The sequence below is a fragment of the Rhamphochromis longiceps genome, linkage group LG20 (assembly GCF_057381845.1).
Source record: "Rhamphochromis longiceps isolate RC_006_pf linkage group LG20, R_longiceps_female_GT1.1, whole genome shotgun sequence".
NCBI classification, from domain to species: Eukaryota; Metazoa; Chordata; class Actinopteri; order Cichliformes; family Cichlidae; genus Rhamphochromis; species Rhamphochromis longiceps.
Genome location: NC_140576.1, coordinates 38,859,565 through 39,003,743, shown reverse-complemented (window position 1 = coordinate 39,003,743; position 144,179 = coordinate 38,859,565). Strand labels below are relative to the sequence as shown.

The 144,179-nt window shown below is 46.0% G+C and overlaps 1 protein-coding gene across 1 annotated transcript; it reads left to right on the top strand.

The window, feature by feature from the left end:
* The first annotated feature begins 34,510 nt into the window (after positions 1–34,510).
* On the top strand, positions 34,511–114,891 carry oprl1 (opiate receptor-like 1). Its single transcript, XM_085393264.1, has 6 exons — positions 34,511–34,824; positions 44,072–44,292; positions 94,230–94,317; positions 94,450–94,632; positions 95,097–95,181; positions 112,422–114,891. Exons 2-6 carry the CDS (start codon positions 44,105–44,107, stop codon positions 112,967–112,969), a joined length of 1,092 nt encoding a protein of 363 aa, XP_085249390.1. The 5' UTR covers positions 34,511–34,824; positions 44,072–44,104; the 3' UTR covers positions 112,970–114,891.
* The last annotated feature ends 29,288 nt before the right edge of the window (positions 114,892–144,179 follow it).

The window sequence follows — 144,179 nt, the reverse complement described above, 5'->3', positions numbered from 1 at the left end:
AGGAGTCCCGTTGCTGTGTGGTTATCACTTCCTGAGTGTGACTTTATGGACACAGATATTTTTACACTCTTTCAGCGACTGGCTGAACTCATCTCAGGAAATTGGATAGCTCTCCGACTCACAGTGTAAATGACAGCAGCTGCCAGTAGCGCCAACCTGTTTCTTCTTTCTGAGCAGCACAGACCCATCTGGCTTTAGCAGCAGGAAATCATTTTCTAATATCTTTCTTCTGCTTTCATTTCTGTGACACTTTGACTCGTGGGGACAGGCAAACACACATCTCCCTTCCACTTCAAAATAATCCCATCTAAGACGCAGTAAAAATCAAAAGCTCTCCTGTTGTCCTCTCGTCCATCTTCCTCTCTCAAAAACACTCCTCCTGTTTGAGCTCTTCCTCATCATCCTCCTGCTTTGATTGCAGCTATAACAAATCAGCTGTGTGGTTTTTCTCTCAGCAGAAGCCAGAGTTCAGTCAGTTTTCTATGTGGAAAATCATATCTCTTATGTCTTTAATAGTTTTCCAGCACGAACACACGAAGGTACAAGTGGCTTCAACAGACTGAGTCCTTGTTGTTCTCGTTGATGTTTGACAGAAACAAACTCCCTCGTCTGAAGTTGGAATCCTGGAATATCTTCTTCCAAAGCCATTTCTGTCATGGTCCTGCGGCCATGACTCAGTGACTTTGTGTTTGTGTTCCTTATTGTTATTATTCTCTTTATTATTCTTGGGCTGTTTTGGGATGGTTTGTGTTTTGGGATTTTAGACACTGGGTTCTGGGTTTGTGCTCCCTCTATTGGTCCCTGGTGTTAGTGTTCCCCTGTCTCGTCAGGTTAATCAGGTCCAGCTGTGTCTCCCACCTGTGTGTGATTTCCCAGTGTCTCTCTGTGTACTTATAGTGTGTGTTTGCCTCTGTTCCTCGTCGCGTCGTCTGTGTTCATACCCGGTGAATTTCCCTGCGTGCTCTCCCTGCTGTTCTCCCTTCATGTTCAGGTTTGCCACTCCTTTGTGTAGTTTCTCCCAGTTTAGTTCGTCCTTAGTTCTGTTTGCCATCTCCACTTTATGTTCAGTATTGTCAATAAATCACCCTTCACGTCTGAAATAGTGCTGCGTTTGAGTCCTCCTTCCACTCTTCACACGGCCGCTGCCCCGAGCCATGACAGTACGACGCAACCACAAGATGGACCCAGCAGTGCTTAATCCGTCCAGGGAGCTACGGGAGACGCTCATTGATGCCACACAGGAGCTGATCGACCTGTGGCTGGAAAGCCCGGGTGGCACGTCCCAGCGCGCTATAGAGAGGCGGCTACAGCGTCTGGTGACCGGTCTCCCATGGCTTCTGGACTCGCTCTGTTCGTGGGAGCGGGAGTTTCTCCTTTTGGACCTTGGACTTCACCCCCCGTCTGCATTTACTTTCGAGCAGCCCGAGGCGGTGAGTGAGCGGGATGCATTGGCTTCCCCAGATTCCGGGACTTTGTTTTCTGGGGCTATTCAGAGCGGGATGGGAGACTGTACGGGTCGCTTACCTACCTTCGTGGTAACAGATCCTTCGCAAGTGGGCGTGTACAAACCCTCTGTAAAACCGAGAGACTGTTTCTCTGCCGCCCCTTCTGAGCCAGGACTTTATCGCCATTCTCCGGCTCAGTTCTGTGTCCAGCCACAAGCCTCCCAGTCTGTAGCTCAACCGCTAGCCTCCCCAAGGACACAATTACCTGTTCTGCCGCCGCTCCAGTTAGCCACTCAGCCACCACCACCGCTTGCATCACCGCAACCCGTAGTTCAGTTAATGGCTGAGTCACAATATTCACACTGTTTTTCCACCGCTGTTTCTAAGCAGGGAGATGAACTGTTTTACAACGGACCTGTTCCTCAAAAGCTGGCAACATTAGAGACTGTTGCTCACTCCGGGGCTTCCCCAGAGGCTGGGTTACTGCCCTCAGCTTACTCTGGACCCCTGGAGGCCAAGATGCCAGCTGTGAACTGCACCGGGCTGTCACTGCCTGAGCAGGGTCAGTGCTCTGCGCAGCTGCAGCCCTCTGTATGTGTGCCAGAGGCCCACGTGCCTACTGGTTTTGTTTCACGTGTGCCAGAGGCCCACGTGCCTCCTAGTTTTGTTTCATGTGTGCCAGAGGCCCACGTGCCTCCTAGTTTTCTTTTGTGTGTGCCGGGGGCCCCGGTGCCCGCTGGTTCTGCGGCTGTTTTTGCTGGGGGGCCCGAGGAGCCCGTCCAGCCTCCTGCTTCGCCTGCTGGGGGGCCCGAGGAGCCCGTCCGGCCTCATGCCACACCGGCTGCCACGTCGGCTGGGGGGCCCGAGGAGCCCGTCCGGCCTCCTGTGGCTGCTTCTCCACCTGTGGCTGCTTCTCCACCTGTGGCTGCAGCGCCGCCTCCTGCAGTACCACCACCGGCAGTGCTACCGCCTGCTACGGCCACACCTCAGCCTGAGGACGCATCCTCACCTGGCCCGGCTTCATCCTCGCCTGGTCCAGCTTCAGTTTCATCCTCACCTGGCCCGGCTTCATCCTCGCCTGGTCCAGCTTCAGTTTCATCCTCGCCTGGCCCGGCTTCATCCACGCCTGGCCCGGCTTCATCCACGCCTGGCCCGGTTTCATCCTCGCCTGGTCCAGCTTCGGTTTCATCCTCGCCTGGTCCAGCTTCAGTTTCATCCTCGCCTGGTCCAGCTTCATCCTCGCCTGGCCCGGCTTCATCCTCGCCTGGTCCAGCTTCAGTTTCATCCTCGCCTGGCCCGGCTTCATCCTCGCCTGGCCCGGTTTCATCCACGCCTGGCCCGGTTTCATCCACGCCTGGCCCAGCTTCATCCACGCCTGCTTCAGCTTCTGCTTCAGCCTCGCCCGGCCCGGCTTCGGCTACAGCTTCGTCCTCGCCCCGGCCCAGCTTCACCCTCGTCTGGTCCAGCCTTCGTGTCTGCATCCTCGCCTGCAGCAGCGTCTTCAGCATCCGCATCTTCGCCTGCTGCGGCCCCGGCTTCCGTGCCTTCAGCCTCGCCTGGCCCAGCCTCGTTTGGGTCTGGAGCTAAACGGCCGTTTTCTAGACCGCTGGCTAGGCTACTGGCCGGGCGCCGTTGCCTGACTGGCCGCCGTTGCCTTCCGCACGGCCGGCCCCCGGACCGCCATTGCCTGAGCGGCCGCCGTTGCCTTCCGCACGGCCGGCCCCCGGACCGCCATCGCCTGAGCGGCCGCCGTTGCCTTCCGCACGGCCGGCCTCCTGAACCTTTTGTGCACCTCCACGGCCTTCTTCGTGGCCGGCCGCCTGAACTGGGCTTCGGACTCGGCTCCCCTGTGAGTTTTGTGAACGTTTGTTTGGGACTCTGGGGCCTTCGTTTTGGTCATGGCCCGGTCCCTCCGTCCTGGGCCCCCTGCCGCCCGCCCGGGTCTGGTGGTGTGTTTCTGTGGCTGTCAGGGGCCAGCCCTTGAGGGGGGGGGGGGGGGTACTGTCATGGTCCTGCGGCCATGACTCAGTGACTTTGTGTTTGTGTTCCTTATTGTTATTATTCTCTTTATTATTCTTGGGCTGTTTTGGGATGGTTTGTGTTTTGGGATTTTAGATACTGGGTTTTGGGTTTGTGCTCCCTCTATTGGTCCCTGGTGTTAGTGTTCCCCTGTCTCATCAGGTTAATCAGGTCCAGCTGTGTCTCCCACCTGTGTGTGATTTCCCAGTGTCTCTCTGTGTACTTATAGTGTGTGTTTGCCTCTGTTCCTCGTCGCGTCGTCTGTGTTCATACCCGGTGAATTTCCCTGCGTGCTCTCCCTGCTGTTCTCCCTTCATGTTCAGGTTTGCCACTCCTTTGTGTGTAGTTTCTCCCAGTTTAGTTCGTCCTTAGTTCTGTTTGCCATCTCCACTTTATGTTCAGTATTGTCAATAAATCACCCTTCACGTCTGAAATAGTGCTGCGTTTGAGTCCTCCTTCCACTCTTCACACGGCCGCTGCCCCGAGCCGTGACAATTTCTGCTTCTTCAGAATCAGAATCGCGTTTATTGGCCATGTATATGCACAGACACATACAAGGAATTTGGTTCCGGTAGATGGTGACTCTCAAGCACAGCAATGTATATCTCAACAATCTAAGCAACACAATACACACACACACACACACACACACACACACACACGTGTGGATATATACAGCTACACATGCATACACAATCATACACAAGCTGTGTAAACCAACCACAAATATCCGATCTAGATCTTATATACATAAACTACAGGACGACAGAAATGAATGAGGTGGAGTGAATACTACAGAATGTACATAAGGTGCAGCTGCAGTCTGGCAGTGGGAGCAGTGTGACAGGTCAACTGTTTAGGAGGGAGATGGCGAGGGGAAAGAAACTGTTCCTCTGTCGGGTGGTCCTGGTCTGCAGGCTTCTGTACCGTCTGCCAGAGGGCAGCAGGTCAAAGAGTCTGTGTCCAGGGTGTGAGGGGTCTGTGATGATTTTCCCTGCCTGGTTCCTGGTTCTTCAGATGCGCAGGTCCTGGATGGAGGGCAGGGGGGTGCCGATGATCCTTTCTGCTGCCCGTACAGTCCGCTGCAGTCTGCTCCTGTCCTGTTTAGTGGCTGCTCCATACCAGACTGTGATGGAGGAGCACAGGACAGACTCAATGACCAGTGTAGAACTGGATCAGCAGCTCCTGTGGAAGACTGTACTTCCCCATTTGTCTCAGGAAGTACATCCTCTGCTGGGTCTTTTTGAGGATGGAGTTGATGTTGGTCTCCCACTTCAGGTCCTGGGAGATGGTTGTACCCAGGAACTTGAAGATCTTCACAGTCGACACAGGGCTGTCTGATATGGTGAGGGGGAGCAGAGTTGAGGGATGTCTCCTGAAGTCCACTGTCATCTCTACAGTCTTAAGAGTGTTCAGCTCCAGATTGTGCTGACTGCACCAGAGTACCAGCCGCTCAACTTCCTGCCGGTATGCAGACTCATCACCATCCTGAATGAGGCCAATGACAGTGGTGTCATCTGCAAACTTTAGGAGTGTAACAGCCGAGTTCTTGGAGGTGCAGTCGTTAGTGTAGAGGGAGAACAGTAGTGGTGAGAGGACACATCCTTGAGGGGCACCAATACTGAGGGACCGGGTTTCCGAGGTGATCTCCCCCAGCCTCACTTGTTGCTTTCTTTCTGTCAGGAAGCTGGTGATCCCTGACAGGTAGCTGGTGACACGCTGAGCTGGGAGAGTGTTACGTCCCTCTGCAGCCTCTAATCTGCTCAGTGTGTTCAGCTGGTGCTAATTGGCCACACCTAGTCAGGTGTGGATAAAAGCATACCTGAGGCAAGCGTCCAGAGAGCTCACTTGTCTTTGCCTTGGTGGCATCAGCCATTTTAGCCAACCTGGTTTTCCGTTTTAAGATAAAGCCTCTTCACACTAACACTCTGTTATTCATCTCCGTTTTTATGTTGCGGCTTTTGAGCCGGGTCGTAACATAAGTGGCGGCTCGTCCGGGATATTTGGACATTTTAGTGGAGACTGAATGTCAGTTTGTTTTGCTTTTAAGTGGGTGAGTGATGGTGTTCACTGTAATTGAGCAAACTCCCTTTAGTAAGTGTGTTTCAGCTGGGTGGCTGTGCTGCCCTTCCATCCAAGCACTTGTTTGTTGTTTTGCTTTGTTGTTTTAGTTTATTGTGTTTGGTGGCTATCCTGGGTGGGGGTACGCTTCAGAGTTTGGTAGGAGACTATATCTCTGGTCTGCTGCCTGCTCTCGAGTTCGCGTTTAAAGTTGCCTCGAGCCTGGTACACCACTGAAGACTAGGGTAGGTAAAGTTAGGGTTTTGTTGGTTTTAGTGTTTTAGGCTGGGAGTTGCACATAGTAAATCAGTGGCACCAAACTTGGTAGGAGGTTTGAGACCATTCATGATTATGGTCTGTAGCTGAGGCAGGTAGGCTGTTTTAAAGTTGGCATTGTGTGTACACCATGTGTGTGCATATGTCAGTGTTGATGGATGCTAATGAGATCCTTGTGAGGTGAGTGTTTTGTGCTGTGACCTTTAGTGTTGTGGGAAATATGGCTATTTTGTTGGATCACTTGTGAGTGTTGTTGGCCAGGTGATGGCAATAACACTGTGGGGTGCTGAGCCACCCTTGATGTGCAGGGAAACATCACGGTTAGCAAGCTCACAGCGCAAGTCTTCTTTCTCTGGTCCACATGTGTAATATTTATGTTTTTGTCCATCGAGTCACTCCATAGAGCTTCACCGCAAGTAATATTCAATTGCAGCAGAGAATGCAGCAAAGCCTCTACATCCCAGAACACCAGCCTTCAGACCAGCGCGAAAGCCAATAGCTCCTCCAGTCACACAACCACTGTACACAGCATTCTTCCAGTCAGATTTGCCTCTGTGTGATTCTATGATGCACTCTGTAAGGATTTCATGACCACAGACGTCAGGGTGACAGGTCTGTAGTCATTCAGTCCTGTGATGGTGGGTTTCGTGGGGACCGGGGTGATGGTGGAGCGTTTGAAGCATAAAGGAACTTCGCACAGCTCCAGGGATCTGTTGAAGATACAGGTAAAGATGGGAGCCAGCTGTTCAGCACAGGATTTGAGGCAGGAGGGTGAAACACCGTCTGTTCTGGGGGCTTTCCTGGGCTTCTGTTTCTGAAATAGTTGGCTCACATCCTGAGTGTGTATTCTGAGTTTCAGGGATGAGGAAAGGGGGGTGAGAGGTGTGATGGAGGTCGTTGAGTCTGGACTGGGGAGGGTGGTGGTGGTCGTTCTTCCTCTCTTTTCTCTTAACATGTCCAGTACAAATCAGGAATCTGAGCTCTGCGAGTTTGTGAGTCACCAGAGAGACTGTGATGCTGATTTCATGGCAGGAAAGATGCTCTCTGACTGAAGTGTACCTGCACTCACTGGGGAATATTTAATGCTATCAAATGTAAAACCATCATAATGTAGTCAAACATGGACTTCTACCATTTTACACTGTACACACAGTCTTAAGTCTAATTGTTGAATGTTGTCATTGTGTTTCTTAAATTTGTATAGTCTTGGTTCAAGCAGTAGGATCAAAGCCATTCCTTTGTCTCTGACCACCTCTCCAGCCACTCTGTGCTGGGGGAGGTTTTATTGCAGATACATCCTATGTGGAAGATCTGTTTCTTGTGATGTTGCTTCCTTCTTTTATGCTTCTTTTGGTAAGCAGGAGGTCATGCATACAGAGAGACACACACACTCTCACACGCACGCACACACACACACACACACACACACACACACACACACACACACACACACACACACACACACACACACTCACAACGGGCTGGAGAGCACTGGCTTGACCTGAGACACATGAAAGACGTTGTGAATGCGCATGTTGCGCGGCAGTTTGAGACGGACGAACACAGAGTTCACAATGCCGTAGATGGGAAAATGGCCAATAAATGGTCGGGCGCAGGTCGAACAGGCTGACACATACTCCTTGGCATCCTTAGCCATAGCGGGCCACCAGAAGTAGCGTCGGAGGAAGGATAAGGTGCGGAGGACCCCAGGATGGCATGAAAAACGGGCAGTGTGAGCCCATTGGAGAACGGGCGGGCGGGTTCCAGGATCCGGTTCGGTCTCCTGCGCCTCCTGGATGAGGCTCTCGATCTCCCATGAGATGGCTCCAATCACACAGGCGGCCGGGAGGACAGGCTCGGGTTCCGAGTCCTCCCCAGTGATGGAGAATTGCCTGGACCGGGCGTCTGGCTTTACGTTCCGTGATCCTGGCCTGTAGGTGATAGTGAAGTCCAGTGTTGGTCAAGTTACTTGAAAAAAGTAATCAGTAACTAATTAATGATTACTTCCCCAAAAAAGTAATCCCGTTACTTTACTGATTACTTATTTTCAAAAGTAATTAATTACTTAGTTACTTAGTTACTTAGTTACTTTTTAAAAACACGATTTACAACCTGAAGAGGTGATAAAGCGATAGATCTTTCAGCCCAATTCTACTTTTTCTACATAATCCATCATACAAAATGTAATTAAAAAGTCTCTTTTTTTAACTTGTTTTATCAGTTTTAATCTTTTAACTTTATGCATCAAGCAAAAATTTAATTATCTGCAACATTCTCTGACTGGAAGAAATTAGTTTAACATTTAAACCTATTTTCTGCACATTCCAGCACATAAAATAATTTTTTTGTGTGTGTTTACACTCAGTCTTTCAAATAGATGCAAGTAAAACACAGCAGAACATAAATAAAGTCAAAGACTCAGCGGTCCTGTTGCTCTATTTTCACCTGTAAAGCAGGAGTGGGGTAGGCGGAGGTTTACCCTGGAGCAGGTGTGCTGCGGTCAGTGGAAGAATCCGCGAGTTTCTCTGTGAGTTTCCCATTACGTCGTAGCTACTCGGTGCTTGTTGGAAGTTTAGGGGTTTTTTTCGCTGTAAAAAGAAGTTTTCTTCCCACGCACAGCGGACGCTAATGTTTTTGTCACTTTTTATGGAATCAAACTCAAAGTAAGGTCAGTACTTCCACGCTTTAAACGCTGCACGCTCATACTCTCTCCCACAATCGATATGTGATCCATTGTTGATCTGCACACAGCTGTTGTCACGAACGTCGCACTGTCGTGAGACATTCTCGCAAAAAATCACGGTTTTAGTAATGCAGTAACGCAGCGTTCCTACGGGAAAGTAACGGTAATCTAATTACCGTTTTGGCAATAGTAATCCCTTACTTTACTCGTTACTCGAAAAAAGTAATCAGATTACAGTAACGCATTACAAGTAACGCGTTACTGCCCCTCTCTGGTGAAGTCAAAACGAGAGAAAAACAGCGCCCACCTGGCTTGCCGGGAATTGGGACGTCTAGCCGAGCACAAGTACTCCAGATTCTTGTGATCCGTCCAGACGATGAATAATTGTGCTGCTCCCTCCAACCAATGTCTCCACTCCTCCAGGGCCAGCTTGACGGCCAGAAGCTCCCGGTCCTCGATGTCATAGTTACATTCTGCTGGAGAGAGACGGCGAGAATAAAAGGCACACGGGTGCAGCTTACCGTCCTTCTGTTGAGACAGGACCGCCCCCACCCCAGAGTCCGACACGTCCACCTCCACAACAAACTGCTGTGTAAGGTCCGGTTGCCGGAATATGGGTGCAGTGGTGAATCTCTCCTTGAGCAGGCCGAAGGCTCGCTGAGCGGCAGGATCCCACTGGAAGGGAACTTTGGGAGAGGTGAGTTCAGTAAGAGGAAGAGCTATCCTGCTGAAATCGCGAATGAACCGTCTGTAAAAGTTAGCGAATCCCAAAAAAACATTGCAATTGGCGGCGATCAGGAGGTGCAGGCCATTCCACCACTGCCCGCACCTTCTCCGGATCAGTCCGCAAGTCCCCCTTCTCGATGATGTGGCCCAAAAAACTCACTGAAGTCACGTGAAAGTCGCACTTCTCCCCCTTCACAAAGAGCTGGTTTTCCAGGAGGTCTTCTTCGAGAGTCTTAGAAAAGATCAGGATGTCATCTAAGTACACAAACAGACAACGGTTAACAAAATCACGAAGGACATCATTAACCATCGCCTGAAACACTGCGGGGTTGTTGGTCAGCCCAAACGGCATCACGAGATACTCAAAGTGTCCCCGATGCGTATTGAACGCGTAGTTTAGCCAGTAAGAGAAGTCTGGCGAGAGGGCTTTCACTCGACAGATCGCCCACCAGCACCCTCTCGATTACTGGTGAGCGCGCCCTTTTGCCAGTGTCGGGCAGCAAGAGAAGGAGTGGCCCTTATGGCTGCAATAAACGCACTCACCGGCGGCAAGGCGGCGCTGGCGCTCCGCGGGCAGCAGCCGTGAGCGCCCAAGCTGCATGGGTTCTTCCTCAACCCAGGTGTCAGCGTCACGCGGCCCACGGGCTGCAGTAGAGGTCCCACAGAAATCCAGTGGAAATCCATGCCCCGAACGTGTGCGTGCGCTCCGGTGTGCGCACACTTGGTCGTCCACCCGAATACACAGAGCCAAAAGCGCATCTCGGGAGGTAGGTAGTTCACAAAGCATCAGTTCATTCTTTATTTCCTCATTAACATTAGTAAGCAATGCACTCTTAAGGGCCTCTTCCCCCCATTTCGTCTGTTCGGCCAAAGTAGAAAAATCAATAGAAAAATCAGCCATGCTTCGTTTACCTTGTTTGAGCGCGAGTGGCAATTGTGCCCTTTCTGTCAAACACACCTTTAAACTTAACAAGAAAGTCAGTGAAAGTGATGTCCGGATCTGCTTGAAGCACAGCTTGTGCCCAGGTCAGAGCACGATCTTGGAGTAACTGGACAATATAAGCAATTTTTGCACCATCAGTAGAAAAGGCTTGCGGTTGCTGGCAAAACTGTAGGGCACATTTATTAAGGAAACCAGCACATTTATCAATTTCTCCAGTGAAAGCTTTTGGTGTAGGAAGAGACAGAGACAGAGAGAGAGAGAGACAGAGAGAGAGACAGAGAGAGAGAGACAGAGAGAGAGAGACAGAGACAGAGACAGAGAGAGAGAGACAGAGAGAGAGACAGAGAGAGAGAGACAGAGAGAGAGAGAGAACCAAACAACACATGTATCCTTGTGGAGCCCGACGGGCAGGCACGGAGACCATGACATTGTAACAGTTTGTCAATAAATAGCTGCGAGGAAGCTGCTCTTTGAAGGATTTGGGCTGGAGTCAGGTGAGGAGTGTGAACTCCAAGAGCTGGTTCTGACCCAACACTTCCTCGTTAGCGAGTGAAAAAACGGTTGAAGGTGTTCTGTTATGTCTTGTGTTCTTCATAGAGATGGCACGATACCACTTTTTTATGTCCGATACCGATATCATAAATTTGGATATCTGCCGATACCGATATGAATCCGATATTGTCGTGATCCTGGGTCGTTGACCCAGCGTTTTGTGTTTCTTTTTGGGTTCATCTTGTGTTTGGTGTTTATTCTGATTCTGTATTAATTCTTTGGGTTGGTTGTCGTGTTTATTATCCCTACCTGTGTCTCCCCTCTGTGCTCCGTTCAGGTCCCTGTGTTTTTGTTGTAAAACAGTCTGGGTGTTTCCGGTTTTACTTTGTAGGTCTGCCTCTCATCATGTCCATTAGTGTCAGCTGTGTCCACCCCTGCATGTCATCTCCTCATTACCTAGTGTGTATTTATAGTGTGTGTTGGCTTCTGTTCATCGTCGGATCGTCTGTGTTTCTCGGTGTAACTACGTCTCTCTGCAGTCTCCGCTCCCCGTTTCATGCTTAGGTTTGTTATTTAGTTTTCCCAGTCTAGGTTTTTTCAGTCATTCGTCTTGTCTCACTACCTGTTCAGTCGCTCCACTTCTGCAAATAAAACTTCATTCTCATCACCAGTCAACTGCCTGCATTTTGGGTCCTTTTCCTCCTACACCACACGGCTCACGCCGGCAGCCGTGACAGATATAGTGTGTTTTAATCAACAAAACTGTTTTTTTAAATATCTTGCTGCATTTTGTATAAGTTCATACTCAAGTTTAAAACAACAACTACACTAAAGCTATTCTGTTATACCTGTATGCAAAAAAAATTTTCATAGTTCAGCAATACTGATCAATCTAATAAACTTAAACCTACACCATCCTCCCTATTCTGGTATTTCAAAGAGTACTTAGCGTAAATATTAAGCAACCTAACTAATAGGGTTCCAACTCCCAGCAACAACAAAAATAAATAAATAAAAAATAGGGAACCACCCCTCACGCTCCACCTCATGATGCTTAATCGACGTAATCAACCTTAATTTGATGCAGTGTGGAAAAAAAATAAGATAAGATAAGATAAGATAACCTTTATTAGTCCCACACGTGGGAAATTTGTTTTGTCACAGCAGGAAGTGGACAGTGCAAAAGTTATGAGGCAAAAATTAGAATACAATAAGAATAAATACAGTACACAACTGTACAGAATAGAATAAAATAAAATAAATATACAATAAGATAAAAATAGAATACAAATACAAATACTATATACAACTGAGTAAAAATACAACGATGACAGAAAGGATTATTGCACTTAGTATTATTGCATATGTATGGATGTGTGTGCTTGATCAGTTAAAGTCTTTATTATGGAGTCTGACAGCAGTGGGGAGGAAAGACCTGCGAAATCTCTCCGTCCCACACCGTGGGTGCCGCAGTCTCCCACTGAAGGAGCTGCTCAGTGCTGTCACAGTCTGCTGCATGGGGTGGGAGATGTTGTCCATCAGGGATGACAGCTTAGCCGCCGTTCTCCTGTCACTCACCACCTCCACTGGGTCCAGAGGACCCAGATGCAAATGCACAGAAATCAATTATTTGTCAAGAAATATTAAATAGATTCAACATCTTTCTTCAACAAAATTGCAGACTGCACAGATGGTACCGTCCCAAAGGAAAAAGTACTATAGCTTACTAGGGTATATTAGACTTAATAGTTACTATATACAGTAATGGACTTCTATTCATTTTACATCAAATTAAAACTTTGGGTGTCAGATAATTATTTATTAAAAGCTAGACATTTTAAATGAGAATAAGAAAGAAAAGTATGTCTTTGTGCCCCCTTTTTCCTGTTAATGCCCTATCGGCCCCCCCTGGCTAAACTTTGCTAGATCCGCCCCTGCACAGTTACGTCAGCTACGTAGAAAAAGATCCTGGAGTAGAAAGTAATATTAAATAAATTCTAACAACAGCTTATCAAGCTTAAACGTGCTGCTGTTGTTCAGCCGCTGGTTTCCTCTTTCTGGTGCAAAGTGGGCCAAAAACAAACAAGAGAGACGGACTCGCCACAGAAAAGCCGATCAGCTGATCATTGATCAGTTTCATGATTGAAGTAGCAGCAAGAAGAGGCAGTCGCTCCATATATCGTTTGGTAAGCTTAACGCAGGAATGCTTTACATTCAGAGATGGACTTACACACTTGCTTTACTTCTCTCGGGGATAACTTTGTCGGAGATGAAATGCCGGGTTGCTAGCGAAGCTCCACATGCTATCCAGACCACCGACAGGTCCTGCATGTCACAGCTGCTCTATCACATGATGCATACTGCTCCGACGTGCTAACGTTCTGAGGCAAGTTACGGCGTGTTGGAAGTTTTGTGAGGTGCTTTCGTGATATTTAATGGATCGATTACATTTTTTATTTTTCTCCGATATCCGATCCAGTAATTTAGGTCAGTATCGGACCGATACCGATACGTAATATCGGATCGGTCCATCTCTAGTTCTTCATGAGGAATAAGTCTCTAAACTAGCGGGGCTTGTGGAAACACAGACCCAACACACAGTCTGCCTTGTGTAATTTAATGAAATTCCATAACGCATGTTCACAAATTCTTCCATCCTTTAATGGAAAAGATGACCATTTAACATCAGAGCTTCATCCTGACCTGCTGCACTTAGAGACTGATTTCACATGAGAACACAGGTTAAAACATCTCCTCCAGTGAATTAAACATGATACAGCAGCTGGTACTGAGACAGATGCTACAGGGGGGTCATACCTCCATCATCTCCAATGTCATTGACAGATCGCAGACACATCACAGACAGATCACAGCAACACGTTCTCACTCCCAAAGCGTAACATTTTACGCTAGGTGACAAATCGTCAACATACGTTTTCGGGCACCAACACGTTCCTACATCACGACATCGGAAAACTGAGGACATATGAGAACCGTTTGGACGCAATCTACACGTTTGCTCTTTTCCTTAAAATCGCTTTGGGAAAACACTATTTCACATCATTAAAGTGGTGGTTAAGGTTAGGGATAAGGTTATGTTTAGGGCTGCAATACAGGGCTTGAACGTCTATTACCGCGGGAGCGTAATTCCACTGGATTTAATCCATTACCTGGTGCGTACCATAAGAACGTGGAAGGTCACCTTTCGCGTTCCTCAGGAACGCCGCGGGACGTGACAAAACGTCGGGATGTTACGCCTCGGGAGTGAGAACGGGCTCATCACAGACAGGTGCAGACAGGTGCAGGATGTAGACATGTGCAGACTGCAAGAAGTTGGAAGAGTTTTATCTGATTAAATGATGCAGCACAGTGGGTTCAATATTATGTCTCACAGCAAACACACAAGCAGATGAAACAACCACCTCTGCAGGTCTGTAAGACCTCTGTTACATATCTGCACACGGGAATCAACAGTCTGCAGGCAGCAGTCACTTTCTGTGGTTTCAGGTTATAGTTGAAATGCTTTCAGAGGACAGAAGCAAAACTTTCTTCTCAGAAACAAGCTGATGACTGTCAGCTATTACCTGATGGTGATGTTAGCTTTGTGATGTATTAGCAATCACTAACAATGACCTGTGAATGAGACAGGAATTCATGAAACCCATCAGCTGCCTGCAGAGTCGGAAGTCAGCAGACGAGCGGATTGGGCACGGGGAACCGTTGCTGGGTTAAACTGGAAGCACCGCACACGATCTAAGTTTAAAAGCTTGTGTGATTATCGGACAAGAGGGATACCAGTGAGGTCACTTTGGATGTTGCCTCGTGGTGATCAGTGAACGAGGCACCAGCCCTCTGATGTATGTCCTCACTCGTCCTCACAAAGCTTCTGCCTCGTCTTTCACTGCTGATCTATTTCGGTGATTTTCCTGCAGCGTGTTTCAGTCTTTATGGTGACAGTTTTAATGTCAAACACCAGTTAAGCAGAGAGACCGTTTAGCAGCGTCTTCACATTTCTCAGTGTGAGCCGCCAGCTGTTTCCAGAAAAATAGCACATTTCTTTAACATGCAGTGGAAGAAGAAAGAAATCCACTCTAACACGTTTGACCTCAGCACAAAAGCAATGAGGAAACTAAGATGTGACTTCAGATGGAGACAGGGAACAGAGTGAACGTACCAGAAAGTCTCTGCCACCCACCCACCATCTTTATTTTAAGCTGACCAGTTTTCAGAGCTCCCCTCATCGGTTTCCTGCTGTCGTTCAGTTTCTGTCTTCCATTAATTATTCAGAAGCAAACGTACGTCACTGCAGTGAATCCAGACTGCAGCGCTGCACACTGACCTGAGGGAGCTAACAGCCTCTTACTGTGCGCTTAAATAGACAGTACCAGTAAAACCAGTTACGTTTACTGGACAGTATACATGTGTGCAGTGAATACATTATTTTATCTGCCAGTTTGACGAAAAGGCACTCAAATACCCATAATGCCTCAGTGATATCCGCAGCAAATGAACCCAGTGTTGATTTTAACTGTTGTTCTGAAGGCTTGACTTCACCTTCTTCTTTCCTTTGTCATTTCTGTGTTTGTGAACTTCCTGCTTCACCTCACTGGTAGCTCTCCAATCACTTCATCTCAGCTGGTTGTCTGTGAACTTCTCATATGTCATGTATGTCTGAAAAATCAACTTTGACCTTTTTGTGATGCAAAGCTTTTTAGACCCGTTCGAGCCAAAGGAGGAATCAGCAGAGGTGAAAGTCTTTAATCTCAACCATATTTCTGGTGTACAGGTAGAAATGATTTTTTAACGATCTCAAACATCCAAAGACACCTTCAGGTCTGCTCCGACGTTCTGCAGAGTCGAGCTGGAAAGGTTAGAGAGGTAACTCTGTGCACACTGAGCAAAAGTTAAGCTCAAACAAACACTGAGGTGATTTTAAACGGTTAGTTAGATGAGAGGAATGAACTCAAAGACCGGCATTAAAGGCATTGTACACTCAGCAGGTAGTTTATTGGAGTAATCAGCCGCAGAGATGCTGATCTGTTCCTCTTTTTGTCTTTATTTCCTGAATCAGATGAAAGGACTCTGTGCCGGCCCAAAGCAATTATCTTCTATAATCATTTCTGAGCATTGCAAAAGAAAAAAGTGTAACCTCACCACCGAGCAGCAGATGTTCGTGGTCAGGGTCCCCATGGTGTGGATGAAACTAGTAAGACTAAGAAGAATCAGCATTACACCAAGCATGGCAAGTTCTTCTACTTTTCTGAGTACTCAGTACTTATACTTGCCTGTTTCACCATTCACACCAGCACCAGCCTAAGTGCTTCAGTTTTACTTTTATGGCACCAAATCACAACAACAGTTGCCTAAAGGTGCTTTATAATGTAAAGTAAAGCTCCTACAATAATACTGAGAAAACTCCAAGAATCGTATGACCTGCTGTGCACAAGTGCTTTGGCAAGAGTGGGAAGGGAAGACGACCTTTTAACAGGAAGAAACCTCCTGGAGAACCAGGCTCAGGGAGAAGCAGCCAGCTACAGTGACCGGTAGGGGTGAGGGGAGGACGACAGGACAAGGACACACCGTGGATAAGAGCCAGAGATTACTAATAAGTACTGATTAAATGCAGAGAGGTGTATAAACACCACTTAAACTGGTTAAACTGGTCATCTGACACAAAATCTCATGTGATTGTTGGTATTGATGGTCCACGGCCTCTAGCAGGGATCAGCAGGATTCAGTCGTGTTATTGCTGCAGCGCTTGTCGCCTGTTGAGCTGAGAGACTGACACCGACAGACGAGATCGCTCTCAGGCGCCCTGTGGCTGAAACACTTCCTCAGCCAGACTAATGGAGTGGAAACACATCAGACGCAGCAGCTGTCGTCCATTTAACACCCAGCATTCAGCCTGAGGATGGGATCTCGTACCTTGACCAAAAACACGTCACTTCGCCTGAAGATTGAACTTACACCTGTTAGAGAAGAAACAGCAGCTCATCATTCAGTAAGCTGTTCTGATATTCAAGCTGTAAACAGTGAGCAGGATTGGAGATAGCTCAGCCCTCGGTGGAGCTCCTTGCTGCTCCACATCATCTTATCAGATAAAGCTCCGATGTCTCACCTGTTGGCAGTCTGTACCTGTCGGCATCCGTGTCTCCAAGACACAGCTGATCAGCTGTGACACTGATGTTTCAGACTCGCCTCTGTGTGATGTTTCTGCTGGTCAGAGCAGAAAGGAGGCAGCGATCCAGGGAAGGCAAGTCTCATTAACCATGTAGTCAGTCTTAGCTCATCACTCCTCTCCTTTATAAAGAGTGTGCAGGTGTGAGTGAATCTATGGCTACAGGTGTGTGTAATTTGATTTGTTTGCATGGGAATGGTCAGGAATGAATGTGCACGTATACTGAAATTATTCCTTAGACAGCAATGAGGGGTAGCAACATACATGGACTGGAGCTTATATAGTACTTTACTCAATGTGAGAACTCAAAGTACTTATACAACTTGCCTGTTTCACCATTCACACCAGCACTTTTTTGCAGTGCTTTCTATCTAACATTCATACTCTGACAGATACCTTGGAGAGCAACTTGGGGTCAGTGTCTTGCCCAAGGATATTTGGCTTGCAGACCGGAGCAGTCGGGGATAGAACCACCAACCTACCGAGTAGCAAATAATCTGCTCTGCCACGCTCCCCACTGCCTTTCGAGCGTAGAATTTGAGTTATTTATAAATTGACATTTTTTACATTTGGTTTTACTTTTGGATGTTACATTCTAGTTATTCATCTGCCTATAGATCCATCTATATATGCAGTAGTGTCCTAGATGGCACTTGTGAAGGTGTGCAATGTCTACTCAACCTTTCTTCATTTGAGTTTCAGCTGGATTGGAAGAACCACGTGTAATTCACTGTTCAGATAAACATGGCTCCTCTCACGTCTCCTGTGCATAAATTGCTCTGTCTTGAGGAGAAGCCGTGGTTGGTCGTGTTTAGACAGAAGTCTGCAAAATGAAGGAGCCTGCATAGACAACAGCTTGTTCCCAGCAGGACGTAGGGATGCTTACCAAATGTGTTTAAATGTGAAGCCAAGGGGTCGTTTACAAGCGATCATGTGACGAGCGTAGAGTGACAGACATGTCGTATGCTGCTGCTGAACGACACCGTGTCACGGCGAGGTGCGCCGCTGTGTTAGTTAGAGCAGGGCCCAAGAGCAGACATAGGCAAGGAGACGCGATATGACTTAACAAAAGGCGAGCCTTTATTATGGCTGATGACAGAAGGCAAAACAAAAGCTAAAACGAGTGCAGACAAGACAACTAAACTGGAAAACAGACTATGAAATCCTATGACACTGAACGCTATACGAGACTATGAAACTGTGATGTAAACTAATACTATGACTGTGACTATGAGAACCGTGATGACTATGACGAGACATAACTGGGAAGGTTACACAGACGACGCGACAGACTGAATGAAACACAGAGACTAAATACACATAAGGGATGATCAAGGGATGTGGCCACACATGGGAGCACGGCTGACACACACGAACCTAATGACAGGACAGGGGAAGTGAAACTAAATACAATGAACACAGAACACTGGACTCTTTCAAAATAAAACAGGAAACATTGAGACGTAGACATGGCACAAGGGGAACCTGATAAACCATGAACTAAACTGCAAACTAGGCCTGACCGAATATCTAGATAACTGAAAAGAAACTGGAATACAGATGAAATAACAAAATAACATGAAACTCAGACACACTGGGTCACATGACCCAGGACCATGACACACCGGGCTGACACCAATCAATACAAAACTTTAACGGGTCATTAAAGTTCGGAGGATTAAATTTAAAAGAAAAATATTTATAGATAAAATCCGTAATGTTACAGCATTTCACTTTTACTGTTATTGTATGTGACCGTGGCAGCATGCAGAGAGCTGCAATAATCATGCTCACTACAGCAATCAGTCAGAATTCATGTACCTGTTGCTCCAATCACGGAGGCTGTTGCATGCTGAGCAGTGACAGCTGAAGTAATGAGGCAGCCTTCCTCCGAGCTGCCCTGCGGCCGACTCAGACAAACAGCTCTTATGACAGCGTAATGAGGCAGCAACGGGATGCTCCGAGGGTCAGCTGCATTTCACCACCATGCACCGATTCGGCTTCATCTGACCAAAACAGGACATCCTGTTGCTCAGGGTAACCGAGAGGAGGAACAAAGATTTCCTATCCTGCCCGAGTCCCCTGAAAGTTTACGTGGAGCAGTTCCACGGTATTGCAGTATTAGTATTAAAATACCACCAGTAATACAAGCAGGTTGAACAACACAATAGAAACACATGCTGGGCTTAGGAGACAGGTCTGCTGTTTGTTACAATTAGTCCTGGACAGCTGTACCTAATAAACTGTCAACAGAGGGCAGTTTTACAGACATTTACAACCAGTGATCGGATGTTAGCCCATTTTGTCTGTCAGTCTAACACTCGATCCAGCAACGCTCTGGTTCCCAAACCACGGCCTCAAACGTGGAAGTGTCACGGCTGCTTCAAGTTCATGTGTAAACCACCCCAGTGTGAGCTGCAAGGCAGCAGAGACACATCCTGGGGCATGCCCTCCACTCCCCACCGTGTCTGTCCTTTAAAAATGATCCATGTCATACTACACAAAATGACTTTACATTGTTTGTAACTGGTTGCTAAAGTAGTTTTCATTGTAAATCTAATGAAACCCACATATGGTTTAATATAAATCTTTGCGTCACAACATCACAGAAAATTAAAAAACAAAATAATTTATCTTTTTTCTGCCAATAAAAGTAAAAAACTGTGGGTATTAATAAATAACCAAAAATAGTCACACACATGCAACAGAAATGAGCCAAAGATGTCACACTACTACTACTACTACTACTAATAATAATAATGTTGCAGCTTTCCCCATGTTTACGTTTTATTTCTCTTCTTTCTTTGTTCCATATTTGTCCGTCTCCCGTGGTGTCATGCTGCCTTAACACAAGACTACCTACTGGCATTACTAGCCCAGGAAATGATGAAACATTCACCTCCCAGCATCTAAAGAGTGACTCGTAAATGAGCTGTACGTGACTCAGAGCCTAAGACAGTGGGGACTTATCTCCGTCTCACTGGATACATTCAAAACACTTCAATATGCAGATGAAAATAAATTCTTGTTAGACAGAACGTGCTGTGCTGGTGTGGATTCTGTCTGATAGAGTCCACATACAAATGAAAAGTCTTCTTTACTCACCAAAGTCATTTATGGAGTTCCACAGGGCTCTGTGCTGAGACCAATGTCATTCATCCCCAAAAGGTCCCACTTTGAACAGTGGTTGTTGATCAATGTCATGACAATTTGCACATGAATGATCAACAAACTGACCTGACAGCACGATGTTCATCAGTTAAACCATGAGACCATGACCAAGTGTGAAACACTGAGCCACCCCCAAATCCAGACATAGCGCCGGACGAAACCTTTGAGCCTCAGACACGGAGCGCCAGCACGTTAACAGCACACTGCATAGTGTATATAGAAAAATAATAAAAACAATAATTCCAACTCTAACAGCGCCCAGCCTCTCTGTCTCAGTGTATCTAGTTTTGTCTCATTATGTCAGATTAATCCCAGCTGTGTTTCCCTCCTGTTTCCGATTCCCTCCTTACACCCTTGTGTATTTAAGTCCTGTGTTTTCCTTTGCCCTTTGTTGTGTCGTACCCTCACCATGCTGTGTTTTTCCCTCCGTGTTCTTAGCTGTTTCCTAGTTCACAGTTCCTGGTTTGTTTTGTATTCAAAGTTGTTTACCACCAACATAAAGCTGCCTCTTTTAGTTCATGCATTTGGGTCCTATCCTGCCTGCCACACAGCAGACCTTGACAATAGCCCTTTACTGTCACTCTACATGTACAACGATATTGTGGGTGAGCCACACCAACTGTGCAGAAAAGAATATAAAAAGTAGACAGCAGGAATACATAGAAACACATTAGAGGACACGTTGACTTGGTGTGAGGATTGAGTCCATGGTTGAGTGACCTGAGTGATGGAGGTTACTCAGACCATGGCTCGGATTGGTGGGGGGGGGAAGAAGCTGTTAGTGAGTCTGCAGTCAGCAGGTCAAACAGGTGGTGGGCAGGTGCAGTCCTTTATAGAGAGAAAATCATTTCAGCTTGAAACACTTTAAACCAGCTGTACTTGCGCAGTATTGTTTAATTGCCACACAGGTGGCCCCTGGACCAGCTCGGGGGACCCGGACCCACCTTGTCACCGCCGCCGCTGGATGTGCGGGCAGCCACCGAAACCAACACCTCCCTGTCGCTGGGCCAGGGACTGGGGGTACTGATGGTCAGAGCTGATTCCCTCCCCCTCCTGTGTGGGGCGTAATGCTGCAAGGGAGGTGAACGCACCTGGACGGCATCCGCAATCATGCCTCGCCAGCCTAAAGTCTGCACGGGGTCCTGAATAATGTTGTTGTTGTTGGTGTGTTCGGCTGGCAACTGAAAAGCTGCAGCCGTGACAGTGTAAACAGCAAAAGCATGAAGCCACGGTTGGTCTGTCGTGGATCTTTCACAGTGTACCTGACATGGCTGCTGTGAACTATATTACGGAGTAACTGACAGACCCTTTAGAGCATAGGTGTCGAGCACATGGATGAATGACTCGCTCTCAACGCTGTCACTGATTGAACCAGAGGGTTTTAGCAGTGGAGCTTCTCCCTGGTGATGTGCTGCTGACTCACTGTGCTATTTTCTCATTCAAAGTGTATTTAAAGACCCCCGTATCACAGGAACAATGTGAATCCGATAACACAAAATGAGGCTGAGGCAGACTGCGAACTGTGACGCGTTCCCCTCCTGCTGAAGCCCTAATGTGTGGATATGGTGATGAACATATTAAAATGCATTCAGCTGTGAGAACAAACAAGGAAACTGCTCAAACTATTCTACACAATCAGAATCAAGGCTAAACATCCACAGACTAACGTGACAAACGAAGGTAGCCTCACATTGCCCCGCTTCCTGTTCCTCTGTGGCTCTAACGGGACCAGTCAGACCAGATCAGTTGACCAGCAGGCTCATTTTCTCATGGACTCTAGAGAGAAAGCAGATATGTCTGTATTGGCTTCACTTTTAAGATGTGAATGTTTATTTATTTTTAGAGACTGGATTTAGAGCAGGTTACCTTCTGCTCGACAGGTAAGCATGCAGCACCTGTTGGAGTCTCAGTCAGGCATCAAATCAGCTCGAGGCTTCCAAACCTGCAATGATGACGCCTTTCTCTGTATTTACAGTCCATGCAGAAAGGTCAGGGCTACAGTGGGGTTCAGAAAAACAAAACTCTCGAATGTCTTTTCTGTCTCCGGTTATTATGTAAAGTGCTTTTAGCCGCAGAGACTTAGTGCTGGAGATTAGAAGAGAATAAAAAATGAAAACAGATCTACTTCCTGTGTGTATCATCCAGATGAACCAGCTCCATTGCTCCAGGTAACACCTGGACTGAGATTACTTCAGGAATGAGAGGTGCTGAGAGAAACTACAGTGCTGTCATATGTGACCTCATTAGACGGTTAAAAACTTTTTTTTTCTTTTTTTTTTGTGTTCCGTTTGGATCTTTAGCCATCAGAATTGTTGTCTTAAGGCCAAGAAAGATGCCAAGCGGATTTATTTTACCAAGTGGATCATCATGGCCTTGCCATATTGGTCCATTTGATTGACCTTTATTATAATTATGAATTTATTTTATTTTCAGTTGCTACAAACGGGACAGACATGACTGTGGGATAGGACAGGGAGAAAGAATGAAAGAAAGAGAGGGAGAGAGAGAAAACCAAAGGGGAGAAGAGACGGTGAGAAGGGGGGGAAGAAAGAAAAAAAACAAAAAAAAAAAACACCTGGGTCACCTGTATGGAGAAAAAAAACAGAAGAGAAAGCAAACAACAAAGAGCAACATAATAAAAAAAACGGCACCATCACAATAAACTAGCTAGCAGTAGATATCAGTAGATACTAAATAATAAACGATATTGTGCAGCACGCAAGATAGACAGCGCACAATGTGCTTTGAGGCAGCAGCCAAGAAAGCTGTAGTCCGCGTCTGTGAATACCCGTGTGTACACCTGTGTGCATACCTGTGTGGATCAGCATGCTTGCATTCCAAAGGTTTCTCCATGTAACGATCTGCTAGAGGGTGTGGGGGGGCCACAGCCCCGTCCACCAGGGTATGAAGCAGGTATGGAGGAGATCCAGGCCCCAGGTATCCAGAGGCCCCAGAGTACGAGGACCCGAGGAGGACCACCAAAGGCAGGGGAACCGTGCCACCCTCCTGGGAAGAGCTGAGTAGAGCCCCAAAGGAGAGGTCACCCCGCAGCTATGGAGCAGAGGCCAGAGGGGGTTGCAGTGGCGTGCCCGCGGGCTCTGCCGGCAGCCAGCTGTGCCAGAGAGGACCAAGCTTCAGGCCCAGAGGCCAGAGGCCCGAGGGCATCCCACCGCCCGGAAGGAGCCCAGCCGGGCCACAGGCGCCCGGCCCCGCCAATCGGCCACCAGGAGTGAGCCGGTACATACATGAGCGCCCAGCCCCAGACGACAAGGACCACCAACACACCAACGTCTGAGGGCATCAACCACCGGCAGGTGTGGTGAGGGGAGATAGGCCTCCGTACTTTACAGGGCCTGAGATGTACCCAGAGAGGTCGAGTCTAAGACCCAACCTGACATATAGGCACAGACGAACAGGCACACGCGGACACAGACGTGCATTCCCACCCCATATGCACCACCAAATGCTCGGCACTCACCCAACGTGTAGACAGACACAAATAGACACTGCACAGACAGTCGCACTCCCCAAACATACTCTATATCCCAGGTCCAGGTACCCCCGCCCTCAGAGGGGCAAGCCGCACCTAGACCCAGGAGATGTAACCCTTCTCTCTGGGGTGGAGGCAAGCGGACCACCTCCTTATCTACAGTAGCAGGGAGGCCCCACATCCCAGACCCCAGTCTGACGGCCAGCACCTCCTCCCAGCCCCCCAGCCCTGACGGCTAACAGAACCGGGGTGAGTGAAGACCTCAAACCTCCCTACGCCCGCTCATATGTAGTGTTGCTGTGTGCTGTTCTAAAGCGCATTTAAAACTCAGGAGAGCATGGTACTAGCTTCCTCTCAGAGAGCAGCTTAGAGAGCTTAGAGACGGTTAAAAACTTTACTGCATACTAAACTGCAGCTCGGTCTTTTAAAGCGACGGAGACATCCATCCTCGCTGTCAGGTCACTCAAAAACAACAGAAAATCATTCATACAGCATACAGAGCCATAACCAAACAGCCTCTGTGCTGTCATCACGCTTTGCAGCACAATGTAAACACGAACATTACCAGAGTATTTCAGCCATCACAGTCTTCTAAACTATATAGACACAGTGTCAGTGATCCCTGCGTCCATGGCAGGAGCACAGCACCTCCTCCTGCGCCTCCTCCTCTTCTTTGTATTCAAAGACAGAAAGAGTTTTTCCATGTTTCCTGTTTACGCATCCTTACTGCCATTAGAAATCAGTCCACAGGAGCACTTGGTCCTCTGATGTTCTCACCTAATAAATCATCCTGTCTTAAGACTGTCACAGCACACCACATGTACACCACATGTACACTTCTTCGGAGTTTAGCTGCAAACTGGACACATAGTGCTGAACTACAGAGCAGACACTGAGTGACTCACTGCTGCTGAATTATCTCCAGTAATGCTGCTGTGATATGTGATACACGACACCCCTCAGATATCAGCCTTATTTTGCACCGCGATTAATTTCACTCAGTGGTAAAGACTTTAAGAGGGGCACCGAGAGCCTGAGGGCAGGTCAAAGGACCTCAAGGGAGGAGATGGGAACAAAGGACAAAATGTGACGCAAGGCGAAAAAGCAGAAAACCAAAATGAGCCGTTGGGTCCAGAAACAGCTCAGAGTTAGTAATCCTGCAGGTACAAAACTGCTGTAGTTGAGTGTACATGCCAGGCTACACAAAACGGCTTGCAACCCTATGCAGAGATTTCTGAAAACCAAGATGGCCTGCCCAAGGTACAGAATGACCAAGTTCCATGATTTTGTGTCTTAGTGCCTGTGGTAATGCTATGGCTTCAGTCTTGCCTTTACACTCATAAAGGACACCATTTCTCAGCACATAGGTTGCAGCTGCCAACACATCTACTTTCCCCTGCACCTGTCCATCAACCTCAGACACCTTATCAAACCAGGATTTTAATGTTGGATCTGCCCGCTGAAGTGAAGAGATATCTGGTGGGATAAAAAGTTCCAGAGTGAGGTTGGGACTATGGCTGGGACGACGCGTAAAATACGTCGACGTAAAAAAATGTGCGTCGATGCATCACTTTCAAAACAGACATGGCGGCAGTGAGTAGCGGCAACATGAGTGAGGCAGCCGCAGTCAACTTAAATCACTCCACCCGAACACACAGTTCTACAGTATGGAAGGAAGTGATTCAGTCGTTTCCGGGCTTTGTAAGGTGGAAATGTCCTATCATAAAAGCACGACGGCTATGCACCAGCGCATGATTGATGATTGAACTCACACACACAGAAACGTGAGAAACGGCAACAAAATGGATTTTATTTTGTGAATGAAGAGCATTTTTTTGCAGAAAACAAAATTACATTTTGTTTGTTTAAAGACACCATTGCTGCTATTTATTTTAAATGCATTGTTAACTTTTCCTTAATTTTATATATGTTTGCACATTTCATTTCTTATTAAATGCTATCTCTAATATAAGATTGTACTACTACTACAACTTTATTTTGCAATTTTTTTATTAAAAGGTGTTCAAATGAAGAAATTTGTGTTTTTCATTGAGATACATAAATTAGTAAATATGAAATTGCTATACAAGTCAAATAATGGGAAAATAATCGATAATCAAATCAAATCAAAATAGAATCGGATTGAAAAATGAATCGTTGGATTCATCGATTAGGAAAATAATTGTTTTGCCCAGCCCTAGTTGGGACTCTGGTCTACAACCTCTAACCTGGATGAACCCCTAAATTTGTCTCTTCATCTTTGCGCTCGAGATTTAGCTGGGTTTGCTGGGCTTACTTCCAATTCTTCATCATAGAAAGGTAGCTCTTTCAACAGGTCATTTGCACTCTGAGCTCTTGTGGTGATCAAACTGGGGATTGCACTTTCTGGCTGTGCCTGCAGAATAATTTCTTGCTTCTGTAAGTTGTGGTCCTGATCTACAGGGTGGGCCATTTATATGGATACACCGTAATAAAATGGGAATGGTCTGCTTGCTAAGTTTTGTGAAACTGGTTCAGTGTTGGATTTGCCAAAATGTGGACGCAAGAAAACTGTGACTAATGAAGAAACATCAGTGGCTGTCCTAGCTTCATTCAGCAAGAGCCCACAGTGTAGCACTCGCCGCATGTCACTGGAGAGTGGCATTAGTCGAACTTCCCTTCGGTGGATATTAGCTACTCACAAATGGCACCCTTACAAACTCCAGCTACTGCAGCATCTCAACGAGGATGACCCAGATCGGTGCACAGCATTTGCAGAATGGGCAAAACAAAAATTGGAACAGGACCCTCAGTTCATGCAGAAGATTTTGTTCAGTGATGAGACAAACTTCTATGTGAATGGTGAACAAACAAAACCACCGCTATTGGACTGACACTAACCCACATTGGATGGATCCGTCCAAGACTGTTGGAACAACAAAAGTGATGGTTTGGTGTGGTATATGGGGCACAACGATAGTGGGTCTATTCTTCATCAATGGAAACCTCAAGGCTGCTGGATATTTGAAATTTCTACATGATGTTGTGTTTCCCTCTTTATGCACTGAAGCTGGCACGTTCCCTGAGTTTTTCCAGCAAGATGGTGCACCACCACATTATGGGTGCCAGGTCCGAGCATTCCTAGATGAACAGTTTCCTGGAAAGTGGATTGGTGATTGTGGGCCAGTTAAATGGCCCACAAGGTCTCCCGATCTGACCCCCTTAGACTTTTATCTTTGGGGTCATCTGAAGGCAATTGTCTATGGTGTGAAGATACGAGATGTGCAGCACCTGAAATTACGGATACTGGATGCCTGTGCTGGCATTTCTCCTGCGGTGTTGCTATCAGTGTGTGAAGAGTGGGAGAAGAGGGTTGCATTGACAATCCAACACAATGGGCAGCACATTGAACACATTTTATAAGTGGTCAGAAACTTGTAAATAACTCATGAAAGAATAAAGTTACGTTGAAACCAAGCACACCATTGTTGTTCTTGTGACATTACCAATAAGTTTGATGTGTCACATGGCCCTCTTCTTACTGAAAAAACAAAAGTTGTATCCAAGATGGCCGACTTCTAAATAGCCACCATGGTCACCACCCATCTGGAGGAGTTTGCCCCCTCACATATACTAATGTGCCACAAACAGGACTTTAATATCACCAACCATTCCCATGTTGTTACGGTGTATCCATATAAAATCAAATTCAAATTTTATTTGTCACGTACACAGTCATACACAGTACGATATGTAGTGAAATGCTTGGACAACTGCTCGTGACCTAAAGAGAACAAAAAAGGAAAAGGCTATGAATAAGATAGGAAATAAATATGAAAAATTAAAAAGGGTAAATTTAACTAGGAAGGAATAAGATAAAATATATAAATTAAAGTTGAAAATAAAATAACTGTACAACAAAATACACAATATAGAACTATATAAGAATGTATGAAGAAATATAAATAAATATATACACAATAACAGCAGCTGTACAAGTATTAACTGGAAATGAAGAATATAATGTCCAGGGTTGTGTAATCCACATGTGTAAGTGTCTTGTGCAGTGCAAATATGCTTAAAGTGATTTATTTCAGTGACTTGTGATAAAGTGATTAGATTACATGACCATGCAATGTAGTTGTGCAGCAGCCACTAGTGTAAACAAATGTCCAGAATGTCCAGTGTGTGTGTAAGAACTGTATGTGTGGGTCAGGACTGTGTGGTGGTGTGATTGAGAGACCGTATCGCCTGCGGGAAGAAGCTCCTCCTCAGTCTCTCTGTGTTGGTCTTCAGGGAGCGGAATCGCTTTCCTGACCTCAACAGAGAGAACAGTCTGTTGTTGGGATGGCTGAGGTCCTTCACCATCTTCCTGGCCTTGGTCCAGCACCGCCTGCTGTAGATTGAGTGCAGGTCAGGGAGCTCGGAGCGGATGGTGCGCTCAGCTGACCGCACAACCCTCTGTAGAGCTCGTCTGTCCTGCATGGTGCTGTTCCCGAACCAGGTTAAGATGTTTCCCGCCAGGATGCTCTCTATGGTGCACGAGTAAAAGTTCCTGAGCACCTTGGAGGGCAGTTGGAAGTCTCTCAAGCGTCTGAGGTGGTAGAGACGCTGTCGGGCCTTTTTCACCACGGTGTTGATGTGACAGGACCATGACAGGTCCTGCGTGATGTGAACTCCGAGGTATTTGAAGCTGTCCACTCTCTCCACTGGGCACTCGTTGATGACGGGGGTCTGGTAGTTCCTCTCCTGCTTAGTGCTGAAGTCCACTATCAGCTCCTTTGTCTTACTGACGTTTAGAAGGAGGTTGTTCCTCTGGCACCAGTTCTCCAGGGTGGGCCATATGTGTTGTTGCTGTGAAGGTTACAGTGATAACATCTAACATCTGATTTTGAACCTGAATGTGACTTTTTAGTGTTCTTACTTTTACCAGAAACAAAATGTCTGCTTGCAGGATAACTTCTACTCTGGTCTATACCACCACTCCTTACACCCCCATCAGACTTACTTTGTCCAGTCACGAAGCTGTCCCGGCCAAAGGTGGTTCCTCTCGATCCTGTTCTGGCAGAGATGAAGATTTCCGCTAGCTGTGAAGCCTCCTCTGCAGATTTGGGGGCACGTTCCCTGATCCACACCTCCAGATCTGGGTGGACAATCCTCAGAAACTGCTCCAAGATCATCAGTTCAGAAATGTCTTTCACTGTAGATTTTTCATTTGTAAAACATATCGTTTAATCGCACACAAAGTTCTCTTGGAGTTTCACCTGGGTGAATATCCAGGGCTCGAAACCGTCTTCTGTATGTGTCAGCAGTTATTTCATATTGAGCAAGAATGGCATCCTTTACTTTATCATAGACTTCCGAATCAGCAATGTCCATATGCACATAAGCACTGCGTGCTTTACCTGTGAGCAGAGGTACGAGTCGAACAGCCCATTCTTCTCTCGGCCAATGGCAGACTTGAGCCATTCTCTCAAAGGTTGTGAGAAAATGCTCAATGTCATCATCTGGAGTGAGTGGCAACAACTTCGGATCTCTCTAGTGAAATGGTTCCTGTCTTGGCAGAGACCACATCTGCTGACCAGTCAGACCAGGCCCCCATCAGGTTCACCTCCCTCCTCATTTTCACCTGAGGTTGAATTTGCTGAAACTGGTGTTGCATACTTTTCCATCTTTGCTCCTGTCGGGCTGATTCTTTGTCCGTTCTCTGGTCTCTTGTTGCTTGAGACTGCATCAACCAGATCTGTCAGTTCATCCAGTCTATCGCCTGGTTTAGCTCCTGGTTTAACCACTGCATCAGCTGTAGCACCTTCACCATCCTCTGCCAGCTCATTAAAGTCATTTTGCCTTCCACTTCTCATCATCATGTTTACCTCATTTATTAGAGGCAGCAGTCCTGACACCACTTGTCAGTTTTGGCTGGCGGTCATAGGTTCCTTCCAATAATATGACGTGAGACTGGAATAAAATATATCCATGGACTGGCACTTTATTAAAGAAGGCACATGTTAATAGCACAAACACCAACAACCCACTAAAAACAAAATGGCTTCCTTTATACTCTACCATTCAGGTGAGCATCCGGACTAGCCCAGGTATGGGGGTTAACTACTCAAAATGAAAACATAACCTTCCACACAAACAAACATACAATAACATTGGAGCACATAACAAACATATACATATTTCCAACACATACTATAAACACATCAATAACATCAGCTTCAACCATTACTATCTAAATTAAAGCCCTTCTTAACCACACTCCCATAACCTGGCACACTGGTCTGCTCCAGGAGCTCATCAGCAGGTGATTGAGCTGCTTCCACTCTTTTGCTTCACACCCTGCAAGAAGCAACCAGGACATAGTACCGGAAAATGTGATTACTGTGGGGTAGAGGAAACTGTGGAACATGTTATGTTTCAGTGTCCGAGGTATCAGGTTGAGAGGAGACATTTGATTCAAAATCTTAGTAACCTAAAAATCAAACTGGATCTGGTTGATTTGTTGTGAAAGGAATCGGTAAGTAAAAGTTATCAGGCCTTATTTCAGTTTTTAAAAGAGGGGAACCTGTTTGGAAGGATTTGAGGATTTATTTTTTTTTTGAGCGTCGTTCCAGACCATACTCCATACCAGTTGGTGGCGGTAATGCACCTTTCAATTGTTTGCCAACCGCCAATACAACTGTAAGAAAGAAAAGAAAGAAAGAAAAGAAGCAACCAGGACAGGTGAGTACTTTCACAAATTGTCGTTTCACATATGGTAAGTAAGTAAAATTTATTTATATAGCATATTTCACAGATAAAAATCACAAAGTGCTTTACAATAATATCAGACATACAAGTTAAAATTAATTAAAAGCCCGTTTGTATAAAAATGTCTTCAGCTGCTTTTTAAAGGAGTCAGTAGAGTCTAGACAGCGTAAAGACAACGGCAGAGAGTCCCACAGCCTCGGTGCCTGAAAAGCCCGATCCCCACGTGTTTTAAACCTGGTACGTGGGACCACCAGTAGCCTCTGACTGGAAGACCTGAGTGCTCGGGATGAAGCATGAGGTTTCAACAGGTCAGAGATATACTGGGGAGCTTCACCGTGCAGAGCTCTAAAAGTTACAACTAAAATTTTAAAATGAACCCTAAAATTTCCAGGCAACCAATGGAGAGAAGCCAAAACTGGAGCAATGTGTGACCTCTTGTTTGTACCAGTTAAAAGTCTTGCCGCTGCATTCTGTACAGACTGAAGGCGATCCAGAGCTGGTTTGTTGAGACACGTAAAAAGACCGTTACAATAATCCAAACGAGAAGAGAGAAAAGCATGAATCATCACCTCAAGTTCTGCCTTTGACACCAGTAGCCTGAGTTTAGAAATGTTTCTTAGATGATAAAAACCGTTCCGGACAAGTTGTTTAGAGTGTTTCTCAAGAGACATCGAACTGTCAAATATAACACCTAAGTTTCTGAGACTCGACTGAAATGAAGGGTCTAAAAAACTGATATGCTGCCTAATTTCTGAGAGCATGTGATCAGGTGCAATAATCAAAGTTTCTGTTTTATCTGCATTTATCTGAAGGAAACTGTCATTTAACCATTGTTTGATTTCTGACAGACAATTATTTAAATAAGACAATTTATACAACTCAGAAGCTTTGAAAGAACAGTACAACTGAATGTCATCAGCATAGAGATGATAAGAAATATTATTGTAACGTCTGATAATGTGGCCTAGAGGGAGGATATACAGCAAAAAGAGAATAGGACCTAAAACAGATCCTTGAGGTACCCCAGAAGGCAGAACTGATGTTTCCGACAGCACATGATTTATACAGACAGTAAAGGATCTCTCAGATAGATACGACATAAACCATTTTAAAACACCAGTAATCCCAAACAAGTCCTTCAGCCTATTTATCATGATGCTGTGATCAACAGTATCAAAAGCAGAGCTGAGATCCAACATAACCAGAACAGTGTACTCTCCAGAGTCTGCTGCCATCAGAATGTCACTAGACACTTTAAGCAAAGCGGTTTCAGTGGAATGCAATTTGCGGAAACCAGACTGGAAAATGTCCAGAACATAACATATGTTTAGGTTACCGACAATGATTAAATGTAAGCAGCTCTAACTTCGGCTCTTATCTGACACAGGTAGGATGGCCAGTCCCCTTATCTCTTCACCTTTACATAGTGATGGGCAGATGAAGCTTCATGAAGCACTGAAGCTTTTCATCCAATTGGTTCACCCCAGCGCAAAGCGTCTTGAAGCTTCATTTGCTCTAGTAGGACACCTACTGGACGTAAAAATATTAGTTGGCATGAATTTGAAAAGTGTGGCCTTTTGCACACAGCCAGTAAATGTCAACAACAAAAGGAGTGTGTAAAACATCTATATTGTAGTGATGCTGTATACTGTGTATATTTATACTGGCAGTATGGAAAATGATCATTTGGAAATGCTTAAAATGGAAATGATCATTTACTGTGAGGTGTGGACAGTGGTTGTGCTTTTGTAACGTTGAGGTATGGACAGCTACACACTGAGGCCTCAGTCCTGCCTGTTCACATTTTATTCTGATTTTGGCATAATAATTAGTTACCGTGCTCGTTACCACAATAATAACGTAGTTACTGTAATGCATTACTTAATAACGCGTTAGTCCCTATACTGGTGAACAGATGAGAGAAAGGACCCAAGTGCAGGCACAGACTTTGCTGAGACTGAGCTTTTATTTACAGTTGTGACATACGAGCAAAACAGGAAATGACTGGCGTGGAGCGAACAGAACCTAAAACTGAACACGAACCTGGAACTAGAGACCTGAAAACCTGGAAGCGTGAGGAGACCGAGAGGAGGGGTGACACGGGGCATGACGAAGGGCAAAGGACATCACAGTAAATATACACAGAGGGAAATGAGGAAATGGCACGTGGGGGGAGACACAACTGAACCTAACTGAACATGATGAGACAGGGAGGAAGCAAAACAGAATACACTGACATAAGACATGAACCTTCAAAGTAAAACAGGAAACACGACACACATGCAAAGACACAGACTCAGACTTCACCCTGAGACATGACTGCCTTTGAAACGGCGAGAACATGGGAACCAAAAACTAAGAACTAGAAATCTCAGCAGAAAACAGAAACACGTTAACTAACACAAAAACACTGAGTCATCACACTCAGGACCGTGACACACCTACACTGCCTCATATACACTTTGAATTGTGTTTTTGTGTTTAATGTTTGCTGTCAGTCTCTTAAACAGCAGCGAGTTTGCAGCTGAGAGAAGTTTCACTGGTCTGGAGTTCACTGATTCCTTTATTGCAACCTGTTTTCAGGAGATTCTCTGCTGGGGGGAATGTTTCAGACGTGCAGCTGAATGAGGCGGGGGCTGTGTGTCGCACGCTCACGGTAATATCCATGTATTAATGAGCCTCTCCTGTCTTAACGTTGTTCTCCTCAGCTCTGTTGCGGAGTCTGTCACACTGCTTCAAACACAGGATACACCTGGATACCTGTTCAGCCAATAACATTCATTCCCTCTGCTCTGATTCCCACGCCTCCTTCATCAGGCTTCATGGATCCAGTTTAAAGCCTCTGATGTGGGAAGGAGGATTTATATGAAGGAAATGAAACACTGTTGAACCATGTGTGGAATAAATAAATAAATGAAATGTGCGTCGCCTTAGAAACAAACAGCAGCACTGAGCGCGCTCAGACACAAACTGTCTGTTTTACGGCTCTGTGCTAAAATCACCATGTAGTTTCTCATGCTTTTTACAACAATGATGCATTTTGTCTTTTATCTTCTACCTCTATAGATTTTAATCACCCTGTGCCTTTGGAGTGGGTGACACTCAGGGCTCATTTCCTGTGGAAGAAAAATCACATAATCTGTGAAAGGCCCCGTGTTCAGAGGCTGCCAGCCCCGCCCCTTCATGCAGATTAAACGCTGGGTTAATTTAGCAATTCGATAACTGGCTTCCTGTGAACGTTTAGATTTTAAAACTGCAGCCATGTGAGGGCTTCAGAGAAGAATCCCTCCCAGTGTGGAGCTGAAGATCAGGAGTAATCGCACCAGCAAGAGCAGATTAATCACCGCCCTCGGGCTGCGGGCTGAAGTTTGCTCCATTTTCAGCATCTTCTTCCTGTCACATTAACCCAGGGGTGGCTGTAGCTCAGGTGGCAGAGCAGGTCAGCGTTTAGGGGCAGCGTTTGCAGGGCGGTAACCAGGTAGCTGTCATACGCCACTGTGGCAACTTATCTGGGCCTTGGAACAGAAACATCAGGCCCCCACCCCAGCCTTGCACCCCCCCACAGGTCACAGGAAAGTGCAAGCTTCCTGTGACACCTCCGTGGAAAAGCTGCCTCTCAGAATCTGCAGCATGATTTCGTATGATTAACATTGCCATTCTGAGCTTTAATAAAGATTCGTTAATTTCTGAAAATAACGTGCTTTTAATGCGCCGCAGCACGGCTGTCACAGGGATGCTGTGTGTTTGTGCTTTAACACGACATCTGAACCGTTCTACAATCAAACGATCAGCCTGACGTGTCCGGGTCACCGCTGAGCAACAACAAAACCGTTACAAGCAGCAGCAGCACTGAGGAGCTGCTCTGATCATGTGATCTCATCATCATGTGGACGACTGTGGACCTTCAGACTTCCACAGTTGAATTTTCCCAAACATTGTGACATAGAAGCAGGAATACAGTCAGACAGGAGTTTAGGAACAGCAGGAAAACCACGAGCTCAGGACACACACACTCTCACACACATACAGACAGACACACACACTCACTCACAGACACACTCACACAGACACACTCTCACACACACAGACAGACACACGTGCACAGACAGACAGACACACGCACACACACACACATACAGACAGACACACACACACACTCACAGACACACTCACACAGACACACTCTCACACACACAGACAGACACACGCACACACACACACATACAGACAGACACACACATACACTCACACACAGATTTTACTGGTGTTTCAAATGTGCAAAAGAAGTCCGTGTGTATGTGCCTGTTTGTGTGTCTGTGTTGGGGGGGGGGTAATCACACCCTGATCGATCACAGAGAGAGAGGCAGTATCTTCATCTCTCAGACCCCTCCTCCTCTCCTCCTCCTCCTTTTGTTGGTGCCGCGGATGCTGGAGGTGAAGCTTCTGTCTCGGCTCTTTGTCCCGCTGCAGTTCGCGTGGATCCGCGTGGATCCTGGAGGTTCTGGAGGTTCGGTTCGGAGTGTTCGCGCTGCCGGAGCTCGGACTCAGCTCGGAGGACCGGAGCCGTGAGCGCGCATCGACGCGGAGACGAACAACAACTTGGAGGTGAGTGCGCGCAGCCTGCTGCAGTCATCCGTGTACTCGCCGACATGTGCGTGATGCGCGTGTCCGTCTTTGTTTCGTGTGCATGTCAGCGAACACCGCGCGTGCGCGACGCAGTGGTTCTAAGGTGTATGCGTGAGTGCGTGCACGCGCGCCCGGTGTGTCGCGCGTTAAGGTACACTCGGACCCGTGACGGGCCTGTCCCGGTGCTGCATTTGGGTGCTCGGCTCGTCCACGTGCGTGCGCTGAAGCAGGGCGGGTTCCTGCACAGCTGCAGTCCCGAACTTTGGACCGGTTCTTCCTAACTTCCGCCCTTCTGCTCTTCATGTGCTCATGTTCAGTCCAGCCTATCACAGAGAACACACATGGTCACGTGGTCATCACAGTGCCCTCCTGCAGTACCTCCAGGGCCCATTAGGGGGTCACCGCCTGACTTTAAGACCCCATTTCTAGAAAATTTAAAAACAAAACCAGTCAAAAAACTGAAAGTACCTGCAGTAATAAGTCAAGGTTAAAAACAGGAAGTGACTTCAGTTTAATCGTGTCAGTCGATCCTGCGCAGAGAGCGGCTGCGTTTGATGAAATAAGAGAAATAAAACGATGACGGCAGTAATGTTAGCTAGCATCGTGTTCAGACCTGAGGAAGGCATGCACGAACTGTTGCAGCTGTTTAAGAGAGAAATCCTGAAGGAAACGAGCTCTGTAAACATTGATTTTCAAAGTAAAAGTCCTATTTTCATCTTAAAGCAGTCAGTCTGCTCTCACATCAGTTTCATAAAGCTGAACTTTGACGTCTGTTTGGACTAAAGTTTGGCGTTCAGTGAAAGGTAGTTCAATAAATAAATGCTTTGAATCAACGACGTTTAGGTTCCCGATCATTCAGGTCATGGTACTCCAGTGACTGGACAGAGGGCGGGGCTTACGACACCAGCCATATGTAATCCTTCCCAGGTGCCTCAAACCCCCTCACATCTTGTGTCAGCTGACCTCATTAGGTCACATGATAGGGTGAGGCAAGCCATCACAATGGGTTCACCTGAAACCTCTGCTGATAGTGATCAACACCTGTTTTCACACCATGGCTCATGTGATGAGGCGCAGCTTGATCCACGTCCCAAAGAGAGGAGTCCCAACAGGGCTTAAATCTGAGACTCTCTGGGATGAAACGTATCCGGTCTTTAAGTCTGACGTCATTAACCACGTCTGGGTCCAAATTCCGCTTCAGGTCCCAAAGTCAAACGAACACTGCGGCATCATTCTTTAATAAAATGGTCAGCGTTGCTGCTTTACCAGGTGTAACAATGAAGTTTAACATCCAGGCATCCATGAAAACAGGATTTATTATATTTAACAGAGTTAGAAGTTAGCAGGGAGTTAGCTCGCTAGCTTTCACCTAAACATGATATAGCATGTTCTGACTGAGAGATTTCTGAAAAATTCAAACGTACAGCTCTGCTATCACTTCCAACATAAATGAAGACACAAAACTAAACAGCAGTGAAGTTTGTAGGGTTACTGAAGTTGGGCTAGCTGCTATATAATGATGTGTAGTTACAGTGGAGGGTCTTAAAAACTGAGCTTTAAAATAAACAGTGGTAATAAAAACTGAGAGAGGCCGACAGTAATCATTGACTGTTTTTAGGGGCTTGTGGAGATTAAATAGAACAACTTACAAAACATTAAAACATGTTAAAAAACACAACAGCCTTAATAAACGCAGAGCAGGTTGGACCCACTCCTGGCCGCCGCCCGACTCACATTGCGCCCGACCCCTACGGTGCCTCCTGCGGGTGGTGGGCCTGCAGGAAGATGGGTCCATGTCCCTTTTTCGGGCTGTGCCCGGCCGGGCCCCATGGACTAAGGCCCAGCCACCAGACCTCGCCCTCGGGCACCCTCCCCGGGCTTGGCTCCAGGGCGGGGCCCCGGTAACCCTGGAACGGTAGACCAAGGAACGCCTTGGCATTCCCTCGGATAAGCTGGAGGAGGTGGCTGGGGAGAGGGAGGTCTGGGCTTCTCTGCTTGGGCTGCTGCCCCTGTGACCCGGCCCCGGATAAGCGAAAGGAAATGGATGGATGGATGGATAGTTTGGACCCGGAAGCAGGATTCATACGTCATAACTTAAAGCCTGGATTAAGAAACTCAAAGCAGTCCTGCTGGTTTTCTTTTAAAGCTTTTTAGAATGAAAATCCTCACATGGACATAAACTCAGGTCAGGGGTCCTGGTCCTGTGCAGTTAAAGCAGCCACGTCTGAGATTAACCACAAACTTAGAATTAATGCAGCGTTCAGTGACTGAACACAGACCAAGCTCAGTCACCATGGTTACATGAGATGGCAGAGCTCTCCATGTCAGTCTGAACGCTGAGATTTTACATCTTAAACTAAATGTTAGGTGAAGGATCCCCTCTGGAACCTGAAGGCAGCGCGCCACAAATCCCATCGGGTGTTTTCCTGTAACAGCACGAAGTGTGTGCAGGAAACCTTTTCGTCCACTTTCTGAACATGAAAACTGATCCCAGCACACCACAGAAAGGACGAGCACACGGACTACAGTAAATCCTCTGAGAGGTCTGAAAAAATCGGAAACTGTCCAGAGGTGCACAACGAGATATTCCTGAACTGGAGACAGGCCAAACTTTTAAGCTCCTCGGAGCGTTTGGATCACTCCTCTGAATTCAGAGAAGCTGTTGTTCAGTGTCATCTGTGCCTCTTTGCTGGATGGGATGAGCTGAGGCTTTAATGCTGATAAAGATGAAGCATGTTTAGCACACGGCGGTGCAGAGATGTGTGGAGTAATGAATCATCGCTCGGATCCAAACAGTAACCGAACGGCGTGTTTGCAGTCGGACCTGCTCAGCAGCCGTAGACCTGCCGTCTCTGCGTGCAGCTGTACGTCTGCGCGAGCACGCTCCCCGCCTGCAGACCTTTAAAGGAAAGCAGCAGATCTGCAGCTGGATATCAGCCTGTGTGGCGCACACGTGCGGGCTCATTGCTGAAGGACCGCAGCTCTTTGTGTGTTCTGCAGGGGTGCGTCTCCTCTTCCTCCACAGTTCGCCTCACCTGTTTGGACGTATTAACAGCTGTTTGTGTTACCTGTTTCCTCTGAGATTTAGAGGAAGCTGCCTTCTTCTGTCTGTTTACATTTTCACAATCCACCCGTCCTTCTTCGAGCTTTCCCGTCATATTTAGTCTCGGGCCTCACTTTCTCCAAATAAACACACAGAGGCATGAAAAAAACACTGGGCTCTTATGCACTAAAAGTAGACTGAAAGGAATCAAGATTTAAAGGTGCAGTGACCTTCTCATTATTCGCTCTAAACTGAAGCTTTCTAAAACTGGACCAAGCCGTGTGCCAATGTTAGCTAATGGTACATGGACGTATATTTCTGCTTTACCTAAGCAGTCAAAGCACTTTGTACAAGTGCTTTTTTATCTAACATTTGATCTAGCATCTGAAATCAACTCAGGCTTAGTGTCCTGCCCAAAGATATCTGGCATGCAGTCTGGAGCAGCCTAAGACTGAACCGCCACTCCTTCTCGATTCTCATTCCTGTGGAGCTCGGTTTGCTGATGGAACCGGACCACCATCCACATCTCCACCAGTTAGCTCCTGTTTTAAATAAGTACCACATACATAGATGTGTTCAGTGCCTCGTTCCTTTCATTACAGCTCCTCGATGTGCTCACTTGTGCTGTTTGTGGCACAGAGTGGCCCACCCAGTGTGGCATCGCAGCCTTACATGGACACACTGCGGACTTCAACTTTAACTGCTTATTAATCACAGCTATGGCACACACGCTCTGCAGACGGAGGCCCGTATATGAAGGCTGGCAGGACCCTCGGGGAGCCGCGGCGAGTTGCTGCTGCGGGGATTCGATGAATATTCATGAGTATGCAGAGACAGGCGCCGCTTTATGGCGGCAGTGTGATGTATTGCTGCTGCAACTGCATGCCGGCGTGTTGCGGTGAAGCAGCCTGTACAGTAACGCCACGGTGGACGTGTAACACACGTGTTGCTTTATTATGGTGGACACTGTGTTTACGCCCCACACACACATCCCAGCTCTCTCTATATGTATGTGTTGGATTGCAGCCTGTGTCAGAGCAGACGATGAGGCCTTCTGAGTCCAGGATGTGTCTGGTGGCGTCCTCTGGTCCTTCCTGTTACCTCCACAGGACACATCTCTGTTGGATTTTCAGGACCTGTGTGCTTTTGGTTTGTTGGTTTCTGTCATTTCTGTTTTTGTTTTTCTTTTCTTGTGATTATCTGCTTCAGCTCCTCCTTCCTGCATCTTACATGTATACAGAATCTTGTGTCCTCTGTGTGCGTTTTCATTTCATTTCAGCTTTAGGCTACGCTCACATGTACACGGTATTTTTGAAAACACAGATTTTTCTATGTGTTTGCACCTTTTTCCATCACTGAAAACTGAGATTTTTGAAAACTCCGTTTTTGCGTTTACGTGTGGACGAGGAAAACAGATTTATTCACGCAACCTCAAAGGTGTGCGCCGTTTTTGACGTCACGCTGTGCGCCACGTTATTGTTTACATGAGATTTCTACAATGGTGGATAGAGACAAAATACTGTTGCTGTTAATCTGACTGTCTGCAGCTCTTACACACTTACTGTCCCTCCATTTACACAGACAGAGGCGTCAGAGTGAGCTTTCATTCAACAGACACAACCCAAATATTTGAATAGATTAACTTTTTAATTTAAAGTTTAGATTTATGCATGCTGTATGCACTTTGTTCTTTCCTAAGTTGTGAGTCCAAAATACTGTCTTAAGTTATTAACGTTGGAAATGATGAAGGCACCTGAGAAGTAACACAAAATTATCTGCCTTTCCAGAAAAACACAAACTTTCAGAAGTACTTCATGTTTTGTGAGGGTACAAAACCCTGTTTAGTCTTTCCCTGCCAGGCTTCTAGACTTCTGATTGGCCAACATTTCATTTTTAGCGTTTACATGTGGACGGGATTTAAAAAAATGAAAACGGAAAATCTCCGTTTTCAAAAATACCCGTGTACGTGTGGACGTAGCCTTATTTATACAGCATCAAATCACAACAACAGTGACCTCAAGGCGCTTTATATTGTACAGTAGATCGTACAATAATAGATACAGAGACAAACCCAACAATCATATGACCCCCTATGAGCAAGCACTTTGGCGACAGTGGGAAGGAAAAACTCCCTTTTAACAGGAAGAAACCTCCAGCAGAACCAGGCTCAGGGAGGGGCGGGGCCATCTGCTGTGATTGGTTGGGATGAGAGAAGGAAGACAGGATAAAGACATGCTGTGGAAGAGAGACAAAGATTAATAACAGATATGATTCAATGCAGAGAGGTCTGTTAACACATAGGCTACGTTCACACTGCAGGCGAAAGTGCATCAAATCCGACTTTTTTGACCCTCTGCGACCCATATCCGATCACGGTCTGACAGTGTGAACGGCACAAATCCGATATTTTCAAATCCGACCTGGGTCACTTTCGTATGTGGTCCTGAATCCGATACATATCTGATGTTTTAGAAAGCGACTGCTGTTTGATGGTCACGTCGCATTAAATCTGTCTTTTACGTCACTGACACAAGACAGACGCCAATTATCAGCGCCGGAGAAGCGCCCAAGAAGACATCGTGAACGCTTCCTGGCCATCCAGTGTAGATGTCAGTGAAACTGTTGGGAAGACAACATGAACATTTTCTTTGTGCTGTATAATCTGCAGATTCTGACAGAAATCTGCAACTATCCTTTGAAGCACCGCTCCTCTAAAACAGCAGTAAGGATCATTTTTAGGTTATTTACATTATTATGTAAATAACAAAATAACTTAAAGCAAAAATTGGGAAATGTAAAGTCCTAAGTCTTTATATTAAGGGCCATCAGTCAAACAATACTGTTGGTCTGGGTCTAAACAGAGCGCGTTGTGTGTGACGTCTTCTTTTGCGCATGCGGCCGCTTTGAGCGTTCACACTAGAGCGCGTTTGCTGTCGCATTTTATTTGTAGTGTGAACGAGCAGACAAAAAAATCAGATTTGATTAAAAAATTGGAATTGAGCATTAAGACCTGCAGCGTGAACGTAACCTTAGAGAGTGAGAAAGGTGACTGGAAAGGAAAAACACAATGCATCATGGGAAACCCCCGGCAGCCTCTGTCTATTGCAGCATAACTAAGGGAGCATATAGTTAGGGCTGGACCTGGTGACCCACCTGGTCCAGCCCTAACTATATGCTTTAGCAAAAAGGAAAGTTTGAAGCCTAATCTTGAAAGTAGAGATAGTGTCTGTCTCCTGAATCCAAACTGGAAGCTGGTTCCACAGAAGAGGGGCCTGAAAACTGAAGGCTCTGCCTCCCATTCTACTTTTAAATACTCTAGGAACAACAAGTAGGCCTGCAGTGTGAGAGCAAAGTGCTCTAATAGGGTGATATGGTACTACAAGGTCATTAAGATAAGATGGTTCCTATTTCTAAGGTTTTTAGGTTTTTAGTGTTTCATACACATTCAAATCAAATCAAATCAAATCACTTTTATTGTCACATCACATGTGCAGGTACATTGGTACAGCACATGTGAGTGAAATTCTTGTGTGCGAGCTTCACAAGCAACAGGGTTGTGCAAAATACAATAATGTAAACAAGCAAAATACAAGAATGGCTACATCTGAAACTAATAAATATATGTCCAATATATAATGGTATATGCATTCCTGGATGTGTATACTAAATATTTTTCTACGTGTGTGTGTGTGTGTGTGTACACATATTTTACAAATTAAATAGAGTAAGCAATAAATAAAAATATATAAAAATATACAGAGTTGAGACATGTTCTTGTGTATACTTGGTCTTTTTTCCCTCCAACCTTGTTACATGATTGTGTCGTATTTCCTGTTTTCATTGTTGCACACATGCAGATTTGTGCCCTCCTCTGCACCCATCCTAACAGTCATAATGTGATGGTGGACTAAAACAGTATCATCCTGTGTTACTTGACCTCATCACAAATGTTAAAGCAAACTCACATGTGGACAAAGAGCTGGCTCATACTTTATAAAACACTCACTTTCACTGATCTTTGGTCTCGTTGCTGCAGAGATGAGTCCTCTGTCATTCAGGCTTCCTGTGGACTGGCTCATAGATGTCATTCATGATCACCATAAAGGCTGCAACACAACACAGCAGGACAAATGCAAACTGAATTATGGAGAGCCTTAAACTCACTTCGATCATTTGATAGTTTTTTCTTATAGAGATTGATTTGCATATAAACCTACATTCTTGATAAGTAACAGATTGTATTGCAGCAGTGTGATGTTCAGCTGTGGGTTGAACAGCCTGTCGCTGAAGATTCAAACATACATTTGGAGGTAATTGTTGTCATATTCGGATCATATTAGAAAGTTAGTATGAAGGCAGTTAACAGAGGTCCCCTATCGCTGCGCTCCACAGCGCCGCGAGGTTTGAAGCCCAAGTGGGTGTTTCAGCTGTCCGTGTGCATGCAGGTATATTTCCGTTACATGTAGCGACTCACTGCTCAGCACCAAAGGCCGCCATCAGCGATTTTTCTCCCAGACCAGGCGGAGCGGCTCTCCGGGTTGCAGCCTCAGACCTTTAGGCCTGCAGCTGCGTCGCTGCAGTCTCAGTTTGATGAAGCAGCGAATGCCCTGTGCTCAGCTCAACAGCTCAAAGTAAATGGTAAATGGCCTGCATTTGTATAGCGCTTTTCTAGTCCATAGGACCCCAAAGCGCTTTACACTACATTCAGTCATTCACCCATTCACACACATTCACACACTGGTGATAGCAAGCTACATTGTAGCCACAGCTGCCCTGGGGTGCACTGACAGAGGCGAGGCAAAGTCAGTCTGGTGGCACTCTAAGTAATCGCTGCTTACCACATACCTGCTGTTAGATCAGTTAGAAGTGGGATCAAGGACCATACGTCATCATCATCATCATCTGATGAGGATAAAAGTTGAGACGAATCGTGCTAATTAGCCCAGAAACTCTCTGCTGAGGATCATCTTTGTTTGTGCCTTAAGTGGCAGACTTCAAAAGGAGCCGGCTGAGTAAGACCGCTTCCCTGCTGGACCCTCCGAGGTGAGCTGTTTCAACAGGGGGGGCGTTGTGGAGAAGACAGGATGTCTGCGTGGGTGCATGGGTTTTTAAACACTACAGAACAACATCGACTTTTCCCGTAAATGCAGAAACCCGTTCTCCTGTAGAACTGCAGTAGAAACCTCTGCTTTCTCTTGCCACTGCACTGATCCAGAAAGATCGATGTCTTTGCCCTCTGGTTCATCCATCTTTGCCTTACTGCCACGCCCTTTCTCACATTTCAGTGCCTTCATGTTCTCTCACCCGGCTCGCAGCAGATGGTCCCGCCCCTCCCTGAGCCTGTTTCTGCTGGAGGTTTCTTCTTGTTAAAAGGGAGTTTTTCCTTCCCACTGTCGCCAACGTGCTTGCTCATAGGGGGTCATGATTGTAATAAACGTTTATTTTCACGTCTATCAACGGATAGAGCAAAACATTAAAGTGAAATAAAATAATGAAGCTCAGTTTGAAATCTCAGCCAATTTGCTCCATAACAAACAAAACACTGACTTAAAGTAAACATTGGAAAGTATTTCTTATCTTTAATCTTCACTGAGACCAGAATCTAGGCCAGCAATGGTGCTCTTTTGCAGGAAGGCAGTATGTTGATAGATCCACTAGATTCCTGCGTAAAAACCTGCATTTATTTTGTGACGCAAACACCTGTTCTCGCCTCTGTCAGTGCGCCCCAGGGTGGCTGTGCCTGCAATGTGGCTGCCATCATCAGTGTGTGAATGTGTGGATGACTGGTTGTGTAAAGTGCTTTGGGGTCTGTAAGGACTAGTAAAGCGCTATACAAATACAGGCCATTTTCTCTGGGATCCTTGGCACCACCTGCTGCATCCTCGATAGAGTGGGCAGAGGAGCAATACACTTTTTAGTGTACACGACTGGTTGAAATGGCCAATCAATGTCTTTTTCCAACCACACGTGTCACCCCACTTCGAAATCAAATTAAAATGGGGCGATTGATCTATTGATTTTATAAATCAGTAACTACAAACCTTTGTACAGGACCGGCAAACACATTTTTTAATGATTGTTTTGGCGTTTTTGAGTAAACTTAAAAAGTGAGAGCTCGTAAAAATGCTCCATCACATTTTTGTATGTTACAGTGTTTAACCACATTTCTTTTTTCCTTTACAGTGAGCGTAAAAATTTCTTCGATCTCAGCTAAACATGGACTACCCTGAAGACTTCGCGCTGCCGCCGTACAATTTATCATTCTTTCCGAACAACTTCAGTTACCCTCAAAATGACACCGACTACCTGCCAATGGGGGTGAAGGTCACCATCGTGGTCGTCTACATGATCGTGTGCATCATTGGTCTGGTGGGAAACTTCCTCGTCATGTATGTCATCATAAGGTAAGATACACACCTCCTCACACTGAAGCTGTGGTGGATATGACTCTATAGCAGTGCAGTCAGATACTTCTTCTATGATCTGATGCTTTGACAGAAATAATTCAGCTTCAACAAAGAAAAGGTTGTCCTCGAGGGTTATTCATCAGTGTGCTGGCTGGGAGATGTTTTATTCATTTTCAGTTTTAACACTCATTTAATAAAATCTCTTTCATCCTTTCTGAGCTGGAGTCCTTCGTACTTTTGAGAAACTTTTGGACCCGAGTACTACAAAGCTGCGCAGATAAGCTAAAACAGTTTTTATTAGAGAATACTTTTACATGATGAGAGATTTAAAAGGCAGGTTTATAAAGTAAGAGCTGTCTTTTCCTTTGGCTTCACTGCCGTGGAGATGATTGGCTCGCTTTGTTGGTGATCTGGACAGGTTTACATGACACATCCAGCTGTGATTGCTGATAAGGGCGTCTCAACCACTCATTAGGTGTAGGACTATGTACGTTTTCACACAGGGCTGTGTAGGTTTGGATGTGTTTTCCTTCAATAATAAATATCTTTATTTAGAAACTGCATTTTGTGTTCCCTTGTGTTATCTTTGTCGAATATTTGAATTTGTTGGATGAGCTGAAACATTTCAGTGTGACAAATAAAAACACCACCGTATCATGAAATTATAAAAGGCTCATCTCGACGTCTCCAATAAAGAGTCACTAACTGATCTGGATCCAGTCTCAGTATCAGTCTCTGAGTTAGCCCAAGGAGCAAACACGACATAGATAAAAGCTCTGAGCACTCCGTAACACCATGCTGTGTTTAATGACGTCCTACACCAGCATCAGACTCTACTTCATTTTGCACTTTTTCTCCAGTTTTGTATTAAAGCAGTAAAGCCAAGGTTCAGACCGGCCTCTGTGACGTGAGTAGTTCCTGTCAGAGGCACAACCGTAGATCCTCTGAGGCTGCTGTACCTCTAAAGCTCCAATCAGGCCTTGTTTTCTGTGAGTGACTGAGCATAACTGGGTAACCAGAGATTACAGTCATTTAGAAGCATCACACTGAACTGCTGCAGGAGATCTGCACTAGGGGTGGGCGATATAAACGATATACGATAGAAACTATATAAATTTGGCCAACGATAGAGATTTTGACTCTACCGCTCTACCGCATGTTGATGATGTCATCAAGCTGCGCCTGTTTTGATCGAAAGCATCTCAGCGGCTACAACCATTATCATCTGCAAATTATGGCAGGCGACAGTCACAGCAAAGACTTGAAGCACTTTTGAAATATGGGGAAAGCCAAAAACTGCGCTTCCTCCACTTAGGTAACATTGATTCATTAATGTTGAATTCTCTCGCAGCTGCTCTATTCCCATGTTGTTGCAGTATATTAATAACTAACCTCGTATTGTGGATGAATAATCTCAGTTGTTCTCCTGACTGAAGTTTGGCCCGTGTATAGCATCCTGCTATGCGATTGCATTTGTCCTTAACCACCAGAATCCCTCACGTTAACTTTTATCAAGTGGAAAAAAAAGTTAGCGTTCATCCTCCAGCTTCACTGTGCTAATGTTATGCTAACATAGCTGTGTCGCTAGCAATCACGTAGCACAACATTATGTACCAGCTAGCCCAACTTCAGTAACCCTGCATACGCCACTGCTGTTTAGTTTTCTGTCTTCATTTATGTTGGAAGTGATAACAGAGCTGTACGTTTGAATTAGTTTCAGAAATGGTAAATGGCCTGCATTTGTATAGCGCTTTTCTAGTCCATAGGACCCCAAAGCGCTTTACACTACATTCAGTCATTCACCCATTCACACACACATTCACACACTGGCGATGGCAAGCTACATTGTAGCCACAGCCACCCTGGGGCGCACTGACAGAGGCGAGGCTGCCGGACACTGGCGCCACCGGGCCCTCTGACCACCACCAGTAGGCAAACATGGGGTTAGTATCTTGCCCAAGGATATTTGGCATGCAGCCAGGAGGCAGCCTGGGATCGAACCACCGACCTTCTGATTAGTGGCTGACCTGCTCTGCCACCTGAGCTACAGCCAGTCAGAACATGGTATGAAATGTTTAGGTGGAAGCTAGCGCGCTAACTTCCTGTTAACTTCTAACTCCGTTAAATTTAATAAATTCTGTTTTCATGGATGTTAAACTTAATTGTTACACCCGATAAAGCAGCAACGCTGATGATTTTATTAAAGATGAAAGAATTTAGACCGTTTTTAACTCTCAGTGTTCGTTTGACTTTGGGACCTGAAGTGGACGGAGTTTCGGACCCAGATTACTCCGCGAAGCTCCTCCCTACGGCAGCCGTAATGCTCTGACAATCCATCAAGCAGTGTGGCTTACCAAAGTTGTACCAAAACATTTTTAACAGATTTCTGCCCAAATCGGTTCGAGGTCAGTAAGCACAACCAGAATTCATACATAAGGCACACTCTCGATTTTTGAGAAAATTAAAGGATTTTAAGTGTGCCTTACAGTAGACAGAAGAAAGGAATATATCGTGATGTATATTGTTACCGCACGTGCTTGAAATTATACCGCGATATGGATTTTAGGCCATATCGCTCCTAGCCCTAATCTGCACTATCAGCATGCACTGTGTGTGTGTGTGTGTGATTTGACTGAATGTGGCGTAGGTGGACTCACAGACGTTCTGACGGTTGGCGTATCTGCCCACCGGGCAGCTGCTGTTTGTTTGTGTGTCTGATGTGTGTGTGCAAGTTTACCCTGCAGCAAAGCAGCACTCATGTATGAAGTTGTGTAATTGATGAGAGAAAATAATCCGGGTTATTTACCACAGAGTTTCCTGTCATGCGTTTCACGTTTCAAACATGAGGAAAAACAAAACATTTGAAAAATAATTTCATGTAATTGAAAATAAGATGAATTACAAAACATTAATGATGAGCAGGCTGTAAATGCTGTAAAGCACCACTGCAGGTAGTTTCTTCCACTCCTGCCTGGAGATGATCCACGTGCAGTCCCGTTCTGGTCCAGGTTTGGACCTGCTGTCCCTGCTTCCCCTGAAGGTGGTGCTCTGATACTGAGGACGGGTTAGCATTGGAGGAGTTCTTTGTGGATCAGTAATCTTTTAGGTTGCTGGTGTAAACAGACGTGGATCCCAGTCCTCTGGTGTTGTGCTCCCACATGCTTTTCCTTACACTGGTTTCACTGGAGGACGCAAAGCAGCACCTGATCCAGGAAATGGACAACATTTCAGGGGGCTCATTGGATCTGCAGTGAAGATAAAAACAGCAAAACTTGGGCTACTTCCACACGTACCCGGGTATTTTTGAAAACGCAGATTTTTCTATGCGTTTGCACCTCCTGTCCACACGTAAATGGCGTTTTCGGTCACTGAAAACGGAGATTTTTAAAAACTCCGGCCAGGGTGGATATTTTTGAAAACTCAGTTTTTGCATTTACGTGTGGACGAGAAAACGGAGAAAACGCAGTGTCAAATATGTGCGCCTTTTTTGAGGTCACACTGTGCGCCACGTTGTTTCGGTGAAATGAATTTCTACAATACTGTTACTGTTAATTGTTCTCTCTGCAGTGTTTAAATGCTTACATATACACACAGTTACTGTCCCTCCACACATACGACTCGGTTCTGCTTCTATGCCCCATCCTTGTTTACTATTTCCCACCAAGGCTTCTAGACTTCTGATTGGCCAACATTTCTACACGGTTAGGAATATATCGCCACCTGCTGCTTTGGCATGTTCCTAGCAGCGTTTTCCTTCTTTTCTGCGTTTACGTGTGGACGGGATTATTTTTTAAAACGAAAACGGAAAACCCATGTACGTGTGGACGTAGCCTTAGTTTCTGTTGTCTCCCTTGAGGTGGTGGCAGTTCATACCTTTGACATTGTTTAAGGCATGTGCAGAGACGTTCCGATCCTCTGGCTCGTTTTCTGCCTGGGGCATCAGTCGCATTGCTCGTTTATGCTCGAGATGTCGTTTGGCGTCCGTGCCCGGTTTATGGCATCGGTGAGTAGAGTTCATCACTCCCAAACAAGACTGATGAGGGTTACTGTTCTGTATTAAGCTAAAAGACCATTACTCTCAAACCTACTCTATAACCTAACTGAGCAGTTTGACCAGCCAATGGTCCACAGTCTCCCCGCTGATGAACGGTAGGTTTTTGAAACAGGGCGGCTGTGGGGGTGTGGGTGGGGGGTCAGGGGGATTTGTACTGTGTGTTGCTCCCTTTGTTATTTATTCCCAAACAGAGAGAGACAGATGGATTCCATCAGCTGGAGCAACCCCACCGCTACAGATAAAGGAAATCGAAGCTCCAAAGGCAGAACCGACATCAGTACTGAAAACACAAAGAGGTGGTTTACTAGAGACACCTCCAAACTGTGGATTTGTACCCTCTCTGCCTGCAACAGATTTAAACACAACAAATACAAAATGCAGCAGTGAAAAACCAACAATGGACAACAATGACAAACAATCACATCCACTTCAGTTTTATTTATATATCAAGAGCTTATCACAGCTTATTTTTGTTTACAGACCCTACAGTAGTACAGAAAAAATAACAATTATATGAGCCCCTGTGAGTAAACACTCGGTGACAGTGAGGAGGGAAAAACTCCCTCTTAGCAGGAAGAAATGTCCAGCACAACCAGCCTGCAGCTGGTCGGAGGTGATGCCTTTGATTTATGGGTGTACCAAGTGTCACCACCAGGTGGTGATCAGCTCTGCTCCTATCTTCACCTGAGTGTCCTGGTGCCATTGCCTTATGGGGCTTTTTCCAGGACCCACTCAGGGACTCCAAGAAGTCTGGGCACTCTGAACAAAGGCCATCCTCTCGTCCACTGTGGGAAAACCCCGACATACTGACACAGAGCCATAGGGATACTCTCCGAGGGTAACTCCAGAGTGGAACCAGTCTTCTGGATAGTCCATGTCCTCTCCAGAAGACTGGTTCCAATTATATCTACTGGGGACCTCATGCACATCCCTAAAGCCAGTTCTACTAAGCGAGGGTTGACTGCTGCCTGACCTGCAGAGCACTGATCTTCTACAGCAGGAGTGTCCTCGAGGGCCGGTGTCCTGAAACTTTTCTATGTGTCCCTGCTGCTTCAGCAAGACCTGACTGCATGCCGAGGTGGCTGCCATTTGATTCATGTTACAGCAGCTCACAATCAGCATGGTCCAATAAAAGTACTCTTTTTTTCAGAACACTTACATTTAGTTACATTTTTCCAAGTTTACTCGTGTATGGGTAGGGTTTGGCACCTCAGTATGCAGTCAGGTCTTGCTAATGACCTACTAATTGTAACCAGGTGTGTTGCAGCAGGGACACATGTAAAAGGTCCAGAACAACGGCCCTCGAGGGCTGGGGTTTGACACCCCTGGTCTACAGCAACAACCCTGTGTTCTTTAACCAGGCACTCTTCTCCAAAGAGCTGTGTGTGAAAGCCGGGTGTGAAAGATTGCTTTTCCAGTTGACCTGCATTCCCACCCTTTCCTGTGGGTAGTGTCTGAAGAATTAGCTGATGGTAGAAACTGCAGGCGTGAGGTTCCTCTGCTGGTAGTCTAGGTCAGAGATGGGGTGAGGAGCTCAAGCTCAAAGTGGAGCCACTACTCCTCCACATTGACAGGAGCCAGCAGAGGTGGTTCAGGCATCTGACCAGGAAGTGTTTCAGGGATATTTACTGTGAGGAGCCCCAGGGCATACCCTGAGCACACTATTATATCAGATGACTTGGGAAGAGGTGGAGTAGGTACCCGGAGAGAGGGAGGTCTGTGCTTTGACTGCTGCCCTGACCCAGAGAGCTTTAGAAAATGGATGCTATGTTGGCATATTCATAAAATATGCACGCCTCTATAAATCCAATATCTGCATGATTAGTTTTGGACCTTCCACAATATGCATTAAAAGTGAAGATTTATTTTGAAATTAAAAGCCAGTCTTCACTTTGACCTTGAGGTAACAAAGTTAGTCATGTGTGCATGAACTCCAGGAGGTTACCAGCCTCACCCTGTGGGTCAGAGACGAGCAGAAAGGACTTTGTTAGAGAAATATAAATACTTTGTGAACATGAAACGTCAGTGAGCAGCGAGATCAATGAGGAGTGTTTTTGCTGGAACACCTCGAGAAGAAAGGAGGACCAACATGGAATCTTTTTATAAAACTCACATGGCAGCCATTGATATTGCCTCCTGTCCGAGCGTTAATGGCCTCAGATGTCCGTTTGTTTGTATAAAGGACACAGTGTGTCTCAGGAAACCAGGCTCAAGCTGATTGGATATCAGTGAAAACAGAGTCTGCTGATAAGGCTCGATGCTCGAATGACATCATTCCTGTAAATAAGATAAGATAAGATAACCTTTATTAGTCCCACACGTGGGAAATTTGTTTTGTCACAGCAGGAAGTGGACAGTGCAAAAGTTATGAGGCAAAAATTAGAATACAATAAGAATAAATACAGTACACAACTGTACAGAATAGAATAAAATAAAATACTATATACAGTAGAATAAAATAAAATAAATATACAATAAGATAAAAATAGAATACAAATGCAAATACTATATACAACTGAGTAAAAATACAACGATGACAGAAAGGATTATTGCACTTAGTATTATTGCATATGTATGGATGTGTGTGCTTGATCAGTTAAAGTCTTTATAACCTCTCGTTATTGGCTCCCTGTTCATTTTAGAAATATTTAAAAAATCAGAACAGTTAAGGCTTCCTGTCTGAATGCTGAATATACTGAATTTGAGGTCTTCTGGGTTTTGTGCACATGAACACTACAGAAATAAGAGCAGCAGCCCTGTGCTGCCTTTTACCAAGTCAAGGACATCCAAACTCATCTGCTGAATATTTATTTGTCTGTCATCAGGTCTGGTGCTGATCCTTGTCCTTTGGCAGTAGCAAATAAACCAAGGTTGCTCTACTTAAGGATCTGTCTCTGATCAGAGTCAGAGAAAACCTAAAACTGTGTGAGGAATATGTGATATGCAGATGTAACAGAGAGGTGGAGGTTTGCTCCAACAGCAACCTTTTTAATGGCAAGGAGGTGGAAGAAAAAGCTAACATTTGATCATTTAAATGGTGGGGTTAATGACAGATGGAAGCAGCCAGCGGCATCTAATTTAGCTCTTCCTTGTAAACAAAAACATAAAAGGATAAAAGGCACAGAGGAAGAGCCGTCGAGCAGCATTAAATGAGCTTTTGTGTCTGTCGGGAAACGGTGCTTTTTGTTTTGAGCCCTCTGTGCTGTCAGACAAAGGTGGAAACAGAGCTTTAACTCCAGCGTCAGACGTGTTTTTGGCCACGAGCAGAGATTCCTGCGAGCATCTGCTGGCTGCACAGCCTGAAAAGGCAGAGGACCGCAGGGAAGGCGTCCTGCCTGCAGACAGAGAGCAGAGGGAGCCTGGCGATGACAGGCTGGAGCTGTGTTCACACCAAACACTTTTATTCTTTACTTGTGTGTTACCCGAAGGGATTTTAGTAGGAAAAAAGAAGCCTGTTTCCATAACAACAGGCCGATCTGTGTTGTACAGCGAGGACATTGTCGGCCCGCTGCATCACTTCAGAGACGTAAGCGTGGCGATGCTCCTCGGAGGAAACCTCAAACGATGAGAGGACTGTCAGTCTGAAGGAAGGTACGGGCTTCGCAGGTGTCAGGTGACCCAGAAGCACCAAACCTCCTATCAGAGCTCCAGATTGCGGCGTGCTTTCAGACGAAAGCTGACCATCAGACACAAAACTAACAAAGACGATGAAGGACGCCACACTGAAATTTGTCACTTAAAACGATGCCTATTCTTATAATCAGGTAAAAGAAGCACTATGTCACTGTTTATTCATGAAAAGTGAAACCATCATTTAGAAGCAGTGCTTCTGCAGTCCTGTAGCTCCAGCTGGACGGTCCTTTTGTTGGCTCAGCTCTGCGCTCTGACCGTTGCAGCAGAGTCTTTTCTTTCACTTTGGTACACAGAGGAGTCGGTGGTCCCCTCACGTCATCCGCGTGCTGACAGGTGGTATGAGCCATCTGGTTTCCTTCAAACGTGCTGCTGTGCGTTACGGCTGAACATGAGACGAGACGTAAGAAAAAGTGTAGAAAATCGCTAAATGCCATGACAGCAGTGACTGAGCGCCACAGGCAGAGAATCGCTCAGGCTGGTCTGATAACCATGAACAGAACCTCGCTCCTCGTTCTCAAACATTTATTCCAATAACTTCATGTAGAGTCATTTCCAGCGCATGTGTGTGTGCTGCTTTCATGGTGACGGAGCTGCTCCGGGGGAGTACTGTGACATGTTTTCACTCTGACAGCACCCTGAACGCAGGACGATGTGTTCAAAGGAACATAATGAGATGTTTTCAGTGTCTGTGGGAGCTTTACTGTAGTGGGTGTGATGACAGAACACATTTCATGTAATCAAAGTATTTCAGTATTGTTTCAGGTTTAAAGACAGTTCAGTTCAATTTTATTTATACATCAAATTACAGCAACGTTAACAGTGATCCTGCAGTAATGGAGGATTGAGGCTCACCAGCCTAACTATGTGCAAAGAGTCAGCCTGCTGCTGCTTTTCCTTTGAGCCCACACACAACGCTGGCATTACTCAGTCTGCAGTCAGACTTTACAAGACTGCAGTTTTATTTCCAGAAAACTTACAGGAGAGAATCCTCACAGGGTGGAGGAGAGCATGCTATGGTGCTTGGTACTGCACAGAGGTCATTAACACCACCCAGGATACCCCTGGAGGCCATCGCCACATCCTCCTGTCTCACAGGGGTTAGGGCTTCTTCCCCCAAACACTACCCCCCACACCCACGTCCACCAACCTGAGGCACGGTCTGAGTAGGGTCCATATGTGAGTGAGGGCTACTCAGACCAGGTCCTTTGTTCTTTGTTGTTTCGTATGTATTTCTGCTGTTAGTTATTTATTCCTGCACAGTTGGTGTGGAGCACCCATAATTATGCTGTAATATGTACAATGACAATAAAGGGCTATTCTATTTTATTCTATCCTATTCTATTCTAATGGATCGTGGATCTCCTTCGTTTGTGTAAGTGGAAAGAATTTACCAGCCAGCTTTACAAAGCATGCGGTCAGTCTGTCAGCTCGTCTGCTGTGGTGGACTGAGCCTTTGGTACCACAGACTCTGATTAGTCCCAGTCTGTAGTTTGAGCTGCGCTGATGGATCCAGACCGCCCAGATGAACACGCAGTCAGGCTTCGAAGTGATTCCCAGATCATAACTGGAACCTTGTATCCTTTTGCGCTTGTTGAACACATCTGTATGTGAGACGGTCGTGTCAGGTCATTCATCCCCTCGGTTCCTCGAGCCTCTGCAAGGCGTTCCATCCTGGAGTGTAACCAGAGGTTTGCACTTGGTTGTAAACGCTCTGTATCTCCATCTATGAAGGCGACTCTGGATCGTAGATGTTTACAGTGATCTGGCTGTCTCTGACCTAGTTAGCTGCTGTGAAGTTTGTTTTCATGGCCGTCTTCTGTGGTCTGCAGTAGCTTTGGCTCCTTTCCCAACAGAGAAGTGATGTTCCATGTCCCTACAGCCAGTCTTAGTGAGCAAGGATGTCTCTGTTAGCTCAGCAAACTCCAGCAAACACACAGTCTGAGTGTGTGCACAGTGTGTTGCTAGCTACAGGTCCAGCTGCTGTATGAGTGAGAGCTGACTTCACTTAGAAGCACATCATATCTTCTGTGGTCGGCTCAGTGCGGCCCGTCTTTTTAACAATGATCTGGACACTTTTAAACTTTCTCCGCTCTGATTGGCTTATTTTTGTTTTCAGCCTAATGATGGCCGCCATTACTTACATCTCTTTGGACCTCTTGCTATGTGTGTGTGTGTGTGTGTGTGTGTGTGTGTGTGTGTGTGTGTGTGTGTGTGTGTGTGTGTGTGTGTGTGTGTGTGTGTGTTGTTCGGACGGTCTTCTGGTTTCCATGCTGAGTGTGGTCATGGGCAGCCAAATACAAGCTGAACAGTTCAACACCGTTTCTGTTATCTGCTTCTTGTCCAGTTAATCCTGAAGCTCTGAAAATGTCTGTGTATCAACAGTCCATACAAACTTCCCGCGAAACCATCCATCAGTAAATCCTCCACTGGCACAGAGCAAAGATGAGGAGCTCACTTTCTGCAGTACCAGCCAACACAGAGTAAGTTAGCGGGCTAGTTGTAACCACCTACACAGCATGTGTCGCCTCAGGTATGGAGAATAATTGTTGCTCTCTCAGCTGACCTGACGCCCAGCAGAGGTTCGTACATCTGCAATGATCAGACGATGCAATCTGTAACAGTGTTAACAACTGTTTAAGCATCTTCACGGAAACCCATTAAACAATGTGAGCTAAGAAAAGGTGATTCGAATGAAGAAAGACTCATCGTGAGCCACGATTGGAAAGGTTTCAGGCTGCAGGTGTCTGTCGGTTGGTGGTTTGTGGATAACATCCAAAAGTGTCCGTGCAGGGAGAGAGACATCAAACGTTCGTGCTTTGGCTCGGAGGCTTGGAGCCGACTGAATAGATAATTACACACAGATGGTCCAAGTGTGATTTTCTGCGTTGAGAGTCGTAGAAAAACGAAAACGCATTCACACGCATTGTGTCGAGTCTGACCTCCATTAGTCGGCGCTTCATTCTGTCAGATTACATTCACCGTTATCATCACAAAGGCCAAAACCAACACTTTGTCTGTGTTTTCAATCATCTGAGGGAAAGTCTGTGCAGCAGTGGGATGGTGGTGTGTGGAGGTGGAGGTCAAGCTCACGGCTGTTTTTTTGAAGTTTTTACAGAAAATAGACTGAAACAGGAAAAAGCACAAAGAGGAAAGTTTAGGAAATCTGTAATGCTGCATTACAGGATGGCTTGCTCTCCTCCACACAATGAAGGACACGTAGGCTCTGTAATCTACCTTTGTTCATGAAATCTGTTTATTCATTCCACTTTTTTATTTGGATTCACTGAAAAACACTGAAGCACCATAAGCTGCAGTTCCTCTAATGTCCACATGAGGCTCCAGCAGTGAGTGTAGAAAACACGGATGACCGGACATTGCGCCCTGGTGTATCGGATTCTGGTGTATTACCCCCAGGTGTCTGGCTGCACTCGGCTCATAAACCAGCCCCCTTCCTGTTGGTGGGGGGGCGGGGGGAGGGGGGATTCAGGCTAGAAAAGACAGGCCAGTGGTTTGCTTTCTCAGAAGTTTGATTTGAATTACTAACTTGCTGCTGTGTGAAGTGACATCACAGTGACGCCTTTGATGGCTGCTGCAGAGAAACTTGCGTGTCTCTGTTCAGGTGTGACAGATAAAGCAGAGACGCTGGGAGGAGTTCCGGCACTTACAAAACCTCGACCGACCAGTTTCAAAGTGCCAGTGTGATGCGCTCTAACCTGGACTCACCGCACTGCTTCTATTAGAAATGTAAAGATTTGCAATTTCTATGCTGATTAATTGCTAAAAGTAATGAACTTTCTAAGCTAAGATAAGCAGTGTGGTTTTTGGTGGCTGTGATGTTTTCCTCTTAGAGAATAATCAGTGCACATGAATTAATTCACCTTGAATAAGAAATCCCTCTGTTGTGTTTGAATGTTCGATAAAGTCGGTGCTACGGTTCAGACGTCAGGTGTGCAGCAGGTACTGCTGCCTGCTTGCTCACTGACATGACTGTCCATGACTGTGTCAGTGACTGTCGGTGACTGTGCCGGTGACTGTCCATGACTGTGCCAGTGACTGTCGGTGACTGTGTCAGTGACTGTCCATGACTGTGTCGGTGACTGTGTCCATGACCGTGTCAGTGACCGTGTCAGTGACCGTGTCCATAACCGTGTCAGTGACTGTGTCCGTGTCAGTGACTGTGTCCATGACCGTGTCCGTGACCGTGTCAGTGACCGTGACCGTGTCCATAACCGTGTCAGTGACCGTGTCAGTGACCGTGACCGTGTCCGTGACCGTGTCCATAACCGTGTCAGTGACTGTGTCCGTGACTGTGTCCGTGTCAGTGACTGTGTCCGTGACCGTGTCAGTGACCGTGTCAGTGACTGTGTCCGTGTCAGTGACTGTGTCCGTGACCGTGTCAGTGACCGTGTCCGTGACTGTGTCCGTGACTGTGTCCGTGTCAGTGACTGTGTCAGTGACCGTGTCAGTGACTGTGTCCATGTCAGTGACCGTGTCAGTGACTGTGTCCGTGACTTTGTCCGTGATCGTGTCAGTGACCGTGACCGTGTCCATAACCGTGTCAGTGACCGTGTCAGTGACTGTGTCCGTGTCCGTGACTGTGTCCGTGACTGTGTCCGTGTCAGTGACTGTGTCCGTGATCGTGTCAGTGACCGTGACCGTGTCCATAACCGTGTCAGTGACCGTGTCAGTGACCGTGTCCGTGACTGTGTCCGTGACTGTGTCCGTGTCAGTGACTGTGTCAGTGACCGTGTCCGTGATCGTGTCAGTGACCGTGACCGTGTCCATAACCGTGTCAGTGACCGTGTCAGTGACTGTGTCCGTGTCCGTGACTGTGTCCGTGACTGTGTCCGTGTCAGTGACTGTGTCCGTGACCGTGTCAGTGACCGTGTCAGTGACTGTGTCCGTGTCAGTGACCGTGTCAGTGACTGTGTCCGTGACTGTGTCCGTGTCAGTGACCGTGACCGTGTCCATAACCGTGTCAGTGACCGTGTCAGTGGCTGTGTCCGTGTCAGTGACCGTGTCAATGACCATGTCAGTGACTGTGTCCGTGATCGTGTCAGTGACCGTGTCAGTGGCTGTGTCCGTGTCAATGACCGTGTCAGTGACCGTGTCAGTGACTGTGTCCGTGATCGTGTCAGTGACCGTGACCGTGTCCATAACCGTGTCAGTGACCGTGTCAGTGGCTGTGTCCGTGTCAATGACCGTGTCAGTGACCGTGTCAGTGACTGTGTCCGTGATCGTGTCAGTGACCGTGACCGTGTCCATAACCGTGTCAGTGACCGTGTCAGTGACTGTGTCCGTGTCAGTGACTGTGTCCATGACCGTGTCAGTGACCGTGTCAGTGACCGTGACCATGTCCATAACCGTGTCAGTGACTGTGTCCGTGACTGTGTCCATGACCGTGTCAGTGACCGTGTCAGTGACTGTGTCCATGACCGTGTCAGTGACCGTGTCCGTGACAGTGTCCTTGACTGTGTCCGTACGGTCATGATCGGTATCATACTGTGCGAGGAGCAGGCCAGACTCTTCTTCAGCTGCTGTGCACAGCTGATTATTAAACAGAAGCAGGTCCCTGCCCCTGTTCTCACTTGCATGAACAGAAACACTGTAAACTGAGTGTTCGTGGTTCTCAGCAGCAGTAACACAGTACTGACTGCAGACGAAACACACAGCACTGAAAACGCTGTCAGTGTTCCTGTCTGCCCGTCTAACACCGGCTCACAGGTTTCCAGAGTGAATGACAGAAAGACAGCTGAAGAGGAAGGAGACGTCTGTGTCTGTGTGTGTCAGTTTATAATAAACATTACATGTTTTTAAACTCAGACGGCCGTCCTTTCTTCACCCTCAGTTTTACTGGGCTCCCAGCAAAGCCTGATGTGTATAACCTGTCTGTGTTATTAACTGGAGCTTTGCATGAACCTGTTATTGATGGTCTCTGTGTCAAATGTCCAGGTGACAGGACAGTGTGAATTATTATTCTTGTACTGTGGGAGGAAGAGGTGGGTCGTTCATCTTTACACCTGCAGAAATAAACTGTCTGGTCTCCGTTAGTATTCTGGCCCTTCATAGCACATGTGTGGAGGGATGATGGTTTTAGATCTCACCTGTTTGCAATAATAGGGGTGCTGCCTCTTTGACTGACAAGTGGATGGTGACACAGGCAGATGAAGCTGCTAGCTGTCTGCTAGGCTGAGCTGGATCATGTGACCAATAACATGGCTGCTGTGAGGTCACTGTATTAACAGAGCATCCAAGAAAGTGGAGCTCCAGGTTTAATGAGTAAAATTCTATTGTTTTGATTGGATGATACTGATTTCCAGGTGTCTGAGTCTGTGCGATGCTCCCATACAGTCTGATAACATAGGTAGTTAGCATCAGCTGATAACATATAGTTACTAGTGGTGCCAGGAAAACAAGATGGTGACGGCTAAACGCCACCCATGAGGCGTCCAGACCATCAGTGCTGTCTGTTTTTGTGGAGGAGGCTTGGTTCTGACCGACTGACTCTCAGAGGGACAGAAGCTGTTTGGCTTCACGCTCGCTGTTTTCCCCTCAGAGTCTGACGTCTGCAGGCCGGCCTGGGCGCTCTGGAGGTATTTCTTTTATAGGAGAGCAGTGATGAGGTTAAACTGAGCCATAGGACCAATGACTGATGCTCCACGTCTGCACTTCAACCAAAGCTCATCAGTCATCCACGCTGCACTCACTCTGGCTCAGCTTTTTTATTGCCAGCGTTCTTTTGGCCAGAAGTCTCCTAAATCAAACAAAATGTTTTACCGTCCTGGATCTGTTCCCATCAACCAGGCTTTGCACGCTTGTTCCAACACGCTGAAGTCTAAACCTAACCAGCTACAGGAGCCCGCAGTGCGCTTGGGAACACGAAACTATACAATAATGCAAATGTGAGGCTGCAGTGAGAGGAAACACTGAAGAGAAATCACCTGAAGGTATCACCTGTGCATGTCTAACAGAGGAGGAGAGCCAGGCGAGCGGCTGAAGCTCCCCTGCTGAGAGGGAAAAGACTGAACCAGGGCCGCAACCGTTCATCAAGTAACTCGAACTATTAGATTAGATTAGATTTGTCTACTCAGATTCTTTGTGCATCGATGCTTCGTTTAATACACGCCGATGTTTCAAACGATGTAAACACGAGCGTTTCGACTGAACACATACCTGCAGTACATGCGAATCAAAAGTCTGACCACATCAAGCCCACGCCTCCAAGCAGTGGAGGCGGAGTCTGTTTACACACAGGGACAGCAAAGAGGTGGAGACTGAGCTCAGGTTGAGTGAAAGAAGTGCAGTGGCTGTACTGGGCTATATTTATGTCAGGGCTTTTGTTACATTGTGCACATTGAAAGTTGTGAGGTTGGACTCGAGTGCTGTGAAGCAACAGTGTTAGCAAAACTTTTAACCTATAAATGACACTCATGTAATGAGCACTGTGTCAGCATGTTTGACAGAAACACAGTAATGACTTAGCACAGTGTGTATTGATACTGTGTTTTTAGAGAGACCTAGCATGTGCCCATCTTTAAACTTTGACACTTCAGTGTTTTTTCATTTATGAGAAATTCACTTTGCCTCCACTTTTCCAAACTCTGTCCTCTACGATGCCGACCTCAGCGTGGAACTGCCTGTTAAAGGTCCGGCTGACCTTTTTAACTCTACATGCTCTGGTACTCTGTTGCTGATGTCAGGACTAAACGCTAAATCTTCACGTCACCCTTGGCTGCATGAAACCACTCGTGCTCTCAGATGCAAATGTCGACGTGCAGAGACAAAGTGGAAAAAGGACAAACTCCAGGTGTCTTTGGGCGTCCTACTATAGACCACTGTTAGAGCTGCAAAATTTGCTTTTCTGTCCAGCGTCATCAGTCACATATGGAACGCCAGGACTGCCATAATGAATTAATTAAATACCCCATTAAATAATTAATTAAATGTGGCAATAATTAATTAAAATTGGAATTAATTAATTAAATAAATAGTTATGACACATGTAATTAATTAATTATTGACACATTTAATTAATTATTTATGTATTTCACATTTTAATTAATTATTGACACATTTAATTAATTATTGACACATTTAATTAATTATTTAATGATATATTTATTTATTTCATTTTGGCAGTCCTGACGCCTGGCTCTCGTCATGAAATAATTTTATCTGTCAGCCTCACCCATCAAACTCAGGGGGCGGGGTTAACGCTGCCCATGCAGCTTCTCTAACATTTGATTGGTTGCCGTGCAAAGTAAGTCAAAACAGGTCGATCCTAGAAAATCGATTGCTTGTGTAGACTTGGGGCAGCCAGTTATCCCAGAATGCAGATCAAATCACAAGCAGCAATGGTGGTGGTGTAGTTTTAAAATACCCCGTTTTTCTGTCACCAACTACACTTTTAACAGTGTTTTAGCCGCGAATGTCGCGACGTATGTCTGGTCAGGTTGTCAACATAGAACATGTTTGCAAAAGTGCTCAGATGTTTTCAGAGATTTCACTAGCTCTGCTAACAGTTAGCATGCAGAGCGCACCGAGGGGGTACATTAACCGGTTTGTTTACATATTCCACTCTCCGTGTTCCACATGTTGCATTCGCAGATTCTCATTTTCACCGAACGATCGTCTCTTTCCGCCTGGTCTTGTGTCTCTGTGCTTCTGTAACATAAAGAACGAGCTGACATTTTTCTCACGAAACCAGCGATCAGCTCAGCAGACCCTCAGTTTACCTGCATGCATCCTCCTCCTCATCTGTCAGCTGTTTAACACCTGCTGCTAATTCAAGAAACACGCCTAGTTACCTGGTGATAGTCACAGTTTAACTGGGCAGCCGGTGCTCGATATAACGCAATGTCAGCGCATTTTTCTGCACAAGATAAGTAAATATAGTGTTTTCCCCGAGCGCAGAGCTGCTGGAGCTCGTTTCCTTACAGAGCACTTTATAGGCGAACAGCTTTATCAGCGGCTGATGTCCAATCACCAGCACACAGCTTTCAAACCTCAGCTGAGTTTTAGCTCTCAGTGGTTAAACGCTGGACTTCATTCACTCAGGTTCTGTCTGTCGGGTCACGTTTACTTCGCTGTTTTATTTACAACTGAGCAAATCGGTTTGGCTGAGGTTAAAGTTACGTTTCATAACTGCATAGTTTCACAGACGTTTAATGGTTCACTGGCACATGTGTTAGACTGAACTATCATCTAAATATCATCTGTTTTTTAATAGTTATTCAACTGTATTCTAAGCACCAGCTGTCTGTTAGAATGTGATTTTTTTTCTCTCTCTGTTGGCAGAGGTATAAAAATGCGCAGGAAAATCTGACATGCATGGCGAACTTCACCGACGATATTTAGGGAGGAATAAACACACATCAAACATAAATGAACCATTTGTCTGTCTCCATAATTGAGAGAATTTTCTCTTCTTATGTCAACACTCTCTCTCTTTTTTTTTTCTTTTTTTTTTGCTTTTTCGGTCATGTTATGTTTACCTGTCAAAGGCTTGTTCCAAACTATGAAACACATTGTGCAGACTTCTGGATGTTAGAAGAAAACTAATACTGCTCATGAATGAGACTAAAGGCAGGAAGGTGTCCTTTAAAACTAAACATGTTAATAGGACCTCCCTGTTTATATCATAGTTTAAGATATAGCACGTGTATTTCAGTAATAGCCTGCTGAGGCCACTATACGTGCTGGCCTCATATCAAATGTGAAGGCAGACTGAGTCTATGTTTGACGTTTTTTATATCTAATCTTCCTTTTCAAACATTTAAACAGCAGCGAGTCTGCAGCTGAGGGAATACAAATTCAAATTGTCGGAACAGGTTTGCTCGTTTCTTGGATTCATTTGGTGATTTATTAAATGTATAACTGTTATTCTAATCTGCTGCTGAGTCTCTTACACTTTTCTTTATGCTGTATATTTTCACGTCTCTGGAATAGTTGGCAGTTAGATAGTCAGCTGGGAAACTTTGTGTTAACTCATGGAGCTGAGGATATCGTGGATATGCTGACCTCGCTGCGTGGTGTACAGAGCGAGGTCAGCATGATTAATATTCACAATAAAAATATTAGCCGAACATCATGAAGTCTGTATGTGTTTCATAGTGTCGAACAACCTTTGTACAGTTAAAGCCAGCAGTTACTACATGACGGAAACACCAACGTTATCTCTTTTATGCGTTTATACACAGGTCACGCTGATTACTGAACAAAAACCCAAAGATCAGATGTTAAACAGATTTATTTGCTCTCTCTCCTCCTTAAACATGTTTTTAATGTTAGTTATAATTCAGAATTGGCGACTGAAACACGTAGGACACATAAGAACATCAGGAAATAAAACATCGATAAATATAACCTCAGTAAAAGAAGTCAGCGGGGGTTACTACAGCTGTGTACCGGGGCCTGCGCTTTGTCGGTGGGATTGCTTGCGAGGCGAGCGGGTCTATCCCACGCTTTGCCGTGAGACTGGGCAGACATCTCCGAAATCATCGAAACACTTTTGCAAAGAGGCTGTATCTTGACAAACCGACCAGACACATGAAGATTAAACCACTACATTCTCGGCTAAAAAATATTAAAACGGTATTTGGTAACACACAAACAGGGTTTTTCAAAGCTCAGTTCTGTTAGCTTCCACATGCCGGTTGTTGTGTGCTAGAAACAATGGCCACCAGGCCAAAGCAATGGTTTTGACTCGATCAGCGTTAACCCCGCCCCCTGAGTTTGATGGGTGAGGCTGACAGATAAAATTATTTCATGATGAGAGCCAGGCGTCAGGACTGCCAAAATGAAATAAATAAATATATCATTAAATAATTAATTAAATGTGTCAATAATTAATTAAATATGTCAATAATTAATTAATTAAATGTGTCAATAATTAATTAATTAAATGTGTCAATAATTAATTAAAATGTGAAATACATAAATAATTAATTAAATGTGTCAATAATTAATTAATTAAATGTGTCAATAATTAATTAAAATGTGAAATACATAAATAATTAATTAAATGTGTCAATAATTAATTAATTACATGTGTCATAACTATTTATTTAATTAATTAATTCCAATTTTAATTTTTTATTGCCACATTTAATTAATTATTTAATGGTGTATTTAATTAATTCATTATGGCAGTCCTGGCGTTCCATAGTCACAAACCCCGAGTTTTTTTGAATATTTCTCATTGTGTGATTAACCCCTTTGCCACCGTTTCTATGGAGGCTTCCTCTGCACTTTGTGAAAAGCTTTTAAAGCTTTTGTTTTTTGTATCATATGATTTATTTAATACATTTTATGTGGAGTGAGTAAATAAAAGTATATTTACGGTGGCCCCTAGAGAAAAAACACGTACAAACTCCAAAACACGTACAAAACACAACAGAAGTGCTCCAGGATGCTAGGGGGCAGTGTTGAGCTTTTGTTACCGAGTGGCTACACAAGCCAGGAAGTACCAACGACCAGATTTGTTGTGTGGTAGTAACAGGTAAATGAACATTTTTTTAAATTATTTAAATATATATGAGTGCTTGTGTATAAATACACAAACAATACACACATGCTTTCAATTGTGTAATTTAAGTGATCTAGTAGCTCTGTTTTGAAGTTCAGTTAATGCTAGAAATGTGTTTTGGAGTTTGTACGTGCTTTGTCTCTAGGGGCCACCGCATATTTTTATATATAAACATATATAATTAAAACCCCGGTTTTTTTTACATTAGTAATTTCTTTTGTGCATAATTTTATATTGTTGTTGATAATAAATAAATTAAAGCAACAAAACAACCTGAAGAGCCGGTTGGGAGCCGAAAGAACGCTCTTCATGTTATTGGGCCTAGTGTTTCATTTTTATTAAATGCTTCCTTGTCATCAGGTTGTGTACCAGCTGCTTTCAAACATGCAGTTGTGCAGCCCATTATTAAAAACAAAGATCCAAATTCTAACTACAGGCCGGCCTCTAAACTCTGTTATATGTCCAAATAGTTGTGTTTAAGCACCTTCAGAGATTTTTAGACCCTCAAAGCGTTCGTGAAGTGTTCCGGTCTGGTTTTGAATCTCGTCACAGTGCTGAGACGACGCTTTTTAATCTTCTTCTATTAACTGTCGACTCGGGTTGTTCTGCTGTTTTAGTCCTTTTAGATTTGACTGCCACCTTTGATCAGAACATTTTTCATCCAGACTTGAACACGTTGTTTGTCTCAGAGGCTCAGTTTTATCATGGTTTAACTCATAGCCGTCACAGAGGTATGTTTCTGGGAAACACTCCTCTTCCTCTGCCGCTGTTAGTTGTGGTGTGACACAGGGGTCTGTTTTCAGTCCAAGTCTCTTCTCCTTATACATGCTGTCTTTGGGATCTATTTTCAGAAAACACTGTTATGCTGATGACATCCAAATGTACTTCCCCTTGAAACTGGATGTCTCTGTCCCACTGCAGCCTCTGCTTAACCGTCTACATGATGTTAAAGCTGTTAACACAGAGTTTTCTCACCCTAAACAAAAACCAGACTGAACTGATTGTTTTTGGAGGCCACGCCCCTTTGGATGAGCTAACTCAGAGCCTCGGTCCTCTCGCTTGTCATCATTCTCAGACTGTTAGAAACCTCAGAGTGTCTTTAGTCGGATCTTTAAATGAGAGAACCAAGCTGTGAAAAACAGTTTTCATCAGTTCGGTGAAATTGCCAAAGCGATGTCTCATCTTCCTCCTAAAGACCTGGACAAACGTATCGATCACCACTAGACTGGACTACTGCAGTTCTCTCTGTTTGGGTCTCCAACACTCTATACGGTGTCACTTTTTTACACTGGCTTTTAATTGAAGTACCATCAGGTTAGTTTTATGTTTGTGTTTATGTTAAATATTAATTTCCTCTGGTTCTTCTTCCCTTTGCTTCATGTCTGGTATCTGTGCACTTTGTGCTCATCTCTCACTGTCAAAGAAGAAGAAGAGTGGCTTTGAACAGCCAATCAGCCGAACATTTCAATCACGGAGCAGCTGAAGAAGTGAGAAGAAAAGGACGAGGAGAGGCAGGAGAAGCCCTCGGTCCTTTCTTCTGCTTGTGTCCCTCATTATCTGTTTTTATGCTTTCATCTCTGATTATCTTCATCATCTGTCTGCTCCCGTTTTTTCTTCATATTCATTTAATGAGCTGGATCCGAACAGAGAGCTCTGAAGAACAAACGACGGTCGTTATCTGAGATTCGGGGACGAATCCGTCTGTCTTTGGGTGCCTCCTGTGACCGTTCGATACTTTGTGGTTTATTTTGAAAGATGCAAAGTGCAGTCCTTCTCAGGTTTGTTTTCTGTTGGATTTATCATGACTCTCCCCGTTTGTTGGTTTAAATTTGTTGGTTTCCTGGCATGGACCCGACTTTTAATTCAATTTCAGTTTTATTTATACAGTGCCAAATGACAACTGTCGTGGTCCTGAGTCTGACGACTCAGGGTTTTGTGTTGTTTTATCGTATTTTATGTTCTTGTTTATTCTGATTGTGTTTTCCATTATGATTTGCCATTTGTTAGGCTTCTGTGCTGCCCTGGTCCCACTTCTTTCTGTTCCCTCTGTCTGTCCATGATGTTGTTATGTCTGCTCATGAGTCGGCGTCTGTTAAGTTCTGTGTCTCGTCTGGATTGCTGTGTCTGTCGTGTACTTCCTGTTTTACTTTGTAGGTCTGTGCCTTATGTCAGTGCCTTCAGTTTTGTACTCTCCCTGTCTCGTCCGTGTCTCCCAGCTGTTTCTTCTCAGTCCTGTCACCTCTTGTATTTAGTGTCTGCCCCAGCTCGTTGTCGCATTGTCCCTCATACTTCACTGTGTGTTCTGTTTGCCAGCCTGCCTGTTATTTTTTTCTTTCCCAGTTTAGCTAGTTTTCTGTTCTGTCTGCTACCCCACAATAACACCGCATGTTTTGAGTTCACTTTGCCTCTGCAAGTCCAGCTCTTGGGTCCACCATTCCTGCCTACCTTCACACAGCCATGACAACAACAGTCGCCTCAAGGCGCTTTATATTGTACAGTAGATCGTACAATAATAGATACAGAGAAAAGCCCAACAATCATATGACCCCCTATGAGCAGCACTTTGGCGACAGTGGGAAGGAAAAACTCCCTTTTAACAGGAAGAAACCTCCAGCAGAACCAGGCTCAGGGAGGGGCGGGGCCATCTGCTGTGATTGGTTGGGATGAGAGAAGGAAGACAGGATAAAGACATGCTGTGGAAGAGAGACAGAGGTTAATAACAGATATGATTCAATGCAGAGAGGTCTGTTAATACATAGTGAGTGAAGAAGGTGACTGGAAAGGAAAACAGCCTACGTCTATTGCAGCATAACTAAGGGAGGATTCAGGGTCACCTGATGATACAGGTGTGTGAAAAAGTGTTTGTACCCTTCTTGATTTTCTATTTTTTTCTATGTTTGTCACATTTAAATGTTTCAGATCATCAAACAAACTTAAACATTAGACAAAGATAACACAATTAAAAACAAAATATAGTTTTTAGATGAAGGTGTTTATTATTAAGGAGGAAAAACTGAGATAAACAAATGACAAACAAAATAATCAAATCTAATCACTTTTATCGTCACATGACATTACTGGTACACTGGTGCAGCACATGTGAGTGAAATAGGGTTAAGAATGCCCGGCTGACCAAAATAATCCCAAGAGGTCACAAAAGACCCCAGAACAACATCCAAAGGACCGCAGGCCTCACTTGCCTCAGTCAAGGTTGGTGTTCATGACTCCACCACAAGAAAGAGACTGGGCAACAATGGGGTCCGTGGTTCAAGGAGAAAACCACTGCTGAGCAGAAGGAACAAAGAGTCTGCCTGGAATGGTCTCGATGAGCTCCAAGACTTTAGGGAAAGTACTCTGTGGACTGACGAGACAAACGTTGAACTTGTAATGGTGTGTGTCCCAGCCACATGTAATAGGACACAGACTTTCTGAAAAGCAACATCATACCAGCAGTAAAGTGTGTTGGTAGTAGAGTGATGGTCTGGAGCTGTTTTGCTGCCTCATGATTTGGAAGACTTGCTGTGGTAAATGGAACCATGAATTTTGCCGTCTACCAAAACATCCGGCCATCTGTTCGAGTTGAAGCACGGTTGGGTTCTGCAGCAGGACAATGATCCAAAACACACACAACAATTCTGCAAAGAAGAGTGGGCCGAACTTCCTCCATGGTGCTGAAACAGGCTCATTGCCAGTTATCACAAATGCTTGATTGCACTTGTTGCTGCTAAGATTGGCTCAACCAGCCATTAACATGACTGGGGGATAGGACAGGGAGAAAGAATGAAAGAGAGTGAGAGAAAGAAAAATAGAGGGGAGAAGAGATGGTGAGAAAGGGGGGGAAGAAAGAAAGAAAAACAAACAAAACACCTGGATCACCTGTATGGAGAAAAAAACAGAAGAGAAAGCAAACAACAAAGAGCAACATAATAAAAAAAACAGCACCATCACAATAAACTAGCTAGCAGTAGACATCAGTAGATACTAAATAATAAACGATATTGTGCAGCACGCAAGATAGACAGCGCACAATGTGCTTTGAGGTAGCAGCCAAGAAAGCTGTAGTTTGTGTCTGTGTACACCTGTGGGCACACCTGTGTGGATCAGCATGCTTGTATTTAAAAGGTTCCTTCATGTAATGATCTGCTAGAGGGTGTGGGGAGCCATAGCCCCGCCCCCCAGGGCATGAAGCAGGTATGGAGGAGATCCAGGCTCCAGACATCCAGAGGCCCCAGAATACAAGGACTCAAGGAGGACCACCAAAGGGGGGGAACTGTGCCACCCTCCTGGGAAGAGCTGAGGAGAGCCCCAAACGAGAGGTCACCCAGCAGCCACGGAGCAGAGGGCAGAGGGGGCTGCAGTGACGTGCCCGCGGCTCTGCCAGCTGTGCCAGAGAGGACCGGGCCGGCACCCCACCCCCAGGAAGGGTCCCAGCCGGCCCACAGGCGCCAGGCCCCGCCAATCGGCCACCAGGAGTGAGTCGGTACATACATGAGCGCCCAGCCCCAGACACCAAGAATCACCAACACACCAACGTCTGAGGGCATCGGCCACTGGCAGGGAGTGTGGTGAGGGGAGATAGGCCTTTGGAGAGCTTGAGATGTTCCCAGAGAGGTGGAGTCTAAGACCCAACCTGACATATAGACACCGATGAACAGGCGCACGCAGACACAAACGTGCATTCCCACCCCCATATACACAAACAAACACTTGGCACTCACCCGACTTGGAGACAGACACAAATAGACACTGTTACACAATCACACTCCCCAAACATACTCTATACCCCAGGTCCAGGTAACCCCGCCCCCAGAGGGGGAAACCGTACCCGGACCCAGGAGATGTAACCCTTCTCTCTGGGGTGGAGGAAACCAGACCACCTCCTTATCTGCAGTAGCAGGGAGCCCCGCATCCCAGACCCCAATCCGACGGCCAGCACCTCCTCCCAGCCCCCCCGCCCTGACGGCTAACAGAACGGGGGTGAGTGAAGACCCCAAACCTCCCTACGCCCGCTCATATGTAGTGTTGCTGCGTGCTGTTCTAAAGGGCGCTGTTTTCTTTCATCTGTGGAGAAACGAGTTCATAGTTTCAGCAGACATGGAGGCTGAAGTGAGAAGGTGGCAGCGTCTAGCCAAACGCAGGTGGCTCGTCTGGTGTTGAACATGCAGCTTGGCTCAGTCATATCATTTCCTCTCTACGCCACGAGATTGTCTCTGCACGCACACAGACTCAAAAACACACACTCACAGGCGCGCACACACACACAGACTGCATGGTGTTGGCTGGTTAATGACGTGTGCAATCATCCCCACTCTGGACCTCTGCGAGGCATTTCCCTTAATGAGGACCTCAGATGGTGAAGCAGAGCCAGGCCATTTACCATCAGCACGGCCAATTTGTGCTCGGCTCTGCCCAAACATGGCCCCACATCTGCAGGACCTGCTCCTGATTCCTAACAATGCAGGGCCGGCATGATTTCTGACCGGGGAGTGCTTCATTTGCATTACAGTAGGAAGCAATGTGCGGACAGATGGAGTGTGAATGGACAGCTGTGATTTTTTTTTTTCAACTTCTGTGAACGCATCATGCTGAGTGGCGCCATCGCAGGCTCTAAGCGTCACAGCCGAACTGATATGGCACGACCTTATAAAACCCAAAGAGCCTCGATTTGGTCCGAATATTGTTCAAATAAAGCCTTCGTCACACGTTTGAGTCTGAAACACCCTCACAGGTCCACCTCATTTCAAGTTTCTCTGCAGAACTGCGGTACTGAGAGCAATTTTAAAACACCACAATCCATTAAAGTCCCATCACTGTGTTTGTGTGTCTGTCACTGCCATGCAGTGTAATCCTGAAGGAAGCAAAGACGACAGAGCAAGGCGGAGGAGGAGGAGGCAGAGGAGGATAAGCTGAGTTAATTGTGCGGCTTTTGGGTCAGACCTGCAGTAGCGTGTTTGACGAGAACGGTGAGAAAGAGAAATTAATCCTGAAGAGAGAGAGGCTGTGAAAGTGTGGTGGTGTCATTACTCAAAATAAGTAATCTATTACACATTACTTTTGTTAAAAATATGTTACTTAATTACTTGCCAAAGGGAGTAATTTGTGGCATCACTGTGTAAAATGACCTGAAACACTGTTACATAATTACAATTAACATATAAACCTGAGGCTACTTTCACACACACACCAACACAAATCGCTGTCCCTAATGATGACACACATGAATGTTCTCGCAGTATTTACGGTCGTCAAGGTGATGCTGCTATAGAAACATGAACAGGTAGAAACAGCCCGATTGCTCTTCAGTTTGTTACCTGTTGGAGTTCAGGCTCTGGCTGCTGGGCTGGAGTCTGCACACTCAGCTTTAACATTCTTGACTAGCTTAGCGTTAGCATGCTGTCTTGCAGATGTTAGCAGTGTAATGCAGATGTTTTTGCCCTGGATGCAGTTTGCATTTGTTTTCCCTTTGTTCAGTATAAATAAAGGTAGTGTGCACTTCTGAAACGTTTAGTCTGTTCTATCTTTCTCCTCCTCACCTACGTGTGCGCGCCGGCTCTGTTGCTGAATGAAAACGAGCTGATTAATTAATAATTAATGGTGTGTGTGTGAGTGTGTGCTTAAAAGCAGTTGGTGTGAGAGGCAGAGAAGACTGCAGAAAGCAAACCCATTATGTGTGAGCGTACAGTGAACGCATCGCAGCAGCTTCTAAACGAGCGCAGTAATCTGACTGTTATTGAGCTCTGTGTCTGTTCCATCACAAGCTGCAGGTCATAAATATTCCTCTTTTTTAATAAGCTGTATTTAACTTGGTGTCATCACACATGGCTTTTCTGGGACTTATTGTTGTATTGATTGCAGCCATCAAAGAATCACATAGATCCCTAAAATAAATCATGTGCAGTGTTAACAAAGAGCAGCACAGGTCATGTTCACAGCTGAGCTGTTGTTAATAAAGCGCAGACGAGGTTTTTGGCCAGCAGGTTATCCTCTCGTATGTGTGTGTGAGCCCCATGAACAGCAGAGCAAATGTGGATTCATATGTAGATAACAGTCAGAGAGGAAAATGAAAAGATGGGCTGAGAAAGCAGGAATGTGCCCATGAAGCATGCTGGGAATTGAATTGTTAATTAAGGAGGAGAGTGGGTGGAGGCGGGAGGGAGGGGGGAAGAAGAGGAGCATGAAGAGCTCTAGGCCATTTAGAGGTAAAAATGAGTGATGTGCCTCTAAAACCTGCATTTACAGCACTTACTGAAGAAAAAAACAGAAACAGAAAAGTTAAGGGACAGGTGGAGGGTGATGTGAAGAGGAAGACGAGAGGAAGAAGAAGAGCACTGTGATGTTTATCAAGAAAGCTATTATGAAATCAATTTGTATTTAAAAAGAGGAAGAGTGTCGGGCAGATCCTCCGGCATCGTGGACAAACCTGAAAATGGGATCTATTTGTCGAGTACGTGATTTCTGTCACGGCACAGCTCGCAGCACATGCAGAAGAAAACACTGCCCTGTTTCAGCCCCAACAACGAAAGCTACAGCTCGGCGCCGAGGCCGCTCACCTGGTAACTGAGGACGGTGCTGCTGCTTACCTAAAACTAAGGCAGCAGAGTGGTGGGTTTACTGTAGGACTCCGGCCTCCACAGTTGGAGTGCTGGCCCTTTAAATCGAGGAGACCTCGATCGATTCTTGCCTGTGTGCACCGATCAATAAATTTGATTGGTTTGATGAAGAAACGCGTTGATGATGAAGAAGGACTAAAGCAGGAACCAGAAAGCAGGGCTGAGACTGGAGGATGGTGAAGGAATGATGAAGAGGAGCAAAGAACTACAATAAGAGGAGGGAGGTGTGAGATGTTTCATCACAGGATCTGATGGAGGGAATGAAGAGTCTCCGACTGTGCTCTCCAGATTAAAGTAGCCTCGATTTTACATCCGTAAATCCACTCGGAAGTCTGGGCCTGAGCTACGCCAGAACGTGTTACTACACCCACCGCTGCAGTCCCCCAGAGAGACGGCTGAGGGTAACAGGGTGGTGAACAGGCGTTTTTGGGATTCACTGAAATAACAGAAGCTCCCACATTCGCAGTCAGACGTGCCCTCGCCTGTGACTGGCTTTCGTAAATCCCAACAGCACAGATCAGTCCCCGAGTCTGCAGGACGTGCAGTAAATGTGCATCCGACGGTTTCCTACTCAGCCTCGGTTATCTCCTCTGCTGCTCCACATGCTAATTAGAGCAGCTTTGAATGTGCCCACAGAGCCCCATCGAATCCCATCCAAACTAATTTCACACATGATGACGGCCGCGCCCTCTTGACAATGATCTTGGAGAGGAGATGGCAACGTTTGGTTTAGACGCACGGCCAGCTCGCACAAAGGCAGTCTGTGAGGCAAACACACTCACCTGCTTTCTGTTTGTCTTCCTGCTTTGGGAATCATACAAGTGCAGCGGGCAGCAGGCGGTAGGATTACATCCGTGATGGACGAGCGTACGATCGGGTTAAAGAAGAAGCTGCGGGCGGCTCTGGGGGGGCAGCTGGCTTCTCTTTATTAAACACTTGTAATTAATGTTGTGATCCTTCAAACTGTTAGACAGGTGCTGTTTACCACATACATGCTAACAGGACCGACAGCCAAGCTGAACTTTCCTCCAAACACAAAGCATGAGTAAACTCGATGCCCGAGTGCTGCTGCTGCTGTGCCGGTCGCCTCTCACTTCTGTTTATTCAGACCTAATAAATACACGAACTGAGCCAATTGTGGGATTTCCTTCCACCCTCTGACTCTGTAATTGAACCGCTGCAGTTTGTAGTCTCCTGGAAACATCATGGATAAAAGCAAATCTATGCTAAGTTTTTCCCAGCTCCTAAATCACTTCTAGGACTCTCTGAAGAAAGGACAGAGGAGTGAAATCTGAAGAAAAGGATGAAGCTAATCTGAGTGCTCAGCTGGACCTGAATGAAGGAACACGAGTGAAGCTGCTCCTCATCTGCAGCTCCAAAGAGGATGAATGAGCTCTGTCAGCTGGTTTTATGACGGCGTCTGTCATCAGTCGGCCATGCTGAGGCCGGCGGCGTGATGGCAGAGCTGTCGGCTGTCTGAGCACGCACAGCACTTCCTTTTCCACATTTAAGCATCCATTATTCAGGGTGCAGGTACAGAGTGAGCGCTGCTGTGAGGCTCTGACAAACGCACGTCGTCACATCTCTGCGCTCTGCACGTGTCTGCAGGTCTTCATACAGGTCTGTTGACGACTCCTGCAGATGCAACTGTGAGTGCATGCTCGGGTCAGGACTAAGCACAGGAAGCCTTTGAGCTGTGAGGAAACGGGAGGAAGGACGCATGTTGAAGTCCACAGCTGCCTCCGACTCCACAGGCTCTGCCCTGTTCTGGCTTCATGTGACACAGCGCAGATCTTTTTTTGTTGTTGTTTTTGCAGACACGCTGTGTCTTTGTCCCGCCTTCTGCCAGAGGTTTCTGGCAGTAAACTAAAGAGGTTGCGTTGCGCAGGACCAGTGTCACTAACAGTCACATGGCTTCGAGTCCCAGCTTGCGTGCTTTCCTGGAAATGGCTACCTTCGTGATGACATCACAGATGTGGTGAAGGACGCAGGCCCGATTGGTCAGAGGGCGGCGTGCAGTCGGTTTCTGTCAAGTTTATAATCGTATGATGCTACAAACACGGTGAGGTCTGAAACCGTCACAAACTCGCGTACGGTTTGGTCGACCTTCCATGTGTTCAGTGAGATGATGTAAATCATTCGGAGCCTTCGCTCCACTGTTGCTGTTTCATGGTTGGCAGTTATGCTGAAGCGCTCGCCGTGTAGCCGACTTCACCTGCGTCTCCTTTAGTGGCAGGTGAGTCCTCGGGTTGTCATCGTCGTAGTTTTAATTTCCTGAGTGGCTCTTAAAAGACTGCCATTAAGTCTGCATGCTCTCTGGATAAAAGCAGCAATGAAACAGGTAAATGACTTCTTAAATTTGTTGTTGCGTAACACGCTGACTCGAGGACACATTAAAAGGTTAAAGCACATCCTCTCAGCCTGTGATTTGTGGCTAATTTGCAGCTGAATTACCTTCTGCAGCCTCTGCAGAGGGCAGCACGTGTGCTCCGTGCCTGCCTTTGACATGTTAAACAGGGTGAGCAGATTCAGGTCTGCTGACGGATGAATTTAGAACCTGCAGGCGAAAGATGTTGAAAGCATGTTGAGCTGTTCGTGCTGCTGCTGTAATGCTGATATCGTCGCGTGAACTCGATTTTAAAATAAATTCTGCAGTTTTCAGTTCGTTCCTTTATGTTTTTCTGAGGAGAAGTGTGAAGGGAGCAGATGGTTTAACCCTGATGGATCATTAACCCACTGATTTTCTGTCCGAGCCGTGTGTGTTGGATTGTGGTCTGTGAGAATCTCATCACCGAAGCTTTTCCACCTTCTGTGGACTGATGTCGTGATGTGTTTGATGCCTGCCTCCGACACAGATGCTTTCAGGTCTTTTAGACTTTGTGTGTGTGCAAAGGGTAAATGCTTCTTCAAGGAGAAATTCTCTTTACGAAAAGCGTTTTATTTTGCACAGAAACACTTTGTGCATTTTCCCGTCCTTCAGCCTGCTCGAGTCGCTTTGTCGTCCTCCACTGTGGTACTGATAATGAGCAGAGACAGCCTGTTCTCATCTTGTCAAAGCAGAATGAGCTTTGGCGGTGCAGCTTTCAGGGCTGCTGCTGCCAATGGTGATGCAAAGCAAAAGTACACATCTCCAACCCTGATGTGAACATCGTTGTTTTAAACCCTAGAGAGGACAGCCTGTGTCTACCAGACGGGCATTAAACTGATGAGGTCAAATATCCGGCCCTCGAGCGGTGGAACTTACGGCTGAACGTGAAAAAAACCAGCCCTGATCAGACAGAACAGACGTTTGACAGATGGAGTCTGAGCTCATCGCGCTCATGGGAAACAACCAAGTCTGAATGGAAATGAACCAAAATCACCGTTTGCACCTCTGCAGGCAGAAAATCTACACAACACCTCAGAGCAGCCAGTGTTTGCGATACTGTGTGCATCAGGAATATTTAGCAGGTTTGCTCATCTGCAACAGAAACAGAAGTCAGACCGTCTGAAGAAGTCTGATTACTCTTTTTTCTCTGTGTAAGTAAACACGTCATATTCCCTGTGAGTTAACAACGTTAGCTTAGTGACGACATCATCACGATCAGAGATAAGGACCTCTTCTCACACTCAGCTGGGACGTGTGTGTGTCTGAGAGTCTGCTGGCATTTCCTCTGGTCTGCGCCTTGCAGGTTCAGCTCGGGATCATTTTCCTTTCACCTCCTCTTGTTCGGTTAGTAAAGCGTTACGTTCTCTCTTATCCACCAGTCTGAGACCTGTACGTCGAGCATCTGTTTGGCCTTTCTGGTGATGCCGCATTTGTGGGGGCGTGGTTAACAAAACACCCTAGCTTTCTTCTGAACATGGTGCCCATTGCAGCTTGCACATTTTGTGGCAGTGAGAGAGATGAATTTCATTTGAAAAAAGACGATGGTAATGAACAGTGATTCAGGGTTCGTCCAACTTTGTTGCTCAGGCGTCGGCGCTGGAAGAACGTCCCACTTTTACCAGAACGTGCTGAATGTGAAGTCTCCATATTATTGTTAAAAAGTACAATTTTCACCACATTATACAAAGACACAACTGTGATAAATACTCAGTGAGACTAACTGTGGTCACATGAACTGTTATAACAGTGGACTGTCGGCTTGTAGAGATGTGTCCACGGTATAAATGTGCACTAAGAGCTGCAGTTTGACGCCTGATGGCAGACAGAAGACACACTGCTTCAGCATGCTGCACATGCTGCTGTTTTGAAGTTCACTTAACGCTAGCAATGTGTTTTAGTTTGCACGTGCTTTGTCTCTAGCGGCCACCGCATATATTTATATATAAACATATATAAATAAAACCAATTTTTTTTTTTACATTAGTAATTCCTTTTGTGCATAATTTTATATTGTTGTTGATAATAAATTAATTAAAGCAACAAAACAACCTGAAGAGCCGGTTGGGAGCCGAAAGAGCCGGTTCTCTAAAAAGAGCCAGAATTCCCATCACCACTGTGGAGTTCACGGGTGAGTGGACATTTTTAAAAATGGCAGGACCTCTGGAGTCACGCCACACTCACCTCTAGTGATGGGATTTCCGGCTCTTTTTAGAGAACTGGCTCTTTCGGCTCAGCTCACTAAAAAGACCCAACCAGCTCTTCGGGTTGTTTTGTTGCTTTAATTAATTTATTATTAACAATAATAAAAGGGGAAAAAGTGCGAGAGAGAGGGCGAGAGAAAGAAAACAAACCATGGCTCCCAATAAGGAGCCGGCTAGCGTCGTTCACTTCAAAGACCCGGCTCTAAGAGCCGTTTCGTTCGCGACCGAGACATCACTACTCACCTCGCTTCTGAGCTCAGACGCAGGTTTCACAGGTAAACTCGTGTGAAGAAGTTTCCATATTAAAATCTGTAATATTGCAGGATTTGCGAGGAGCCCGTCTCCTCCTCATTTCCTGCACGCGATACAGCTGCTGGCCTCAGCAGGTTGTGGCCTTCAGCTGTGGAGTTACTGAGCCGTCTTCATTCACCCCTGTGCTGTGAGCACAGCTGTGGGCAGGGCAGAAGGAATGAGAGTGACAGGAAGGAGTTTCCTCTGACGGGTGTCCTGGCTCAGGCAGGAGCTCCTCCACCCTGAGAGGACACGTGTGTTCTTCTGGACAGGCCAACAGGAGCAGATCCAGAGGTCTGTGGAGAGGCCGTGTACGACCTGGGATCGCTGAATCCATCGGGAACATTGTGAGGATGGATAAAATGTTTGTGCTGCTACAAGCAGAGAGTGTTGAGAGGCATTAAAGGCATCTGTTTTATGTCACTGTGATGCACGCTGGCTGCTTGGTCTAATACTATTAGTGTTTTGCACAGAGAGCAGCTGTGTAGAAATGAGTGGGAGAGGTCCTAAAGTCTCAAAAGGAGCAGTGTAATCCTCAGAGTACAAGGAAAAGCCTTCCTCTGCTGTGGGACATGCTTCAGTAATCCCTCTCTCTCCATCCAGCAGGGTGGAGATAATTGTAGATGCTTTGCATGGCTTTCTTTGAGAACATGGCTGGTGATGCTGTGACCCGAGAAGAGGGATGATAATACTGCGAACCTCTGCAGCAGCTGCCAGCAGTGAATTAGGCTGTGATTGTCGCTGAGAGAGGCTTTCCTTCAACAGCTCTTTCCTCTGAAGATACACAGGCATATAAAAAAGCTTCGAGTGAGTCAGGGCGCAGATAAATGTGTCTTTATGAGCTGTGCTATTAAAGCAGAGACTGCACAGTGCTGTTTATGCAGCAGCTTCTCGGAGGCAGCGTTACCTCCTGTAAACTCCTCTGAACGTGAGCACTTTGTTCCTGTGAGCGTGGATCAGCCTCAGGCTTGCTTCAGCACACGGCACAATGTGTGAGAGCGGCTCGTCGGCACAGAGCCATCGGCACAAATGCAACAGAATGTGCTGTAACCGGGTGACACCACCGGGTGGGTGACACCACCAAGTCAGAACCAGGTGACACCACCGGGTGGGTAACACCACCGAGTGACACCACCGGGTGACACCACCAAGTCAGCACCAGGTGACACCACCGGGTGGGTAACACCACCGCGTGACACCACCGAGTGACACCACCAAGTCAGAACCAGGTGACACCACCGGGTGACACCACCAAGTCAGAACCAGGTGACACCACCGGGTGGGTAACACCACCACGTGACACCACCGGGTGACACCACCAAGTCAGCACCAGGTGACACCACCGGGTGGGTAACACCACCGCGTGACACCACCGAGTGACACCACCAAGTCAGAACCAGGTGACACCACCGGGTGACACCACCAAGTCAGAACCAGGTGACACCACCGGGTGGGTAACACCACCGCGTGACACCACCGAGTGACACCACCAAGTCAGAACCAGGTGACACCACCGGGTGGGTAACACCACCACGTGACACCACTGGGTGACACCACGGAGTGAGACCATCGGGTGATACCACCGGGTGAGTCACAACGTGTCAAAGTAACACAACCAGGTGGGTGACACCACCGCGTGACACCACCAAGTCAGCACCAGGTGACACCACCGGGTGGGTAACACCACCACGTGACACCACCGGGTGACACCACCAAGTCAGCACCAGGTGACACCACCGGGTGACACCACCAAGTCAGAACCAGGTGACACCACCGGGTGGGTAACACCACCGCGTGACACCACCGAGTGACACCACCAAGTCAGAACCAGGTGACACCACCGGGTGACACCACCAAGTCAGAACCAGGTGACACCACCGGGTGGGTAACACCACCGCGTGACACCACCGAGTGACACCACCAAGTCAGAACCAGGTGACACCACCGGTGGGTGACACCACCAGGCCAGCACTTGGGGTGACGGGGAGGCTGTACTGTTGACAGGTCTCCTTTCTTTAGAAGCAGGTGGATGTTAACTACACCCTCCTCCAGTCCGTAACCCTGAGTTTGTCAATAGAAGATAAATGTAAGAGTGCTGCTTTCTTTCCTTACTTTTATCCAAAGGAAACAGAAGTGGAGCATGCCATGTGAGTATTGGAAGAATGATTTGTGATCATCAGAATCAGAATCAGAATACTTTATTGATCCCTGGGGGAAATTATTTAATCACATCCATGACTGATAACTGGAACACCTGCTGGTGGAGTCTGAGCAGCTGAGAACAGAGAGAAAAACTCACAAAACATTTAGAATCAAAGTTTCTTCAAGAGCGTTTCAGTCTCTGTGGTTTCCTCACACACACACACACAGTGGTAGTGTGAATAATTCAGTGATTATTAATATTTGAAGCCAAACGGCTCAGTGGATTAAAGAATCATCAGAGGAAGCAGAGAGAGAAATGAAGTCTGAGAGAACCACAGAGACGAGGACAGCCTTCGAAGAACAAGCACCATCAAACCGTTCATTGTTTCCGTTTACCTTTACTTGTTCAAACATCAAATCACTTTGAATCGTCCTGTCATACATTAAGAGCTGCTGCTTCACTGGCCACTCACCATCAGCAGAGCTCGGGCCATCAGCTGCTCAGCCTTCAGTCAGAAAGCTTTGATGGTGGACTTTAACCAAAGACTAGCATCAATGCCCAGGCTCTTCCAGCAGCCACCAGGCCCAGGATCCTCCAGCAGCCACCAGGCCCAGGATCCTGCAGCAGCCACCAGGCCCAGGATCCTGCAGCAGCCACCAGGCCCAGGATCCTGCAGCAGCCACCAGGCCCAGGCTCTTCCAGCAGCCACCAGGCCCAGGCTCTTGCAGCAGCCACCAGGCCCAGGATCCTGCAGCAGCCACCAGGCCCAGGCTCTTCCAGCAGCCACCAGGCCCAGGATCCTGCAGCAGCCACCAGGCCCAGGCTCTTCCAGCAGCCACCAGGCCCAGGCTCTTGCAGCAGCCACCAGGCCCAGGATCCTGCAGCAGCCACCAGGCCCAGGCTCTTCCAGCAGCCACCAGGCCCAGGATCCTCCAGCAGCCACCAGGCCCAGGATCCTCCAGCAGCCACCAGGCCCAGGCTCTTGCAGCAGCCACCAGGCCCAGGATCCTCCAGCAGCCACAGGCCCAGGCTCTTCCAGCAGCCACCAGGCCCAGGATCCTCCAGCAGCCACCAGGCCCAGGATCCTGCAGCAGCCACCAGGCCCAGGCTCTTCCAGCAGCCACCAGGTCCAGGATCCTCCAGCAGCCACCAGGCCCAGGCTCTCCCAGCAGCCACCAGGCCCAGGATCCTCCAGCAGCCACCAGGCCCAGGCTCTTCCAGCAGCCACCAGGCCCAGGCTCTCCCAGCAGCCACCAGGCCCAGGATCCTGCAGCAGCCACCAGGCCCAGGCTCTTCCAGCAGCCACCAGGCCCAGGATCCTCCAGCAGCCACCAGGCCCAGGCTCTTCCAGCAGCCACCAGGCCCAGGATCCTCCAGCAGCCACCAGGCCCAGGCTCTTCCAGCAGCCACCAGGCCCAGGATCCTCCAGCAGCCACCAGGCCCAGGCTCTTCCAGCAGTCACTAGGCCCAGGATCCTCCTGCTCCACCAGGCCCAGGATCCTCCAGCAGCCACTGGGCCCAGGCTCCTCTAGCAAGGCACCAACAAGTAAATCAACAGTGACTTCAACGGGCCATCACAAGGAAATACTAATCTCACCATTTTCAAAATGCCACCTAAAAAAGCTAACCCAGGAGTTGAAGAGGAGTTGGAGGAGATTAGGAAATCGCTTAATTTCATGTCTGATGAACTGAGCAAAGTGGCTAAACAACAAGGTATGCTACATGACCTAATGGATGAAATAAAACAACTAAAAAACCTCATAAAGGACAAGGACAAGAAAATAGACGACTTGGAACGGCGAATCGAGGACCTTGAACAATACACAAGAATGGATGATTTAGTCATAAGTGGTCTGGAGACGCAACACCGAACCTACGCCAGAGTAACAGCTGGTGGAGGTAAAGACGGTGAAGATGCCCCGGTAGAGGAGCTGCAAACGCTTGAACAGCAAGTGATAAAATTCCTTCAAACGAAGAATGTAAGTATTCAGAGCCATCATATTGCAGCATGCCACACGCTTCCCAGAAAAGACAGTAAAACAAAGCCAGCAATCATTCTTCGGTTTGTGAGTCGCAAAACAAAGATTGAGTTACTGAAACAGGGTAAGAAGCTAAAAGGGACTGGTGTGTATTTAAATGAACATTTAACGAAAAAGACTGCTGAAATTGCAAGACAGGCACGCAGCCTGAGAAAACAAAATAAGATACAAGCGACATGGACGAGGAACTGCAAAGTAATGATAAGACTAAATGGCAATCCCGAAGAAGCGAAAGTTGTGATGATAAGAGAACTCAAAGACTTAGAGCAATATAAATAATCAGGAATCTGCTATGGAATCTATTGGAAAAGTGACGATTGGATAATGAACAATGGGTATGGAAAGTGTTTCTGGCCTTATGGCTCAAAAACAATGGAAACAACAACAACAAAAACACATAAATGACAAGTTTGGACACAGATTATAGGTTTCCATTCGGAGATATTGAAGAGGAAGACTTTGATTATGAAAAGGACTGTCAAGGTGGTTATTTTTGCCACACACGCTGAGAAAACGAACTTCAAAACGTTTAACTATGCAGAGCACAACATGCATGACCCTGAAAGTAACATTGACCCAGATACCCACTTCTACAATAACACCAATAATACTTGTGAGTACTATACAGATGACCAATTCAATGTGAATATTAAAATGGCAAATGCATTGTCGGTCATACATTTCAATAGTAGAAGCCTGTATAAAATTTTTCTAAAATTACAGAATGTTTAAGTAAGTTAAAAAAGTTTAACATAATTGCAATATCAGAAACATGGCTCAATAATGAGAAAGTTAGTGAAATGGGACTGGAAGGATATGAATTATTTACAATGAACAGGGTGAATAAAAAAGGAGGCGGTGTTGCTTTATATGTAGATAAAGTTTTGAAATGTAGTCTGATTGAATGTATGTCAAGCACCATAGATAACGTATTGGAATGTGTCACTATTGAAATCCATGTTGAAAAAGCTAACAATATAATTATAAGTTGCATCTATAGGACACCAGGTTCATGCCTTGAGATATTCAATGAAAAACTTGCTGCTATGTTTAGCAACCTAAATGATAAAAAAGTGCAAATAATTTGTGGTGATTTTAATATAGATTTGCTAAACCCAAATGGACATCAGAAAACAACAGATTTCATCAATACAATGTATAGTAACTCCCTTTCCCCTGTAATTATAAAACCAAGTAGAATAACAACTGATACAGCTACATTGATAGATAATATATTCACAAATAAAATTGACCATGAAATAGTAGGTGGACTTCTTATAACTGATATAAGCGATCATCTTCCTGTTTTTGCAATTTTTCAAAATTATTTTGGGATTAAAACTAAACAAAAGAATCAAATATTTGATATGATACGACATAGAACAACAAGAGCCATTGCTGCCCTCCAGGTGGACTTAAAGGAACACAATTGGAATGAGGATTTTGCAAATGAAGATTCAAATAGTGCATATGATGCATTCTTATCAACTGTAATTTCACTATATGAAAAACACTGTCCTTTAATGAAAATCACTAGAAAGCATCACAGATCAAATAAGCCATGGATCACAAAGGGGATAGAAGATGCATGTAAAAAGAAAAATAATCTATATAAGAGATTCATAAAACAGAGGACAAAAGATGCTGAAATAAAGTACAAGTTATATAAAAATAGATTAGTAAATATTATAAGAACAAGTAAGAAAGAATATTACCACAAATTATTGGAGCAAAGTAGAAGTAACACACAAGAAACATGGAGGATATTAAACAGTATAATCAAAAAGGGCTCAAAAAATAAGAATTATCCAGATTATTTTAAAAAAGATAAAGATATTGTGCTTGATAAAACTAAAGACATTGCAAATGAATTTAATGATTTCTTTGTAAATGTTGGCTTTAATTTAGCAAAAGAAATTCCACAGTCAAGAAATAATAACGACCTAAATAAACATATTACTCAGAATGTGTCCTCCATGTTTATTGGTGCTGTAACTCATAGAGAAATAATTAACATTGTGAAGACATTTAAAAATAAAAAGTCCACTGACTGTTTTGGTATTGACATGATATTAGTTAAAAGTATTATCAGAATCAGAATCAGAATCAGAATGGGTTTTATTGCCAAATGTTGAGCAGGTTTACAACATTAGGAAATTGCTGCGGTGCTTCAGTGCAAACATAGTGTCATAAATAGCACTTAAATAGACATGGAAAAAAATAAAAGTAGGAATAAGAATTAAAAGTGCTACGTAGAAAGATATGTGCATGAGATATACATGAGATATATACATGAGAATAAGAATTAAGAGTGCTACGTTGAAAGATATATACATGAGTGCAGGTGGTGATCAGTGCCAAACATAGAATGATGCAGTGACACAGCGTAGGGTCATGTGTTAGTGGCGGGTACAGTCATATGGTTATTGTTCATGTGTCCAACAGCAGAGGGGAAGAAACTGTTCTTATGGCGAGAGGTTCTGGTGCGAATGGACCGGAGCCTCCTGCCTGAGGGGAGCAGGTCAAACAGACTGTGTCCAGGGTGAGAAGGGTCAGCTGAGATCCGAGCTGCACGCCCCAGTGTCCTGGAGGTGTACAGGTCCTGCAAAGATGGGAGTCTGCAGCCAATCACCTTCCCAGCAGAGCGCACAACACGCTGCAGTCTCTGTTTGTCCCTGATAGTGGCTCCAGCGTACCACACGGTGATGGAGGAGGTGAGGATGGACTCGATGATTGCGGTGTAGAATTGCATCATCGTCCGTGTTGGCAGGTTGAATTTCTTCAGCTGCCTCAGGAAGTACATCCTCTGCTGGGCTTTCTTGATGACGGAGGTGATGGTGGGCTCCCACTTCAGGTCCTGGGTGATGGTGGTACCCAGGAAGCGGAATGAGTCCACAGAGGTGATGGGGGTGTCAGTCAGGATGATGGGGGGGAGTGGGGCTGTGTGCTTCCTGAAGTCCACAATAATCTCCACTGTCTTCTGGGCATTCAGCACCAGGTTGTTGTGGCTGCACCAGGACACCAGACGTTCAACCTCCCTCCTGTAGGCAGACTCGTCCCCATCCGAGATGAGTCCAATAACGGTGGTGTCATCTGCAAACTTGATTAGCTTGACAGACTGGTGGGTGGAGGTGCAGCAGTTGGTGTACAGGGAGAAGAGCAGAGGAGAAAGAACACAGCCCTGAGGGGAGCCGGTGCTGATGGTCCGGGAGTCCGAGACATTCTTTCCCAGCCTCACGTGCTGCTTCCTGTCCGTCAGGAAGTCAGTGATCCACCGGCAGATGGGATCAGGCACATTCATCTGGGAAAGCTTGCCTCGGAGATGGTCTGGAAGGATGGTGTTGAAGGCAGAGCTGAAGTCCACAAACAGGATCCTGGCGTAGGTTCCTGGGGAGTCCAGATGCTGCAGGATGAAGTGTAGGGCCATGTTGATGGCGTCGTCTACAGACCTGTTGGCTCTATATGCAAACTGCAGGGGGTCCAGGAGGGGGGCCGTGAGGGTCTTGAGATGGGAGAGAACCAGGCGCTCAAATGACTTCATGACCACAGATGTCAGAGCCACGGGTCTGTAGTCATTTAGTCCAGTGATCCTAGGTTTCTTGGGGACAGGGATTATGGTGGAGGACTTGAAGCAGGCAGGCACATGACATGCCTGCAGTGAGGAGTTGAAAACGCCAGAAAACACTGGGGCCAGCTCGTTTGCACAGTGTCTGAGGGTGGCAGGAGACACGCCGTCTGGGCCGGGAGCTTTCCGAGCATTTAGACTCCTAAACTGCTTCCTCACATCTGCTTCATGAATATGAAGAGTTGTGGTGGGAGGAGGTGGTGTGAAATCCTCTTTTGTGTGGGGTGAGGAGGGGGGTGTTGTAGGTGAACGGTTTGAAGGTGGTGATGGCTCTATGGAGGGGGGAGAGGTGGGGGAATTAGTGTTCAAAGTGCCTCTATTGTTGGGGCCGTTGGAGGTGTGAAGGCTGCCTGATGGCTCGTCAAAACGGCAGTAGAAGTCGCACTATATATTATAGAATATATAGTGCAACCTTTCGCATACATTTGTAATCTGTCCTTTCAAACTGGTGTGTTTCCCTCACAAATGAAAATAGCAAAAGTTATTCCAATCCATAAAAACGGAGAGAGATGTCAGTTTACCAATTATAGGCCAATATCACTACTCCCACAGTTCTCAAAAATTTTAGAAAAGTTATTTGTTAATAGACTTGATAAATATATTGAGAAGCATAATCTCCTAAGTGATAACCAATATGGCTTTAGAGTGAAAAGGTCCACTTCAATGGCAGTGATGGAACTTGTTGAAGGGATATCTAATGCAATAGATAATAAGGAATATACTGTTGGTGTTTTTATAGACTTAAAAAAGGCATTTGATACAATTGATCATTCTATATTAATGAATAAACTAGAGAGATATGGCATAAGAGGGATAGCATACAAGTGGATGAAAAGTTATCTGGATGAAAGATATCAATATGTCGAATTCAATAATGTAAAATCTAAGCAGTTGAAGGTAACTTGTGGTGTTCCTCAGGGCTCTGTGCTGGGCCCTAAATTATTTATATTATATATAAATGACATATGTAGTGTTTCCAAACTGTTAAAATGTGTATTGTTTGCTGATGATACCACTCTGTACTGCTCAGGTAAAAACTTAGAACAGCTTCTGACTGCAGCGGAAAAGGAGTTAAATATATTAAAAAACTGGTTTGATGTAAATAAGTTATCATTAAATATAAAGAAAACAAAATTGATTATTTTTGGCACTAGACAAATGAAAAATGTATCTAAAATCAGGGTTAATGGAATTGAAATTGAAAGAGTTTACGTAAATAAATTTCTTGGCGTGATAATTGATAAGCTGAGTTGGAAGTCTCATATAAACCACGTGAAAACAAAAATGTCAAAAACCATTGCTATTCTCTATAAAACAAAGCATGTCCTGAACAAAAAAACATTATACACACTTTATTGTACTCTGTTGCTTCCATATATGACTTACTGTCTGGAGATATGGGGTAATGCATATAAAACGAACACTCTTCATATTTTCAAGTTACAAAAAAGAGCTATAAGAATTATAAACCAATCAAACTATATAGAACCAACTAACATTTTGTTTATTAATCTGAATACCCTGAAATTTTATGATTTAGTTGAATATAAAATGGCACAGATAATGTATAAAGCACAAAATAACTTGCTTTGCCCCAGTACTCAGAAGCTGTTCAAAGTCAGAGAGAGTCAATATGACTTAAGGGGAACAGATTTCTTTAAAAAAAACAAGATAAGGACAAATATAAAGCAGAGATGTGTTTCTGTTAGAGGAGGTAACCTGTGGAATAGTTATGACAGTGATTTAAAAAGGTGGAGTTCATTTTCCTTGTTTAAAAACATGTTTAAAAATAGAGTAATAGAAAAATATAGAAATCAAGAATGAAAAGAGCAAAAAGGAGAAAAAAAAACAACCTCTTGATTCTTTTGCTTTGATGTAGTTACTTATCTAAGGTGGAAAGTTTTTTTTTTCTTTGTTTTTTTTTTTGGTTTTTTTTGTTTGTTTGGTTTTTGCTTTGTTTTATTATTTTCTTCAAGCCCTGTGTACAGGAGCTGCATACAAAAAGAATATTTTGTGAAAAGGGTTGGCGTAATAAGCAAATGCTTCAGCCAATACCTTTTGATTAGCCTTGTCTCATGCTTTCTTTCTTTATGGTACACAGCAAATCCAGCATGTCCAAATTAACACTGTCGGATTTGACTTCAACACTATTAAAGTGTCTATATGGGTCCACACCAGAGAGTGTTAATTTAACTCTTTTTGGAGAGTTGGTACGTTAACTCTGATTTAGTGTTAAACACCAAATCTGTCTGGAGTTGATAATTTAACACTTGGTGTTAAGAGTTTATATATTAACTCTCAAAGAGTATTTTAGTTTAACTACGTAAGAGTTATCTTCTAATTCATTCTAAAAAGCGGGAATTTTACTGTTCTGAACTTCTAGAAATTTCTTTTGGAAATAAACATTTACTAAAAAGATGCAATGGTTTTTGAAAAACATTTATTCTGAACTGTGCACCACAATTTCAAAACATTTTCTGAAAGATGTAACAGTATACATGTTCTCACTTTCATTAGAATTTTGTTTGTCAAAAGGTCTGACATGGTAAATGCAAATAACAGCATCTCATCACTTATTTCTTCAATACAATATGCATGTCCTTCATTCATCCCTTTGTGGAACTTCAACGCACTTCTGCTCTCCCCCATATTCCATCTTCACAAGCATATCCTGTGCGGAGACCGAATAAAAATTAGTTGACACCAATTAATGGCACAAATAATCCAGTAAACAATTGCAGCACAGTAAAAAAAAAAAGGAATCCTCTTTGAGCCATTACTTGTGTAAAGTATTTTCCCAAAAGACAAAGACACAGGCAACAGGTAATACTGAACTAAATGTAAAACCGCAACCTTTTTCATTTTTACCTAAACCGTGTGCACCAAACTCTGGAGGGATCTATGCTAACGTAGAACCCAGTCAGGACGTCTGCTACTGCTGTTTGCTCGTTTTTTATTTTATTTTATGGGCGATCGTTTTCAGGCTTCAAGTAGCACCATTATACCAACATTTCACATTCTAGACATTGTTTTAGGTGTATTTGACCAAACGTTTGACTGAAAATTCACATGCAAGCTTTTTTTTTCAAGGCTGTGGTATTTGCACGCAAACAATACCTTTCAGCTAGCTAAAACAGAATATTATGCTATCAGCGAGCAACATGGCTAATGCCTTTCACACAGCTTTGTCTCAACTCCAAAGAGCCACAGAAGTAAAAGCTCATAATAATAATTGAAACAATCTTTGAAAAAATGACTTACCAAGCATGGCAAACAACTCAAACATGTAGAGCAAAATGTTCTGAAACGGCTTCACTTCAGCTTCGATTGGAGCCGTGCTGGGGGCGGAGTCTGTGAATTTACTCTGTTGGTGTCATAGCCCCTGTAGGAGTTCAGAGTTAAGAGGTCAAGAGTTAATGTTTCCATTGTAACACCTCCAGATTTGACAGAGAAACACTCATTTTTAACACTCGATTTTAACTACTATCATTTTACACCTCAGAGTTACATTAAAAGAATGTGACTCTGCTTAGAGTAAAATTAACTCTACTTTTGCAAGAAGACTATTAACACCAAAAAATCTAACACTTTTGAATTTGCTGTGTAGATTTTTGTTCTGTTTTCATTGTTTGTTTGTTTGTTTGTTTTTTCACTGTTTTCACTGAGATTTGAATTTGAATGTTAATCAATAAAATCAATAAATCAATGTCCTCCTGCCCAGAAGCAAGTTTCAGAAACAGGAAGCAAACATGATGAAGGTCCGACTATCATTAGGTCCAAGTGTTGTTGCTGACTGTCACTGGGTCAGAGTGTTGTTGAGTCTAAGGTCTAGACGGTGCCTTTACGTGATGAAATTAGGGCTGCATTTGATTTGGATAAAAACCCACAGTGATGTGGAGGGAGGCAAAGAGAAACTGGCTTCTTATTTCCACTCTAACTGTGTTTGTCTTACACACTCAACCAAAGAACAAATACACAATTCAACAAAAATTCAGTTAAAAATCAAAATGTATCTTCGGGCGAACATAAAAAAACCCTCTGATTTAAAGTTATGTTTTTCACGTCTCAAATAAATAAATAAATAATCCAGTAAGTATCTACATCACTATGGAAACAAACAAGAAAAGAAGGTCAAAAATTCCCTCCAAACAAAATGTATAAATTTTAAACGCACAAATCAGTCCGTGCATGATTACATCGCCCCGCCCATCAAAAAGTCACCTGTGTGAATATATCGCCTGTCGTCGGTTGGAAAGTGTTTACTATCAGCCAACCTTAGAGGCGGAGCCACAGAGTTTGCTTTTTTTCACGGCACAGTTTGCTGACTCCTGCTAGCTTTACCGCAGTGAAGGTTTAATGTTGGTCACAGGAACTTGAGCTAAGCGTCATGGGGATGCTCCGCCTCTTTGCCTCCATGCTAACGCGCCGGTGTGCGTGGGCGTAATCGTTTCATGCGTGCACTGCTCCTGAAAACATTTCTCTGCAGGTCAGTCTGTGAAACGCTCACGTTTCCACGGTGACAGTAGCGCTACAGAGCCGCGTGTTAAACGAAGCAAAGAATTTGTGTTTTCTAATTGAATTATTGGAATTGCTCGATGACTCACTGCAGCCCTTCGTGTCTGCGTGCACTCGTGACTCATGATGGGAGTGGAGGTGAAGCAGACTGGGGTTGAGTACCATCAACCCTCAGCTGGCCGAGGCTTTGAATCGGAGCTTCGGGCAAAGCCTCGTCCTCCAGCTGAACCACCGCAGGGACATCTACAGGAAGAGCGTCTCGCACCACGACAGGTCGGGCTCCATCTTCTGTGTGCAGATCCGATCATCGTCGTCATTTATTCGCCGCGCAGCAGCACATTTCATTATCTGCTGCGAGTGTGTCTGCTGAAAGGTTCACAGGTCTAATTGCATTTATTAATTATAAGATAATGGGCTCATGCAAATAAAGGAGAAAGGTGAAGAGGAAATATGAAGGTGAGCAGCGAGAGAGAACCGAGCAATCAAAGAGAGGAAACCAACAAAAACACAGAGGTTTGAATTATTCCAGCTGCTCTAATTTGACTCGACGTGAATTATTAATAGAGCAGAAGGCAGGATGCTCGTCACACTTCCATCAGCTTTATGGCTGTGTGATGTTTTCTGTCTCCGATGGCACCGCAGAAGAAGTCTCCTTTATTATTAGTACAACAATGAGCAGCCAAAGCAACAGGAGCGAGGAGGCGGGTCCCTCCGCCTGGCGGTCTTCAGCACAATGAAGAACAGACTGGGGCAGTCTAAAGAACACCTGAAAACCACAGCTGATCACTGATTATCGTCCAGTCACAAGTCAGCCAACAGCACGTACTAACCACGTGGTTTAACCGCGGTGGTTAGTACTGTTGGTCGTCCTCCATCTTGGCTTTCTGGGTGGAGTTTATGTTCTCTTCAGGTACACCAGGCTCCTCCCACTGTCCAAACACATGCACTTAATGGGGTTAGCTTAACTGAGTCCCATTGAGACTCAGTGTGTCATGTACCAGAGAGACTTGTTCCACACAAACAGACAACAATAAAATGTACACAGTCGTATCAAAGACAAGTTTTTCACAAAAACATTTGTACGTCGTTGGAAGTCTGTGAAATCGAGGAGCTTCAGGTGCTTCTGTAACGTCTTCCATGAAGACGGAGCAGAGAAGGACAACGCCTTCTTCCTGAGCTCTGCACGAACCGATGGAACGACGAACGTGATGATGTCTTGAGAGTGCACTCTGTCACCAAACTGTGTGACATGTACTCTGATAAATCAGAGGGCAGTCAACCAGAAATAGGCTTTCGTGTAAATGATGTCACCGCGATCCAGGAAAGGTCAAAAAGTGGCAGCAACGAGTCTTTTGTTGAAGTGAAAGAGAAACATGATGAACTTCAGCCTCAGTTTAATAGCTGGTGACTTAAAGGAAAGACTGTCATCAATCACAGCACCGAGGCCACAGTTTCATTCAGTGACATTTAAAAAACATAGAGGTGAATGGTTTTCTGTGTCTGCTGCTGGTGACCTGTCCAGGTGTACCCCCCACCCTCTGGATAAGGCCATGTCTTCCGTCCACACTGAGACGGCGTTTTCGGTCAAGGAAAGCAGATACTTTTGAAATGGAAACGATAACACATTTTATCATGTGATGCAGTCATGTGACCAATTAAACTAAGATGGCATTACACAGCAGTTGTTTTGTTTGACAGCCCTATTAAAGATTAATAGGGCAGTCTGTACGTGCTGCAGACAGCTCTTTGTCAAATTCTTTAATTCTCACTCGCTTTTGCAACTTTGTACTTTTGTGTTACTCGCAGCAACGACTCCACCTCATCGTTAGTCCATTTAACAAACTCGGTGCTTTTCCTCAATTTTCTTCCGCGACGTTTCAACGAGCCGGAAAGTAAATAAGCGGCAGACAGAAATGAGGCAGGCCGAATCTTCTTGCGTTGTACGCATGCGCAGGACTGCAACGTTTTCGACCGTTTCATTGTGGATGAACAAGTGTTTGGAAATGATTAAAAACAATAGTGTGGAGCGTTTTTAGATGAAAACGCTGTTTTCAAATGTATTCGGATTAGTGTAGCCTAAGAGAAGCTTTGAATGTTTATAAGGAAGCGTTCAGGTGTGATCCCACCCTGAGTTGGCACTTTCTCATCCATCTTCTGCCTCAGTGGTCTAAGCAGACACCTCTCTTTCCTCTCGCTCATTAACCTGAGATACCTGAACTCGCCCACTCCTCCTGACCCCTTTTTCATGAACTGTGATGGAGCCGTCACCATGATTGGAGGTGTTAGTTCTCATCTGTGGTGCTTCACTCTCGGCTGAATGCTGATCTGGATCACTGGATAAACCATTGCAGACATATCGTCTGCAGAAAGCTGAGAGAGCCTCTGCCTGTGCTCGTAGCTGTCGTAGAGAAAGAAGGTGGGTCACCAGCACAGAAGATACACAAACTCACATTATAAATGTTCAAAATGTATTAAACGGTTGAAGGTCAGTACCAAAGACCTCCCTCTGCCCAGTAGTCGAGACAAAGAAAAGCTGCCGATTAAAAAAAAGTGGCACAAACAGGACGTGACCAGTTAAAGAGTTGGGGAGAAGTTTAAACAACACAGATGTGTAATCATCGATAAAGCACGAATGAGGTAATTTCCTAACAGAAGTGTCAGATCGTTTATTTAAATGCATTTCTCTAGTTTGCATCCAAACTCCACCTCCAGTCAGGAGGTGGAGTTTGGGGTGGTGGATGGGCGTGCAGCAGGAATCCAACCCGCCCTGAGCGACCTCCGCGGTCGGAGCTGTGAGAGGCGGCGTGCTGGATTAGCTTGGCTCCGAGGAGCACAGAAGTGGTGAGGAGACAATTAGAGTGAGAGCTGAGGAATTAGCTGAGAGGAGGCGTGAGGCAGTAAAGCCTCTGTGATGGATGCTTAAATATTTCATGCTTGTTTTGGAGATTCCTTAAGTGCAGACGCACAGAGAACGCTAACAGGATCAAGTGTTCGTTTCAGGATTATGAGGGATACACACAGCAGCAGTGTCTGTGTGAGCGCTTCATTTATCACACAGAAGCTTCAGCTGGACCTCAGAGAGGCAGGAGAAGGGCGCCGTCATGGCAAGGAGGCTGCTGCACAGGCTTCACGTAAAGCAGGGTCACGCTTTTGGACTGAAGACAGGTTCGTGGAAATGTCACAGCTTTTCACCGTTTTTCGGTATCATATAGACAAATTAGATGTGAGAGATTAGCAGTCATGGATGATAGCGACTGAGGTCGCAGGGTTCGTGTTCACCCTCTTCAGGTCTTTATTTGACCTGACTGTGTGTCGCTGTGTTGTCACAAGTGATGGCAGGGACTCAAGCACAGAGCAGGGTTCAGTTCCACAGTTTATTTACACAGTCACCAGGTGCAGAATATATACGGTGGTGGAAATCCAGGTAGGGGAAGCTCTCTCACACTCACTCTCAACTTCACACTACAACTAACACACGTCCACACGGCGGTAGGTCACAGGTCCGGGAAAACTATACACAAAAGACATCGGTTACACAGAAGCACAGATTAACACAAGAAAACTTCACTGAAGGCTCACTCAGTCGCACAATCATCCAGCGATGAGACTGCCTGCGTCCCAGCCTTAAATGCAGGCCAACAGGTGTGTGGGCCAAGGGCGGGAGCAGTAAGCTCCACCCAGGCGGAGTGGCGAGAGAAAGGAGGAGAGCGTAATCAAAAACACATGTAGCCTTGCAGGGCCGGCCGGCAGACGCGGGACCATGATGTTAGCAGGATTACTGTTAAACACATCGGAGACGTCCTCAGGGGTCGGGCTTGGATCCCTTTACAGACGTCCGGTACCTTCAGATGTACGCACCAAAAGAAATGAAGAGAAACCGGGAGGAATTCTGGTCAGTTTCCAGCTGTGATGGAGAGATGCAGTTTGTTGTGTTGCTGACAGGCAGACTGACTGAATGATGATCTTTGTCCTTCATCCTGATTCTGAAGGGTTTTCATGAAGAATCATTTCTGCGCAGCACGCAGAGGATGGATCTGTTTCTTCCTGAGGATCTTGTCTTGGGACGCTCTTTAAGCATCCGCTGCACGAAGGACTCGTTTGTCTTCAGTGCTTGTGTTTCTTACTGTCGGCGTGCTTTTGCAGTGAAGCACACAATCCTGCGGTAAATCATCAAAGCAGCAGAGCTGATGAAACTCGGTGCAAACGCTGTAAAAAGGTTCGTGTGTGTTTGTGAGAAGACACGACTGCCCGACGCTTCTCTGAGCTCCGGCCTCACCGGTCACTCTCCTCTTCCTTTGTGCCCACGAGCACTGAACTCATAATCAGCATTTCAGGGTTTTTTAACTACAGCAACAGAGCAACAGAAGAGAGAGGAGGTGGAGGTGGAGAGGAGGGGAGATGTGGTCCCGATGTGAAAATGGGCGGAGAGCTCAGCTGAACACCATAAAATATTCTGTGTGAAGACTCCCGAGCTCCCGGCAAGACTCCAGCATGCACAGGGAAGGAGGCAGCAAGGAAAGACAGAAAGGAAGGACCGAAGGAAGGAAAGAACCGGGCGAGAGATGAAAGCAGCTGATTGGAGCTGGGAGGTGGAGCAGTGAAGAGCAGCAAGAGTGGAAAGGTGGAGGAGAAAATAAATGATAATGATAATAGCAGACCGAACGTGACCATGGTGAGAGTCAAAAACAGGAAGTTTGACCTCCTGCCTGACGCACCTGCAGCTGCTTCTTCCACCTCTCTGGCTGCGGAGGCTGCCGGTGTTTAAGTGGAGCAGTAAATTCATTTTTTTAGGGTGAAATAATTCAGAAGCACATAAATAGAAATTAAGATTTCCCTGGATTAATATTGTGACGGCTGAACGTCGCCGCTCCTTTGCCTCTCTCAGCCGCTCTCTATGAATCTTCATCTCTCAGTTTTGACCTTTAAGACCTGATTTTAACTTAATAAAGGCGGCTTCCTGTGAGCTGCAGGTGGAGACGGAGTCAGAGGGCTGAGTACAGCAGGGATACATCAGAGGGAGGCAACGAGAGGCACGAAAGCATAAAAGAGTGAAAGACACAGATGTTGGGATGTAAAGGAAGCGAGGAACATAAAACCGAAGCTGGAGAAACAATAAGAGGACTGAAGAGGAAAGGAGGCAGAGGAGGAGACGAGAGGAAGAGTGGAAGAAAGAAGGGGATGTGCTGAGGAGAGAGAGCGAGGGTGAAACCGGCTGGGGGCAGGGAGGAGGTTTGACTGCACTGCGTTTTCTACACTTGGTTCAAAGTTGCAGCAGCCGATGCGCTCGGATAAGACGCAGGTCACATGACTCTCCGCTGCGTGCTTCTGTTCGTGTTTCCTTCTACACCCCAGATGTCTGCCATCCTCCCCGTGGTTCCTAAATTAAGGTTAAAAAAGCAGAGCTTGCTCCTCACCCGACTGCTTCTTCTGCCGCCTTAGACCTGGTTTTAGATTTAGGCTCAGCTCAGGCTTACGGCGGGCGCTGTTTACAGGCTCAGGCGGGTTGCTAGGTTACAAACCTGTCTTCTAGGCGTGGCTGTGTTGACAGCGCCTCCTGCTGTCTCTAAAATCACATACGTGACTAAAGTGCGTCACGTGACGGTTCAAGTTTGAAAATGTCGCATTGAAACTGAAGCTCGCGTTCACGCGGCCTCCGTGGGAGGTCACAGGGCTACGCGTGCCTCCTGCAGTCTGGTTGCTGAACAGCTGGAACGAGTGCTCCTCCTCATCTGCCACAATAAAAATCAAACAAACTAAAAAAAATGTTTTTACAAATTTGCCACAAGTCCCTCCCCTTCTTGATTTTGATTGGTTGGTGACAGTGATGAACTGAGAGTGGTCAGCGGGGCCGGTGGTTATCTGCTGTTGTCAGGTGCTTCACTGAGGTGTGTGTTTGTGTGTCTGACTGAACTGATTCTTCTCGCTCAGGTACACCAAGATGAAAACAGCCACCAACATCTACATCTTTAACCTGGCACTGGCCGACTCGCTCTTTCTGGCTACGCTACCTTTCCAGGTACGACATCATCTGCACGCGTGCAAACTCTGTAGGTTAACCACCTGTTCCTCTAGGAGCTCCGGCTCTGTGACCCTGAGCAGGATAAGTTGTGTGATTCACGCTCAGACTCTGCTTTCTGGATGTTTCCAGGGCACTGATTTGTATCTGGGCTTCTGGCCATTCGGGAACACTCTGTGCAAAGTGATGGTGTCCATCGACTACTACAACATGTTCACCAGCACCTTCACGCTGACGGTGATGAGCATGGACAGGTACGTGGCTGTGTGCCACCCTGTCAAAGCGCTGGACATGAGGACTCCTCACAAGGCCAAGGTACGTTTTATCCTGCTGTCATAAAAAGCCGCCGCTGTGACATCACCGTCTCGCTCCTATCAGAGGGAAACTTTGTGTTTGTTTAGTCTAAATTAGTGAAACGTTATGAACCAGTGAGCAGCTTCCCTGACCTTTCTGACAATAAGCTGTCTTCAGCCAGAGGAGTTGCCTCCTGCTGGTCATTGTGTAGAATGCAGGTTTAAAGAACTTTTCAGAGGTTTTCTACGTTATTTTGACTCTTTTTATAGACGTATCAGGACCTTAAAATATAAAGCCCTGATTGGCTGTAAACCCCTTAAAGGCTGAAATATAAAATTCCAGTTTTCTCGAAATGGAGAGTTTATTGATCCATCTGACAAATTTGTTTTCAAATTTTAATTTCCGTGTATGACTCTTAATTTGTGTAAAAATGATGATGTGGAAGTCTTAAAAACATTAAACTGTTCATGTCTTCATGTGTTCAGGTGGTGAACATCTGTGTGTGGGTGCTGGCGTCCGCCTTCGGAGTTCCAGCGACGTTCCTGGGAAATGTGGAAGAGCACGAGAACAGTACGCCACGCGCACACACACACATGCACGCACGCGCACGCGCACGCACGCGCACACACACACATCTCAGTGTCACCGAGGACCACAGGCTGCAGATCTGACGTGTACGTCCTGCACAGCTCCACGTCTACATAAAACCATTATCATCATCAGCTGCAGCGACCTGTTCCCACGAGCACTTCATCTGCCTGCACCGTAGGGCATTGAATTTAATCACAGCTTCGGGCTGTAGGGGAATTTAATCCTAATGACAACTACGAGTGAAACATGGCTGTTAACGCTGTAGCACAGCGCCCTCACTCCTCTCTGTTCCAGTGAGAAGCTCTGACTCTGTGATGTCTGTTTCCTGCTTACAGCAGATAGACAGACTTTAACGCTAGAACATGCAGACTGCTGTTATAATGTATCTGTATAGCGCTTTACTCGTCCCTAAGGACCCCAAAGCGCTTTACACATCCAGTCATCCACCCATTCACACACTGGTAATGGCAGCTACCTTGTAGCCACAGCCACCCTGGGGCGCACTGACAGAGGCGAGGCTGCCGGACACTGGCGCCACCGGGCCCTCTGACCACCACCAGTAGGCAACGGGTGAAGTGTCTTGCCCAAGGACACAACGACCGAGACTGGGGCTCGAACCGGCAACCTTCTGATTACAAGACAAACTGCCAACTCTTGAGGCACGATCGGGTTAGCTATTACCCTAAGCATGTCCCGCCTCCTTGGAGCGTAAAGATCCTCAGTCTCTTATCTCTCCTGAGGACACGTTAGTGGGTGGAACAAAGAAGAACCTGAAGTGAGGCAGAGGCTGAATTAGAAGGCTGTACTTCGCAGCGAGACGTGGCCGTGCACTGATCTGAACCTTCAACACAGAGCGTCCCTGCACAGACTGCACCTTCAGATACTTCCATAAAGATGAAACCCTAATTAAATACAGTAACGTGCAGCTTTACACACTGCTGCCTGCAGAGAGGGTGTGATCAGTATCTGCTCCTTACTGCTGTCACTGCGCGCTGTCTGACTAATGCTGTTAACCAATGTCAGCATGTCTTTATCACCACTTTGACTGAATAATAAAGCAAATAATGCAGAACTAAACTAAAGTGACACGAGGCTTTCATTTAAAAGGAGCCTGCACACGTGCAGGTCAGTGTCGCCGTACCGGTGCAGATCACGAAAGACGCTGCATCGTGTTTTATTCATGAATGCACTGCAGCAGCAGCTCTGCACCACAGCCCTGCATCTTGGGGTAAACTCATTAATCACAGGTTTGTCAGCCGGGAGGCCCACGGAGCTTTGTGGTTGCTTTTCACAGTCACAGGGATTCCACTAAGTTTTTATACCTAAACTCTTAAAATTCACCAGGTTATATAATAATTTCATCCTCAGATGATCACTGTAATAGTATAATAGGTAACATTGAAGACAGGAGTAGCTTTTCAGGCAGACTGTGGTCCTAACGTCACCGCGAGCTCTGGCAGGACACCAGCAGACTGAGGATACAGGTGCCAGAGCCATTACTGCGCCCCTTCAAAGGGAGGCGGGTGCTCAGGAAGGCCTCTTGGACGCCTCCTCTTAGAAGTTTTCTAAGCAGACCCAGAACTCACTGGAGAGACCTCATCTCTGTCTTGTCTGGCTGTAAAAACCTGGATAGTGGAAAATACTGCACGGGAGGAGCCCAACCTACCCTGTTGCCAGTACAACTTCGCTTTGGATAAGAAGAAGGAAGCTGGTGCACGGCCCTGCTATGTACACATCGAGCAGGAGCAAGTTTTTGATGCTCACCGGGCTGCAAGAAGATTCAGCAGCATCTCTGAAGAGTTTACCCTCAACCAATCAGCACAGACTAATCAGCGATCACTCCCAGAGGAGGAACTTGTTAGACTCTGAGCAATAAGGTGTGCAGATCAGTGCAGCCTGTCTGCAGACGTGTTAAACTTTCCAAGAAGGGAGTTGAACGCTGTGTTTAGCATTAGAACTCACTCCATCAGGAACATGTGGCCGCGTGCTGCTTTAGGTCTGTCTGGGTCAGCGCGGCTCGCCATCGTCAATAGAGCATCCACCTGTGACGGGCTGGGAGCGAGACCATAAACCTGCTTCGTCGCAGCACTGCGGGAAGCCACGTGCACGGCTTTGCTTCAGTCAGGCCGGATCAGGTTCTGTTCCCGTCAACTGTGCTGAGCTCAGCCCTGACAAGCTTTTCATTTTGGCTGTAGCTCAGGTGGCAGAGCCGGTCAGCCACCAATCAGAAGGTCGGTGGTTCGATCCCAGGCTGCCTGCTGGCTGCATGCCAAATATCCTTGGGCAAGAAAGTAACCCCACGTTTGCCTACAGGTGGTGGTCAGAGGGCCCGGTGGCACCAGTGTCCGGCAGCCTCGCCTCTGTCAGTGCGCCCCAGGGTGACTGTGGCTACAGTGTAGCTGCCATCACCAGTGTGTGAATGGGTGGATGACTGGATGTAGTGTAAAGCGCTATACAAATGCAGGCCATTTTATTAAAAGCTGAGGCATGGCTGCAGATCAACTGCAGGCGCGTTAGAGTCAACTCAAATTCGTCTCTCTGCGTGAGACGTCTCAGGACTGCTGAGGTGAGTCTTCAGACAGCGAATGGCCGAGCAAAGCGGGATGTTATCAGGCTTGCCGTTTCCTCATGACTGGAGTGTTGATGAGTGCTGACCTGGTGTGAAGGCCCGACTGGGCTGGTAAAACAAACTTTGTTTCACTTTTCTCAGCTGTTTTTGCTTGGCTGTGTCTCTCTCTGAAGTCTGTGCACAAACATCCGTAATTATGAAACCCACTGCGCTCGTTCCCAGGACGTACTCTGAAGCCTCTTTGTTGATGCTGAGCATGTCTGTGCTCTTTAACCTGTTCTCTGCTGCTCGTCATTAATAATGTGTTTCAGCGGCGTTTACCTCACTTTGTCCTTCAGCGTTTGGCGTTTTGACTGGCTGCTTAAGCTTCGATGGAAATTCTCATCATTATTTATCGTCTGGCGTAAAGACCTGGAGCACACAACAGCACTCCAACATATCGGCAGGATCTGTCAGAAGAGCTCTGATCCCCTCCCAAAAACACAAGCAACAAATTGCAAATGTTGGGCACTGGTGAGGCTCAGACGGACTTTAATCACTAACACGGCTCGTTTGGTGACATCTGACATGCTCTCTGTAGGGAGCCTTCAGCAAAGGTTTTAAAATGTTCATGAAACTGAATTTATTTGTTTTTCTGGACATGAACACAATTATTTTGAATCTAGTCTCATATTTTGTCATGTCCTGGGTCAGTTGACCCACTGTTTTGATGTCATTTTGTATTATGGTTTATGTCTAAGTAGGGGTGGGCAATAGAAACGGTATGAAATTGGCCAACAGTAGAGATTTTGACTGTACCGCTCTACCACGATAGCGCATATTGATGGTTTGTTTGTCTTGGTCAAAAGCATTAGGGGTTAGGGTTAAACAACATCATCTGCAAATTATGTTGCGCGACAGTAACAGTGAAGAGACGAAGCACGTTTTGGAATATGGGGAAAGCCAAAAACTGCGCTTCCTCCACTTCCGTAACATTGATTCAATAATGTTGAATTCTCTCACAGCTGCTCTGTTCCCGTGTTGTTGCAGTATATTAATGACCACTAATGGGAATAAATGGCCTGTATTTGTAAAGCACTTTACTCGTCCCTAAGGACCCCAAAGCGCTTTACACATTCAGTCATCCACACATTCACACACTGGTGATGGCAGCTACATTGTAGCCACAGCCACCCTGGGGCGCACTGACAGAGGCGAGGCTGCCGGACACTGGCGCCACCGGGCCCTCTAGTAAATAGTAACTATAATTAATTACTTTTTCAAAGTAACTTGCCCAACACTGTTAATGACTAACCTTGTATTGTGGATGGATTATCTCAGTTGTTCTCCTGACTGAAGTTTGGTCCGTTTACAGCATCCTGCTATGCGATTGCATTTGTTTAACCATCAGGAACCTTCACGTTAACTTTTATCAAGTGGAAAAAAGTTAGCGTTCATACTCCAGCTTCACTGTGTATATGCTATGCTAACATAGCTGTGTAGCTAGCTACCACGTAGCACATCATTATATACCAGCTAGCCCAACTTCAGTAACCCACAAACGTCACTGCTGTTTAGGTTTCTGTCTCCATTTGGGTTAGTTTAGGTTAATTTTGTTTTTCTTTGACGTTCCAACAATAAAGTTGTGTGTTTGTGTCAAGTCCTGCCTGACATTTGGGTCCAATCCTGCCTGCTCCACACACAGTTCATGACATATTAGCTCATTCATGTGTGCAAGAAGAGAAGTTCTGGAAGTTCTGGAGGGTTGATGTGTCGGGCTAATGATTCCTGTTGATTTGTTTCATCATAAAAACTTGTGAGACAGTCTTAGAAACAGGCGACGGTTTATATTAAAATGACATGAATTCAAACCGCAGGTTGATTGGTTACTGGGCTGATGAGTTACCTCTGAGTCTTGCAAACATCCAAACAAATGCAGAAAGCGTTGAATGAGCATTTACTTTATTTATGTTTATTGTGTGAACTCTAAAACAGCTCGTTGGAAAGCTTTAAAGGAAATCCCAGTCTGATGGCAGGAATTCTGATCAGAGGCTCTGGCTGAGCGTGAGCGATTCAATTCAATTTTATTTATATAGCACCAAATCACAACAGCAGTCACCTCAAGGTGCTTCATAGATACAGAGAAAAACCCAACAGTCATATAACCCCCTATGAGCAAGCACTTTGGCGACAGTGGGAAGGAAAAACTCCCTTTTAACAGGAAGAAACCTCCGGTTCAGGGCGGGGCCATCTGCTGTGACCAGTTGTGGTGAGAGAATGAAGACCGGATAAAGACATGCTGTGGAAGAGAGACAGAGATTAATAACAGATATGATTCAATGCAGAGAGGTCTGTTAACACATAGTGAGTGAGAAAGGTGACTGGGGTGTGAACAGATTCTGCAAATGAGCTGAAAAAGTGCAACAAGAGCCACTGAGCACGTGCTAGAGGACAGAGCTCTGCTCTTATTGGTGCACAGACTCCATTTACCCATTTACAGCAGAGCGCCAACGGGCCGCCGCTGAAGCAGCCTGTAGCACAGTTAAAACATCGTCGTCATCCTTTCTGTTCTTGTCAGCAGGTCCTGGCTTTGAATCACAAACCAGGACATGAAGCCTTGTTTCTGCTCCAGATGTTCAAAGGTATGAAATGGTTGGAAAGTTTACGTGTTTGCCACATCTGCTCTCAGACGCTGCTCTTCATTCCTCTCCGTATAGACCCGGCGGTTTCTGCTAAATGCCTCCACCTGCTCCTTCTCTGCACTCTGAGCCCACTCAGGCACTCATATCTGGTGATGTAAGTCACACGCGTTGATATTTATGAACTCATATGAATGAACAACCCTGCAGGCCTGTGTGAGAGGGAAGAGTGGAGCTGAAGCTCAAACATAAACGTTTGTCTCCTAAAAAGGTCAAAATATCCAGAGAATGCTGCTCAGTTCAGTCGCACGCACAAAAAGAAGCTTTTCTCCATCTAAAGGCATCTACACACCAACCCTGAACGCAGACCAACACAGACCAACACAGACTCACACAGATTCACAGAGACTCACACAGACCAGCACAGACCAACACAGACCAACACAGACCAACACAGACCAACACAGACTCACACAGATTCACAGAGACTCACACAGACCAACACAGACCAACACAGACCAACACAGACTCACACAGACTCACACAGACCAGCACAGACCAACACAGACTCACACAGACTCACACAGACCAGCACAGACCAACACAGACTCACACAGACCAACACAGACCAACACAGACTCACACAGACCAACACAGACCAAAACAGACCAACACAGACTCACACAGACTCACACAGACCAGCACAGACCAACACAGACTTACACAGACCAACACAGACTCACACAGACCAACACAGACCAACACAGACCAACCCTACTCACACAGACCAACACAGACCAACACAGACTCACACAGATTCACAGAGACTCACACAGACCAACACAGACTCACACAGACTCACACAGACCAACACAGACCAACACAGACTCACACAGACCAACACAGACTCACACAGATTCACACAGACCAAAACAGACCAACACAGACTCACACAGATTCACAGAGACTCACACAGACCAACACAGACTCACGCAGACCAGCACAGACCAACACAGACTCACACAGACCAACACAGACCAACACAGACTCACACAGACCAACACAGACTCACACAGACCAACACAGACCAACACTGACTCACACAGATTCACAGAGACTCACACAGACCAACACAGACTCACGCAGACCAGCACAGACCAACACAGACTCACACAGATTCACACAGACCAAAACAGACCAACACAGACTCACACAGATTCACAGAGACTCACACAGACCAACACAGACTCACGCAGACCCACACAGACCAACACAGACTCACACAGACCAACACAGACCAACACAGACTCACACAGACCAACACAGACCAACACAGATTCACACAGACCAACACAGACTCACACAGACCAACACTGACTCACACAGACAAACACAGACTCACACAGACCAACACAGACTCACACAGACCAACACAGATCAACCCTACTCACACAGACCAACACAGACCAACACAGACAAACACAGACTCACACAGACTCACAGAGACCAACACAGACCAACACAGACTCACACAGACCAACACAGACTCACACAGACCAACACAGACCAACACAGACTCACACAGACCAACAGAGAGCAACACAGACCATCACAGACTCACACAGACTCACACAGACCAACACAGACTCACACAGACCAACACATACTCACACAGATCAACAGAGACCAACACAGACTCACACAGACTCACACAGACTCACACAGACCAACACATACTCACACATACTCACACAGACTCACACAGACCAACACAGACCAACACAGACTCACACAGACCAACACAGACCAACACAGACTCACACAGACCAACACAGACTCACACAGACCAACACATACTCACACAGACTCACAGAGACCAACACAGACTCACACAGACCAACACAGACTCACACAGACCAACACATACTCACACAGACTCACAGAGACCAACACAGACTCACAGAGACCAACACAGACTCACACAGACCAACACAGACTCACACAGACCAACACAGACCAACACAGACCAACACGACTCACACAGACACACATACTCACACAGACCAACAGAGACCCACACAGACCAACACAGACTCACACAGACTCACAGAGACCAACACAGACTCACACAGACAAACACAGACTCACACAGACCAACACAGACTCACACAGACCAACACAGACCAACACATACTCACACAGACTCACAGAGACCAACACAGACTCACACAGACAAACACAGACTCACACAGACCAACACAGACTCACACAGACCAACACAGACCAACACAGACCAACACGACTCACACAGACACACATACTCACACAGACCAACAGAGACCCACACAGACCAACACAGACTCACACAGACCAACAGAGACCAACAGAGACCAACACAGACTCACACAGACTCACAGAGTCCAACACAGACTCACACAGACCAACACAGACTCACACAGACCAACAGAGACTCACACAGACACACAGACTCACACAGACTCTTTCGGCTCACCTGTACTCACCTGTGTGTCTTTCACTTCCTGTTTGTGTTCCATGTCGATAACATCAAATCAAATCAAATCAAATCAAATCAAATCAAATCACTTTTATTGTCACATCACATGTGCAGGTACATTGGTACAGCACATGTGAGTGAAATTCTTGTGTGCGAGCTTCACAAGCAACAGAGTTGTGCAAAATACAAGAACGTAAACAAGCAAAATACAAGAATGGCTACATCTGAAACTAATAAATATATGTACAATATATAATAGTATATGCATTTCTGGATGTGTATACTAAATATTTTTCTACCTGTGTGTGTGTGTGTGTGTGTGTGTGTGTGTGTGTGTGTGTGTGTGTGTGTGTGTGTACACATATTTTACAGATTAAATAGAGTAAACAATAAATAAAATATATAAAAATATACAGAGTTGAGACATGTGCAAAACAGTGGCATTACTGTACAGTATGGAGTGCATAATGTTAAAGTTCCAGTAGTGAAGCTGAGGTGTCTATGACGTGTTCAGCAGTCTGATGGCCTGGTGGAAGAAGCTGTCTCTCAGTCTGCTGGTACGGGACTGGATGCTGCAGAACCTCCTTCCTGATGGAAGCAGTCTGAACAGTTTATGGCTGGGGTGACCAGTGAGTCGGGTAGTGCAGAGCAGATGAAGTCCCTGACCAGCTTCTCGAAGCATTTGCTCACGATGGGGGTCAGGGCTACAGGTCGCCAGTCGTTCAATGAGGAGGTGGTGGAGGATTTGGGTACAGGGACGATGGTGGCCATTTTGAAGCAGGCTGGGACTACAGACAGAGAGAGGGAAAGGTTGAAGATGTGCGTGAACACTCCAGCCAGCTGAGCCGCGCATGACTTGAGGACGCGGCCGGGAATCCCGTCCGTACCAGTAGCTTTGCGTGCGTTCACCTTCCTGAAGCACCTCCGCACATCCTCCTCAGACACAGTGTGCTGTCTGAGGAGGTGCTGTCCCCATTCAGGATTTCTGCTCCCAGATCGCTGCCCAAAGCTCGTGGTTACAGGTGAGAGCGAGGTTGCCCCTCCCCCCCAAAAATGGATTTTTCTGCAGTTGGTTTTGGCGTGTTTGCAGGGTGAGCTGATGAAAGGCGTTCAGCCTCATAAAATCCATCCTTAAAACAGTTTCTGTGCACGCCGCTCTCTTTGTTCGCCGTGACTCGCTGATTCGAATCGATGCTGGAACTTTTCTGACATTTATTTCTGCGCTGAACTAATCGTTGGGACACGTGGCCGCATGCAGCACACTTATTAGCTGCTGAATGGAGCGATGTGCTGCAGCAGAGAGATCCGGAGTGCGGCAGCTCCTTATTGATCGGCCTGCAGCGACGGCCTAATCCCATCATCGCTTTTATTAGTCTAAGCTACATGTGCACCGCCTCCTCTGCTGCCTCCTTCTCCTCTTCATTGCCTGTTTCTCCTCCTCTGTTCAGCTTTGCTCTGATTTGTTTTCGTCCTCTTTTCATCCTCTTCCTCACCTGTCGGCTTCAATCACTACACATTTCTCCTTCCTGTCTCTCTTTCATCTCTCGTGAGTTTATTCTTCTTTATTCTCATCTGTTTAGTTTTACTTCCAGTTTAGATCTTTGTCTTTATCCCCTGCTGCATTTAATTTCAAACTCCTCCTGTCTCACATCTTCGTTCCCATCCTCCTTCTCCATCTGCTCTCCTTCTTCCTGTGTAATTCCACCTCGTTGACCTGCTCTTGGAGCTTCGCTGTGCTCCTCTTCCTCTTCTGTCTCCTCCAAACAAACAAAGGGTCGAGCAGCCTCAAAGCTGACGGCTGCAGGCACCGTCACGGCTCGCTGCTCACAGTAATTGGGGTCAAAAGCCTTGCACAAGGACAGGGCGGCAGGATGGAGGCCAGAATCAGCAGCTCCCTGCTGTCAGACCGATCTGTCCAAAACAACACGGCGACAGGTGCTGCAGACTCTTCAGAGGGTGGAGTTATCGCAGCATCCACAAGCACAGAAAGGTGGGTGGAGCTTCAGTGACATGCCCCGCTGGTTTGTGATGTTTTACTGCTGCCACCATCTTGGTTCAGATACGAAAAGAGCAACACGGTGTTAGCCAATCAGCATGCAGTTTCATACCGCCAATCCATGATGACTGAGCGTGAAGTCATCAGCACTGATTACGGAGGTTCTGTTTCACATACACTTCTACAGGGAGACTTATCGCCATCTGGTGGCCATCAGATAGGATTTTGGCAGAGGTGCTTCTGCGTGGCGTTGTTTTCCGGAAACCAACCAACAAGTTTCTATGACATGGATGATACGAAACATCACGGCACATTTGTTCGTCTCCTGAGGAGGACCGCGGTCCCGATGAAAGACGAGAAAACTTGAGCAAGTATTGGCTGCGGTTGTGACTGAATGGCGACACCTGTGGTTCAGGAGAATACTGCAGCACCTTAACAGCGAGCATAAATAGAAGTGACCGTGTGATGATGTTGCAGACCCAACGTGACCAGTGGAGAGGGTTTACTGAGGACGTGCTACCTGCAGATCTGTATCTGGTACAGAGTAGAGAGACAAACAGATCGCAACATCTGGATCTTCAGACCTGACACTGATGCTGCTCTCTATGAAGATCACAGCTTTCCACTTTGATAGTTTAACCTGACTTTTGCTTTTTTACGGCACTAAAGGAGAAAAACTGGGATGACGTGGAATTATCTGAGTCCTAACACGTGGCAGGTTTGGACCAAAGACTGAACAGTGATCAAGCTTCCACCTGTCAAACATCGACACGCGGAGGTTTGGACCGAGCTGCACAGGTGGGAATTTAACTGCCCTCGCGTGTTCAGGTGGCAGCACATCAAGAGCCAATCACAGCAAAGCTACACGTCCCGTACTGTGTAACAAAGAAAGGAGAAAGCGATGAGGAAGGCTTTTTCACTCTGAGCGAGAGACAATCAGCGGTTGTCACGACGATATCAATATATCTCTTAAATTAAAATTGACAGAAATAGTGAAAGAATCAGGATCAGACGTGAGGCGCTGCAGACAGAAACAGAAGAGGTCACGTGAAGGAGATTGTAGGGTGGTTTGTGGGCGGAGCTAGAGTGGTGTGTTTAAACTCAGCATTATATAGGGTTAAAAATCTCCATAGTCTTGTCAGCGACATAAAGTGCTGAGACTGTTGTGTGATGCACTGATGGGTGAACGCTCGAGCAGACGCAGACCCTCTCTACTCTAAAGCACCTCAGAGTCAATCTTCTGTCTCCGTCTCTTGAGGTCCAAACTGGGGTGGGCGGGGTCAACCCACTACGTCACATTTACTGTAAAAATGTGAGACGTGTCCAAAGATCCGTCACTTAGTAACAAAGAGCCGTTACTGAGTGAGTGCAGGCTGACCTTTTCCAGAACTGCGACACACTGCAGCGGTGTCTCTGATTTCCACCAATCACAGACTGAAAAGTAGATCTGTCCACCGTCACATGACCTCTGAGCACACTCGGCTTGTTCTGCACTACTGTTGGCACGTTGTCTTAGTAACTGACACACACATCTGGGAGACTCACAGATGTGGGCATGATGGAAAATCATCCCTGTGTAGTGCCCCAGTCGTGGGTCTCTAAGGCTGCACTGTCCTCGTGCGTGAGGACGTGGTCATTAATTTATGGTCTTCCAGTGTGAATGAACTTTGACCCTCCGTCGTTTAAACCTTTTCCTGTGTGCAGAACTCACACACCTGTGTAAGTGATCAGTGCTCTCCTCTGCTCACTGCAGCGCTTCATTTTTACTGAGACACATTCACGTCGGGTTTAGAAATGAAGAAGCAGATACTTTGATAAAAAACCTGATAGTAGTCAAACTAAACGTAAAACACAGACTCTGAAGTACGAATATCAAGTTACTCCAGAGTCCAGGCCCAATCTCCTCTACGCTTTAACCTCGGCTGTACTAAGAGCATCTGTTGGATGATCTCAGTGCTGTTTTCAGGTTAAATATGTGGAGGAGGTTGCCACCATTTAACACTTTAAAAATCTTAAAACCAACACGATAATGGACAGGGAGCTGGTGTAAGTTTGTCTTCTAACACCTGTTAAAAGACGTGCAGCAACATTTTGGACTAACTGCAGGCGACGGAGAGACGAGTGTTGGAGACCCAAACAGAGAGAACTGCAGTAGTCCAGTCTAGTGGTGATCGATACGTTTGTCCAGGTCTTTAGGAGGAAGATGAGACATCGCTTTGGCAATTTCACCGAACTGATGAAAACTGTTTTTCACAGCTTGGTTCTCTCATTTAAAGATCCGACTAAAGACACTCTGAGGTTTCTAACAGTCTGAGAATGATGACAAGCGAGAGGACCGAGGCTCTGAGTTAGCTCATCCAAAGGGGCGTGGCCTCCAAAAACAATCAGTTCAGTCTGGTTTTTGTTTAGGGTGAGAAAACTCTGTGTTAACAGCTTTAACATCATGTAGACGGTTAAGCAGAGGCTGCAGTGGGACATATTTGGAAGTGTGTGTGGTTATTGCTCTCGCTGGCTGAATCGCTGTCATGGCTTTGCAGAGTTTGCTGTGACTTTTTCATAGGACATTTTCTCAGGGAAGGCTGAATTAATGGTGACAGGAAGTGTTTGTGCTAACTGTGCAGTGTGAAAATGGTTAGAAATTAGAAACAAAGTGCTGACCCTGTAGTTAAAAGTAGGCTGTAATTAGTGTGAAGTCTCCGCGGACTGTAAAATGCTCTTAATTCATTACAAACACACTTGTTGGATCAGGACCCGTCTGATTGGTGCAGAGCTCGGCCGTGGCTCGTGCTCCTGCACTCAGGCCTCAGGAATAAAAAGATCTGCCTGTAATCTGCATTCTTCAAGCATATTAATAAAACATCAAATCCAGCTAATGTCAGCAAACTTACCTGCCAACAGGTAATCAATCATTTTTAGGCCCGTTTGTGGCGTCTTTGGCGAATCGATGGCAGGCTCGGAGCTCGTCTGAGCAGGAACAGAGTCAGGCGCTGCCCCTGACTCCTCCCAGCACTTTAACACTAAACCCTGTCAAAGTTCTAGATGAACATGACCGTTGGTCTGAGCATCTTAATCTCAGTAAAGACCTTCACAGGGTGCGAGTAGGACGAGTCCATCAGAGGAACAGCTCAGAGAGGCTGAGATGGTTTGCACATGTGTGGAGGAGGGAGGGTGGAGGATGAAGGTGGACCTTTATTTAATGGACAGGTCAGTTAATCGAGGTTGATTGGTAACTGGGGTCACATGACTCGATTCCGGTATGAAACGTTGCGTTTCTGGAAGGAATTTTTTCCGATCTTTGTGAGTTTGGGCTCTTCCTCCAAATGAAGGATGAGCTGTGGTCATCGTTCTCAGTGCTGGACTTAAAAGACTAGTATGTGAGCTCAGGTCTAAGTTGAGTCTTTAAGGTGCAGTTTTCAGTTATTTAGTGAATGCAGGTGATGAAGGTGAACTGATGAGGGTGCGCTGCAATCAGGTATCTGACCTGCTGAAGAAGGTCGGAGCTGTTTTAAGGTGCAGTTGTGAACCGTGGCTGTTTCTCGCTGTGATGTCCCACTGACATGCCTGTGTTTGATTTGGAAGTGTGTTGGTTTTGGATTTCCAGGTGTTTGCGGTGAACTTTTGTTCTTTTTCCTTCTGGTGTCTCCTCCGTTGGGTTGTGGCATAACTCTGCAGTCATTACTTTCTTATCTCTCCATGGGCTCAGACACATTTATCTTCCTGTCTGCCTTCTCCAGCTGCAGACTGTATTATGATTAAACTGATTAAACCAGCTGACTCTCCTGTCACTGCTCATTCATACATTCATACCTTTTATCCTTTGCACCTCCCATTTTTCTTTTCGCTTTTATGTGCCTGTTTCTGTTATTAGCATACTAATTAGCATTTTTAATAAACACATTAATATGCAGATATCAGGGACGTTGTTCCCTGTAGGTTCTCTTCCATCCTGCCGGCTGCATTGCAAATGAGTAGCTGGAGGTTTACTCCTCTCTGAGTGCAGGACTGTGGATCCTTGAACTAAAACTGGAGCATACATCCAATCAAAAGCAGTCTAACACACACGATTCTCCACCAGGAACTCATGAGGACAAAGCGCTGCCGTACACTCGACGTCAATTCAATTCAATAAAACTTTATTGATCCTGAAGGTTGACCCCGAAGGAAATTGGGTTAAGGCTGCCGACGTTTGCCAGCGCCGACTTACCCTTCTGACCATACATACATTACACAAACATCACATGGGGAAGACAGGTCAGAGAGGTATAACAATGGAAGATGCACCACATGAGGAAAGATAAGGAGAAAAAAATAACTCCCCCCAGACTGAGCTCCAACAGGGAGATCAGTTTGAGAACAGAAAAAACACCTCTGCACATGAAAAAACTCTAAATACACCAAAGAAACACATGACAAGCAGCAGGGGGGTAAAGGGTGAGAGACAGCCGATTTAGACAGCACATCCAGGCGTGCGTGCGCTGGTCTCCTTGATCCACCGTCAGCATCGGAGGGGAATAAACGTCGAAGGCGTTTGGAAAGGGAGGGGGGATGAGTGTGTGTATATCAGAATATGTAATAATAATAATAATGGATACTTTATTGATCCCCATGGGGAAATTACTTGTTTTTCTCTGCATTTGACCCATTCACTCAGTGAAGCAGTGGGCAGCCCACTAAGCAGGCGCCCAGGGAGCAGTGTGTAGGGACGGTACCTTGCTCAGGGGTACCTCAGGGTAGCCGTTAAGTGGATTCGAACCGCCGACCTTCCGATCATGGGGCGACCACTTTACCTACTGAGCTATCCCTGCCCCATGTGTATGTGTGTGTGTGTCCAGAGTTCAGCTGAGACAGTCTCCTTCACCCTGCTAGGCTAAGTAAACAGTCTTCCAGCCAACCCAGGTGGCCTTGCATGAATGGGAAGGGACAGACTAAACACAGTCGTTATCAGGGTGTTGTTGTTCGGCTCCAGCCTTGAGACCACAGCTGGCGCCGAGAGGGTATCCGCATGAAGTGATGGTGGTTTTTACAGGGAGTGCAGAATTATTAGGCAAATGAGTATTTTGTCCACATCATCCTCTTCATGCATGTTGTCTTACTCCAAGCTGTATAGGCTCGAAAGCCTACTACCAATTAAGCATATTAGGTGATATGCATCGCTGTAATGAGAAGGGGTGTGGTCTAATGACATCAACACCCTATATCAGGTGTGCATAATTATTAGGCAACGTCCCTTCCTTTGGCAAAATGGGTCAAAAGAAGGACTTGACAGGCTCAGAAAAGTCAAAAATAGTGAGATATCTTGCAGAGGGATGCAGCAATCTCATTCAAAATAGTCAACAGGGTCGCAAGAAGCGTGTGGAAAAACCAAGGCGCAAAATAACTGCCCATGAACTGAGAAAAGTCAAGCGTGCAGCTGCCAAGATGCCACTTGCCACCAGTTTGGCCATATTTCAGAGCTGCAACATCACTGGAGTGCCCAAAAGCACAAGGTGTGCAATACTCAGAGACATGGCCAAGGTAAGAAAGGCTGAAAGACGACCACCACTGAACAAGACACACAAGCTGAAACGTCAAGACTGGGCCAAGAAATATCTCAAGACTGGTTTTTCTAAGGTTTTATGGACTGATGAAATGAGAGTGAGTCTTGATGGGCCAGATGGATGGGCCCGTGGCTGGATTGGTAAAGGGCAGAGAGCTCCAGTCCCACTCAGACGCCAGCAAGGTGGAGGTGGAGTACTGGTTTGGGCTGGTATCATCAAAGATGAGCTTGTGGGGCCTTTTCGGGTTGAGGATGGAGTCAAGCTCAACTCCCAGTCCTACTGCCAGTTCCTGGAAGACACCTTCTTCAAGCAGTGGTACAGGAAGAAGTCTGCATCCTTCAAGAAAAACATGATTTTCATGCAGGACAATGCTCCATCACACGCGTCCAAGTACTCCACAGCGTGGCTGGCAAGAAAGGGTATAAAAGAAGAAAAACTAATGACATGGCCTCCTTGTTCACCTGATCTGAACCCCATTGAGAACCTGTGGTCCATCATCAAATGTGAGATTTACAAGGAGGGAAAACAGTACACCTCTCTGAACAGTGTCTGGGAGGCTGTGGTTGCTGCTGCACGCAATGTTGATGGTGAACAGATCAAAACACTGACAGAATCCATGGATGGCAGGCTTTTGAGTGTCCTTGCAAAGAAAGGTGGCTATATTGGTCGCTGATTTGTTTTTGTTTTGTTTTTGAATGTCAGAAATGTATATTTGTGAATGTGGAGATGTTATATTGGTTTCACTGGTAAAAATAAATAATTGAAATGGGTATATATTTGTTTTTTGTTGTTGCCTAAGTTGCCTAATAATTATGCACAGTAATAGTCACCTTCACACACAGATATCCCCCTAAAATAGCTAAAACTAAAAACAAACTAAAAACTACTTCCAAAGACATTCAGCTTTGATATTAATGAGTTTTTTGGGTTCATTGAGAATATGGTTGTTATTCAATAATAAAATTATTCCTCAAAAATACAACTTGCCTAATAATTCTGCACTCCCTGTACTTTAGTGCGAACAACTCATATGAATTTCAAAGCAGTTCTACAGTCCAACACTGGTCGCTCAATCTGCCGTTGGAGAGCCGTGAGCTTTCTATGATGTTATCCAAACTTACGTTCCGTGATGTTGTCGTCCTTTTTGCTCTAAGAGCAGGTTCTGAGAACTCACAACCACAGTACACTCCCCCAAGATGTGATCGAATTTGCGCTCACAGTTGTTGTTCGAGCTAGCCCCAGATGTAATCCAGTTTTTCACTCAGAGGTCTTGTTCTGAGTATTCACGGCAGCCGTGCGTTCTCCAAGATCTTCTCCGTGCTGCACTCAATGAGCCCATTTTGAGAAACTCACGCCTCGTCCCATCATTTCAATCCCAGCGGGCAGCCTTGTGGGGGTTTGAACAGCCGGTTCCGCTTCCTTAATTCTTCGATAAGTCAGGGCCAAGCCAGCTCCGATCAGCCAGAACCCTGTTATCATGGTTCCGAATAGGTAGATATCTTCAGCACTCAGGCTCACTCAAGCCCAGACTTCTCATTGAGAAAGGGGTGTCAATTGCATTTAGGGACCAGTTGATCCATTCCATAATTCTCTTTTAGGTTTTAGAGTACAGACTGTGAGAGAGTGTTCCAGGGAAAGTAATACAAAAAACACGAGACTAGACAAGGACATAAGAGGCTAAGCAGGGAAGCTAAGGGATAGGAGGAGGAGGAGAAAAGTGCGACCGCCTTCGTCAAGAGCAAGAGCAGATCTCTCACTGTGAACTCATAAAATCACGTTATTCAAAACAAACCCTGCCGCGTACTTCTCTGTTTGAAAGTGTAACTCGTCACACTAACATATTCCACCTTTAATAGAACATCAGCCGCTGTCCTTGACATTCATGCCAACAACACATACACCGACCAACCTACATCTCCCCCTGCCCTCCCCCTTTTTCTCCCGTATTTAATACTTCTTCTTTATTTCTCTTTTGAACTTATAGGTTCGGAGTGCATAGTGGCTCTGCCCGAGCCAAAGAGCCACTGGGATCCCGTCTTTGGTACCTGTGTCTTCGTCTTCTCCTTCCTCATTCCTGTGGCCATCATCAGCATCTGCTACAGCCTGATGGTCAAACGCCTGCGCAGCGTCCGCATCCTGTCTGGCTCCAAGGAAAAGGACCGAAACCTGCGGCGCATCACCAGGATGGTTCTGGTCGTGGTGGCGGCATTTGTGGTGTGTTGGACCCCGATCCAAATCATGGTCCTGGCTCAGTTTCTGGGCTTCAACCTGAGTAGCCTATTCACAGTGGTCCTCATGCACTTCTGCATCGCACTAGGCTACGTCAACAGCAGCTTGAATCCCGTGCTATATGCCTTCCTCGATGAAAACTTCAAGCGCTGCTTCCGAGAGTTCTGCCACCCGTCTCCATTCCGCCTCGACCCCCAGCAGTCTGGCAGAATGAGGACCATCGCCAGGGAGGTGGCGGCTGCCTACAGCTGCAAAGCCGGAGACGGCGGGGGGCTAGGGGGAGGGACGCCGAATCCAGCATGACTAGGCGTGGAGCTCCCCTTGGTGGGGGTGGACCCCCCACAGAGGGGAGAGACCCATGGAACTGGGAACTCCAACACAGAATTGACTCAGATTACAGCTCTCTAGCGGCACGAGCCCTCCCGCCCCCCAATGAGGAGACTGGCCTGGGGCGGGGGGGAGGGCGACAAGGAGGATGAGTTTGAAAGGAAAAGGATTTAGGGATGGAAAGAGGGGATGTGGGGACAAGTTTAGAGTGAAGAGTAGCAGAGATGTCCGATGCCCAGACTCGTGTTTTGAAACTTTATGCGATAAGACGGACACATAAAATACTAAAATGCCTCTGGAAAAACTCTCATCCAGCTTCAAGAGAGCTGATGAATATTCATTCGAGCTCCAAAACAACAGCCTTGTGAAAAGAAACTGGATCTGTGGCGTCCCTGGAGAGATGACTCTGTGACGAGAAGGCAGGAGGTGAAGTGAATGTATGAAAATCAGGAGGAGTTAAACAGGAGCTGCCGATGCCAAATCAGAAACTCTGATGCTTTTACAATAAATAAATAGAACATCGGAAACTCTGGACCACGAAGACATGCAGAGAAGGAGCAGATCATTCCTAAAGTTTGAAATGCTTTCAGTCTGGAGAACTAGGACATTTTTGCTGTGATGGTTTTGGTAAATGGAGGCCACATAATGTAATATGCTGCTGCCAGCATTTTACTGGGCCAGAAGTGTGACTGGACTGATGTGAAATCTGCAGCTTGTAGAAGTAAAAGAGCAAGACGAGATTCTGTTAAATATGGGGGTCAGGTGAATGTCATTTCTTATTTGAGTGACATTTCTCAGCTGAGACTCAACAAACCTAAGACACCCATGGAAGGACACGTTTCCTTTGACTTTCTACATGGTGCTTGTGTGCGGGGGGGTTGGGGGTTTACACTGCACCGTGTTGCCAGATGCATCTCACAGTTAGATAAGGTGTTGTTTGGGATCTGTGGTGGAGAAACGCGTCGAGGTTTAATGACCTTTTGTGTTCGGAGATGCCATTTGTTCATTTTGTTCAGTGTTTAGGCGCTAAAAATCATTTTGGTTTAGGATTGTTGACTGTGGTTTAGATTAAAATGTGTCCACCAGACTCGTGAGCCTTTGTGATGAAAATCAGGAGTTGGAAACCAAAGGACAACATGTGTGTAACAGACTCACCAGCAGCTTTGACAAAATGACTTTGTTTGGCTCCCGATGGAAAAAAATCACAACTGAGATTCAGCGTTCAGACAACGCTGCCTTTCAGATGGACTTTTACTGGCAGATACAAAGTGAAATACATACCTGTTTGATCTGAGGTTAAAGACTCAAAACTGCAGCTCACACTTGAAGTGGGACATAAACAGCCTTACCTGAGCATCTGTGAATGCTGTTTCAACACTTCAACAGTGTGAGGTCTAAATAATCTCAATCCTAACCCCAACTCCTACCCTTCCCCCGACTCCTGCCCTGCCCCCGACTCCTACCCTGACCTCGACTGCTAACCTGCCCTCGACTCCTACCCTGACTCCTACCCTTCCCCCGACTGCTACCCTGCCCCCGACTCCTACCCTGACCTCGACTGCTACCCTTCCCCTGACTCCTACCCTGCCCCGACTGCTAATCTGCCCTCGACTCCTACCCTGACTCCTACCCTTCCCCCGACTGCTACCCTGCCCCCAACTCCTACCCTGACCTCGACTGCTACCCTTCCCCTGACTCCTACCCTGCCCCGACTGCTAATCTGCCCTTGACTCCTACCCTGACTCCTACCCTGCCCCCCGACTCCTACCCTGCCCCCGACTGCTACCCTGCCCTCGACTCCTACCCTGACCTCGACTCCTAGCCTGCCCCGACTCCTACCCTTCCCCCGACTGCTACCCTGCCCCCGACTCCTACCCTGACCTCGACTGCTAACCTGCCCTCGACTCCTACCCTGACTCCTACCCTGCCCCGACTGCTAACCTGCCCCCGACTCCTACCCTGACCTCGACTCCTACCCTGCCCCAGACTCCTGCCCTGCCCCCGACTCCTACCCTGACCTCGACTCCTAGCCTGCCCCGACTCCTACCCTTCCCCCGACTGCTACCCTGCCCCTGACTCCTACCCTGACCTCGACTGCTACCCTTCCCCTGACTCCTACCCTGCCCCCGACTCCTACCCTGCCCCGACTGCTAACCTGCCCTCGACTCCTACCCTGACTCCTACCCTTCCCCCCGACTGCTACCCTGCCCCCGACTCCTACCCTGACCTCGACTGCTAACCTGCCCTCGACTCCTACCCTGCCCCCGACTCCATCCATGACCCCGACTCCTACACTTACCCTGTGTTTTAGAAAAAAGAAAAAAACTTGAAAAAAACTTGAATTATTTTCTTGTCTTCAGCCAAGACTTAGAGGAACATTTTTTTAATGACATGTTTTGCTAATGTAGGGTTAATGAGGGTAATCGGCAACAACGACTTCGATCTCTAAGGGTTAGGCATATGATACCTCACAACACAAGGACAAAAGTTAAAAGGTAAAGGTTCTGTTTCATAAACACTGAAAATGATCCCTGTAAACGTTTGTGTGTGCCCCTGAGTTCTGCAGCTCAGTAAATCTAACCCTGTGCCACTGGTCACAGATTTAATATAAAAGATGGATGATGTGAAGATCAATCTTGACTTTTCATTATCTTTCTTCATTCTGAGACGAAGTCATGATCGAGGGTTGGATCTGACTCTGAACACCAGGTACACTGGTCACTCAGAGTAGCAGCCCAACCCCGATGTCCCGGTTCTTCGTGACTCTACTGGGGCCGCTATTCCCAAAACGAACATTGTGCTTTATCTAGTCAGACCTGAGTAGCGACTGAGACCATAAACTCATCACTAAAGAGTTCACTGAGCTCAGAGATCAACTGAACAAGATGTTCATTTTCTCATAGACTTTTATAGACCAAACAGTCAACCCCTGCTGGACTTTAAAGGCAATGCAGGTTTGAGGTACTTCAGCGCTGGCTTCATTTTTCAGACTTTGAGCTACAGCCGTCCTTGTACATACGGACCGAGGTGGAAACAGGGAAAACGTAGTTTTACTGAAGCCATAAAATAGCGCCCCCTCACAAAAGCAGTCCTCTTCAAACACCTCACAGGTGCAATCAGAGTGGGCCTGACAGGGGTCAGATGACCCCAGATGTTCAGGAAATGCCACCTCTGGACACTGAACTGCAACTGCTGTCAGGTTTTTGGATATAGAGGCAGGTCGGGTTCGGGAGAGTTGAACTGTGGGTCTTTAAACAATGGGGGTGTTACCAGCCCCACAGGGGCGGAGCATGGGGACAGGGTTGCAGTGCCCCGACCCCAATCCAAGGGACAAAGGGGCTCTCTCTCTCTTTCTTCTTGGTCTCTTAAAGAGGAAACTAGCTGTGAAACAGGAACACATGAGCATTCCTACCATCCTGCACAGTTTCAGACAGCACTGGACTGCACAGAGCATGTTGGTGTGACGTTCGGGTACCACTGACAAAAACAGAACAAACCCTATGAAACGCTCATCGGTTGGTGTTTGTACTCTGATCAGTGTTACTGTGATGCTTTAAATCGAACTTTCATTTCTATTCGCTGTCACTAAATCTGATTAAAGGGTCCTTGGTCTCCTGAAGTTTATCTAACAGAAGTGCGAGGATGAATCAGAGACGTTGAGACTCATCTGTATGAGATGGGTTCTACGTTTAGCTGGATGCTGGTTGTTCTGTAAACTGTGCGGCCTTTGAGAACTTGCGTGTTCTGTTCGCGCCTCAGTATCCTCTTTGCTTTTATATTTGTGTCTCTCTATGAAGTTGGGTTTGCTCGTTTCGTTAAGACTAAAACAGGTCTGTTTAAGTAAAGTAAAGTAAAGTTTATTTATTAAGCGCTTTTCATAGACAGGTTTTTCAGAACGAGCATGACAGTTTGGTTTTGCCTGGTTTCGTTAGGTGCAGCCACTCTTAGCAGCACCTTAATTGCTTCTGTTGGTTTACTTTTGCTTTCGTTATGAGAGAAACATTTCAATTAACTTACATTGCCTTAAATACGAAGTGAAGTCTGTCACTAAACCTCGCTCTCTGGCTGGATTCAATGTGTTTTATGGTGCTTTGCTCTTAGTTATACTAGTTCAGACCTGTACTCTGAAACCGTCTGTGGACAGCACTCGTTCTCGCGGAAGATATGACATCTTCAGAAATGGCCAATCTCTCATCTGAAGGGAGACGAATATCTTTTCTTATTTGTATAACAGGTCGATCCTGAAACCAGTGTAAGAAACTGAAAATATGTGGATCTCAATCCAGTTTAGATTTTTTTCAGTACATTTAAATCACATATTTAGTACTAATACTTAATATTTATGAAAAATTTCCAGTTCTACACAATATGTAGTCTTACATTCATTATTGAGCCCTGTGCATCTGGATTCACTGTCTCAGATCACATGATAAAACCAGACGTGATGGAAAAACAGAGTAATTCTTGCCCCATATCATCCAAATACATAATATGCAATGAAACTTACAATAATGTTTGTGATGCACACACGGTACACCGGTTTACTCACAAATATTCATTTCAAAATCACAACAACAGCAGCAACAATCAGACGACTGCCTCTGAGCAGGCACTTGGTAACCGTGGGAAGGAAAACCTCCCTTTTAACAAGAAGAAACTTCTCGCACATCCGGGCTCAGGGAGCAATGTGTCGAACTGCTTTATGTCAACAAAGCTGTCTGGTTTTAAGCAGCACGATTCAGGTCATCAGTAAACTGGATAAAAGTGTCTTCTGGTATGACAAGAAATGAGGCTTCATGTCTGCCTTCGTGGCCCCGGTGCCGATGCAGAACACTGATCAGCCTTCAGAGAACGGTTGCAGCGGTGCCTTCAGCCACAGGTGGTTGTATACCTGCTACTCTGGACTGATGAAGGTAGTCTGTGACCTCCACCCACAGCTCAAACTGAAGCGAGTTTGTTTGCTGTTTTCCAAACATCTCCATCATGAAGTCAGGTCCACAGCATGAATCAGAATGTGAAGTGTATTTAACATGCTGCATCAGTGTGACTGTAATGCAGTAGCACCTCCAGGACTCCTTCCAGCTGAAGGCTGGTTTGGAGGTCCAAAGCAGGACCCAGAGTCATCGGCGTAAACGTCTGTCTGAGGCGTGGTTGAAAGCATTCTCCGTGGACGTGTGCTGCTCTCAGGTGGTTTCTGAGCACAGGTCACCTTTCGTACAAACCCAGCAGACTGTGTGTAGGAGCATCGAGGGCTCCGTTTCTGGAGCTTTAACGCTGCCGCGAGCTCTTTGTCCGTGACGTTCTCCTCCTGTTCGCCGTTCTTTCGTAGCACGTAGAGAGGAGCGTGTACAGCTTTCTGTTTGAACATGTAAAACACGATCATGTGACCTCTCTGGTTGTTCTTCGTCACCAGCTGTAACAGTTCGTGTTAGTTTACATTTACAGACCACATGAATGTTTGACCTGACAAAGAGAAAACTAACGTGTTGCTGTTGTTCTTCTATATCTTTATGAACAGAGGAAAAAAGTGTTTCATTGGTGTTTCTGTTGTTTCTGTTGTTACTCTTTCTAATGTGTGGGGTGGGCAGAGTCTGTTATATATATATATATATAGATATCTATAAATGTACTCTGTGTTTTACTGTGGACTGCACTTAGCTCAGCACCCGAGTGACTGACCCACACCGCCCCACGCCGCTCACACGACACAGCTGCAGGAAAAACGTCCTGATGATGACGATGCTGTGCTTTAATCGCACATATTTGGTCATATCGTAAATACGTTGGAGCGGTTTGAGTCATGTGACCCAGGCTGCAGCCATATTAGCGTTCTGCACTCACAGACCGAACTTTACGCTCGCTCGCTTGTCGTCAGTGCAGACAGACCTTCTGCTTCAGCTTGAATTTTAAACTGTATATTTTCAGTGCTTATTAAATGAATAAAGATATGATGATTAAGTTGGTCTGAGCTCATCATTCTGTCAGCTCATCGTTCAGGAAGCAGTCACAGTGCAGGTTCAGATTTAAACAGGCAGCTGCTGATCTCGGTTCAGTTTCATTCAATAATGAACGCCTCGTTGGGGCCAGTTCCTTTCATCTCAGTCCACTTCAACATATCCATATATTTATCCAGGATATCTTCTGTTTATCTGGCTTGTCAGACATCATCAGTGAGGCTAACAGGTCACATAAAGGTTGTTATCAACTTGGTTTATCAGTCCAGCTATGGCACACTGACATAACAGAGTTTGCAGCTGCTGACCAATCAGAGACATGGACATATAGTGACAACATTTTCTAAAGGAAGATAAAAGTTGCTCATCCAAATAAGGAAGTCCTATTCATCTGGACATTGTGTTCTCGGTGGGTTAAACATCTTGTCTCTCAGGTTTCCCCACGTTACAAACACTACATTTACATATCAGAGAGGCTCTGAGTAAATGCAGGTACCCCAGGATATTTGTCAAAGCTGGGAAGACTCGGGGCGATCCAGGATAGAAGAAGGATAACGTTACACCCTCTTACAATGCTGTGATTGCAGCAGTCTCCAGCTCTCTCTGAAGGGTACTCCTGGCTCCCCAGATAAAGACGAACCTTCAGACCCTGTGACTGTCTGAGCGTCTGCTGTTTTCCAGTGATCTAATTGGTCAGTCAGCAGTGATTTCATCCCTGCTGATTTCCTATCAGGAGCATAACCTGCTCCAAAGCAACAGTTACCATGGCAACATAGCCTGCTAAGAAGTGCAACACTTTGATATCAGTGAGAACAGCAAGTTGAAACTGAAGTTAGCTGGATGAGCTCCGAGCCTACGGCGTGCACTCCTTTCTTATTCAGCTCGTCAGTAAATGCTTAGAGCGTGAACCCTCGGCCTTCATCGCTGCACACTGGCAGGTGATGAGGACCTCACTGGAGCAGTAAGAAGCCCTTCCCCCAAACACCTCCATAATCCATCAGTGGGAAATGTTAATAGAAACACATCGGACATGTTTTCAAAGCAGCTCTGCAGACAGAAGCTCTGAAATAAAGTCAATCAGTAACGAGCACGTGGATAATCAGAGGTCTGCCCAGCAAATGGACGTGCAGAGTTTTCCCTTCTTCCTTTATCACCATAAATTATAAACGTGGCTCAAAGAGCAAAGGAAGTTGTGTTTGAATGATTTCTTCGATGTAACAGTTTCTTTGCACTAAAGGCTGCCCAGGAAACGGTCTTCTTGTGCTGTCATCTACTTCACAGCCTGTCTCTGACATCGTTATATGAAACTTGGCCTTCTATCTGAAAAGGAAACTGGGGCTCACTCCAAATAATGCTGCACTCGATTAGCAGTAGCAGAAAAAGCTGTTGGCAGAGAAGATTTGGCAAGTTTGTCATGCACAGCCCATTTTTTCCTTACAAATGTGCCGCCTTTTATGGGGGAATAAACAGCCTTTCCAACATTGTGAGATTTATTGCCAAGAAGCATCGTTACAACAAGGAAATCATCCAAATACAAACTTCCAGAATGTCTGTGCTGGGTTTATATTCAGCCCACTGCACTGTGTTAAATGATTTCACTGGAGCTGAATATACATGAACTACAAAAGACTTCTTCTCTTTCACACATTGTTGTAGTGTGGCAGGCGCAGCGAGCAGCAGCAGGTCACCGAGCACGACGGCCTCCGTGTGCACGAGCGGCAGCCTCTCTCAGAGCGTTCGTCACCTTCGTGTCGGAGCAGTCGCTGATCCGTGCTCGTGTCACACTGCTGGAAACACTCACAGAAAAATAAATCGCATTATTGATCCCACTCTGGTTTCCAAACAGAAAGGAAAGACGTGGAATCGAAGAGATTTCACTCTGCTGATAAATTCACTGATCTCTGATTTCCAGCTCGCCGCTGAGGAGAGATAAACGGCAAAGGAAACGTCAGGCACGTGTTAGAGAATCTGTTTCAGACGTCACTTCACCTGTGCAGAGTGTGACGTCTGTGTGTGTGCATGTGGGCTTGCTTTCATCCTCTTCTTCCTGCCCTCAGACCACTCAGCTCGTCTTTCACCCTCATCCTATCTGCACTCTGACCTGCATCTGCTTTCATCGACCCGCTGCTTAGGTTACGCATAGTGCATATGCCTCTTAGGTGAGAAGAGTTCGTATATCCAGCATGTATGTGCAGGCTGCTCCGCTGTGCTCTGCTCACGTGGAGGAAGGTCAAAGATGCTGCAGCGAAAAACTCTCTGCAGTTAAACAGTGACAATCCCAGCATCCCTCTAACAACCCATGGGCTGATTCCTCTGGTTGAGCTCTTTGGACCTCGGTGCCTCCTTCGGCTCCCAGCATCAGCAGTTAGCAACACAAGCTAACATTAGCTGAGAAAAGCAGCCTAACGTTACCAAGCGAGTGGCTGAGAGCCGATGGACCTGATGGGGGAAGGTCGTGCCGATAAGTGTGAACTAAAGGTCGTTATCAGCTCACACCACCTGTGCCCCTCCCCCCAGGCTTAAGTTCCATCATATTTATTTGCTTCCATGACATGCTGACCTCCGACCTTCAGAGAGGTCAAAGAGGCTGACAGTTTTTGACTCTGTGACTAAGTCAGCTAAGACCTTTGACCTCCTCACCTATTTGCCTGCTGATGGGTGGATATGACCAGAACCACAAAGACGAGTCCAGCCCTGAGAAGGTGGCTTTTTATTAAAATATGTCTCTGCTACTTTTGTTTGTTTTTGTTTGTTTTCTTCCCCCTTTCTCACTCTCTTCTCCCCTCATTCTTTCTCCCAGTCATGTCTGTCCCGTCTGTAACAACTGAAAATAAAATAAAATAAAATAAATACATAATTATAATAAAGGCCAATCAAATGGACCAATATGGCAAGGCCATGATGATCCGCTTGGCCTCTTTCTTGGCCTTCAGCATTTCTCACCCAGGAGTCTGTTTCGCTCCGGAGCTGAAGGCTGATGAGCACGTTTGTGCTGACGAGTGTATAAGTGAGTGACTGCCGTGTGCTGAATGACTGTTAAAGGACGATCATCCGTCCTGCACACACTGAAAAGTTGTTCATTCGGTTTTTGAACCCAAGTTTCAGATCTGATCCTTCCTGTGTTCTCCTGGAAAGGTCGTAACATCGTGCATTTGTTAAATTGGAAGATAGCTCATTGATTATCAAAACATTTTGCTGGTTAATTTTCTTTGATCTTAAAATAAATGAATTGATTAATAGACTGTAGTACAGTGGAATAAGAAGAGCATCGTCAGGGTCCACGGAGCAGACTCCAACGACTGACGACAGCTAAAGGTGATTTATTGAACTGAGATCACATCAGGAACCAGAGCAGGGACAGGACAGCAAGCCGGGAGCCACTGCACAAAGATAAACAGGATGTTCTGCACTGAACCATCCAACATGTACTCTTAGTGACACGGGAACAACGTGAGAACAGCCCCACCAAGACCGCAGGTGGAGGAATACTGGAAGAGCATATGGGGAAAGACGCAACAGAGGACAACAATGCTCAGGGGCTAGTGGAGCTAAGACCAGACCAACAGGATCTGATCAGCATCACTGAGGCAAACATTAAAGTGTCTCCAGCATGAAGAGTTGGACAGCACCAGCCCTGACGTGGTTCGTGTCTACGGGCTGAAGAAGCTGCAGTTTTGTGTGGCCGCTCTGCTCGAGTTTGAACCTTTAAAATAAAATTAGTCCCATGAATCAGTTTACAAACCAGAAATAAGCCTTGGACGGATCAGTGACTGAGATGGGCCTTTGTGAGCCAGCAGCACTGTGTACTCGCCACTGATTTATGACACGGACGTCCACTCGGTAACAGCCTCATTCAATCACTGCAGCGGGGGAGCGACTCTGGGGCAGGAAATCTTTTCTTATCCCCGCCGTGACAGCACGATGGAGGATCGTGTGAAACGCTGCCAGCCATGACTTTATGACGAGACAGTGACGAACCTTTCAGCGTCCTCGGTGTGCGTCGAACGTCGCAGCACTGCTGCTGCAGACACTGTGGAAAGGTTCAATCTGTGTCTTTCATATAATCACAGGCTGAACGCAGGAGACGCTCAAAGAATCCTGAGCACAAATCTGTGGGAGGACGCCGCCATGCGCCCCGCCCACCACCCTCATACATCCAATCAGGAAACACATCCTTTTAGACGATGACATATGCTGCAACGACAAAGGCAGATGAGGAAGGTGAACACATTGTCATGATTCCCAGTGTCTAAGCACACATTTCTGTTTTCCTTTCCTGTGAAGGATTGTCTCGCCTGTCTTCACCTTCCTGGTTTCCTTGTGTTTTAAACTCTTCTTTAAAAATCTTGTTGTGTCTTGGAAGTCTTTGAACCCTGGGTCCTGCCGGTCTGTCGTGTGTGCGTGTTTGCCAGCACAGATCAAAAACCATCCATAATGGAAACCGCAGCCTGACACCACCAGATAATAAGTGCACAACAATTACACCAACATCATTTCCAGGCAGGTGGAGGGTCAGCGTGAGGAGGAACGGGCTTGAGCATTACCTTCATCAGCATTCAGAGAGAAACCAGCAGCAGATACGTGCAGAGCTTCATGTCTGTTTCTCACAATGAATCCATCCCAGTGTGGGTGGAGCTGCCGAGTGAGCACTGTTTCCTCTGTTTGATCGCTACCCGGGGAATCTTAATGAGGGTCTTCATTGGTGTGCAGTCAGAACAACAAGATGAAAAGAGACAAACAAAGAGCTGCCGCCGAGGAAAAAGCCTGCTGACCTTTACCCAAATGACATTTCTGCTACCTGCTGATTGTGTTTCTGTGTGTGGGCTTTCAATAATGGACCCAATCATCTGCTGGCCTTCAGTCTGTTCATTCCTCTGCAGCACACGTCTGCAAATATTTACTGTAAACCAACAGGACCTGAGACCGAGGCATCCGCAGGGACATCAGGGTGTCTCACTGACTTATTATGACACTCAAACGATGCATCTTCCGTAAGCACTGCCACCCAGTGCAAAGCTAATGAAAGAATGACTTTCCGATGTCTGAGGATTATGTCTCCAGTGGGCCGTTTTGTCCCCACTGGGAGAAGTGACCTAGTATTTGCACAGCAGCCGTAATGGTCCTGATGTTCAGGAGAATTCGGGAGTCTCTGATTCGGGAGTCTGATGGCCTGTGAAGCTGTTTGAGGCTCATTTTTGTCTGTGATTCAGACAGTTTTCGCCTGAGGACAGGGGTGTGAACAGGTGGTGCTGTGGGTGTGTGCCACGGGCCCTCATGATGACCCCAGTGGATTCTGAACATTGCAGCTTCCACACAAGGCTCCGTAAAAATGATTGAGGTCTTTGGTGATGTGCCAGATGTGCTCAGGAATCGTAGGAGGAGCAGCCTCTGCTGTGAGTGTTGTTAGACCAGCTGAGGTTTCCTCCTCTCCACCCCTGTCTCTCTGTTAGCTCCATATACATGTGCACACTCTCAGCTGTCATTCGAGGGTATCTACATTCAAACTGGATGAAAAATAATAAATACTCTTGCACAAACTATGAATACTAGTCTTAAATTCTCGAAATATTCAATACTTTTTGTCTTTTTTCTCTTTATCATTATTATTGCTGCAATTTTCTGTTATTGTCTTCCTAATTTAACTGCACACTTCTATTCAATTCAATTCAATTTTATTTATATAGCGCCAAATCACAACATAAGTCGCCTCAAGGCGCTTCATAGATACAGAGAAAAACCCAACAATCATATGACCCCCTATGAGCAAGCACTTTGGCAAAAGTGGGAAGGAAAAACTCCCTTTTAACAGGAAGAAACCTCCGGCAGAACCAGGCTCAGGGAGGGGCGGGGCCATCTGCTTGGGGGTGGGGTGAGAGAAGGAAGACCGGATAAAAGACATGCTGTGGAAGAGAGACAGAGATTAATAACAGATATGATTCAATGCAGAGAGGTCTGTTAATACATAGTGAGTGAGAAAGGTGACTGGAAAGGAAAAACTCAATGCATCATGGGAATCCCCCGGCAGCCTACGTCTATTGCAGCATAACTAAGGGAGGATTCAGGGTCACCTGGTCCAGCCCTAACTATATGCTTTAGCAAAAAGGAAAGTTTTAAGCCTAATCTTGAAAGTAGAGATAGTGTCTGTCTCCTGAATCCAAACTGGAAGCTGGTTCCACAGAAGAGGGGCCTGAAAACTGAAGGCTCTGCCTCCCATTCTACTTTTAAATACTCTAGGAACAACAAGTAGGCCTGCAGAGCGAGAGCGAAGTGCTCTAATAGGGTGATATGGTACTACAAGGTCATTAAGATAAGATGGGGCCTGATTATTTAAGACCTTGTATGTGAGGAGCAGGATTTTGAATTCTGGATTTAACAGGAAGCCAAAACAGGAGAAATCTGCTCTCTCTTTCTAGTCCCTGTCAGGACTCTTGCTGCAGCATTTTGGATTAGCTGAAGGCTTTTCAGGGAGTTTTTAGGACTTCCTGATAATAATGAATTACAGTCGTCCAGCCTGGAAGTAATAAATGCATGAACTAGTTTTTCAGCGTCACACTGAGACAGGATATTTCTAATTTTAGAGATGTTGCGCAAATGGAAGAACGCAGTCTTACATATTTGTTTAATATGTGCGTTGAAGGACATGTCCTGGTCAAAAATGACTCCAAGGTTCCTCACAGCATTACTGGAGGCCAAGGTAATGCCATCCAGAGTAAGAATCTGGTTAGATACCATATTTCTAAGCTTTTCAGGGCCGAGTACAATAACCTCAGTTTGATCTGAATTAAGAAGCAGAAAGTTAGCGGCCATCCAGGTCTTTATGTCTTTAAGACATTCCTGCAGTTTAACTCATTGGTGTGTGCTATCTGGCTTCATGGACAGATAGAGCTGGGTGTCATCTGCATAGCAGTGTAAATGTATGCTATGTCTTCTAATGATGCTGCCTAAGGGAAGCATGTATAATGTAAACAGAATTGGTCCTAGCACTGAACCCTGTGGAACTCCATAATTAACCTCAGTGTGTGAAGAGGACTCTCCATTTACATGCACAAACTGGAGTCTATTAGATAGATATGATACAAACCACTGCAGTGCAGTACCTGTAATACCTACAGCATGTTCTAATCGCTCTAATAGGATATTATGGTCGACAGTATCGAACGCTGCACTGAGGTCTAGCAGGACAAGCACAGAGATGAGTCCACTGTCAGAGGCCATAAGAAGATCATTTGTAACCTTCACTAAAGCTGTTTCTGTGCTGTGATGAGCTCTGAAACCTGACTGAAACTCTTCAAATAAACCATTCCTCTGCAGATGATCTGTTAGCTGTTTGACAACTACTCTTTCAAGGATGTTTGATATGAAAGGAAGGTTGGAGATTGGCCTATAATTAGCTAAGACTGCTGGGTCTAGAGATGCTTTTTGAGTAAAGGTTTAACTACAGCCAGCTTGAAGGCCTGTGGTACATAGCTGATCATTAGAGATAGGCTGATCATATTTAAGATCGAAGAATTAATTAATGGCAGGACTTCTTTGAGCAAGTTTGTAGGAATGGGGTCTAAAAGACACGTTGATGGTTTGGAGGAAGTAATTATTGAAGTTAACTCAGAAAGATCAATTGGAGAAAAAGAGTCTAGCTTAACATCAATGGTACTAAGAGTAGCTGTAGATAATATTACATCTGTGGGATGATTATTGGTAATTTTTTCTCTAATGATAAAAATTTTATTTGTGAAGAAGTTCATGAAGTCATTACTAGTTAACGTTAAAGGGATTGTTGGCTCAACAGAGCTCTGACTGTTTGTCAGCCTGGCTACAGAGCTGAAGAGAAACCTGGGGTTGTTCTTATTCTTCAATCAGTGATGAATAGTAAGATGTTCTGGCTTTGTGGAGGGCTTTCTTATAAAGCAGCAAACTATTTCTCCAGGCTAAATGATGATCCTCTAAATTTGTGACACGCCATTTCCTCTCCAGATTACGAGTCATCTGCTTTAGGCTACGTGTTTGAGAATTATACCACGGAGTCAGGTACTTCTGATTAGAGACCTTAGTTTTCACAGGAGCTACAGTATCCAGAGTCGTACGTAGTGAGGAGGTGAAATTATTAACAAGATAATCGACCTCTGTTGGAGTAGCGTTCAGATAGCTGCTGCTCTATGTTGGTACAGGGCATTGAAGATGATAACAGTGGGTGGATTACATTCTTAAACATAGTTACAGCGCTTTCAGAAAGACATCTGTGATAAAGTCTACTCTCCACCGCTGTGTAATCAATTATTGTAAATGTAAATGTTATCAGGAAATGATCAGACAGCAGAGGGTTTTCAGGAAACACTGTTAAATGTTCAGTTTCTACGCCATATGTTAAAACAAGATCTAGAGTGTGATTAAAGTGGTGGGTGGGTTCTTTTACATTTTGAGAGAAACCAATTGAGTCTAATAACAGATTAAATGCCATGTTGAGGCTGTCATTTTTAGCATCTACATGGATGTTAAAATCACCAAAATTCTATATGCTCATGTAAAGCTGAGGAGCACTAATGAATTTCATTATGGGTAAACGTGGCTACACTGTTTATCTGTACATGACAATACAACTTGAAACTTGAAGGATTTAAGAGTTTCTGCTCTTTAACATGTGCCGCCCTCTATTTAACGGGACCAAAAGTAATTGGACAATCGACTGAAAGGCCGTTTGATGGTGTGGGCAATTCCTTCGTCATGTCATCATCAGTGAAGAAGATTAAAGATTTGATTTGATGTTTGGTTCTTGCATTTGGAAGATTTTGCTGTGAACAGACATCATGCAGTCAATGCAGCTCTGAAACAAACAAAGACAAACCGTCTGAGAAATTGCTGCAATATTAGGAGTGACAAAATCATCCTGAGAAAGAAAGCGAGCACTGGTGAACTCAGCAAGGCAAAAAGACCTGGACGTCCATGGAAGACAACGGTGGTGGATGCTCGCAGAATCACGGTGCAGAGAAACCTCTTCACAACGTCAGCCAAGGGAACAACACTCTCCAGGAGGAAGGCGTGTCGATACCCAAGTGCAGCATAAAGAGCAGACTGTATGACAGAAAGCACAGAGGGTTCACTGCAGGGTGCAACCATTCATAAGCCCCGAGAATAGAAAGGCTTGATCGGCTACAAACGTCTAAAAACGCCGGCACAGCTCTGGGAAAACATTCTTTGGACAGATGAGGCCAAGATCAAGAGAAAAGTATGGAGAAGGCGTGGAACAGCTCGTGATCCAAAGCATACAGCATCATCTGTAACACACGGTGGAGGTAGTGTGATGGTTTGGACGTGCATGGCTGCCAGTGGCACTGGGATACGAGTAGGGATGGGTATCGAAACCCGGTTCTTGTTGAGAACCGGTTCCCACTGTTTCAGTTCCTTGGAATAGTTTGCCATTTTTGCAAACGATTCCCTTATCGATTCCAGTCGCCCCGAATGACGTCACCACGTTGTGGAGCGTCATTTACCTGGCAGGAAACACGGCGGCTCAAACGGTCAAAAGTTTGGTTACACTTTACGAGAACGGATGACGACAGGGCAACTTGCAATACTTGCAAAGTAAATATTTCATTTAAGGGAGGAAACACTACGAATATGCAAAAGCATTTGCTCACAAAACACGCGATGACCTTAAATGAATGTCGTGTTTTTAATTCTGGACTCGTGAATCTCAACCCAGCAGCAGCGGTAACGTTTGCACATCCTCTCCCGTTAATGCGGCAGGTAAATAATCAACTAACAGTGCATATTATGTTAGCGCGATCTGCCTTATTACAAACCTGCCATTACTGTGCATTTAGTGACCATGATGAGAGACAGAGTCTGGCTCAGATGCTGGCAGTTCTCGCTGCAGTCTGCCGGTAGCGTCTCCTTTCAGGCCGGGATAGACGAATGTCACCGAGCAGAGACTCAGTTTGTGGTCAAAGGCTTGCACCCGTTTGCCACAGCAGATGATTTTCAGTAAGTGAATGTGTGTAATTGTAGGCAGGGACATTACTGGATATTCTTGTGTAATTGCTACAGAATAATTTATGTTAAACTTTGTTATTGCTACAGAAGAATATTTATTTTATTATTTCACATTTACAATGTTTTTTCCTGGGGACCCTGTGACACCCCATTGAAGAGCCGTAGGCTGGATCTCTTAAGATCTCACTGTTGGGTTTGTAAGGCCATGTTACTCCTAAATTTCTATCTTGTTCAAAGAGAAGATATAAAACAAAGTTCTGAGCTAATCGACCTTAGTGTTCTCCTTTTTTAAAAAGAATCGATAAAGAATCGAATCGTTAAACAGAATCGAAAATGGAATCGGAATCGTGAAAATCTTATCAGTACCCATCCCTAGACATGAGTGTTTATGATGATGTGACCGAAGCAGCAGAACGAACTCTGAGGTGTTAAGATAAGATAAGATGAGATATACCTTTATTAGTCCCACAATTTGGAAATTTCATAAGGCTGCCGACCTATTGCACGCAATGGCGGCGCCATCTTACCCTCCGACCACACATACATTACACAAACATCACATGGGGAAGACAGGTCAGAGAGGTATAACAATGGAAACAGAGACTGCAGCGTGTTGTGCGCTCTGCTGAGAAGGTGATTGGCTGCAGACTCCCATCTCTGCAGGACCTGTACACCTCCAGGACACTGCGGCGTGCAGCCCGGATCTCAGCTGACCCTTCTCACCCTGGACACAGTCTGTTTGACCTGCTCCCCTCAGGCAGGAGGCTCCGGTCCATTCGCACCAGAACCTCTCGCCACAAGAACAGTTTCTTCCCCTCTGCTGTTGGACACATGAACAATAACCACATGACTGTTCTCGCCACCAACACATGACCCTACGCTGTGTCACTGCATCATTTCATGTTTGGCACTGACCATCACCTGCACTCATGTATATATCTTTCTACGTAGCACTCATAATTCTTATTCTCATGTATATATCTCATGTATATCTCATGCACACATCTTTCTTTCTACATAGCACTTTAATTCTTATTGTCTGCACTGAAGCACCGCAGCAATTTCCTAATGTTGTAAACCTCAACATCTGGCAATAAACCCATTCTGATTCTGATTCTGATTCTGAAAATGCACCACATGAGGAAAGATAAGGAGAAAAAAATAACTCCCCCCAGACTGAGCTCCAACAGGGAGATCAGTTTGAGAACAGAAAAAACACCTCAGCACATGAAAACACTCTTAATCTCTCAGCATTGGAGGGGAATAAGCGTCGAAGGCGTTTGGAGGGGGGATGAGTGTACATCTGCATGTGTATATATGTCTGTGTGTGTGTGTCAGTGTGTTTCATAATACAGATGACCCGAAACACACAGCCAGGAGTTTATTCAAGCAAAGGAGTGGGAGATTCTTCAAGGGCCAAGTCAGTCAGCTGATCTTAGCCCAACTGAGCGTTTCACTGCTTGGAGTCAGACAGAAAGGCCCACAAACAAACAGGTTTGCTTAGGTTTACCTTTTAAAGACCTCTGCAACCTGCTGGACTCGATGCGTAGCATGGACCATACCGCAGTGCTGATCCAGGTGTTCCTGGTCCATGTCTGTTAGTTATCTAACTGATATGTGATAAATGAGAAACATCAGAGCAGCTCCCAATACTAAACATGAAGTATTAAACAGATAAAGCAACACAACCAAAAACAGCGCTACACAATACAAGAAAACTCTGTGTAAAGAAAACAGCAGCAGATTGATAATCTTTAAGCCAACAGAGGGAAAAATAGCTCTCACACACAAATATGGATCTGCACTGAAGAAACTTAGAGCTCAGAGTCGCAAACAGCAGGAGGAGCAGCTGGGAGGCCCGTGCATACTGCGAGAATAAACAGCATGACTGCACTCAGACCAGAGAAGAGGTGTAATGTGCCGGCCTGCACTCACACTGCAAGGTCCTCAGGTCTTCCTTATGTGCAACAGAAACAGTGGATGACAGGCAGAACGACGCTTCACACATGAAGAGTTTGTAAAGCTCCTGACAGCCAATCAGATTTAACCCAGAGAAAGCTCCGAGCCTGCTCTGTGGCTGCGCTGAGAATCAGCTTTATGACGAGCTCTGCACGCAGACCACACTGACCACACTGACCAAAGCAGCAGGACACAGCCATTTGTAGGGATATGGATAAGTGGTTAGGACTATATATAGTCCGCTTACTTGCACACATCATGTATGAGGGATATTTAAATCCAGGCGTCCGCAGTGCTCTGGAGCACGTACAGGAGGGCAGGAGTTGCATCCAGGCTGCAGCGGTGCTGGCTGCACCAGACCTCACCGTGCGCTGCAGTCTGTTCTTGTCCTGTTTGGTGCCGATCCAAGCCGTGCAGGGATGAAGAAGAGCCCAGAGTACTGCAGAGCATAAATGGACCAACAGCTGCTGAGGCAGGCTGAACTCTCTCTCAGTAGGGCGTTTAATGTTTGCCGTGGTGCACCAAGGCTGAGCTTAATTACAAAGAATGAAAAATGTGCAGCTTTTCTGCAGGACAGGGTGAGGTGTTCTTTAAGGCGGACGAAGAGTTGCAGGTCGAACACAGACAGCAACGCTGCTGGCCGACAAAGAGCTCACACGTTTCTCTCTGTGACAAACACGCTGAGAGAAGCTGCAACGTGTTTTCTTCAGCTCCCTTTCAGCACATTTCAGCTCTGTGCGAGCACATTTGCTGGATGACCTTTGTGGCAGTCTTCTTTGGAGTGCAGCGTGTTTTTGTTTGGGCAGCATCTCCTCGGACAAACTCACCAGAATTCACCTCAAGCTAAATGTGACTGAACCTGAAATGAAAAAAATGAAATGGCTCTAATGCTCCTTTTTGTCTCGCTGCTTTACCGCTTCAGAATTTCATTTTCTCCTGTTAGAACCTGAAATCTCTGCTGCGGTCACAGAGCCTCTCGAGCATCAGTCGCTCAGACTGGCTGCTCTTTTCAGAGAAATACGGCCGTAAACACAGCAGCTGTGTTCAGGCTGCAGGGTGAGCTGACCACAAGACAGATGGAGTCAAATGTGACAGGCGGCTCTGGTTTAAGAAGCATTAGTCTGCTAGCTTCATGTTTGTGGAGAAAATCTTTTAGTAAAATGGGTCAATCTGTCATAAATGTCTGGATCCCAGCGCAGACTCACGGGGGCCTGACACAGCCTTACTGCTGAACACAGGAAATACAAACTAAACTGGGAAATTACTAAACACACAGCCATGAGGGAGATGCTGACTCACAGACACAGAAGCACAACACGGGAAGCAAAACTTCTCCCACAATTCCACCCAGTGCTTCCTGCAGAAGTTCTCTGATGACTCTGCAATAGTCGGCCTCATCACTGATGGGGACGACAAGGAGTACAGAGGTCTGACCCAAGACTTTGTGGACTGGTGCCAGCTGAACTACCTCCAGATCAACGCCAGTAAAACCAAGGAACTGGTGGTAGACTTCCGCAGGCACAAGCATTCTCCACTGCAACCACTGAACATCCAAGGTATGGACATTGAGGCTGTGGACAGCTACAGGTACCTTGGTGTTCATCTGAACAATAGACTGGACTGGACTCATAACTCAGACGCCCTCTACAGGAAAGGGCAGAGCAGGCTGTACCTGCTGCGGAGACTCAGGTCGTTTGGAGTGGAGGGCCCACTCCTGAAGACCTTCTATGACTCTGTTGTGGCTTCTGCTATCTTTTATGGCGTGGTCTGCTGGGGCGGCAGCATCTCTGCTGGGGACAGGAAGAGACTGAACAGGGTGATCCGAAGGGCCAGCTCTGTTCTAGGATGCCCTCTGGACCCAGTGGAGGTGGTGAGTGACAGGAGAACGGCGGCTAAGCTGTCATCCCTGATGGACAACATCTCCCACCCCATGCAGCAGACTGTGACAGCACTGAGCAGCTCCTTCAGTGGGAGACTGCGGCACCCACGGTGTGGGATGGAGAGATTTCGCAGGTCTTTCCTCCCCACTGCTGTCAGACTCCATAATAAAGACTTTAACTGATCAAGCACACACATCCATACATATGCAATAATACTAAGTGCAATAATCCTTTCTGTCATCGTTGTATTTTTACTCAGTTGTATATAGTATTTGTATTTGTATTCTATTTTTATCTTATTGTATTTTTATTTTATTTTATTCTACTGTATATAGTATTTTATTTTATTCTATTCTGTACAGTTGTGTACTGTATTTATTCTTATTGTATTCTAATTTTTGCCTCATAACTCTTGCACTGTCCACTTCCTGCTGTGACAAAACAAATTTCCCACGTGTGGGACTAATAAAGGTTATCTTATCTTATCTTATCTTATCTTAAAACCACTGACACAAATTAACATGACGCCACAGGGAAGCAAAACTAGACACACCGAACATGGAAACACAAGACTTTCACAATAAAACAGGAAACGGTTGAACATGACAAGAGTGGAGGAAAGGCAGACGAGAGAGAGAGAGAGAGGAGACGTGACAGACTAGAAACAGGACACAAGAAGTCACAATACATAAACACAGACAGAGACACACACAGAGACACACACAGAGACACACAGAGACACACACAGAGACACACAGAGACACAGAGACACACAGAGACACACACAGAGACACATAGAGACACACACAGACACAGAGACACATAGAGACACACAGAGACACACACAGAGACACAGAGACACACAGAGACACACACAGAGACACGGAGACACACACAGACACAGAGACACATAGAGACACACAGAGACACACACAGAGACACACAGAGACACGGAGACACACACAGAGACACACAGAGACACGGAGACACACACAGACACACAGAGACACATAGAGACACACAGAGACACACACAGAGACACAGAGACACACACAGAGACACACACAGAGACACACAGAGACACACAGAGACACACACAGAGACACAGAGACACACACAGAGACACAGAGACACACAGAGACACACACAGAGACACACACAGACACACACAGAGACACAGAGACACACAGAGACACACACAGAGACACAGACAGAGACACAGACAGAGACACACACAGACACACACAGAGACACACAGAGACACACACAGAGACACAGAGACACACACAGAGACACAGAGACACACAGAGACACACACAGAGACACACACAGAGACACACACAGAGACACACAGAGACACATAGAGACACACAGAGACACACACAGAGACACACAGAGACACACACAGAGACACATGTGTGTGTGTGAGTGTGTGTCTGTGTGTGTGTGTGTGTGTCTATTTGTGAGACTGTGTGTGTGTCTGTGTGAGACTGTGTGCGTGTGAGACTGTGTGCGTGTGTGTGAGTACGTGTCTGTTTGTCTCTGTGTGTGTGTGTGTGTGTGTGTGTGTGTGTGTGTCTGTTTGTCTCTGTGTGTGTGTGTGTGTGTGTGTGTGTGTCTGTTTGTCTCTGTGTGTGTGTGTGTGTGTGTGTCTGTTTGTCTCTGTGTGTGTGTGTGTGTGTGTGTGTGTGTGTGTGTGTGTGTGTGTGTGTGTGTGTGTGTGTGTGTGTGTGTGAGAGAGAGAGAGAGAGAGTCTGGATGGGTATTAACATCTTCATGGGGACCAAAAATTGGTAATTTACTACACTTGTGGGGACAAACAGCCCTCGTGGGTCCCCATGAGTTTGAAAGCGTTTTTGAGACTCAAAATGTGGTTTTAGTGTCAGGGTTGCAGTTAGTTCATGGTCAGGGTTCGGGTCAGGGTTAGGGTCAGGGTTAGGGTTCATTTTTGATGGTTAGGGTAAGCAGCTAGGGAAAGCATTATTCCAATGAGATGTCCCCAGATATAAATACACACATGTTTGCGTGTGTGTGACAGTGCAGAGTTCGGTGGTCCTACATGGAAATACAAAATCAGAGTCTGTTCATTTCTTAGCTGTAAGTTAATATTTGGTACGAGCAGTTTCATCCTTCAGCTCTCGGTCAGCTCTGTGAGGATCTTCAGGAACAGTTTTCCAGGCTCCGTGAAGGACATTCAAAGGACTTCTTTGGATGTTTTGTTCCCTGTCAGGATGATCCCACGCTGCTTCAGTCATGCTGAGGTCTGGCTCTGTTCCCCCGTGTGTTTCTATCCAGCTGTGCCTTCACTGTGTTTGGATCATTGTCATGCTGAAACATGAAGCTGATGTTTCCAGATGTTGCTGCACGGTGGATCGGACTCATCAGTTGATCAAAGCTCTCCAACAGCAGTGACTGACCTGTAGCGTCCTCACAGATGGCTGCAGACTGCTGGACCTCCTCCTGACCTCCTCCCACACACTGACCATGTTCTGGCTGTGCTGTGCCTCTTTCTACAGGACGTGACTTTCCGAAACTGAGCTCTACTCAGGTTTTAGCCCTCACACTTCTTTTTTGGTCCAGTTTGTCAGACATGCAGAGCTTTCAGCTAACAGCTCTTTAAGGCACTGCTTGTTGGTACAAAAATACTATTTTATGCCAAACTGTGTGTGTTTGTGGTAACAAAGAGCCTAAAGACACCATGTAAAACTGGTTCAATGCTAAGGTTTCTGTTATGTGTAGACACAACACTGGTTCATCTCCGAGCTCAGTGCTTCATAGGTCAGAGTTCAGGGGTTAAAAACACTCCTGTGAAAATGCTCAGGTACAGGGACTGAACATGAGTCAAAAGCAGCCGATGTCCAAAGAAGAACTTTAAAAACTGTTGCTCAAGAGCACAGACGAAGTGTGATCGTGTGTACAGCGTCTCTTTATGTCTGTCTCCACGTTGGTTGAGTGTGGAGTAAGTGTATATGAGAGCATGAGGGTGGGAATGGATGTTTGTATCTGTGTGTGCCTGTATTTCTGTGTCTATATGTCAGGTTGGGTATCAGACGCCACCTCTCTGGGGACATCTCAGGCCCTCCAAGGTTTGGAGGCCTATCTCCCCCTACCACCACTTCCCCTACCAGTGGCGGACTCCCTCAGACATCGGTGCGTTGGTGGTTCTTTGTGTCCGGGGGTGGGCGTCCAGGTACACACCGGCTCACTCCTTGGCGGCCGCTTATCGGGGCCTGGAGCCTGGGGCTCGCTCGGGCCACTTCGGAGGTGGGGTGCCCCCGGCCTCTCGGCCTGGGGCTCGGTCACTCAGGCACGGCTGGCTGCCGGCGGAGCTCACGGGCGCGTCACTGCAACTCCCCCCGGCTTCTGCTCCGCGGCTGCTGAGTGAGCCCTCATCTGGGACTCTCCTCAGCTCTTTCTGGGACAGTGGCGCAGCTGCCCCTCTGTTGGTCTTCCTTGGTCTCTTGTGTTCTGGGGGCCTCTGGATGTCTGGAGTTTTGATCTCCTCCATACCTGCTTCATGCCCTGGAGGACGGGGCTGTGGCCCCCCCACACCCTCTAGCAGATTATTACATGAAGGAACCTTTTAAAAACAAAAAACAAGCGCGTCCATGCTCACAGGTGTACACACGGGTGATCACACCCACAAACTACACCCTTTTTGGCTCCTACCTCAAAGCACACTGTGTTCTGTTGATCTTATGTGCTGCACAATAATGTTTAACATTTAGTATTTACTGTCATATTCCCATATATCATTGTGATGTTGTTTATTCTATTACTCTTGTTCTCTTCTGCTTGTTTTCTTTTTTCTTTCTCAACAGGTGATCCAGGTGATTGATATATGCATTTTTTTTCTCTGCCCGTTCTGTTGGTTTTTGTCTTTTGCCCTTCTCCCCCGTCCCTCTTCTCAGCTGTTTCTCTTTCCCTCTTTCTTTCTCCCCTTCTTTCCCCCAGTCAAGTCTGTCCCGTATTCAGTAAGTGAAAATAAAATAAACAATAAAAGGTGAATCAAATGGACCATTACGGCAAGGCTGGGATGGTCAATTTGGCAAAGTAAATCCGTTGGGCATCTTTGTTTGCCTTTAGACAACAATTCTGATGCAAAAGAGCCAAACGGGACAGGCCAAAAAAAAAAGAAAAAAGAAAAAAAGAGCACAGACGAAGTTTGGCTCCTTGGAAGCAAAATGTAAAGAAGTGAAAAGCCTTTTGCACAGTGCTGTATAAACATTATCGACCTTTGTGAATGTGGCACTATGTTAAAGACAGAGACATGAAAATAGTAGCCCCCCATTTTATTTGATGCTCAGAGACATTTTCTTTTAGTAAGGCCACTGTAATGTCAGTTTTACTGTTGTATAAGTTCCACCAGCAGAGGGCACTCAGTCCTGTGCATCGGTAGCTGACGCTAGAAGTAGTGTCAGCGGTGAAGAGGCAGCCTACGGCCCGCGTGCCGAAAGAACTGATTAATCAGACATTTTTCTGTCTTTACAGGTAAGCTGGGTGGTTGGTAATATAAAACAGAGGTTCTAAAAGTGACAGACAGCAGTGGCGATTAATGATAAATGTTTTGTTTGTGGCGAATGTTAAGCTAAAGAGCTAATTTCCAAGTTGGTCCAGTTGTTAGCCTGTGCCGATCGAGGTGTTAGACGGTACCTAAAGTTTGTGAGTTCATTGCAGGTATATTGTTGGGTTAAAGCCACACTTAATATGTTTTGCACAATAAGAGAAATGTAAGTTGCTTTATGTTTAGTTCATGACGAGTGAATGCTATAGAAATATGTTAAGAAAAGTGTTTATTTGAAAGGGATAGAGTTAAATAAATAGTGTTAATAAGACAGGTTCATAAATAGATTAAAACAGTAGTAAAAACAAGATAAAACTGTAATCAGAGTTCACTATGTTATTCATGCGTATAGTAAAATGTATTTTTGTGATTTAAGCAGTTTATAAGAGTGGTGCATGTGAATATGAAGCTGTATAAGTTACTTGTATAAAGTGATGTCAGCTACACTAGAAGAAGTAGTGTCAGTGGTGAAGAGGCAGCGTACGGCCTGCGCGCCGAAAGAACCGATTAATCACACTTTTCTGTCTTTACAGGTTTCTGTAAAAATAAATATGTTGCACGGGAGATGAGTTGGCCCATCATTTCAGCGGTGTAACATGAACATTCTCACGCTAACAATCAGGAAAGACGACCACAGTCAGTAAACTATTTGACTGGATTTCCTTTGCATTTCACAATAAATGATAAAAACATGGCTTGAGTCAAGTACGTACAATAAAGTACCCATCCATCTGTCCAGAAACGGCCCTAACCAATCTGGTGCCCTAGGCAAGATTTTAGGTGGCGCCCCCCTACATCAGCAGTGTAGTGTAACGTTGTAACAAATAATATTTCTATTAAATAAGCTTTACTTTGCATTTTAATTAACGTGGGATTATTTTTTGTATTTAGAAATAATAGTACCAACTTTTTTCTTTTTTTTTCAACATTTGTGGCACTGGCGTGGCGCCCCCTGATGGACGGCGCCCTTAGCATTTGCCTATACGGCCTATGCCACGGGCCGGCCCTGCATCTGTCCATCCATCCATCAGGCTGTCCGTTTGCCTGTCCTTCCATCCTTCTGAAGCTGTGTGAGCTCCTGTGAATAAAATATGGGGACAAAGTCACATGATGGTTCTTAAAGGTTAAAGTTCATTGAGAGTTGTCAGATTCGTCTTTGAGTGTTCAGGTATAAAACATAACCCTCATGGATGGCTCTAAAATTATTCCCAGAAACAAAGTCTGGAGTCTCCGGTAGGTCATTAGGGCACTGGGGAAAACAAGCTGGTTTATGGATATCGATACTATCATCCAATCAAAAACCCTTCAGTTTCCAGACAAGTCTGTGCGCAGCTGTCATGGGACTGTTAGTCTGACAAAAATAACAGAAGCTCTTATTAATCAAATCTATTCAGTCCAGCTCTGATGATGCATTTAAAGACTGCAGGGAATCTGAGCGGTGCAGCTGTTTAAGATGTTGGATTGTTCAAGTGATCAGAAATCAGCTAATGGGCTGAAATGCAGGAACTGCAGAGGGTAATGCAATGATATGAATAAAATGAGGACCTTCAGTTTGGGCTGACCTGACATTTAACTTAATTGGGAAATCCAACAGGAAGGAGGAGTAGAGGAAATAAGGAGGTGAAAAAGGTGAAGGCTGCATATGAGTTTAATTAGATTAAACTTTAACAGCAGAGTAAATGTCAGCGATATCAGCGCATCAGTCTGAGGGTTTGGAGGACAGAGTCTGAAGACTGCAGAGGGTGAGGAGGAGGATATTCAGAGCAGGACAGATATAAGGAGAGAGGAATGCGAGGAGGTGAAAGCGTTAAATGTATTTGAGGCTTCAGTGATGCTGTGATTTCACGGATGGGTGAAGGGTGGAGAAAAATGAAGAGGATGAGAGGGGAGCTGCTGGAGAAGTCAAAATGTTCCAGGGGCTGATTTATGAAGGCTTTCGCTTGAGTCTTAACAAAGCCAGAATCTGGAATTTTAAACGTGTGAGTGCTCCGATAAAATCCTTCTGAGCAGTGTGATTGGACGGTGTGAGGTTAAAACAAGGATTTGTAACCTTATATCTTTATTACCTTGGAGAACACTGTCAGTCTGGTGGGACCAGCGTTCCTTTCACTCACCCTGATCCCATGGGTCTTACCCAGCAGGCTGTGCAGAGCCGATGGGTGAGGAATAAGTCCAGTTCTAACTGCCTCGACCTCCCAGTGTCTACCCTGCTTAATCTGAGAAGAAACCAGAAGGCCTGAGATACCGCTAACAGGCCCGGTCCCCATCAGCCACACCCGTTAACGGGACGTGAATGGATGCCATTAAGATCGATGCAGAAGGAATATGAACGAGTTTAATATAGTGGCACTGAACACTAAACCGCAGAGGTCAGTTAGTTGGAGGCTGGTGTAAGCTGTAGAAGCTAGTCATACTAATGTAAGAAACAACAAAAAGATGAGAGAAATCATTAAATACACCGTACATCTGGGGGTTCCCTAGGGGTGGGATTCTTGGGGGACTTCAGTGTGGGGGGTGTAGACCTGGATGGGGCTTTGGTGGCTCTTAGGCGGTGTTTTTCTGGTGGTTGCTGCTGGGGGGAGTCTGTGCTTGGTAGCCATGCTGCTCCTGGGTGGGTCCAGGGCGGGGTTGTGGTTCTGAGGGTGCTTTGTTTCAAATACCTTTTATTAGAAGCAAGTATCACAGTTGTTACAGGTTAATAAGACTTATGCCCCCTTTTCTCTAAATAAATAAGCAGACGAACAAAAAATCCACCAATCGATGATTTGGATGATTAAAGTAGATTTCAAGTCCGTTCCTGACTGCCAGAAAGTTGCATTTTCCCAAGATATGCAAGCACAGGACGCCAAATTAGTTCAAAATCTTTCACATCGGCATTCATGGTGTATCTTATTTTTTCACGGTGAAGTGTATTTGTAAGCTCTGCGAGCCACATCTTCAACACAGGAACCTCTTTGCCTTTCCAAAGCTGCAGGAGCAGTTTCTTTGCGATGATCAGTGCATATGACACAAGACCTTTTTGAGCATGTTGTAAACTTTGTGTTTCTTTGGAGAGCCCAAAGATAATTACTGTTGGATTTGGATGAATCTTGGTGTTAAGAATATTAGACAGATGGGTGAAGATGTCACCAAAAGCCCTGAAGCCTCGGACAAAGTGCAAAACTATGTAACAGATTTCCATAATGTGTCACACGTTTTCCACAGAGGGGAGTCTGGATACATTTTGTGAAGTCTTTCCCTTGAGTAATGTAACCTGTGTACAATTTTATACTGAATTAAACAATGACAGGAATTAATAAAAAGCACATTTATGTTGCGTAAGACCTGCCAAAAACATTCCGATAGGGAGATCCCAAATTCCTTTTCCCACTCCTCTTTAATTGGATGAGTAGAAGGTGTACTCATCTCCTGTAGTGAGTTATAGAATAATGAGACTCTCTGTTCGGACCCCCGGCTATCACTAAGGCATCTATCCAAGGTGTCGGACGGCATGCTTTCAAACTGCAGCAGATGTGTACGGATATAAAAAAAATGGCTGCACGGTAGTCCAAATCTATCTTTCAATTGTTGAAATGACATGAAGGTATCGTTTGAATACAAGTCTTTTAATTTACGAATACCAAGTTCATGCCACACGTTGAAAGCTCCGTCTGCACATGATGGAAGGACAGGAGGTAGATGTAACAGGGATGCACACTGATAGTGGTTTCAGATTAAAGTGCTTAATTATTTGTTTCCAAATTCGCAAAGTGGCATGGATCACTGGGTTATAGTTGTAGTGTGCACTTGTCAAGGGAGTAGGAGAAAGTAATATTCCACCAACACAGTAAGGAAGGCAATCCTCCCGTTCTGAGGGTGCTTTGGCTCCAGGCTGGGGTTCTGGCTGGGCATGGGGGGCTTGGGTCACGGGTGGTGTGTCGCCAGGGTTGTGTTTTGGTGGATGTGCCAGAGGACGGTCTGTTGATTCAGCCTCACCTCTGGGCCCAGGACCCCCCTGGACCTGGGTCTGGGGCCGATTGCCCCTCTGAGGTTGCAAACAGCTCTGAGCACTCTAAGGAGTGCTTTGTATTTGTATATGTATGCATGAGGGCGGGACTGTACGTGTGTGTATTTGTCTACACTACTGGTCACCCCCAGTTTTTCCAGTTATTCATTGCAGTTCACGTCGCTCAAGTCCAGTGAACAGCTGAAATAGTACAAAGGTAAGTGGTGAACGGCCAGACGTTAAAAAAAGGTTTCCCAAAACTGAAAATGATGTGCATTTCAGATTATTCAAAGAGGCTTTTTCAGGGAACACAACATGGATTAACAAACCGCTGTTCTGCAGCAGTGAATGATGAAGCCTTGACACAGTGAGAAAAAGGCATTAAACAATGGAAGAGAGACAGACCATCGTAGCACTTAAAATTGCCTCAGCTTTCACGGTCCACACGCCAAAACGGCGTTTTCAAATGTATCTGCTTTGGAGAGCCTTTTAAAAAGCTCTGTGTTCCAAAAACGCCGTCTCAGTGTGGACGGAAGTTTGCAAATGAAAACATGTTAGTGTGGACATGGACTCAGATCCAGTCAGGGAGGAGTGACGTCTCTGTGGGTTCAGTAAAAGACGAGCGAGCTGGACTCAGGTCTGAGGAGACAGCAGTCCGGAGGAAATGGAAGCATGGATGGAGGAAGAACAGGATCAACAGCAGGTAGTTTATGTTGCAGGAGGATCAGGTTTTCTCAGTGAGATGAATGAATCGTCAGCTGCTGCTACAGGATTCGCTGCAGGTGAGGCTGCTGATTTCAGCACAATAGAGAAATTACATGCATGAAGGGAGACTTTGCTGCAGAGCGCTGTTTACTGAAACGAGCCGGCACAGTTTGTTCCCCGAGGCTGTCGCTCTGATGAACCCCTGCTGTTATATCATGTGTAACATGTGCACATGGCATCACTTTTGGTTTATTTTTCTTTGTATGTACTGCCTATTTCTAAAATAAAAGAAGGTTTATTTTTTAAAGTGGAGTCAGAGTGGCTGACTCTGATTCTAAAAGGCCGCCGGGGCCCATCGTAGAGAAAACAGCAGCTGAAACCGTTGAGGGGAGCAGCTGAGCTCAGTGCGATGTGTGGGTGCCGTCCTGTGGGTTTCAGATATTAAAGCATGTCTGCTTTTATGAAACGCTCTGGTCATCTTTGAGCCGCTCTGCAGGACTGCAGTTGGTCCACTTTCTATTTGGAGGCTCAGGTGGTGCAGCGAGAGAGCCTCCACACTGCCGAGGTTAGCTGCAGGCGCCAGCACGCTTCAGGTTTTACCATGTGATCATGGGGAAGGCAGTGATGTTTCTACGCCCTTCATCAGTCAAAGAAAGTTTATTGTGTAATATTGTTACTCCCATCACTCTTCATCTCATTGCTTTCCTCTGCATCAGAGCAGTGACACTGTGATTACATCCTATGCATCTTTAATGTGACAAACTAAAGACAAACAGCACATCGGTGCAGCTTCAGGTATCGGACCCCGCTCCCCGGTTATTGACTAACTAATAGCATTGATTCTGCAGCTCAGGTCCTTCAGTGTTTGTCTCTCAACCATTACAAGCCCTGGCTCGCTCTGAAGGTCCATTAAACGTCTGCTTCAGCCCACTCGTCCTCGTCTTTCTCTGAACACGAGGAATTATTTTCAGCACAAAGCAGAAATGACATTTGGAGTTCTTATAACAGAGACCGGCGAGACCTGCTGCATAGCATTAAATGCATCTTTGTAGTCCTCGTTAGTGTGTGTGCACGTTTCTGCAGCCGTAATGAGGACAGATAAGCAGGTGACTGTGCAGGTGAGCGTTTACAGCCCTGCTAAAGAGGAAACAGGAAGTAGTTTGAACCAGAACGTTGAAGGGCCAGTCCTGGTTCACTCAGTGATCTCCACAGATGAGAGCTCAGGACGTCGCTGTGCTGATGTGGACGCTGTATTAACGAGCAACACTGGCACCACTCTGCAGTTTATTTCATGCACTACATGGCACTACTTCTTCATGCGTCTGTGTTTGTGGGTGCATGAGCCACAAACACAGACGCACATGTTTGTTAGACTCAGACTTGTGGCTGTCCTCCCTCCATGTTCTCAGTGAAAGTCATCGTTGGTCATGTGATTGATTGAAGTGCCTTGAAGTGACTGCTGTTGCCATTTGGTATCAATAAATAAAACTAAAGCTCAGATGAGAGCCGTAGTGGTATCGCCATAAGCAGGTGGCAGCAGGTGATGTAGTGGTTGGGGCTGTCACAAGAAGGTCCAGGGTTCAACTGAGTAGAGTTGGCATGTTCTCCCTGGGGCTCTCTCCAGTATCTCTGACTTCCTCCCACAGTCCAAACACGCAGTTAGTGCGGTTAGGTAAGCTGGTGATTCCAAATGTGAACGTGGATGGTCATCTGTCTCTCTGTGTTAACCATGTGTCGGGTTGGCCACCTGTCCAGGTGTAGCAGGGCTATGTTCCAGTCCCTCCACGACCCTGACACAGGATGGATGAACTGGTCAGAGGATAAGAGCTGGTTTGAATGGGAGACCTTCCTGGAGTAAAACGTCCTGTTTCCCGCTGACAGCATTAAGTGAGGGAAATGTTTTTTTTTTAACACGTTTGTCTTTTCAGGGAACAGAATGAAGCAGCAAATAAAATAAATGTCAAACGCTAATGGAAGCAGAGTGGCAGAGTGACACGTTTTAACATCAGCAAACACTCGAGCAGCCTCTGAATAAATGAAACGCGTTCATGTCTAGGGATGGGTACTGATAAGATTTTCACGATTCCGATTCCATTTTCGATTCTGTTTAACGATTCGATTCTTTATCGATTCTTTTTAAAAACGGAGGACA

Excerpts from the sequence above, each read along its gene's own strand:
- oprl1 (XM_085393264.1), top strand. The coding sequence starts at position 44,105 with ATGGACTACCCTGAAGACTTCGCGCTGCCGCCGTACAATTTATCATTC. Across the intron at positions 44,293-94,229 it reads GTCATGTATGTCATCATAAG|GTACACCAAGATGAAAACAG; the intron begins GTAAGATACACA and ends CTTCTCGCTCAG. Across the intron at positions 94,633-95,096 it reads GGACTCCTCACAAGGCCAAG|GTGGTGAACATCTGTGTGTG; the intron begins GTACGTTTTATC and ends TCATGTGTTCAG.